The 142,705-nt window shown below is 44.3% G+C and overlaps 2 protein-coding genes across 2 annotated transcripts; one reads left to right on the top strand and one right to left on the bottom strand.

Annotated features, from left to right (window-relative positions):
• The first annotated feature begins 16,216 nt into the window (after nucleotides 1–16,216).
• Nucleotides 16,217–84,694, top strand: LOC121453396 (beta-1,4-galactosyltransferase 6). The gene is made up of 9 exons (XM_041660140.1): nucleotides 16,217–16,343; nucleotides 36,784–36,900; nucleotides 47,459–47,572; nucleotides 64,397–64,521; nucleotides 69,482–69,598; nucleotides 77,061–77,248; nucleotides 80,333–80,455; nucleotides 80,621–80,722; nucleotides 80,985–84,694. Exons 1-9 carry the CDS (start codon nucleotides 16,229–16,231, stop codon nucleotides 81,130–81,132), a joined length of 1,149 nt encoding a protein of 382 aa, XP_041516074.1. The 5' UTR covers nucleotides 16,217–16,228; the 3' UTR covers nucleotides 81,133–84,694.
• A 6,331-nt stretch (nucleotides 84,695–91,025) lies between these two features.
• LOC121453478 (transthyretin) lies at nucleotides 91,026–98,321 on the bottom strand. The gene is made up of 4 exons (XM_041660288.1): nucleotides 98,168–98,321; nucleotides 97,052–97,182; nucleotides 94,201–94,336; nucleotides 91,026–91,281 (listed from the first exon to the last, which is right to left on the bottom strand). Exons 1-4 carry the CDS (start codon nucleotides 98,234–98,236, stop codon nucleotides 91,174–91,176), a joined length of 444 nt encoding a protein of 147 aa, XP_041516222.1. The 5' UTR covers nucleotides 98,237–98,321; the 3' UTR covers nucleotides 91,026–91,173.
• Nucleotides 98,322–142,705: the final 44,384 nt, after the last annotated feature.

Here is a 142,705-nt window from a genome sequence, read left to right on the forward strand (position 1 = left end):
TCTCTGATTTTCAGGCAACTTTACTTATTAAAATACAAGTGAAATGCCTCTACATTTACCCTTTCTGTCTAAAATAAAAGGGCTATAACTAACATAAGAAAAACTATATACAATAAGTACAATGGCTATATACAATATATACAGGCAACAAATACTTCAACAATGTCTAGTCCATTTGCACTTGACAAATTCAGAGAAAATACTCCATTTCTACCCTATCTTGGTGAGTCCAAAGTCTTGTACCTAATTTACTCTCTATCATTACTTGCTTTCTGTGTCAGGTAAGCAATAACTATAACTATTTAATCTTCAACCACCTCCGAAACCTGAGAAGGAAACAAAATTACAGAGTAAGCAGGAAGTGCAAGAAAGTGATTTCCAAAAAATGTGAGTAATGACAGAAATAGCCGGCTGCCTGACAGTCACCCTAAGTTCCTCTGCAACATTGGGGCATCCATTCGTTGGTCTACAAGCCTAGCATATCTGACAGATAGTTTTTGTGAAGCAGGATATTTTATGTTCTGCTTGTCTATAGGACAGCACACTGTCCGCAGTTGAGGCAGGGACATTTTCTTGCCTAGTGTCTTACATTTTTTTAAAATTTATTTGTTTATTAAAAATTTCCACCTCCTCCCATCCTCCCATTTCCCTCCTACTCCCCCGCTCCTCCTCCCTCTCCCTCTCCAGTCCTAAGAGAAGTCAGGGTGCCCTGCCCGGTGGGAAGTCCAAAGCCCTGCCCTCCTCCATCCAGGTCTAGGAAGGTAGCATCCAAACAGACTAGGCTCCCAAAAAGCCAGTACATGCAGTAGAATCAAAACCCAGTGCCATTGTCCTTGGCTTCTCAGTCAGCCCTCATTGTCAGCCACATTCAGAGAGTCCAGTTTGATCACGTGCTCCATCAGTTCCAGTTCAGCTGGCCTTGGTGAGCTCCCATTAGATCAGTCCCACTGTTTCAGTGGGTGGACGCACCCCTCGCGGTCCTGACTTCCTTGCTCAGAGATCCACAGAATATGGCACTTAAGATGTTTTAATAACCTAGGTTCTTTTTTTTTTTTTATGACAATGAGACATGTCTGCTCCTGGCATCACCAATCTACTTCAGAGAAGGCAATAGGCATTGAAGAATCTCCACATGAAGTTTATTATCATAAACAGTTGATAATAATAATTTCCAAGGACTAGAGATTTACATTACATTGTTAAATGAGAATACCTTGAACAAGATTAGAAATGTATATACAGCATGTTTTAACAAAATTAGCCTTAAATTTATATTAAGACACAAAATTTGTATTCAACATGTGAAAGTCCAATCCAATGTAAAATATTTAAAACTAGTAGTTGCTTTTTAAAAAGCAGATTCAGTAATCTATCTTTTTATCTGATCATAGCTATACTCTCCCTTTTTCTTTTCAGAGTAGATTCAATAATCTACCCTTTTATCCTATCATATCTATATCTCCCTTTTTTCTTTTCAAAACAAGATCATATCTATATCCTCCCTAATTTCATAATAATCTACCCTATCATATCTACATTCCCCCTTTTCTCTTTAAAACAAGATCCTTGAATCTAATTTCTTTTGTTTAACTTTTTCCCTGATCATTACCAATAATAACTTGTAACCAACCCCCCTAAACAATGACAAATATCCATAATCCATTGAATGGTCAAAAACCACCCACCCCACCTCTTGGAAATGTGGATGTAATTTTCTAAGCTACTTCCTGCTGATTGGTGCTGATAATATTATGGGAACTCAAAGAAAATTTAGGATTATGGTCAAATCCTGACTGGAATACTCTGTGAGGCTGGATCATCTCAGCCAGTAGTCTTGAAGCTGTTCTGAATGTAGAACTCAGAGGAAATTGCAACAGAGGAGCTCCACTCTTATTGGAGATATTATAGGGGGATATTCCTTGATCAAATCTTATTTTTCTTAATCCAGAATGAATTCACAGCCTCTCATTTCCTGTGGAAACAAAAACAAAACCGCTTCTCCAAGGTAACATATCCTTTGACTTAAATTTTGAAGTCAAGGCATTTTCAAAATACATAGGTTAGATTAATTCAGCAGCATTTATAATCAAATGTCTTTTAGTAGCTGTTGCTCCTTCCTCAGCAGTCATACAATTCAAAGACAACACAATAACATACAATATTCAGATTCTATGTGTATTTTCCAGCTTTATGTGACTTTTCTTTTACTATATTCCCTTTTATTTTTATTTTTTAATTTTTGGCTTTTTGAGACAGGATTTCTCTGTGTATCTTTGGCTGTCCTGGAACTCACTTGGTACACCAGGCTGTCCTTGAGCTCACAGAGATCTGCCTTCTTCTGCCTCCCAAATTCTGGGATAAAAGGTGTATGCCACTACACCTGACTATATTTCTTTTTTCAAGGACTTTCTCTATCCTTTTTTCTCTCTCAAGCCTATGCATTTTTTAATTGTTTTTTATTGCACTATACATTTTTCCATGTTCCCTTTCCTGCCTCCCCTCTCCCATTCTACCCTCTCCTGTGACTCCCACACTTCCAATTTACTCAGGGGATCTTGTCTTTTTCTCCTTCCTATTTAGGTCCATGTTTGTTTCTCTTCATGTCCTCTTTGTTATCTAGGTTCTCTGGGGTTGTGGATTTTAGGCTGATTTTTCTTTGCTTTATGTCTAAAAGCCACTTATGAGTGAATACATATTATATTTGTCTGGGTTACCTCACTCACTGTTTTTCCTAGATCCATCCATTTGCCTGCAGATTTCAAGATATCATTATTTTTTGCCACTGAGTTGTACTCCATTGTGTAAATATACCATATTTTCTCTATCCATTTTTCAGTTGAGGGACATCTAGGTTGTTTTCAGTTTCCGGATATTACAAATAGTGCTGCTATGAACAAAGTTGAGCACATGTCCTTGTGGTATGAATGAACTTCCTTTTGGTATATAACCAAAAATGGTATTGTTGGGTCTTAAGAAAGGTTGTTTCCTAATTTTCTGAGAAGTTGCCATACTGCTTTCCAAAGTGGCTGTACCAGCTTGCACTCCTACCAGCAATGGAGGAGTGTTCCCTTAACCCACATCCTCTTCAGCATAAGCTGTCATCGGTGTTTTTGATCTTGGCCATTATTACAGGTGTAAGATGGAATCTCAGAGTTGTTTTGATTTGCATTTCTCTGATAGCTAAGGATGTTGAACATTTCCTGAAGTGTCTTTCAGTCATTTTAGATCCTCTGTTGAGAGTTCTCTATTTTGGTCTGTACTCCATTTTTTTTAAATTGGATTATGTGTTCTTTTGATGTCAAGTTTCTTGAGTTCTTTGTATGTTTTAGAGATCAATCCTCTGTCTGATGTGGGGTTAGTGAAGATCTTTTTCCACTTTGTCTGGTTGACCATGCATGTTCTTTGCTTTCCAGAAGCTTCTCAGTTTCAGGAGGCCCCATTTTTTAATTGTTGCTCTCAGTGTCTGTGCTACTGGGGTTATATTTAGAAAGTGGTCTCCTGTGCCAATGTGTTCGAGTGTACTTCCCACTTTCTCTTCTATCAGGTTCAGTGTGTTCGGGCTGATATTGAGGTCTTTAATCCATTTGAACTTGAGTTTTGTGCATGGTGATAGATATGGATCTATTTTCATTCTTCCACATGTTGGTATCCAGTTATGCCATTACATTTGGTGAAAATGCTTTCTTTTCTCCATATTATATTTTTAGCTTCTTTGTCAAAAATCAGGTGTTCATAAGTGTGTGGATTGATATCTGGGTCTTTGATTTGATTCCATTAGTCCTCCTGCCTGTTTTTATGCCAATATCAGGCTGTTTTTATTACTGTAGTTGTATAATAGAGTTTGAAGTCAGGGATGGTAATGCCTCCAGAAGTCTCTTTATTGTACAGTTTTTTTTCTGGGGGGGGGCTACTCTGGGTTTTTTTGTTTTTCTATCAAGTTGAATATTGTTCTTTTGAGGCCTGTGAAGAATTTTGCTGGGATTTTGATGGATTGCTTCTGATAAGGATCTCATTTTTACTATGTTAATTCTACCTACCCAAGAACATGGGAGATCCACTTTCTGGTGTCTTCTTCAATTTCTTTCTTCAAAGACTTAAAGTTCTTGTTATACAGGTCTTCACTTGTTTGGTTAGAGTTACCTCAAGGTATTTTATGTTATTTGTGGCTATTGTGAAGGGTGATGTTTCTCTGATTTCTTTCTCAATCCTTTTAATCATCTGTATAAAGAAGGGTTACTGATTTTTTTTTGAGTTAATCTTGTATCCTGCTACAGTACTGAAGATGTTTTTCAGTTCTAGGATTTCAATTTTGGGGTCACTTATGTATACTATCATATTAACAGCAAATAACGAGAGATTGACTTCTTTTCCAATCTGTATCCCATTGATTGCCTTTTGGTGTCTTAATTGCTCTAGCTAGAATCTCAAGTACTGTATTGAATAGATATGGAGAGAGTGGACAACATTGTCTTGTTCCTGATTTCAGTGGGATTGCTTTGAGTTTCTCTCCATTTAGTTTGATGTTGGCTGTTGGCTTGCTGTATATTGCTTTTATTATGTTTAGGTATGTTCCTTGTATCCCTGCTGTCTCCAAGATTTTTTATCATGAAGGATTGTTGAATTTTATCAAAGACTTTTTCAGCATCTAATGAGATGATCGTGTGGGCTTATTTCCCCCAATTTGTTTATATGGTGGATTACATTGACAGATTTTCATATGCTGAACCATCTCTGCATCTCTGTAATGCAGCCTCCTTGGTCATGGTTGATAATTTTTCTGATGCGTTCTTGGATTCGGTTTGCCAGTATTTCATTGAGTATTTTTGTATCAATGTGAATGAGTGAGATTGGTCTGTAATTCTCTTTCTTAGTAGTGCCTTTGTGTGGTTTGGATATCAGGGTAACTGTAGCCTCATAAAAAGAGTTAGGCAATGTTCCTTTTGATTCTATTGTGTGGAACAATTTGAGGAGTATTGGTATTAGTTCTTCTTTGAAAATCTTGCAGAATTCTGTGCTGAAACCATCTGGTCCTGGGATTTTTTTTTTTTTCCGTTGGGATACTTTTGATGACTGTCTCTATTTTCTTAGTGGTTATAGTTTGTTTAGTTTGCTTATCTGGTCTTGATTTCATTCATTTTGGTAAGTGATATTTATCCAGAAAATTGTTTTTTTTTTTTTAAAGTTTTCCAGTTTTGTGGAGTGCAGGTTTTTGAAGGTCATTTTCCTCTGCTTCATCTGTGTTGGGTTGTTTAAGTCTTACTGTTGTAGAACCACTATTTTTTGATGATGCTGTGTTGCTCTTTGTGATGTTGAGTTTGTTCTTACCTTGTTTTCTGCCCATTTTTTCTTCTACTTGGTATAGTTGAGGCTGTTTCTCTGGTGATCACTCTTCCCAATGCCAGTGGGTCCATGTGTCAGATGGTTGATTCTTGAAGTGAAGTATGGGCCTCGGGGTCTGGTCACTTGGCACTCCCAAAAGTGGCTCAGGCCTTCCTACCTACTCCTGGATTTCGCTTGGGCCTTCCTGCTAGCTCCCAGAGGTCACTAGGGCCTTCCTTACCTAGACCCCAGTTCGAAATGGTGATCCTGCCTCCAGGAATCTCGGAATGAGACTGAATTACCTTTTCTTTCTATTCTTTCTGGGCCTTATCCTGGATCTGCCTTGAGTAGTTGTGTTTATAATGGAGTTTTCCTGAGCAGGTCATGGGTATGGGCCAGGGAGGGACTTCAGATGTAGGAGGCCAACAAGAAGTTGCCTTTCAAGCTTTCTTATTGGTGCTGGGCTATGATTAGATTCATTCCAGGTTAAAAGTCACACTTGTTTTTTCTGAATTCCTTGGGCCACAGTCTTATGGTAGACTTAATATGGCACCTGTGACTCAGCTTCAGTACTTTCCAGAGGAACAAAAATCCGCAGTTCAGAGTTTTCTGTCCTCCAACGATTCCTCCATATCTTGGAGGTTTTCTCCACATCCATAGCTTTGTTGTTGTTGTTGTTGTTGTTGTTGTTGTAGAAATGCTGTGTGTGCATGGCTAGTTGAACAACTCTTCCCTTCCATGTAGTCAACAGGACAGGAATCCTTTCCCAGCATTCTCCCTGCCTGGGAGAAATTATTCCCAACCTGTCTATATTCCCCCTTTCCCAGATGGAGTCTCGTGTATCGCAGGCTAGCTCACACTCATCCTGTGGCTGAAGATGATCGGGGACTTCTGACCCTCCTTTTCTCACCTCTGGAGTGTGTAAGTGGAGACTGCACTTTCTTTTTCCAGCCACCCAGGTCTGAACAATCACACAGGCACTATATTAATTACAACACTGCTTGGCCAATGGCTTAGGTATATTCCTAGGTGGCTCTTACATCTTAAATTAACCCATATCTATTAATCTATGTATCACCACGAGACTGTGGCCTATGAGTAACTTTCCGGAGTCTCTTTTTCCTCTCTCTCCCAAGCCTACATACATTTTTTAAACATACTATAACCCATTCAGAGGTTTATTTCTGTCTGTATCTGTCTTTATTGCATATCTATAATCATTTTCTGACCAGGAGCACGTGACTAAGACTAATGCTGCTACTTTGCCTGTTGGCTCCACCTTGTCCAACATGGCGGAGGGTTGTTCATGGCCTCTGTAAGCCATGCTCACCATCTCAGCTCCAGGGATATAGCAGGCTTATATTGTCATTAAACAACTAGTAGCACACTGCTCCCAAACCCCATTTAAGTGCAGGACCTCCTGAAAGAGCCAGAGTTAGTGCTGACAGCAAGAACCAGGAAGTCGGCTCTTAAAGAAGCCATGCAGTTTTTGCTGCTAATGGTGAACCAGGAAGCCTTCTCTTAAAGGAGCCATGCCTCTGCTTGACACCAGCAAAGAGAACCTATGTGGAAAAAAAATGCAGTTACCAAGAAGCTGTGTTTGACTACCATTTTTGTGGACCTCGAAGCCCTCTTTTTTTCTTTTTTTAAGCTTTTTTAGGTCTTATGTGGATCCATGCCCTAGACAGTGAGTGCCATTTTGTAACCGGAGACTGCTCTTTCATTCCCAGCTACCCAGACCTGAATAATCACACAGAAACTGTATCAATTACAACATTGCATGGCATATTAGCTCAGAATTCTTATTAAGTAACTCTTACATTTAAATAAACCCATTTCTATTAATCTGTATATCATCATGCTAAAGTTCTGGAGTCCGTGTGCTTCAGCAGCTACCTGGTGTCTCTTTGACACCACCTACTCTTTCCCTATATCTCTGTTTGAATTTCCCACCTGGCTATATTCTGCCCTGCCATAGGTTGAACCAGATTCTTTATTAACCAATGGTAATAAAACATACAACATATAGAGGGGAATCCCACATCACCTGAGGATGACTTTTTATATCAAACTCTGGTCTTCATACATGTCCACCCATACACCTGAACAAACATTCACATACTTATGTACAAACCACACACATGAGAAATGGAAAAATGTATTGTATTTTTGATTTTCTATCTTGTATTACTTTAGCAGTTTACGTAGTGTTGCAAGAGATGTGCACATCAGGATGAGGCTTACTGGTCATGGTGAACTGGTGCTATTCCTACTTTGAGGGTGCAAACACTTGGCTTCTTTCTTTCTTTAGCTACCTCTGGCATACCCAGTGTCCTTGTCTTTAACACAGCTTCTCCCCTTTCACAGTAACACTGTCCTTCCTGTGACTGTGGACTCGAGGTCTTTAAGCAGGACCTCACTCTAGGATTCTCCTTCAGACACAGAAGCATCAAGTCCTTCATCTACCATAACTGAACCCCATTTCCACTTTAGGGTTAGTACATTAAGCAAGGGTGTTGCATGCAGGAACCCACACGAGCTACCTGCACTAGAGTTGCACAAGATCAATTCATTCCCAGTTCCGGCATAGACGGGAAGGTCCTCTCCAGTCCCCGTCCTTTACTGAGCAGCTCTGGGAGAGAGAGAATCATTCCTTTTTGAGGTTATTCCTAATACCACTAGGGGTATTGGTTGGGTTCATTTTTTTTCTCTGCTAGTAAAAGAATCAAATGATTTGGAAATTCTTAAACTCAACAGGCAGCAATAGCATAAAATCCCAGGCAGAGAGAGCAAGCTGGAGAAAAAAAAGGCTTTTATTACAGCTACAGACCCTCCCTCTCAGCAACTCACACATAGCAAGATACACACACAAGGCCCCGCAGGGCAGAGTGAGACTCAGGGAGCTAGGGTCCAGTTTCTCTTTCTTTAAGGGATGGGGATTAAAGGGTCTTTAAGGCATCTTCTCCCTTGAATTGAGGGTTCATTAGTGAACAAGAATGGGTAGGGAGGCTTTATAGGTCCATAACTTAGGGGTAAATGTGTCATGATCTGACCTTGAACTTGTTAGACAGACTCACCAGCAGGGTACCTACTTGGCCTTTGTTCTAAGTGGCCAGGCTGTGGTCTTAGGTCAGGAGGATGAGGAAGAAGCCCGTGTTTATCATCTTTATTATCTATTTGTGGCTTCTCTCAGGGCTCTGTCTAACTCCTAGTTGCTCATTCCTACCTGTTCTCATGCTCTGCTGGGTGCCTCCCCCCATTCACACCTGGGAAGTACTAATTGGACTTAGTAGGCTAATAAAACAAAACAAAACATAAAGTTGGTAGGAAGCCATGCAGCATGTTGGGGAGGATTTGGAAGGATTTGAAGGGGGGAAATGGGAGTAGATATGATCATGTTTCATTGTATACATATATGAAATTCTTAAGAGTAAAGAAAATTGACATAAATTATGAATACATTAAAGCTCCAAAAGTATTTTTCCTTAAGTCTCTAAAAGAAAAATCCCATGAGCATTTTTTTAGGATGTTAAATATGGCAATAAGTGGATAGAAAAAATGACCTAGAAAATTCCCTCATTAATAGTTACTCTCTATCATAATTGTATTTCTTGGCTTGTTTTCATAGCTGCAGCTATAATATGACTATTATTTATTTTTATTACTTATTTATTTTCTAGACAAGGTTTCTGTGTCTCAGCTGTTCTGGAACTCACTCTGTACACCAGGCTGATTTCATTCAGAGAGCCGCCTGCCGTTGCCCTCTGAGTTCTGGAATTAAAGGCGTGTGTCACCACCACTTGACTCTAAAGTTCTTGTTGCAGTAAAAGGACAGTTTTGTAATACATTACCTTTCATCATGATTGGACGTTCTCATCCTGTGGACTGTGACACCTCTGGATGTTAAACGACCCTTTCATAGCGGTTGCCTAAGACCATCTGCATATCAGATATTTACATTACGATTCATAACAGTAACAAAGTTACACTTATGAATTAGCAATGAAATGATTTTATGGTTGGGGTCACCACAACATGAGGAACTGTATTGCGGCAATAGTAATAAGGCCTAACAGCATTAGGAAGGTTGAGAACCATTCATCTAGATATTTTGTCTGAGTCATTCACCTTTGAGTATAAAACTTTTATTGTTAATGTGCTCTGGTAAAATGACTTATGCTTTTCCTTTTTTTCTTTTTCTTCTTTTGGTGGTTGTTTGTTACAAACCCTAAGGAGATATAAAATAAGGCGAATAACAGTGTATTGATTAACTCCTTCTTTTGTGCTAGGTACTCAGATACCATTGCATATTATCAAACTTTGGGGAAAGTGATCTTTTAAAAGTGATGAGCAGGTGGTGCATTGCTTTAGTTCCAGCATTTGGGAGGCAGAGACGGGAGGATCTCTGAGTTCTAGGCCAGAACTACAGAGTGAGTTCCAGGACAGCCAGAGAAACCCTATCCCAGGTAGGAAAGGGGAGCAAATGGTTGAGAGTATAATATTTTGGCCACAATAAACAGATTCTTTTGAAGTGTGTCAAGGAATAATTTTTGTTTTTCCTTTTTAACAAGGTAAACAACAGGAGAGATATCTCCGAGATCCCAGGAGGATTAACCAGCTTGAATTTGCAGCAGGTCTAACAATGAGGGTATGTTTGTTTGTTTGTTTTGAGATAAGGTTTCCCTGTGTAACAGCTCTGGCTGTCCTGGAACTTGCTCTGTAGACCAGGCTGACCTCAAACTCAGAGTTCCACCTGCCTCTGCCTCCCAAATTCTGGGACTAATGGTGTGTACCACCACCACCTGGCCAGAAGCCATGTTTTAAGAACATTTTCTCTATATTTGGTCTGTTCAGCTGCCAAGTGCTATGCCTGAGGTGTCCCAAAGAAACCTGGGATAAGTTTCACTCAGTACCTATGACTCCTCAACCACACACACCTTGGAGCAGTCATGGCCTCATTTCCATTTATCTGGTGCTGAACTCACCCTTTCAAGGGGCGTGGCCTCTCTGAACCAAGCTGCCGGTTTGGCTCTTTAAGGTATGTACAGATCATTTGTTTCTTCTGGCTCCTGACACTCACCATATTTGATTCCAAATTCTAGAGTTTACCTCTTCAGCCACTCCACCTGCTCTGATCTGCTTCTGTCTGTCCTCGCCTACTTGATGGTTCAGCTCTTATGTAGAAGAATAGACCTACTTTACTATATATGCAACTTGAATCCAACTCTTGTTTAGGAAAATAGAGGTTTTTAAATAGCAACCATGTGACTTGCCTCGATTGTGACTGATGACCTCATTAACATGGAAGTAACTATGTGTTCCATTCTAATAAATCACAATTAAACCCTTCGCCTCCACCATACCTTGGAGCAACCATGTCCTCCTTTTCACTCACTGGGAACATATGTGTTAGTGTGGGGACTTCCCTCAGTCTTTTTGGGGTTGCACAGGCTCCAACATATGTAGCTTCAAACCAGTGAAGGCAGCCTCTCCTGGCGAACCTGGGTCTGTAAGATCCCCCCCTCCCATGGCGGACAATGGGCTTCGCTTTCTACGTGACATGGCTGCACTTTGATCCTTCTATCTTCTTTCTTCAGTGGCTGTGGGTGGTGAATGGCTGTAATTTCTAAAAGGCGGAGCCAGGACGATCAGACTTCAAGATCATCTTCAGCTACATAGTGAGTCTGAGGTCGGCCTGGGCTATCTCAGATACGTTTCAAAGTAAAAACTGAACTTTAAAATGAAAACAAAAGCCCGTCCTTCACTCTTCCTTGTCTGTTTGCTCACTGTTCAGTCCCAGAGCATTCTGAACAATTCCTCATTTCCATCAGGCAGGCTTCTTATTCCTGTCAGCCTTGGATTTGCTGGGCCTGAGCTGGGGCCAGCTGGTGGCTATCAGGCAGTTCAGATTCTCTTTAAGCCAAACTCTGAATAAATCAAACATAAATCATGCTTTAAAAAAAAAAAAAGAATGGATAAAGCTAACACAACCTACTAATTTTCCAATTTTGATTTATAAACTAACAAGTCAGGACTAGATGGAGTTGACCTGACTCAGGGGCCGTGACTTCTTGTTCTGCTTCTCTAATCCAGCGTCAATTCCATGTGGTGTCATTTAAATAGAATCCCGACACAGATGCTTGTGACAAAATTGCTAAAGAAAGCTGGGATCACAGATCGTCTATACCAATTTCGACAAAGACGATAAAGACACGCTAGCTGGGAAGGTTTGCCCCGGCAAGGGAAGGAATCCATGTGAAGATGGATGATCGGGATGGCAGGAAGGGCACGAGATCGGCTCAGCTGATAATGTCTTGGCTGCATTCCCAGTCCTGTCCCTTATTCCTCTCGACCTGAGGCCAGTTATTTTGGCTCATCTGGCTGGCTCCTGTTTCCTCATCCCCAAATGACCTGTGATGCTCACCGAATAGGTGTTGTGAAAATGGGGTGCAGGTGGTTTGGATACTTGAAAATACAACAGGGAGTTGTGATGATAAAAGAGAATGGTCTTCATGGATGACGAAAGATGGAAGGCATGTAGAGATCATGACAATATTTGGGTCAAATGCTCAGCTAGGGATTTTCTTTAATTTTTTATTAGACATATTATTTCATACTCATTGTAGGTGTGGCTTTAGTGTGATCAAGTTTGTTTGTCAACATAATATTTATTTTAAAATTTCTCCAATATAACTTAAACATTAAAGGAATCAATATCTTTTTTTTAATTCAGCAGAATTCTGATTGTATTTATAAGGAATAGTTTATTTATGAGAAGGTTCGGTACTACAACATATGCATAAATGATTTTATGACTCATGTTAGTGTCTAACTTTCATATCATTTATATGTAATTATATAAAAATTATGTAAACCATTCAGTTGTCTAAAGCGTAATTTATCAACCTAATAATATTTCTGAGCTGAGTCTCAGATTGGAAGTCCATGTATTGAAAAGGTAAAATACTATATATTAATATGATTATAAAACTGAAATTAAATTTATCTATGGTATATGCATGTGTGTGTGTTTGGCATGTGTGTGCAAAGTGTGAGCACTTGTGTGTGGAGGCAAAATGTCTTCCTCTCTACCTCTCCACTTTATTTTTTGAGGCAGGGTCTCTCACTGAACCTGAAGTTCCTCTGATGCAGCTAGACTAACTGTCCAGTAAATTCCAGTGATTCTCCTGTCCTCATTTTCCCAGGATTAAGATTTTAGGTGAGTCTCACCATGCACAGCTTTTTACTTGTGAGCTGGTATCAGAACTCAGGTTCTCATGCTTGAGAAAAACTTAACCCTAACCCTAGCCTCATAATATCCCATTTAGCCAGTGATTACAACATGGAAGCTTGAAGCCTTAGCAATGATTAAAAATGAGAATGAGATCTTTGTTTGTTTGTTTGTTTGTGGAGACAGGATCTTGTTAGGTTAGCTTGGCTGGTTGGATATTTACTCTGTAGCCACAGCTAGCCTCAAACCTGTAATATTTCTCAGCTTAGCCTTCCAGGTACTGGAATTACAGGTGTGTAGCACTGTACCTGGTCAAAGTGAGATTCTAGATTCTGATTCTATTTCCCTTTTGCCCCTCTGTCACATAAAATCCTTTTTACCGAGCACATAAATCTGAGACAGCTGGTGGACACTGCTCATTCCTGCTCAGCATATGCCAGATAAAAGTCTTCTATCCCCAGCGACAATTTCTCCTTCCGTCCTTCATTCTCCCTCTCCTTCCTTTTCTTTCGGTGACAGTCTTGCGCTGTAATCCACAGCACCCTCAAAATCTCTATCCACCTGCCTTAGCCTCCCAAATTCTGGGATTACAGGCATTGTAAAAAACCACCAATTATGACTTAATTTATTCAGCTGGATATCTAAAATTTCAAATGTGGGGCCTCCAACAAACAGATATAATAAAAAAAATCACTACACGCCTAGTAATAAGATAATAAGTAGAAGATCGTCATTAAATAGAAGTTCTTTCCGTGTCGTACTCTCCTAGGTTTAAGTTCCGTTCCCCACTGCTGAGAACCATCAAACAGCTCAGATTTCTGCAGTCTCCTTTGCTGTGGCATTTACCTGGCCCCCAGGGAAGTATCAGTTGCTAACCCAGGCTCAGTTCGCATTTCACAGGCTCCAAGCATTCTGTCTACCTCTGTCTTAGAAATCAGCTGAGCAGAGCGTTTAAAGTGCAGCTCAGTGGGATTGGCATGGAAGTTGGGTAGGGAGTGGGGAAGGGGATCACTGAGAGCATCGGGCTCTTAAGATTACCAGAGACAAGAAACTTATTGTAGGAAATTTGGTGTTTAAACAGAGAGATAAGCTTTCTTGTCCCTTGGGAGACTGATCAAAAGGAGAGAATCTTTAAATTAAAAAAAATGTTTTTATTTTTGTTTTTTTTGTGACAGGGCTTGTCTGTGTAACAGCCCTGACTGTCCTGGTCGTAGACCAAGCTGGCCTTGAACTCACAGAGATCCACTTGCGTGAAAAGGAGAGTTTGTAAAAAAGTAAATCAAACAAAGATCCCACCAGTGCTCAACATGGACCAGGCTTCCCTGTGCCCTTTGCCCTTTATAGGCTTCTACTTTTTTAATAAAGTCCCCACATACACACGGGTTTGCTTCTGTAGCTGCAGAGGTGTGGTTTATTCCAGAAGAGTCAGGCCTTTTAATTTTTTTAAAGTTCTGTATATGCATGTGCATATTTGTATATACCTACACTACATTCGTGTGTGTGTGTGTGTGTGTGTGTGTGCGTGTGTGTGTGTGTGCGTGCGCGCAAGTGGAAGACAAAGATTGACCCCGGGGGTCTTCCTTGGTTTTGAGAAGGGGTCTGGGGCATGGGTCTTTCATGGGTCTTTCACTGAATCCAGAACTCACCAATCGCCTAACACTAGATGGTCAGTGAGCGTCTGGGTTCCACCTGCGTCTAACCTCCAGGTGATGGGATATAAAGCGAGAGACAACAAGAGCACACACAACTGTTGCAACCATTGTTAAGTCAGAGTCTGGGCCCTGGCAGTCTTAACAAGCCAGGACCAACCACCTGCCCCCAACAGGACTTTTATACAGAGAAGAAACGGTGACACACAAAGAACCGTGTTTGTTCAGCGTGGCCACACTGGGAAAAGGAACAACGAGATCCGGTGACCTACTCACCCCAAGTTTACCTTCAGTCATGACATGAGGTTTAGATTTAAATGCAGGGCAAGGGATATGCCTAAGCAGTCCTGGGTAGACTGTGGTCCCTCCCATCACCGATCTAGCTCGCTCTCTCCTACAAGGTGGTCTGAGTTGTCGGAGCTGCTCCTTTGTGGAAGTAAGTTCCTCTGTTGGCTAGCACCAGGCGTCAGCCTTTCCCTTCCCTTGTCTGAGACTATGGAGAAATTCCAGTTCCTTGAATACCATTGTTTTTTAATAGTTTGATGGCTAAAAGAAGGAACACATATTTATCCCTTTGGAATCTATCTTCCGTCCTGCCAGGATGGTTTATATAGTCACGATTAACTGATCAGCTGAAAAGAAACACCTGCATAGGATTTGCTAGGAATATGTGATGTAGGTGAGGAGCCCGAGTAACGTAGCTAGCAGCAAGAAGCATTCAGACAAAGGGTAACCCCGCACCTAGGAGGTGTACTAATGGAGTGGACGGCGCCGTTAGGGCTTGGGCTGTGGTGTTCGTGGGCCTATTGGCTGTGTTCACCTTCAATGGGAAGGCTGGTCAAGGCTTAACGGATACACATAGGCCCACATCTCATCTGCCAGTCCATAAATCTGGGAGGGAAATGTGCCTCCTTAGTCTTTCTCCCAAAAATCCTTGTTTCCCACGAACACCGTCTTTGGTGCACAGCGCATCCCACGCTGGGGACGCAGTCCTTGCCTTATGCTGGGTCCACCAGGGACAGTGACCCGGGAGGGAGGGGCGGGGTGGGGACTCCGGCACTGAGTGCCAGCACCAATCAGGACGCGCGGCGCTCCAGGGGCGAGGGCTCTTGGTTCCCCTGCTCCGCGCGCAGCGCCGCCTGGCGAGTTGTGCACCGGCGGGCGGAGCCTGCAGGGGTCTCGGGGCGCACAGGGCTGTCGGGATTGTCCTCGTGGGTGTCCGCGGTCCGCGATCGCCGCGCGTCTGTCACCTCTTTCCTTCACCCTCCGGGCCCCGGGCGCTCGCATCCGCCGGGTAGTCCGGGGTCTGTGCGGGGGCGGCGCCGCCTCTCCCTCGGGCTCCGCGGCGGGAATGCGGCTGCCGTGGCCGGCTGGGCAGCGGGCGGCGGCAGCAAGCGGAGCCCGGGCGCATTCGCCGCTGGCCGGGTCGCCGCCCTGGCCTGCGCTCGACTCCCGAGGCCGCCGCTGCGCTCCCTGGCTCGGCGCGGAATGAGGTGCAGGCCGCGCGCCGGCGAGCGCCCCGCTCCGCAGCCCCCAGGTTCCCCGCGGCCGCCCGCGCCCTGCGTGCCCCGGCGCCCACGCTAGAGCTCCGCACTGGCCGCACTTGCCGGGGCGCAGGCCCGCAGAAGTACGCGACCCGGCCCGGGTCCCGATCGCGGGGACTCGCCTCTTGGACGCCGCCCGGGCTGCGGGGACCCCGGCACGCTGCATTTCGCGGGCCGCGCTCCGCATCTCAGCGTTCTAACCAGCCTGGCCCGCGGCTTTGGCCTCTACGGTGCCCGGTCCCCCGGCCTCCCTCCACCTTTACCCGTATCCTCCCTCCACCCTTCCCGCTGCTCCGCCACCTCCCATTCATTGCATCCGTTTCCCCTTCCCGGCTCGGTTCCTACCCTCCCCCTCAAAAGCCTTCCTGGCTGGACCCCGCTACGCTCTTGGGGTTCTCGGTACATTCATGGAAGTTTAGGGCCTGGACCGTGGCCCCGAGTCCGCCCTGAGAGCGCAGCCCGCGCTGCTGGCAGGACAGAGGAAGATGTCTGCGCTCAAGCGGATGATGCGGGTCTCCAATCGTTCCCTGATCGCCTTTATCTTCTTCTTCTCCCTCTCCACGTCCTGTCTCTACTTCATCTATGTAGCTCCAGGCATAGGTAAGCACTCGGACACACCCTCACCTCCTATGGTCAGAAGGAAGGTAACCGGGGTGTTGAGGAGTTTGGAAGCTGAACAAAGCATCTGATTTGACTTATTCCAAAACTGTCGGAGAAACTGCTTGACTATGTTAGCTTGATTAATAAACGTTTAAAAGAGCTTAAAAGGTAGCATTCAGTGGATGTAGGGAATGAGGGCCTGGGAGTTGGGGGTAATGGTGGGGGTGGGGTGTCTCTTGTGTCTTCAGTATTCATGATAACTTTGTCTATCAGATGAGTTCAGTGTTTAAATATAGTTTTATTCAGACATCTTTTTCTCTAGATGTAATAACAGGTTGTGAAAATCTGATGGGGAAACAGGAACTGTGAGGAAGGTCAGGAGTGTGTTCATGCCTAGGTCAACAAACCTTTGCCTCGTACTTGAGGCATTTTAGGGGCTGAGTTATTGAAACGGAGCTCTGTTATGTGTATCTTGTCGACTTGAGTCTTCTTGTCAGTCAGCCTCTGTTTAACCTGTTAGGATTCCTGCTTAGACAAAATAATGATTAAAATAATTATGCAAGACAATTGGTGGGCTTAAATTGTTAACTTCCTGCTAGTTGCTTTAGAGTTTTGGTCTCCAGTTCACTTTTGTGTGATCTTGGCTTCTTTGAAATAATATCCCAATTCCTCATTTCTCCTGCTGTTGGCAAGGGGTCCGCATGCCTTGTTTCAGTGAAGGAAAACGCCTATGAATTTATGTAGCTGTTAAAACACTTCCTATTCTCTAAACCTGGCTGAGCTTTCTTGTCCTTCAGTAGTTAATGCTGAGTGATGTGGTAACAGTGCACCTTCTTTCATTTCTTATTAGATATTCAGTTGTCTTTTCTGAGTCAGTATTTCTCCCCTGAGTTAGCTATAAATGTCATCCTGTCTTTCAGACAGGAAAAACACCTGCAGAATTTTGAAGTGAAATTCTTATCCCTGCAGAGGTGTGTGTGTGTGCGCACATGTGCGGGTGTGTGTGTATGGGTATGTGGGTGTGTGTATGCGTGTGTGTGTCTGTGGTATATGTGTGTATATGCGTGTATGCATGTGTGGGTATATCTGCGTATATGCGTGTGTGGGGCATATGTGTGTGTGTGCATGTGGGGGGGTATGTGGGTGTGTGTATGTGTGTGTATACCTGTGTGTATGCATATGTGGGGCATGTGTGTGTGTGCATGTGTGTGGCGTATGTGGGTGTGTGTATATGTGTGTGTATACCTGTGTGTGCATATGTGTGTATGCATGTGTGGGTATACCTGCGTATATGCGTGTGTGGGGCATATGTGTGTGTGTGCATGTGTGGGGGGGTTTGTGGGTGTGTGTATATGTGTGTGTATACCTGTGTGTATGCATATGTGGAGCGTGTGTGTGTGTGCATGTGGGGGTGTGTATGATAGATGATGCTGAGGAGTGTAGGGAAGAGACTGTAGCCTCCTCCAGAATGATTTCTCATGAAAACATTTATTACTGTATAAACTTCTCCTTATTGGATTTAATTAGAAGGTATACAGTCAGATAGTGATGCTGGGAAAATCTTTGATTTATCACTGTCAACTAGAAGTTTAGGGTAAAGTTTGAAGGAGTATGAATGTTTTAACAATTTGGTCTTTTAGTTTGTGTTTTTCTTCAGGCAAACAAGAAACAACAACAACAAAATTCTCTTGAAACTTTTGATACTTATGGCAGCAATTCACATTTTAGCCTGGATTAAGAATTGGGCAAAATTTTCATACAGCTGGGATATAAGCTATATAAGATTTTTTTTATTGGCCTTAACTTGGATGTTTTGAATCTCTTATTAAGAAGTCTTTATTAATTCTGCCACACCAGCTAGTTTGTAGATGTCAATTTTTTTTTTCTGTTTTTCAAAACAGGGTTTCTCTGTAGCTTTGGAGCCTGTCCTGGAACTAGCTCTGTAGACCAGGCTGGCCTCGAACTCACAAAGATCTGCCTGCCTCTGCCTCCCGAGTACTGGGATTAAAGGCGTGCGCCGCCACTGCCCGGCAACATTTTACTCTTTTATAATTACTCAAAACTTGGACCTCTTTGGAGAATACCACTTTTACAAGAATATTTTTCCAATGTATTATTTTTATTCATTATTTGGGAACGTCACGTAATGCACCCTGATCACACTCACTTCCCATAAGAAATAATTAAAAAAAAAATCTCTTTATTGTGTTTGTGTATGTTGTACGGGTGTGAGCGTGCAGGTGCTATGGCGTGTGTGTGAAGGTCAGAGTACAACTTGAAATCGTCTCTCCTTCCACTGTGTGGGTTCTGGAGACCAAGTGCAAGTGGTCAAGGGATGGCGGCATGCAGCCTTACCTGTTTAGCCATCTTGCTGGTCCCTGACAAGATTTGATTTTTCAGACTGGATTGCTGTATGTAGCCCTGGCTGGCCTGAAACTCTCTATGTAGATATAAATGCTGAGATTAACGGCATACAGTACCACACCCAGCAATGCATTTTTTGAATTTATGATTTTGAATTTATAACTTTGGAAGTCCTTTGCTTTCTTGTTCCCCTTGGGACGCTGGGGATGGGTGGTACTCAGGGCTGCGTGTGTGCAAGGGAAGCACCGTGTAACCGAGCTAACTCTGGGTCCCGTTTCTTCATACATTGGATAACATGCTAAAAAGTCAAGCAAAGGAAATCTGAATGCCAGCTTTATGGTCTCATATGCTCTCTGGTTGTTCAAATTCAGGTGATGTGAAAGCCTGGGACGTTTTTCTCATTTGAGTGTGTGATGTAGCCATAGAGCAACTGATGAATAATGTCGTAAAAACTTGACAGTTGTCTTGCAGGCAAGTAGGTCAGTGTGGTGGTTTGAAAGCAAATGGCCCCAAAGGGAGTGGGACTACTAGGAGGTGTGACCTTGCTGAAGGAAGTGTGTCACTGTGGGGGCGGGCTCTGAGGTCTCTTTGCTCAAGCTTTCCTCAGTGTGACTTTCAGTTGACTTCCTTTGCCTGTAAGCTGTTCCTCCAGCATCACATTTTCCAACATGCCACCATGATGATAATGGACTGAACCTCTGAAACTGTAAACTAACGCCTCAATTAAATGTTTTCCTAAGAGTTGCCACCATGGTCAATGTGTCTCTTCACAGCAATAAAAAACACTAAGACAGAAGTAATAATTTAAATTACTCTATTTTGAGAAACTTGTAATTAAAAATGTTAACAGTGAAGCCAGGAAGAAAAGTAAGTTAACCAAACATAAATGCTATGAATTTGTTAAACCAGTGTCTGCCCCCCATACTCTTGTGATATGGGGGTGGGGTGGAAGCCAAGGTCCTGTGGGTTATTTGGGGGGGGCTGTGTTTGTGCTGTGGTAGGAGACCAGTGTCTGCCCCCAACCCTTGTGCTATTTTGGGAAAGGTTGGGGGGTGTTTTTCTCATCCTTCTTTAAGTTTGGCAAGAACTTTTTTTTTCGTTTTCTTTTTTTCCTTTTGGTTTTTCAAGATAGGGTTTCTCTTTGTGGCCCTAGCTGTCCTGGAACTCACTCTATAGACTAGGCTTGCCTTAACTCAGAGATGCACCTGCCTCTGCCTCCTGCATGCTGGGATCAAAGGTACACATACTACCACTGCGTAGCAGGGAAAATGTTTTCTAAAATTCAAAGTTTTGCTAGAAAATTCAAATTTTGTGTTTGGTGACACAGGTTGTCTGTTTTTTTTCCTTCCTTCCTTTCTTTTCCTTCCTTCTTTCCCCTTCCTTCCTTCCTTCCTTCCTTTCTTTTCCTTCCTTCCTTCCCCTTCCTTCCTTCCTTCCTTCCCTTTCCTTCCTTCCTTCCCCTTCCTTCCTTCCCCTTCCTTCCTTCCCCTTCCTTCCTTCCTTCCTTCCTTCCCCTTCCTTCCTTCCTTCCCCTTCCTTCCTTCCTTCCCCTTCCTTCCTTCCTTCCCCTTCCTTCCTTCCTTCCTTCCTTCCTTCCTTTCTTCCTTTCTCCCCCCCCCCTCCCTCCCTCCCTCTCTCCCTTCCCCCTCCCCCCTCTCCTCCCCCCTCCTCCCCTCTCTCCTCCCTCTCTCTTTTCTTGTGTGTGAGTGTCAGGTCACTTTCTTTCATGTCTCTGGAAATGCAGGTCAGACACACAGGTCTAACCACAGTGTGTCAGCTGTTTTCTGAAGTGAAAATGATGTGGAAAATGTGGTCAGTTGAGTTCCCGGTAGAGCAGCCAATTGCATAAGTGCTGTTCCTCGAGGCCTCGCTGCTGCATTCTGTCCTCTCCCAGGCCATCCCTCACGGCTTTATAATTTTCATTGAATTTATATCTCACAACACTTAATGTTCTCACCCAAATTATATCTTGAGGCCAAATTTCCTCCTGGTTGAATTATGCTACACAGAAGTTTCTTTTTTAAATTTCCTTCTTATTTTATGTGCATTGGTGTTTGCTTGCATGTATGTCTGGCATCACAGGCCTGCAGAAGCCGTAAGATGCTGGATGCCACGAAGCTGAAGTTACTGATGGTTATGAGCTGTCATGTGGGTACTGGAAACAGAAACCAGGTCTTTTGGGAGAGCAACCAGTGTTCTTACCCACTGAACACCTCTCATTTCCTTCCTTCCCCTCTCCCTCACTCCCCAAAACAGGTTTCTCTGTGTAATCCTGGCTGTCTTGGAACTTGCTCTGTAGGCCAGACTGGCCCAGAACTCACAGAGATCTGCCTGCTTTTCTCTCCCGAGTGCCAGAATTAAGCCACGGGCCACCACTTTCCTGCTCCAGCCTCTCTTTTCATTGGTTTAAAAAAAAAAAATGTTTCAAATCTGCTCCTTCCGAGCCACATTGTATCAGCTTGTTTGCTGGCAGTCACTGTATTTCTCTACCTTTGGGGTCCAGACAGTTGGTCACTTCTTTCATCCTTTAGCTTACTCTTTTTGGGTCTCTTTACCTGTGCCCATCTCCTGACCCTCTCCCTTCTGAGCTGTTGGGCCACACACTGTAGGCAGCCAGTCTGGTGAGTTTTCTGTTGTCCTGATGCCTCTCTGCATTCTCTGCACTGTTTTGGTCCTCGTCTAGAGTGAGTTCAGTAACACTCAGAGCTCATTATTTTAAGAATAAGTTGAAACATTTTTCCTGATACCTCACTTGGGAAACACAAGATAGTGTCTTCACGGTAGGAACTGCAGTGCTGAGGGGAGCCGGGCTGTAGCTAAATCTCTGGAGCCATCCCACAGGAAGTCTGTGGATACTCTGCCCTGGCCTTCCCAGCAGAGGTGGGAGTCAGGCATTCTGTTTTGTGCCTGCCTCTGTGTGTGGTTGCCAAGAGATGAGTGCAGCGTCCTGCCAGGGCGTTGAGCTGGCTGTATCGAGAACAGACTTCCATTTATTAGGAATCCATTTCTAATATAACTTCCCCTGCAACACAATCATATCCTGTTGTATCAGAGGGCCAATTGGCTTGACTGGAGCACTCAAGAGAAGCTGAACAATGGCGTCTGGAAGTCTTGAAAAATGACAGCGAGGTCATTTGTGGAGGTTGGCTCTGTGAGGGAGCTTCATTGCACACGACAGAAAGCACATAAAAAGAGTGGGGGCTGCTTATAGATTCCTAGGATGGGTAGAATAAGATTGGTCTAGACAGCACAGAAAAAGCCTCTGGAGTATAACAGTACTCAGGTTCCATGTGGCTATTCCTTAGGGTGTGGAGAGGTGGATTGCAGAAAAGTCTTAGGGCTCCACTTCTAACCCAGTGCTCGAGGTCACTAACGTTCTGGCCTGCAAGGATTTATCTAAATGTTGATAAGAAAGAAATAGATGTGCCTGCCACCACAGAGGCAGTATTAGAGGGAGACTGCCTAACTTCCTTGGGAGTGGGGTGGTTATTGCCCTTCTGACCCCTGGGCAGGCTTTCTCGTCTTTGGGGACAGATTGTGGTTGGCCACTTTGTCTCTTGGTTACTAGGGCCTTCAGGGGAGGCCTGGTGGAACTGTTGGAGTGGGTGTTTGTGGGAGGCAGCTCAGGTCTTTGCTCAGAGGTTAGCGTGCTATCTTGTTATTGTTTGCTCCTGGTTATCTCAGCAGGTAGCTACTTGCCTTGCAACTTTTAAAAGTGCCCTTCACCCTCCTAGCCTTAGGTACGTTTCAGGGCCTTTCTGCCTGACCTTCTGTGCCTTTGGAGCTGATTTAGCCTGCTTTGTGTTGAAAAGGCCCTTTGTTTTTGTTTTTTTTTCCCCCTCAAGTTCCCTGTTCTTCTTTGGGGGCCCTTTCCTGCCGCCATTCTGGTCACATTTCGCCTCTGGGCCTTCCTTGCCTGCTATTTTTGTTCGGTGAGTAGCAGGACTCAGCAGGAGTTTTGCAAAGGGAACTGAGACAGCCCTTTGTTTTAGAGTAATCCTAGCGAGAAGGATGGGAAATGTAGGGCAGCCGAGGAGACAGGGAGCCCAGGTGAGAAGCTGCTGATGTCACTCCAGCAGTAGGAGGTTGAAGCCAGATAAGAGCGGGAGGCCCTTGAGAGCGGTAGGGCTGGCAAAGGGACAGTTTTTCTGTGATGCCCAGGCTCTAACCTAGACCCCAGGTGACCAGTCACAGATGATGTCCAGGTGCTAGGATTGAGCTAGCAATTTTGCCTTTAAGGTATGGGAATGCTTCTGGGCGATCTAGGAAGAATTTGTCAGTGGCTAGGTAGGTAGAAATAAGGGCTTGGAGCCTAGAGGTCAGGTCTGGGTGTTGGCATCCTCCAGGAGGATGGTGTTTGTCCCTGTCTTGCCCCTCACAGTTGAGGAGCCTTCCCATTTTTGCAAGTGCAGTGTACACCCCAAGTCCATGACTCCTAAACACGGCCTCCAGGTGATTTCAGGAGAATACCCAGAAGGCTCAAGTGCACTCTGGAATTCTTCCCAGAGGGTCTGCCACCCTCTCACTTCCCACCTGGAATTGCCCACAGGAATGAGTGAAAGGTTTCAGATTTGGGCCCGAAGTGAGGACAGATGGTCCTGTAGGTAGGATTTATTGGATACAAAGAGCTACTACTGCCATGGGGCTAGAAACAGCAGCCTGGGGCTTCGAAGAGATCAGACCAGAGTGGAGATCTCACCTTAGACCTCTCATAGAAAGGGAGTGGTTTCATGTAGGCATGTAGTCAGGATGGATCCAGTTCTCCAGCTGGGAGACAGAGAAGGGTAGGGGCCTTACACTGCCCCCCAACTGTAAGATGTGGGGGAAGAGGAGAGGGGAGGACACATCTAGTTGGGGAGTACCCATTATTGAGGGGGGATGTGCCCTCACTAGTAGCCTTCTGATTAATGTTTTAGTATGCAGGCAACTTCCCTGAGGAACTGGTAATGGGGGTCTGTTATTGTCTTGGAATTTGAGCACCCAGGATTATGTTAAGAGGTAAGAAGTTCATCCACAGGTCCTTGGTAGGAGGCTTGGGCCATCCCTTTAAGGGGAGGCTGCTGCATGTTGGTGCAGGTTGGTGTGTGTAGCCTGGTTTAGATTCTAACAGTCCCATAGGTCCTTTCCTTGCCCATCCACAAGCAGCCCCTCTAAAGGATGGCTTCCAGCAGTGGGGTCACCACTCACAAGTAGTGTTTGTAGCTCTGCCCTAAGTGTCGATGAAAATGAATGTCAACCACATGGCCTTGTGGGGAACTAGGTAATTTATTGATTCATAGAAATCTGGCTCAGCCAGGTGCTCTTCTCCACCCTTTTTGATGGGGAGAGTATCTGGGAGCCGGTGGATCTTCAGAGCAGGATGCACAGGTGTGTGCATTCGATGGTGAGTGTATGTGGGAGCTGGTGGATCTTCAGGACTGGATGCACAGGTGTGTGCATTCGATGGTGAGTGTATCTGGGAGCTGGTGGATCTTCAGAGCAGGATGAGCAGGTGTGTGCATTCGATGGTGAGTGTATCTGGGAGCTGGTGGATCGTCAGAGCGGGATGAGCAGGTGTGTGCATTCGATGGTGAGTGTATCTGGGAGCCGGTGGATCTTCAGGACTGGATGCACAGGTGTGTGCATTTGATGGTGAGTGTATCTGGGAGCTGGTGGATCTTCAGAGCGGGATGCACAGGTGTGTGCATTCGATGGTGAGTGTATCTGGGAGCTGGTGGATCTTCAGAGCAGGATGAGCAGGTGTGTGCATTCGATGGTGAGTGTATCTGGGAGCTGGTGGATCGTCAGAGCGGGATGCACAGGTGTGTGCATTCGATGGTGAGTGTATCTGGGAGCCGGTGGATCTTCAGGACTGGATGCACAGGTGTGTGCATTTGATGGTGAGTGTATCTGGGAGCTGGTGGATCTTCAGAGCGGGATGCACAGGTGTGTGCATTCGATGGTGAATGTATCTGGGAGCTGGTGGATCTTCAGAGCAGGATGCACAGGTGTGTGCATTCGATGGTGAGTGTATCTGGGAGCTGGTGGATCTTCAGAGCAGGATGAGCAGGTGTGTGCATTCGATGGTGAGTGTATCTGGGAGCTGGTGGATCATCAGAGCGGGATGTACAGGTGTGTGCATTCGATGGTGAGTGTATCTGGGAGCCGGTGGATCTTCAGGACTGGATGCACAGGTGTGTGCATTCGATGGTGAGTGTATCTGGGAGCTGGTGGAGCTTTAGGGTGGGATGAGCAGGTGTGTGCATTCGATGGTGAGTGTATCTGGGAGCTGGTGGATCTTCAGAGCGGGATGAACAGGTGTTGTGTGCATACTGCAGCCATGTTTTCCATTTCTGCCTTCTAGCATTTATCAAAGATAAAAATAGCCACACCTGTCAGTGTTTAAATGTAAAAGAGAAGACCTATCTTGGGCTGGTAGGTGTCTGTGTATAAGCGATATTTCAAACATCGTTCACAACTATGGGAAGCGGTTTATGTCGGAAAGTTGTGTAAATATGGTAATTAAATATGGTAGTTATTTTTTTTTGACTCCAGCCAAGCCATGTTGAATGTAGTGTTTCTGTAAAACAAGGTCTCTAGTTCAGACTAGCTAGAATTCTCTGTGTAGCTAAGAATGACTTTGATCTTCTGCCTCTCAGTCCTGAGTTGCCAGGACTCCAAGTGTGGGCTTTTGTGCACAGTGTCTGTAGTGTTGAGGACATTGTGCTGGATCAGCTGAGCTGCTCTGTAGTCCTAGGGTGTCTTGTTTCAACAACCCATTTCCTCTATCTTATCTCTGAGGATCTTGGTTCTGATCACTTTAAAAACATAAGCCATTCCATTTAAACGACTAAACAGCTTTTTAATCTTTGGGCCTCACGTTCTGGTGGTTCTAGGTGTGACTGTCAACATCACAGTTCCTATATTTCATTCTCTGTGCAAGCCTGTGGAGCCATGAGAGCCTTGAGTATAGATCCAGCGGTGTCTTGGATGCCACGATGGTTGCTGAAGAAGTATCAGGAACAAAATCCCAAAAGTAGCCCCATCCCTTTGTCCATCTCAGAGTGACTGACAGTCAGTGTGACTGCACTGTTTGCTGAAAGGGGGAAGAGACACATCGTCCCCCACTCCAAGTTTCATTTAGCATTGCTTTTTTATTGAGCTCTACATTTTTCTCTGTTCCCCTCTCTGCCTCTCCCAAGATCCGCATGCTCCCAACTTACTCAGGAGATCTTCTCTTTTTCTACTTCCCTTGTTGAGCATTTCTGAAAGAGCTGAAATGTATATGTTAGGATACCTGACTCCGGGTCTTTCTCTCTCTCTCTCTCTCTTTCTCTCTCTCTCTCTGTCTCTTTCTCTCTTTCTTGATTAGTTGGAATAGCTTTGTGTAGATGAAAAAACAGACACTTTTGGATAGCCTTATCAGCAAGGGTAATCACAAGACTGATTTTAGGCTTATAGAGAAACATCCTGTACACATGTATACCCCCCCCCATGTACTAAAAGGCCTGAATAAGTGCCCTTAGACGCACTCTATTTTCTTTTTTTGTTCAATTTACACACACACACACACACACACACACACACACACACACATATATATATATATATATATATATATATATATATATATTCCTTACATAGTTCAAATGAGGGTAGATGACCAGCCTTCTGGGACTGGAGAGGACATGGAAAAGGAGAAGCTCCTAACACGACCTGGAACATTTGAACTTTGTGCTGGGTTGGCCTGGTGCACTCTGGCTCCCCGTCCAAGGACTTGTCTTACACACCTGTCTTACACACACACAAGGTTTGAGTGTCTCCCTTCCTCTCCAGCCGCCTTTAGGGCCTTCAGCAAACATGTACATCTCTGACAAGTCAAAACAGGGTCTTTTCCAATCAACTCAGCTTATATCAAACGTGTTCTTTTATATAGTTTTCTAAGGTATGTGCTGCTCAAGCAGTACATAATGAACATACAGCCTGTAGTTTAGTAGAGCCCAACACTTGTTACACCTCATTCAGTTAACTTCAGAAACAAAAAAGTTGAACAGAAAACTGTATTAATTACCCGGGAAGGGGGAAAGGGGTTGGTTACAGCCCTATTTAGCTTTCTATAGCTGTAATAAGCCATTCTGACCAAAGCAACTTGAGGGCAGTCAGAGCAGACGCTCAAGGCAGGATCCAGAGGGACACAGCTTGATTGATGGCTCCATCACTGACTTTGTTTTCTTTTACAGAGCCCAGGCTCCCTTGCCAGGGATGGTACTCCCCATACTGAGTTGGTCTGTCTTGCACCCATTAATAATCAAGGCAGTCCCTCATAGACATGTCCACAGGCCAATCAACAGAGATCTTTTCCTTCGATTCCAGGAGAAACTTGGGCGGAGGTTTTTAACCTTCCTGTTTCTGTGACCCTTTAATACAGTTCCTCATGTTGTGGTGACCCCAACTAGAAAATTACTTTGTGATACTTCATAACTGTCATTTTGCCCCTGTTATGAATTGCAGTGTAATTCATACGCAGGATCTCTGGTATGCAGTTCCTGTGAAAAGGTCGCTCAACCCCCAGGTTGAGAACCACTGTTCTAGACTGTCAAAGGACAGCTATGCTGGCAAGGGCAATCACAGACTTGCCAAGGTTTGACGTTACTAGGCATAGCTTCATCAACCTATGGCTGTACCACACAGCCAGAAGTATAGTGGCTGACATGAACATCATCCTTTTGGCTAACTTCTGTTTCACCTAAGCAGGGTTTTTGCAATGGCTCAAATCAAATGCTGCCAAACTCTGTTATGACCTAAAAGCAAATATGCCCACAGGTGTCTAACCATAAAACAGCAAATCAAACATGCCCACAACACACCACGGACAGACAGCACACGGAGCTCCAGGAGGAGGAAGCACACATTTTCCCAAGGCATGTTCAGAGGCAGTGTGGCACCCTGAACTGTCTGCTTCCTTCCTGGAATGACCTGGTCTTCACAGCCAGCCTCAGGATTACTCACACACTACATTCTTTGTTACTGTCCTGATCAAAGACCTTTTAAATATTCTCATCGCATCCTGCAGGAATTAAAAAAAAAAAAAATCAGAGGGCCAAGGGAGTTAAGTGCAGACAGATTGTCCTGCTTCGTGAGGTGTTCTGTAAGGTTAGGCCAACTTGGTTACTGGGAACACAAGGCCTAAAGGATTCCCAAATATGACTCAGGAATCCAAGCCCTAAAATACCCTCTGCAGGTCCCTCCAACCTTTACCCATTACTAGTTATGTTTTGATACTATTAAAAATGACTTTCAGATATGAATGTTTAAACCTTATTTAGGATGGTCTGTTTTAATGGTCTTATTTCCCAGGACTATTTCCAGATACACAGTTTTTCCTTTTATACCCTTTACTCCTTTCTGGCTTTATTGAGACAAAGTCACATTCTGTAGCCTTAGGTTTTCTTGAACAACAATACAAACCAGGCTACCTTGAACTTACAGAGATCCACCTACCTCTGCTTCCCTCATGCTGGGATTAAAGGCATAGCCACAATACCTGGCCTTACTTTTTTTTCCCTTTTATTAGCTTGTGTTTGTTGTTCAAGATAATGGGCCCCTTTGCAGCTGTTGTATAATATATATATATATATATATATATTATACACACACATATAAAATGAACCTTGATCTTAGAGCCTTCCTGGAGCACTTTCACTGACAGTTCCTTCTCCCTACATCTCTCAGTAGAGCTTCCAATTGCGGCTCCCATTCATGTTAAACATGAACCCAGGTAATTCTGCAACCTGGAGGCTATACCTTCTCACAAACACGTAAGTGCTGGCCCGTGGTGGCGGAGGGTGGTGAACCAAGTACTGACTGGGTTGGCTTTTGTTTTGTGTAGTTGAGGATGACCTGAGGATGACCTTGGAATACGGATCCTCCTGCCTCTACTCTCTGAGTGCTGGGATTGTGAACGTGTTCAATCAAGTTGGTTTATGCAGAGTGGGGATTTGAACCCCAGGTCTTATGTCTGTTGGGCCAGTGCACTACCAATTGAGCTACATTTCCTACCCTGGGTTTACTTTTCTGAATTGATCATCTGATGCCATTTGATCGTTCACAGAACTAATCCCAGTTTTTAAAAACCAGACTAACTTGTTTTAAAAGATGAAAGTGGCTGACTATTATGATGAGTAATTTCTTTCGTCAAGAGAAGTGGATAGATAACGTATGTTCATTTCTAGGTTGGCAGTGACTAGGGAGTTTGGGCATAATTGACCCTAAATATGTTATTTATCATTTTTAATTATTGGGAGGATATGCAGCAGTTCTTTAACAAAATTAATAAAAGTTCTTAAAACATAGCATTACAGCTTTCCCAATAGGCATAAATTTAAAATACCAATTCCCAGCATTTGCCTAGAAAAATCTTCTTAAAAATCTTTACAGTATGGCTAGAGAGATGAGTCAGTGAGTGGTTAAGAGCAATGACTGTTCCTGCAGAGAACCCAGGTTCAGTTCCCAGCAACTCACAACCATTTATAAGTCCAGTTCCAGCCTTACAATATAATAAGACAAAATTTTTTTAAATAGAGGAAAAAGAAAAGAACAAGGAGAAAAGAAAGTGTAACTTCTCAGTCTAGAGCAATTTCCAGTCTGACTCATAGCAAGGAAAAGGAATTGGACCGCTTCCATTTGAGTCAACAGGGTAAAGAGACAGAGCTGGGCAGTGCCTTGTTTCCTGGTCTAAAAATATCCTTTGGGCTTGGAAGTTGCTAAAATTCGTTTGTTTGTTTGTTTTTTTAAGAGTCACTCTCTTCTTCTAGATAAGTTGAAATTCTAAAGTTTTAATCATCAAAACACAACGTGGTCAGAGTTAGAAAACAGCTTATACCATGCTTGCTTTGTCTTTCTGTTTAATGTAATGCTGAAGTGGGTAAAGATTTGGTTCACGCTCATCTTATGGTTGTTGCTAATTTTCTAATGCTTTCCAGGCATGTTTATTTGTGGCTTTGTCTTTTAGTCTGCAACATCACTGAGTTTCCTGATTAGATTTTACAAATCTGTTCCTTGCTGTCTTCCTTTCCTGAGTCCCCCCCTTCCTCCTGGTTTCATTTCCCCATTAGCTTTGTTACCCACCCCCATACTTGGAGGAAGCTATGCATGCATTCTAGGTGAGCACCATTGTGCACTGACAAATGCAGGCCATGCAGCCGTCTTTGGCCTTTGTTAGTTTTTTATGCCAGTAGGCTCCAAGTGTACTCCTTGACATATGTTACATTTAAACTGTACCCATGCCTGGAAGCTTGTTTTTCTTTGAGATTTTGATTCATTCCTTTCTTCCTTCTTTCAGATTTATTTGTAAATGAAGTAAAATTTAATTTATTAATTGATTTTTAAAGTAGGGTCACTATGTAGACCAGGGTGGCCTTGAACTAACTCATAGAGGTCTGCCAGCCTCTGCCTCCTGGGTGCTGGGATTAAAGGGGTGTGCAATACCTTACACACTTTGTGATTTATTTTATTTGTGATTATGTATATGTGTGTGTCAGTGTCGGAGTATTTGCTTGTGAGTGTGGGTTTCCTTAGAGAACCGGGCATTCGTCAGATCTGTAGTTACAGGCAGTTGTAAGCCAGCCAGCATGGCTGATGGAGGTTGAATCTGGAGTCCTCTGCAAGAGCACTATGTGTTCTGAACTGCTAAGCCATCTCTTCAGCCCTCTTTTGTTTTTGAGATACAATCTTATATAGATAGCCCCAGTTGGTCTTAAGACTATTACATAGCCAGAGATGACCTTGAACTTCTGATCCTCCTCTCTCTGCCTTTCAGATGTAGACCCTTGTATATGCAGTACTGGATATGGGACCTTTGTGCCCGCTAAGCAAGTGAACCCCGCAGTGAAGCCTTGACCCACGATCTTGATTTGTAATCTATGTGACCCCTTAGTTTCCAGCAGGGCTTGGTAAACAGTTAGGCAGTAAACACTTGCTAGGTAAGCGTCCTCCACCTTGACCAGCTTTAATACAAAGATGCCGTGTTTAAAAATGACAATTATGACCAACCAGTCTTCACACATATTCCCTCCAAGCGAAATTATAGCCGTTGGCGGCAGCACGGGAATGATAGACATGCCGGGAAGGCCCTCCGGTTAACTTCCAGTGCCTGTGCCATTAAAGCAGGCGCTGGTGGATGGGACTCTGAACACAGAGTTCCTGCTCTCTTCATGAGTCAGTCCACGACTGACTTGGAAGACTACAGGCTAATGGTTTTCACAGTTGATTGCCTTGAGGCCACGTCTGAATTTCCATCTTTGTGTTATGACTTTCTATAATACTTTGGCCTCATGGGAATTGTTTATCAACCTGGCACAATCTCAATATTTATTTTTTGGTTTTAATCCTTCCTCTTAAGCAGTGGTTCTCAAACTTCCTATTGTTGTGACCCTTTAATATAGTTCCTCATGTTGTGGTGACCCCCCCCAACCATAAAATTATTTTCATTGCTATTTCATAACTGTAATTTTGCTACTGTTAGGAATCACAATGTAAATATCTACGTTTTCCAATGGCCTTAACTGACCATTATGGAAGAGTCGTTTGATCCCCAGAGGGTCATGAGCCTACAGGTTGAGAACTCCTACAAAGTGCCAACCATGTTTCATGCTTGGGTTGACCTAATCCTGGTATTAGGCCGTAATTATTATAAGTGTATTTTCTTTTGTGGACATGGATGAGCAATTTCTGGAGGTTTATTTAGCATGGCTCTGACGTGGAAAGAAGCTCAATTCCCAGAGCCTGAAGCAGCTATTTAGAAGATTATCGTAGTTCCTAGAAACCCTTAGCTGCCTGGCTCAGCAGTTAGCGGCAGGTACGTGGCACGGTGTGTTTTCAGCTCCGGCCTCCTTGTGTGTTCTTAGGTGGTGTCTGAGGCAGCTTCTCCTGTTGTTTTGTGTCTCTTTGAATTGTAGTCTGGGCTATGGTGCTGCATCCTTCATGATTGCTTTCACATGCTTGCTCGCACGTGTGTGCGTGTGTGTGTATGTGTGTGTGTGTGTGTGTGTGTGGAGAGAGAGAGAGAGCGTGTATGCGAATGCCTGCGACTGTATTGTGTGTGAAGGTCAGAGGATAGCCCTCCAGAGCTTTCTTCTACCGTGTAAGTTTTGGGGATCCAACTCAGGTCATCAGGCTTAGAACCCCCTCCCCCCCCCCCCCCTACCCCTGGTAACTTTTTGTCTTGAAGATTTCTTTTTGTCCTCACTTGGTCCCCTGTATCTCTGCTGCATTACTTCTAAATTGCTGTCCCTCGGGCCCTTCAGATCCACTTGTAAGTTACCTCTGGTTTTTTTTCCTTTTTATTTTTCTCTTTCTGATCTCATAGTGAAGAAAGCTGACTCCCTCTCAGCTAGTACATTAGTTTTCAAGGTCTGCACACCTTCTGACACCCATGGCCTAAAACACTGGGAATTACCCCTTCTAGGGCTTGATGCCTGAAGTGAAGGCCTTGGCAAGATATTTCATCCTGAGGTGCAGGTATCTGCTGGCCTCCTGGTCTGGGAGCACATGAGTTTCTGCCTCTGTTTCCATGTGCTTTCTGTGAGTCCATACCCACAACACCCCCTTTCCCTTTCTTTTTATAAGAGCAACTGCCGCTGGATAATCCGATGACCCAGAATGGTCTCTTGGTCTCAAGATCCTTAACTCTGCTTTGCTGAAGGCTGGTGTCAGTCAGCCCGGGAGTAGCTTGCCCTCCCCATTCCGCTACACACCGCAGCCTCCCAGGCTTCCATGGCCTTCAGCCTTTCCTCCCCTTGTTCATTCACAGTGCATCCACTCCAGTCTCCTCACTTCTCCTTGCTCTGTTTCAGCCATCTATGCCCTGGGAGCTGTCCAACTTCTCTTCTGAACTCTCCAGTAGCTGAAGGTCATACAGAGTCCTCTTCCTCTGCTGCCTTCCTCCTCAGAGCCTCTGCTCACTCCGCCATTGGCAGAAATGCCTCTCTTCCCTTGGTCTTCATTCTCTTGAGTGCTGCAAACAGTTCTGCTGGCCTCTTCCTCTTGGGCCACGGCATGCTCTCCCCCTCTAAGGAATCTTCTCTTCAGCGTGCTGGCTGCCCGCTTTCCTTTCAGGAAATGCACTGTCCGCCGAACTGTTGACTCTTTCATTTCTAAAAGACACTGCTGTCTCAGAGGTCAGCAGGGGCCTCCTCATAGCATGTCAGGAGGCGGAGAGCTGTGATGGTGACCGCTTCATTACTGCAGTAAGGATGTGGTTTTCTCAGTGTCCCACCTCAATTTCTTTATTAGTCAATGGGAATACTATTAGTACCCATGGAGCTGCCTGAGAGGATTAATGAAGATGACACACATAAGGTATATCTAGTGATGTCTGGCAAAGCACATCTTATCTGTCATGTGTTAGGTGTTCTCCCCTAAATTATGCTTTTATTTTATTCCATTTTTCTTTTTTGCTTTAAGACTTCCTTTTATTTAGCTGTCCACAGAAGTAAGGATGTTGTCAGATCCCCTGGAGCTGGAGTTACAGGCCCTTGTGGGCCATCTAACGTGGGTGATGGGAACAGAACCCTATTGTTCTTCAAGAAGAGCGAGTGCTCTTAACCACTGAGCCACCTCTCCTGCCCTCAAGCTACCATAGTCTTTTCCACTGTAGCCTTTGCAGCATTTAACCTAGTTGGCTTCATTTTAGTCAGTAGATTCCTCTGAGGTTAATTAATTTGGGGGTCTTTTAGCCTTAGTCCTCCTGTGTGTCATCTACGTACGTGAGCTCATTCTATATCCATTCTCGATCACTGTTGTGGTAATTCACCAGTCTAGTTCCAGCTTCTGCGGTTACCTGCATGTCTCCTCGTTGTGTTTCCAATCCCTTTCTTAGCAGCAATGCCGTCATTATAACTGCAGCCAGATTCCCTTCCCCTCGGTCCCTTTGGAAGCACTGTTCACCTGACAGTAAAGCTCTTCGCAGTCATCAGGAGCCCAGGTGTCAGTGCCGGAGACCTCCCTGTCCAGTGACACTTTGCTGCCCCCGCTCATGGTACAGTCTCTTCACCACCAATGCTTAACGTTTCCCGTGAGCAGGGCTGGATGTGGAAAGGGTAGTCGACATAAGCATTTTTTTTTAAAAACAAATCTCTTAATTTTTTTATGGGGGGGTGTTCATCAAGTCCCCATCACAAGCTTTGGATAGAGCACCTAGACGCTTTTGTAAACTACTGCCTTTTGAAGTTTTTTCTTTCCTTTCCCTAAGGTGTTTTTATGGTGTTTTCTTCTTTCTGAAAGGATAACTGGCAAACACGTTGGATTTCTGTCTCATTATGTAGAGGGAAGTAGAAGGTGAGCTAATTAAAGGGCACAGCATGGTTTTAATTGAGTAGTTTTTTAATATATAATCCTGAGTTGTCTCAAGACAGAAGGGCAAAGACAAGAAAGACAACCTTAATTATTTTCTAAATTATAGTTTCTTACAAATTGGAATAAGAATTTTAGATAAGGACTTTTTCTTAAAGTCTTACCAGCGAGAGATTGCAATTGCTATTAGCGACACTTAGCTAGATTAGCTGGGCTGTATCTGAATGCAGGTCGCGGTAGCTGTATGTCCTTGGGGACTTTGTCCTGATGGTTTGTTTAGTGTGACTTGTCTGCTCGCATCACTGTGTCCCTGTGAGCTGCACTGTGTTTAAGCACATCTCATTCCCAAATAGGTTTCTGTCTTTAGGGACCACACCCAGGAGGGCCACTCACCCGAGGAATGTAATTGTCTTGACTGTAAATATTTACAGTGAGCTAATAGATTTCTTTCCACTCTTGAGCCTGCTCCCCAGCTCCTCCCTATGTCTCTTTCTCCATCCATGCCATGAATGTCAAACGCATTCCTTTGGTAAAAAAATTTCATCTCCATCCTGATGATCATTTTTTTTTTTCTGAAGTTTTGTTACTTGCAGCTGCAAGTATACGACGTTAACGTTTCTGTCTCTAGGATCCAGGCTAAGGTCCGTTGCATTCTTAGCATCTTGGCATCCCCTCAAGGTGAAAGTGTAAAATCGCGTGGTGTTTCCAGCCGTACACAATAAATGCAAGTCTAAACAAGTGCAGTTCAGTTATAAGACCGCTTCTAGAAAGTGTGAAGACACACTCTCTACATACGTTAGTGTGTTTATGTATGCATATGTCAGCGTGCACACGGGGATCAGAAGTCAGCTTGCAGGACTCAATTTTTCTTTTTCCACTTTGTGGGTCCTGAGGATCGTGTTCAAGTAATCAGGCTTGGTGGCGGGTGCATTTAACCCCCAAAAGGTATGATTGAGGTAAGGCTTATGTGAAACCCGGATTTCTGTTATTTATTTATTTATTGTGAATTGAAAGTGAAAGAAAAAAGTCATGTAGTGCTGGGCTTGGGCCCGGGGCTTTCTGTAAGCTGAGCAAGTACTCTCCGACAAACATCCCTGCCTGGGCGTTCATTGCGAGAGTGCCATTACTCCCTACCGACAGCTTTGCGTCATGTGCACAGATCTGTTAACCAAGTCTTGCTGGCGCCTGCCTTTGCTGTGGGAATGAACCTCTTTTCTGAATGGAGTCCTGAAGGTTTGGCTTTGTGATGAAACTGGTTAGCATGGAATGGGCTTTAGGGGACATCTAGTGCAATGCTACCTCTTTAAAATGACAGAGCTGGGGTCCTGCAGGCTGGCCCAAATGGGGCCTCCCAAAGAGGATCTCCTGACTTAGCTCCCTGTCTGCTCAAGGGAGTGTAACACCTTAGTCAAGGCATTCTGAAATCTGTCAATTTACTGATTTCCCAACAGATAGAAATTAGGAGCCTGCTTTGCAAACACCACAGAGAATTAAAGCTGCCAGCCTTAAACTGCACATTGATGGTTGATTTTTCATATTTTGTGTTTGAGAGGAATTATAGTACTTTGAGTAACTAACTCATAGAAATAATCTAAGTGGCTATCAATTTTAAGTTATTCCTCTTTTCAGACACATTGAGGCCTTGTGGCACTCCAAAATGGTGACTCAATCCTGGTATTTTGGTGATCTGTAAACCCATCCTGGTGTTTTTGACCCAGTCCTGGTGTTTTGGTGATCCTTGACCCTATCCTGGTGTTTTGGTGATCTATAGACCCCATCCTGGTGTTTTGGTGGTATCTAGACCCCAGTCTGATATTTTGATGATCTTTGACCTTATCATGGTGCTATGGTGATCTTTGACTCAGTCCTGGTATTTTGGTTATCCTTGATCCTATCCTGGTGTTTTGGTAAACTGTAGACACCCCCACCCAGGAGTTATGGTGGCCTTTAATATATTTGATGTTACGTAGGGAATTACCTTTGTGGAGTTTTGGGTTTTAGGAAATTCGTACAGAATTTTAAAAAGTGAGTTTTGAATTATAGGATTGTTTCCTTATAATAAATATCTTTTGAAATGACTATGTTTATATGAAGTTAAGGAATTTTACCATAATTTTTGTATTTAGTCTTGTTCTGTTAGCAAGATGGATGTTGTCACTTAAAGTTTTTCCTTTTTATTTAAAAGTTTATATGTTTTTTGTGTGTATACATGTGTATGTGTGTGCACTCAAGTGCTATAGTGCACACATTGAGTTCAGAGAACAACTTTTGGGAATTGGTTTTCTTCTTCAACTGTATGGGTACTAGGGATCAAGCTCAGGTCGAGATTGGTGGCAAGCATTTTTACCCACTGAACCATCTTGTTGGCCCCTATTTTAATTTTTAAAAGTCCATTTGTTCCTAAGGTTTTTTGTTTGTTTTTGTTTTGTTTTGTTTTTCGAGACAGGATTTGTCTGTGTGGTCTTGGCTGTCCTGGAACTCACTCTGTAGACCAGTTGGCCTCAAACTCACAGAGATCCACCTGCCTCTGCCTACCTAGTGCTGGGATTAAAGGCATGCACCACCACACCCAGTGTCCCTAAGTTTTTAAAGCAGGAAATGGTCATCTTGTATTTTGTTTTCCCCTTTGGCATGGAGGTAATCGAGTGCACACTTTTTGGGTACTTTGCTAAGTCTGAATGTAATCTTACTAAGAAAATCTTACTGTTGCATGACCTCCTTTCTCTCCTTTGTTTTTCTTTTATAGCCAACACATACCTCTTTATGGTACAAGCTCGAGGTATCATGCTGAGAGAGAATGTGAAAACGATTGGACATATGATCAGGCTATATACGAATAAAAACACCACACTCAACGGGACAGGTAAGGCTGTGTCCCCCTCTGTTTGCCCTGGAAATTGCCCATCAGTGAACAAACCTTTTAACTTTTAGCTCCTTTACCTGATCATAACTTGCTGTTGAAGAGGGGGTTGCCTCCTGCACCACTAGATGATTAGCATCCCCTACGAAGTGTACTGCGAAGTGGGTGTCCTCTAAGTGTACCGCTCGCTAGGTTAGCATCCCTACTAAGTGTATTCTAGGTTGGCATCCCCTACTAAGTGTATTCTAGATTGGCATCCCTTACTATGTGTATTCTAGGTTGACATTCCTACTAAGTGTATTCTTGGTTGGTATCCCTACTAAGTGTATTCTAGGCTGGCATCCCCTACTAAGTGCATTGTAGGTTGGCATTCCTTACTATGTGTATTCTAGGTTGACATTCCTACTATGTGTATTCTAGGTTGACATTCCTACTAAGTGTATTCTAGGTTGGCATTCTTACTAAGTATATTCTAGGTTGGCATCCTTACTAAGTGTATTCTAGGTTGGCATTCCTACTAAGTATATTCTAGGTCGGCATCCTTACTAAGTATATTCTAGGTTAGCATCCTTATTAAGTGCATTCTAGGTTGGCATTCCTACTAAGTATATTCTAGGTCGGCATCCTTACTAAGTATATTCTAGGTTGGCATCCTTATTAAGTGCATTCTAGGTTGGCATCCCTTACTATGTGTATTCTAGGTTGACATCCCTACTAAGTGTTCTGCTAGATTAGTAGGACTATCATTTACTTTTGGATGTACTTCTTTAGTAATTTTCTGACCCTTCAAAGAACCAAAGGCGGTATTTTGTGAAACTGGAAATCAGCAACTGCTCGTTGTTGTTTAGATGTTAACTGAAAGTGGACTCTCCTTTAGACTCACACAGGCTAATGTCATTTGACTCAACTAAGGATTTCTGATGGGAAGTACTTGGTGTTGGTGGCTTTATTTCCCTGTTGTGGAAATAAAGTGTCTCCTGGCATATTATGGGATGTCACATTGCCAAGATCCATGATATTCCCTAGAGACACTCTTAAGATCTTTGTTTTAAGCAGTTAAACATATTAAAACTCTTTGTGTAACAAAGAGTAAACACACTTTAAAAAAAGCCCATTTGTTCCTGAGATTTTTTTGTTTGTTTTTGTTTTTGAAGATAGGATTTCTCTGTGTAGCCTTGGCTGTTACTCTGTAGACCAGGTTGGCCTCATCACCCCTATCCCCCACCAGAAACCCCTGTCTCCCTCCATAGTTGGCTTTAAACTGTCAGGTGGGTGGGAGAACATGTCTAAAATTTCAAGCTGATAGGTGTACTTGTGGAGAACCCATCCTGCTCATGTGCTGGTTTCTTTGTGATTCCCCGGATCTAAGCACTCTTTCTTTTCTTTCATCTTCAAACCTTAATCTCATCTAGAAAGAGTGTCTCAAGGGAACCGGCCTTTTGCAAGCACAGGACACTCTCAGTAGTCACTGGTCTCCTGCCTTAAGCTGGTCATATTCAAAGTTTAGACATGGCAGGAGCTTCTGCAGGCCACGTTAGTTGGGGAAGTTGACTCTGAGGATTTTCACTGGAAAGTCCATTCAACTGCAGTGTAAAGTATGTTGAGGTTACTGTATCTGTCTGTGTGATACTAAGAATTTCATGTATCTTTTCTCGCACTCTGGAATATGAATAAGTTTTATATGTGGGTGTTGAGTTTGGCTGGGAGCAACGATGACTTGAGCAAGCAGATGTTCCTCATAGCGCCCTGCAACAAACAAGGAAATTCTTTCTTCCCCTCTCCCAGCTATGGTTTCAATAAAGATGAAGTGACTAGGGGATGCTTTCACAAAGAGTTTCTGCTTTTGTGAGCCTCTTAGAACCTTCCGTGGGAGTTCCTTGCTGATGGGAAATGTATTCTTGGAAGACACACAAGACATTCTTTTCTGGGTGACGTCTTGCAAGCTGATAACCCGTGGCTGTTGAGGAAGGTCCTGAACACAAACCACAACATGTTTTTCTTTTTTCTTCCCGCTCCCCCCCATCTGCCCTTCCACATTACTTCCTAGTTAACGTATAGCCCAAAGTGGCTGCCAGGACTCCAGTCAGCCACCTTTCTGCTTGTACTTGGTTCAGTGGGGGGTGGGGTAGGGTGGGGACATCTCTAAGAAGATGTCACAAAAGTCCCACTGTGTCCTTTTACCGCTCACTGACCAGACTTAATGGCTGCAGGGTGACGGGAATGAAGGTGTGAAATGTTCGGCTGTGGTTGTCACCCAAGGGGATGGGGAAATAGAGTCTGTGTTGGCAACATTAAGGCCGCACCATTTAGGCAGCGTTTATTGAGCAATTAGTATAGATTGCACATGAGTAGATATGGGGGATGCATTGCCAGAGAAAACCCTTTAAGTGAGGAGCCTTTCAGGCTTCTGGGAGAGATGGAGGCATGATTACTAAAATGCATCTAATTATTTTTGCAAAGACGTAGATGATGTAATTTGCCAAAATTAAAAAAGAGGCCAATAAAATGTACAAAACTATAAGTGAGCACTCCAAGAAAACTGATTAATGTTTTTAATTTAACATGTGAAGGTAAATTGGTCATGATTATTTACGTCTGTTGGCTTCAGGTTTTCAGGACTGTGTCTGGCTTTCAGCACCATTGAGTACAAACAGAATACTTCCGTGTAGAAACCGTACGTTCTCAGAGTCACGTGCTGCCTTTCTGAACAGCCTATGGAACTGATGAAACAAGGTGTAGCTATTGGCCGTGAATAGGTGGTCAGAGCTGTGTGGGGTAGAGACGATGGGTTCATTAGAATAAACTTTGTGCCCTTCCTTACTTAATGGGTGCTTCAAGTGAGGTTATCAACTCTAGGCATCTACCCGTGTTAGCGACAAGCACATCAAAGCTCTCTCTACTGGAGTTCCCTGGCACCTTCCAAGCTTTCCTCTTGCAGAAGTGAAGCTGTTGAGAGGCGTCCTTTGGTCGCCTTCTTTTCTCTGTTCTTTCCATTTGAAAGCAGTGTTGGGACCTGCCTAGCCCCTTTTCCTTTGGAGTTTTCCATTTCTCTGGGTGTGGTTCTGGGAGTGGGGAGGCAGGCAGGTTGCCTGGAGCTCCTTTGGTTTCCATCCATTCATTAGATGAAATAATGTCTGCCTCGCACAGAAGCTGCGGTGAATCTCAAGAGTGTCTGTCCCACGTAACCTCTGGAAACTGTTCAGGGCTTTCAAAGTAGTGGTTGCTCCATGGAGGGCGCTCACTCACTTCTTTCACAGGAAGAAAGGTTGTTGGAGGGTTGTTGGCATTGTTTCCAGAGCCTTAAATCACTCAGGCTGCTTTGTCAGCCACGGTGGGTTTATTTGCAGTATTTCCTTGGATGCCTTAGGTGTCTTGCTTACCATGGAAGTTAAAGATGACTTTAGCTCAAAGTGATGCTCAGGCTAGTGGTTCCAACTGTAGTTAGGCTTGGCTGAAGTGACACCAGATGAAGGGCTTGGCATCTTGGAAACACTTAGGTGAGTCTCTTAGTGACCTCTGCCCTTCATTGTCATTTACAGCATTGTGGGTGAGGACAGAGACATTTGCCTTGATGCACTTAGAAACTATAGTTTGGCTTTATTAAAATTGATGAACGTAATGATTGTATTCTTTCATGAAATATGTAATTAGTCTACGCTTCTTTTGGTCCCCAGACCCCCCTCTAGGGAGTGATGGTTAAATTTGTGTTATAGAAATAGCCAGAGAGCTTGAAATGTATGGGAGTTGGATATGGGTCTGTAGAATCATAGAATGTGGAAGAGGAGAGGCCCAGGTATTAGTGACAAAAATTAATCAAGTATGCAGAGTATCCGATTTAAATTAATACATGACATCAAGGAGTTACTTGGGGGGGCTGGAGAGGTAACTCACTGGTTACTGAGAGCACGTGCTGCTCTTGTAGAGGACCCCCACCCCCCGTTCAGTTCTCAACACCCACATAGGGTGGCTTCCAACCTCCTGTAACTTCAGCTCCAGGGGATCTAATTCTCTCTTCTGGCCTCTGCAGGCACCCACTTATACTGTATATTCGCTAGCTCTCTCTCTCTCTCTCTCTCTCTCTCTCTCTCTCTCTCTCTCTCTCACACACACACACACACACACACACACACACACACACACAAATAAAAACATTGGATAAAGAAGGAATTCGGGTGAACTAGACATTGTGGCCATACTTGTCCTCCCAGCACTTAGGATGCTGAGGCAGAAGTGTTGAGACAACTCCCAGGCCAGCCTGGGCTACATAGTGATTTGAGTTTCAGGCCAGGCCATCCTGACTAGAGTAAGACTTTACCACAGACCACACAGACAAAAATATTACTTGAGAGCTGTATGAGAAACCTAGTCATTTTCGGCCTTAGTATTATTTTGAAAACTGAGTTTGGGGAGCACACACAAAAGCAGGACCCAGGACAGCCTTGCTTTCTGTTTCCAATGATCGTGCACGGGCATTATGCAGTAGGTGCTAAGAAAAATGGACGCGATCAAGAGCAGCCATTGACAGAGAGCTCGAAAGCCTTTCTGACAGTGTGTGCGGGAGAAAGCTGTGAGGTGAGCTTGTGCAAAGGGGTGGGCGGGAGAGAGACTTTGTTTTAACCATTGAGCTCATATCAAGAAGCCGTCTGTATAAAACGCTTTCTTCAGTTTTCAGTCATTTCTTATTTTAAGGTAGGAGAGGATTATGATAAAATAGTTTCTGTCACCTCTCTCTCACTAAGCTTTCTGCTGGCTATCACTAGGTTTGCCTGGGCTGCTAGGCACACAGTGAGCTGTGGTTATGAAGGGTTCTGGTCTCCCTTGCATCTGTTTCTGTTCTCCAGTGTAGTGTGCCTTTTAGAATATGACTGGAATTCTGGTAATTATTGTATGTCGACCAGAATTTTTGTTTTATCCCCCTTTCTGGAACCTTTGGAATCCTCCCCTCTTCCTCTTTACCTTCCTCCTTTCAAAGCACAATTAATAAAAACTCAGAGACAAATATTGGAGTTCAACCTGAAGATCCAAAAAGCAAAGCAACCAGCCTCTGCCTCTTACCTCAACCTCAATCCAAAATGGAGACCCTGCCTCCAGGAATCTCAGAATGAGCCTGAGATTGAGAACTGTCTCCTCCCATTTTATAATCCTCTCTAGTTCTGGGATTAAAAGCATGTACTGCCCAGTTTCTATGGCAACTAGTGTGATTATTGGAATTAAAGATGTGTGTTACCCCTGTCTGGTCTGTAAGGCTGACCAGTCGGTCTGTTTTACTCTCTGATCTTCAGGCAAGCTTTATTTATTAAAATAAAAAGGAAATGCCACTGCATCCTTTAATCTCTTTTCTGCTGTCAGGTTTTACAAAGACCCCTCCCTTTGTCTTCTCTTAACGGTTTGATTGAAGTCATGACTGTGGGCACTTAGGCCTCCGCTTCTGTGAAGCACCCTTTGTGCTGACTTCTGGGTCATTTGTGCCCCTCCTGTTTCTAGTTCTCTTTCTCTCTACTTTCTAGGAGATTGCTTTGATCTGTTACAAACGCTTGATATGGTTTAAAACCTTTTTCATAAACCTATCTGTAATTTTTTTTAAAGAATTCCTTTTGTTTTCTTTTTTAATTTTTGTTGTTCTTGTTCTTGTTCCTACTGCTATTATTATTATTTGTTTTTTCTTGAGGTACTGTCTCTCTACATAGTTCGGGCTGTCCTGGAATTCACTGTGTACCCCAGACTGGCCTCGTACTCACTGATATCTACCTGCCACTGCCCCCTGAGTACTAAAATTAAAGGCATGTACCAGCAAGTCCAGTTTGTTTGTTTTTCTAACCATGGATCTGAAATAAGAATTCCTTTCCTGTCAAATAAAGAAGAGAACTTGGGTTATATTTTAATAAGCAGGAAATCTGTTTATTGATTAGGTATAAATCCAGGAGTTTGACAAAGACCTGCTGAAACCCATAGCAGCAGTGCTAATCAAGTATTTGTAGTGGAGACAGAAATTTTTTCTTTTAAAATTTTACTTTTTTTCTTAAAGAAAACAACATTCATTGATTCTTTGTAGATTTTACATCATGTATTCCGATCCTGCTCATCTCCCCATCTTTCCACATCCTCCCTCTTCCCTTGGAGCCTCTCCCCAAACAAAACAAAATGTAAAAGAAAAGCCAAAGATCAAATATAACAAACACAACTAGAGAGAGAGAGAGAGAGAGAGAGAGAGAGAGAGAGAGAAGAGTCTTCTCTTGGAAGCTGTGGTGTGGTGTGTGTCCTGGTGAGTCACACAGTTTACTCTTTAGTTTGTTCATCTTTCCTTGCAAGTGTGTATGACCAGGAGCCACCTCGAGGTCTCTGGCTTCTGCTACCCCACTGATAACAGGCTCTCTCTTGGACTCCTCTTGGATATCCTGTTGTTGTCCTGTGTCGTGGAGATCCTGCTGTTTTGGAACTGTAGGTTTGTTCCCTTCACATGCTCCAACATAGATGAGGTGGATGTTGGGTGGGCCAACTCCTAGCCCTGGTTCTGGGCCTGGGAGGTAGCTGGGTTGGTCCCACCACCAGCTTACCCTCACCGTTGCTACCAGGGCAGGCTTTCCAGCACTGCCTCATATAGATCGCCCAGTGCCCCCTGCAGCAAGGAGCTCATAGGCCCTCAGATCTGGGACCCCCACACTTACACCACCAGGGCCAGATCTACTGGTTTACCCAGGTGAGGTGCAGGGCTCCCTCTCCTAATTGCTGTAGGGGACACAAGAGGGTGGGACTCAGTTTTCCTGCTCTCCTGCACTCAGAGCTGGCTCACCTACACCTGCTACAACAGGGTCAGCTCTAGTGTGCTGCCCAGGTGGACTATAGGGCTTGCTGTCTTGTGTGCTGTAGCTGGTGAGGGGCAAGGGCATAAGTGACCCTGGGCCCAGCTCTCTTGCCTGCTGCAGATAGCAGGGTCCAAGGAGGCAGGGCACCTTTCCTCACTCCTGCCACTGCCTTGGTCCTCAGGGCCCCTCACTTGAGCCCGAGAACCATTTTGTTTCCTTAAGATTTGATGTAGGTGGGTCATCTGTCTATCTGTTTCTTTCATTGGTTAATTAATAAAGAAACTGCTTGGCTTTTGATAGGACAGCAGCTTAGATAGGCAGAGTAGACAGAACAGAATGCTGGGAAGAAGGGAAGTGAGGCAGTCGCTATAGCTCATCTCTCCAAGATGGAGGCAGGTTAAGATCCTTCCTGGTAAGCCACCACCTCGTGGTGCTGCACAGATTATTAGAAATGGGTTAATCAAGATGTGAGAGTTAGCCAGTAAGAGGCTAGAGCTAATGGGCCAGGCAGTGTTTAAAAGAATACAGTTTCCGTGTAATTATTTCCGGGGCTAAGCTAGCCGTGCGGGAGCTGGACCGGAGCGCAGCCTGCAGCTCCTTACTACAAAAATTTATTTTTATTTTTGGATTATGAGTATGTGTGTATATCTGTGTGGGCAGATGTGCGTGTAAGGGCAAGTGCCTTCCACAGGAGAAAATAGTGCTAGATCCTGTGGAGGTGGAATTACAGGGGTTGTTGAGTGCTAAGAATTGAATTGGGTTCTGTGGCAAGAGCAGTATATGCTCCTAAATTCTAAGCCATACCTCCAGCTATGTGCAGGCTCTTAAATCATGTTTAGAGCACCAGTCCTTCCCATTGGGCAGAGCAGAATTACTTGTAGGAAAAGAAATTATCTTAAAACTATGCTGTGCATTTGATAATCCAGATACGTTTTTGTAAAACCCCTTGAAAGAATGCGCCTCCCTGGACTGGACAGCCCTGTTTTATGTGGAGTCTGGTGTCACCCTCAGATGCACGAGGAGAAAGCATAGAGTTTGGCCCCCAGAGGGTTTCTGTGATCTTGGTCTGCCTTTGGGCATATTAAATGTGGCTGCTCTATCTTTCCTGCCCCCTGGCTGAGAGTAGTTCCCTGCCAACTGCTTTCCGGACTCCTCCCAAGAGCAGCCTGGGGAATCTTTCCCAGGGGCTTCCCATATTTGGGTGCAGTGTGTTTATCGTGCTAGGCGTGCCTGGCAGTTCAGCTGATGCCTCAGAAGTGTGCTCCTCAATTCTTAGTGTGCTTTTCCACAGAGGCCTCTGGGACTGAACCTTCTGTTTTGGACTTCTGTCTCTTCCTTGGCTTTGGATCCAGAGCCTTTGTCCATCTCCTCAGCCTGTGAGAATCCTCATCAGGATAGTGGGGGACCAGCCTCGACAAAAATACCTTGTCAGGGTAGAGGTGTGAAGATTCAGAAATATAGTAAAGACTATGAAGATGCAAATGAAAACAACAGAGAAACATAGGATAGTATTGGGAGGGAATTCCATGAGTACTGAAAATTCACCCGTGTTTAATTTTCAACTGCTTAAAATACCCCTGACCCCAAAGATAGGAGTGAGATGAAAAACTACATTAACACGAGACAAGGATATGAATAGACCAGTCGAAGGTTGTGGGCTACAGCCACAGTTAAATATTCTATTGCTAGAACAAAACAAGTCATGTTTACACCCAAGACCATTCTGTAGGGAAACCACTCCCTGGGTGGAATCCCAAGTTATCTCTATAAAGGAAACTAGAACTTAGTTGGATTCTTAGACTCTTGTTTGAGGTCTGTTTTTGGAGTACAAGGTCTAACTATTAGCCACACCTGTTGACAATAACCTTGAGAGAGCAAAACTCTCTGATCTACACTTAGGTGGGACCTTTGTTTGAGCTAGAAGCACAATAGCCTTAGAAAAACTAGAGGTAGTTTCCAAGTCTCATATTTTCAGGTCTCCACACAGGACCTTCTTTCAGTGGTCCGGGGAAGGTACTGAAACCCTGCTCAGAAATGTCCCCTGCCTCCCAGTCTGCAGCCCACCAACTCTGTTTGATGGCGACCATTTCTGTTCTCAGGTGGTGCTTGGCTTGCAGCGGCTCTTCACACACCTTACATCCATCCTAACGGCATTGTCCCATGGGCCAGAGGGTTTAGCTTTTACAGTGTTTGCCTTGGGGCTGGTGGCGGATGACTGTAGGGGCATGTTTACATTTTCTGTGTCCATGGCTGGATGTAGCAGGCACAGCTGGTCGACAGTTATTTCTGTTTCTTATCTCCCTTCGCCACTCTAGGCCATCTTCCTCCACACAGCAGGAAATGGGCACATCCTGTCCCTCAGATTTGCATTTCGCCTCTATCCCCTAGAGAGTAACTAAATTGTGGTCCTGGAGTCCATGTTCAAATCCCATGCCTGTGACTGTCACATCTTGGGTCAGGAAGTCAGTCACTCACTCAAAGCTAAAGCTAATGAATAGTTCCGTGAGATTATTCACTGTAGGCTCTTGAGCATGTGTGTGCACGTGCGCGTGTGTATGTAAGAGAGAGTTTGTCTAACATGCATGTCTTATATGCACTTTCTCTTATGTGTATACACGGAGGCCACAGGTTGGCATCAGTTGGGTGTTTTCCTCTGTGCTGCTCCACCGTCATTTTTTGAGACAATCTGTCTTACTGAAGCTGGGGCTTGTCGTTTCAGCTGACCGGTCCTCACACCCTGGGCTGTGTTTGCTTCCATCTACCTATCCCGGCGCTGTGTTTACAGACGTTTACATGGTTGTTGGGGATCTGAACTCAAGCTTTCATCCTTGCCCGGAAGACCCTATCCATCCGGCTGTCTCTCCAGCCCTCTTTAGTTAGTTCATCTTTTTGAAATCTGAAAATGCCAATAGTGGATAGCCAGATGAGAAACCGAATTGTCCCGTTCTCAAATCGAGCACATGCTGTGGTGAGATTTGAAGGCAAGCATTTGATGGTACTGTAGGCCATTGCTCGGTGTGTGGTGGAACTTGGTGACCCTAAAGAAAATCGACCTTATTTAACAGTTCCAGGATCCCCAGAAGCTTCAGCCTACTGTAGAGTAAGAATGTGGCTGACTAGTCGGGAGGTGGTGGCACATGCCTCTAATCCCAATACTCAGGAGGCAGAGGCAGGAGGATCTCTGTGAGTTGGTGGCCAGCCTGGTCTACAAAGCAAGCTCCAAGACAGCCTGAACTGTTAGACAGAGAAACACTGTCTGAAAAAAAAAAAAACAAAAAACAAAACCAAAATAAAAGAGAATGTGACTGACTAAAGGCTTAGAGTGGGCTGTTCCAGGAGAAAATTGAAGAGTAAGCCTTGGGTTCTCTTGGCTGAGGTCCAGGAGACGTCCCTGTACCCCTCTGCTCTGTACTGAAGTAGCAGTGCACAGATGGTATGGCCACTATAAGGGGGAAGGAAATGTTGTTCCCCTAGGTTAGACCTAGCCATGGAGGCGGGGGAGCAGATGCCTTCTGGCTGCAAAGGGCACGGCTGTGTTTGTGTGTAAGATGAGGGCCTGCTGCTCTCCGCACCTTTCCTGGGAAGTCCTGCAGAGTGTCTGGCCCAGTTCAGGTGTGCTCTACTCAGATTCTTGCCAGGTTGTTGCTTGTGCATGCTTCTGTGTTGCAGTATACGGCATGCTGCAGCCCGCTTCATGCTGGAGGCAGAGAAAGACAATGTTGGGTTGTAAATTTCTTCTCTCTCTCTTCCTCTCCAAGATTATCCTGAAGGCAATAATTCAAGTGACTATCTTGTTCAAACAACAACGTATCTTCCACAAAACTTCACCTACTTACCGAACCTCCCCTGTCCAGAGAAGCTGCCTCATATGCGTAAGTGGGAACTCATTTCTTTGCACTGGTGGATTGTGCCCTGATCGTTTCTTTGCACTGGTGGATTGTGCCCTGATCGTTTCTTTGCACTGGTGGATTGTGCCGTGATAGAAGATCAAAAAACATGGGTCTGAGATGTCATCAGGTGGATCATTATTGTGGGTGCTGACATTTTTAATATACTGCATGATTTTTTTAAAATTTTTTTAATTTAATTTTTTTGGAGGAATACTGAGCACTGATTTTGGTGGTGGATGGTTGAATACTAAAGAAAAATGCAGAAGAAAAAAAAGATAATGAAAAATTCCTGCATTTCTCCTTTTTTTTTTTTTTTTTTTTTTTTTTTTTTTTTTTTTTTTTTTTTTTTTTGTAAAGGCGTGGTTTCTCTGTGCAGCCCTGAGCTCTGTAGACCAGGCTGGCCTTGAACAAAAAGAGATCTTCTTTCCTCCGCCTCTGGAATGTTGGGATTAAAGGCGTGCACCACTACTACACCGAGCTTTAACTTTTAAATTCTCATAAAGCAGATGAACAAAGAATAACTAATATGTTTTCTCTCTTTGGATGATAGACCATTGTAGATTAAGCCAAAGTCTTTTCTCCCACGTCTCCCCCATGAGTTCCCCTTTTCTTCTCATAAATGTTTGATGTGTGTACATCAGAGCACTGTAAACTTAGTTTTACATAGACAAATGGAAAGAGAAAATCCATAGTTTCAAAGACCTTAAGAACTTTCCTACCCAAGAAGCTATCTCCAGTTGACAGTCGCTTACAGAGAACAAGTCTGTTTTCTCTAATGGAGTCCTCCTGTATACACACCACTCTTAAGGGAAGGGCCAGTGCCCGGGAGTAGGTGGCCGGTGTGAAAATGAACTCAGTGCTCTTTATTTATTTGCCTTACAGTTTTTCGATTAAATATCATATTTTCCAATTTTGTGATTTTCGTGGAATTTCTGTGTGTGCAGGTGTCTGTGTCAGTACACATTTCTCATGCTTTTCTTTGGCTCTTTTTACCCCTCCTGTTTGTTTCTTTGTTTTGTTCAGTTCTGGTTGCTGGTTCTTCTTTTTGTTTTTAAATTAGAGTCTTGTTTGTTTAATGAGAGAGAGAAAGAAAAGGTGTGGATTTGGGTGGATGGGGAGGACCTAGTAGGAGTTTAAAAGGGGAAACCATGACTAGAATATAGTGTATGAAGAAGAATCTATTTTCAATTAAAAAACTGAAAAAGAAAACAACCAAAACCAAAAAAATTAGATGGTTGTCTAAATTACATGTTACTCTGTGACCTGGATTTTAGCTTGTTTTTTGAGAATTACCCATGGTCTTCTATGTAGATCTGTATAAACATGCCATGTTTTATTTTCCAGATCTCACCTGATGGGCAGTTAGGTGGTTCCCACTACTCTCTTTTTTAATCACACAACTGGAAAACAAAAACGCCTTCTATCTTCCTTGTCTAGAGAACAGTGTAGCCCAGCCCTTCCTGCTCCTGTGTGTCTGCACACTTGAGAGTTGACAACTCAGGGGTTGCTTGCTGTTCCAGCTGCTTGAGATTTTCCAGTTTCTTCCAAGTTGTTGCAACATGAAGGGCTTGTTTATATCACTTTGGTGTTGGTAGATTTTGTGGCTTTTCTAAAAATTTAGTTATTTATTTTAGCTATGTTGTGTGTGAGGGCTTGCTTGTGTTCACGGAGGTCAGAAGACAGTATCCGAGCTCCTGGAGCTGGAGCCACAAGGGTGGTTGGGAGTTTTCCCGGATATGGGTGTTGGGAACCCCCAGTAGGAGCGGGAAGCATTCTTAACCTCTGAGCCATTCCTCTCCTTTGGGATATATTTTTTTTTAAGTGATCAAACAGAAAGAGTATCCCATTATTTACATTTTTGCTTACCTCCTTACTAGTGGTTTGGCTCTCTGCCCCTCGAGCCTTGGCCCTTGGTGACTGCTGGGTCCTGTTCACCTGTGACAGATATTGATATTTCTGAAGTGACAGTTGTCAGTTGTGTGTGCTTTGAGTGTCTATTCACAATCCTGGGATTGCTTTCTAATCCTTCTTATGAAGTCCTTTATTTTGTGAAGTTCAAATTACAGTTTTTAAATGGGTCACTCTCTAAGACTTTGCTTTTTTTTTTTTTAAAGAAGGCTTTTCTTACCTCAACACTGTACAGATATACCTTTATTTCCTATTAACGTTTTGATTTTGTTTTCACATTTTGCATCCGATATGTAGTTACTATAATTCAAATATGTACTATAATTCAAATATATTTTTTAAACATCTATTTCTAGCTGAGATGCTATCTTCCAGCTCTCAGAAGCTGCCCTCCTGTTACTGCCCTTGGCCTCCACTTCTCTCTCTCTCTCTTTTTTTTTTTTTGGTTTTTTCGAGACAGGGTTTCTCTGTGGTTTTGGAGCCTGTCCTGGAACTAGCTCTTGTAGACCAGGCTGATCTCGAACTCACAGAGATCCACCTGTCTCTCCCTCCTGAGTGCTGGGATTAAAGGCGTGTGCCACCACCGCCCGGCCTCCACTTCTCTCTTTTATGAGTAGTCTCCTATGCTACTTCGTGTCTTGATTTTATGTACTTGAAGATTTAAGTAAACTTCTTTTCGAGTGCTTATTTATCCCCATGCTCTATTGACCTTAGTATTTAAGGGTGCTTTTTGTTTCTTTGTTTTTTGAGACAGGGTTTCTCTGTGGCTTTGGAGCCTGTCCTGGAACTAGCTCTTGTAGACCAGGCTGGCCTCAAACTCATAGAGATCTACCTACTTCTGCCTCTGCTGGGATTAAAGGTGTGCACTACCACAGCCTGGCTTAAGGGTACTTCTTATATCTTTATTGAGGAAATTGCTCTCTGCAATTAAACTCAGGACCTCTGGGAAGGCAGCCAGTGCTCTTGGCCACTACTCCATCTCTCCTGTCTCATAGCTTTTTAGTTCATTGTTAGTAGATGCTGTAACGAACACAAAGGAGACAGGCTTTGTTTGCCACATGGCTTAAAAAAGTTCTAAGCTTTAAGACTCCCTTTCAGGACTCAATTAAAGACGCCACAAGTAGCTGGCGGGCTAGAAATCCGAGGGTAAAGAAGTCTACTCACAACAGGTTCCATCTGCCCATAATTCTTTATTCTTCCCGCTTCAGTCCATCATTTCTCATTGTTCCTTCTTGTTCCCCCATGTTCCACATTGTTCTTAGTTCTACATCATTCTTCCTTGTCATAGAAAATCAGGTAAGAGTTTTCACAGACACACACAGATCCATGGGGGTGGGTAGTACAGGTCTGGTGGATTCCTTAAAGGAGAAAGTAAGTTAAGAAAGGAATTAAATCATCAAGGAACTCTAGAGGGGAAGGTTAGTGTGCTATACTACATTTATAGGTGGTTTGTAAGGAACTAAAGAGTTTATTTTCAGTAAAATTGTGAATAGGGCACAGAATGTTTGAATCAGCCCTCCACTTCTTTTCTCCCAGTATACGTAGAGCCTGCGAGGTAACCAGGCAACCTAGGGGAAGCTGATGGCCCTTGATCAGATAGCACATACACTGGACACTGTAATTTCTATGGGTCTAGGTCTGAGTTAGACTTAATGCTCTAAGTGAAGGAGACCCAGGCCTCTAAATTATCAGTTCTGGGCTCTGCTGTAATCAACCGTTCTGATCGTGGGTGTTGAAGGGAAAAACCAGAGTAGCAGCATGGACAGGTAGTAATTCTGTGTCCTTGGAGATCTGTGAATGTCTTAGATGGGATATTCTTTGCCTGTACCCTAAACTCTGACCGAATGCCTACTAGCAAAGGTAACTGCAGGAAGGCAGATCTCTGCGTTTACCTGGGGGAGGGGAATGGAGGCCTAGCACTGGGAAACTGTTCTGAACTGTGGGTATTAATTCCCAAAAATGTAATCCAAAGGTAGTTAGCTACAGTGAAAAGTCTGCACCAAAGGACAGCTACTTATTCACAGCAGTAACGCCAAAAAGCCTTGCCTTTTGGTTTAGCCTTTACCAGGTCCCTTGGTTCTGAGGAGTTGCTTGTGAAAAGATGGCCGAGCAATTACTGTATAATGCGGTGGCTTGGAGCAGAAATGGAGGGTGCGTCAGAACCACCCAGAAGGTTCTGTAGAGCCCTGCGTCCCTCTGAGTTTCCTTTCAGTGGGGCTGATGTGGCACTGGGAAATTTCATTTTAAAGTCCCAGGACCCTGCTGATGCCGATGAGGCTTGGTATAGCAGCCTCCCGACCTAGATCCTGACCTCACCCAGGCTATATAGAAAAATTGCCTGGGGAGTGAGCCTCTGTCCTGTTTGGGCACAGCCCATAAGGCTCTGGTTTTATTGATCTAAACTGTGCCCTGGAATTAGCAAAATAAACAAATGAGCAAGAGAATCTGATCATGCTAGCTCTGTGTCCCACGATGAGAAATGATGAGAAGTGACTCCAGTGGCCTCCTCCTCTGTCATTTGTTAGGACAGCCTTGTTTTCCCAAAGTAAATGTTTTTTGTCTGTGCAATATTGAAGCCAATGGGAAGTGTTCTGTTGAGTATTGATTACAGTAATTTCCTCTTCATGATTTGCATATTCAGGGAATTATGATCAGCAGTTGCAAGAAATCCTTGTCCTTAGTTTAGTGACCATTTTCTTCATTAGTGGTTTATGGATACTAATTAAACAGTTTGAACGTGTCTGCCTGCCAGGCCCTCCTTCCTGCCAGCAGCCCTCTCCTGCTGTCCTAAAGCTCCCATGGGGCGGCTTCTCTGGCTTGGTACTTGAGTTCAGCTTGGCTGCTGTGGGCTCCGGGGCTGCCTCTCCACTGGGCTGACAGCTACCTGTGTACAGCAGGCTTCTGCATGGTTCCTAGCTTAAAACTGAGCACCAATCTCATGTCCAGGGAGTCAGGGCAAGTGCCTTATTTGACAGAAAATGTAGATATGTACAGGTGATATTTCAGAATGGGAACTCTAAGAATAGCCAACATAGTGAGGTTTCTGCAAAGAAGGTCCTTTGAAGAGAGAGAGAGAGAGAGAGAGAGAGAGAGAGAGAGACCTTTGCTGGTCATGTGACGCTGCCCAGGGCATCTCTGTATCCATCTGTACCACCCGGATTGCAGTGCCACCTTAAGTGTGAATGGGGATGAATAGCAGTATGGCGTGGGAAACTCAACCAATACTGATTGAATTCCTTCCTTCTTTCTCCCATTTTTTTCTTTTTTTATGGAGCCAGACTTTGTAATGACCAAGGGGATGAGGCATGTGTGTCATCCTGAGGCTTTATACCTAGCTGTGCAGCCTTAGAACAGCTCCCTCCGGCCACAAAGAATAGCGCTATGTGATGTCTGAGTGCAAAATCTTGTAGTATACAAAATAATTGAATATAATACCTTTCTAAGATGTTGGATGCAAAACATTAAAATATGAGTGATAAATAATTTACTGTAGCTGCTAGCTGTGATGTGAACTGATGTTGGTGTGCTGGATTAAGGGAGTATAAGTCTCCCTTCCGGAGTCTTCTGGGGTCTCCCTTAGTGTTGCCGTAGGATGGCCAGTCCCAGATTTCCATACTGTGGAGTGTGAATTTCAGCAGTGTTTGGTATTCGATAGTGGCCAATCACACTGCAAAGTCTATCTTGATTTGTGTTATTTGTATGAAGAGGGCGAGCGACTATATCCTTGCTATTTAATATTTATAGGCTTTCCAGAGGGCGAATCCACTCTCAGCTCTTTTGAATCTATATTAGACTCTTGGTGATAACCAAGCGAAGTAGAAATCTGCCTTCCCAGAGCATAAACACAAGTGCTTAGCACGGATGTTTTGATTTTCCTGTGGGGCATAGCTGGAAAATGTCAGCTGTGCATGCTGCATAGCAATGAAAATGGACTTAACTTCCGTCCGATTGTCTGATTGCCACTCAGATAGAATGCACCGGCAGTGACTTTTCCTTATCCTGTCCTTGCCCTGATAGTCCCCATACCTGCAAACCTTACCAACACAGGAGCTTGCTAAGATGGATTTTAATGAGTGGATTGAAATTCAGCAAAGGGGAAAAGCAAGTAAACTTTGGAGGAGCTCACATAATGCTTAACGCAACAAACTGTCAATCATGTGGATGTCTGCTGTAAAGGGAGGGGGCTCTCACATGAGCACAGCTAGTGCGATCCAGCAGAACTGGGAGGAGCAGGCAGCACCCAGAGAAAAGCAGTGTTCTGTCTTCAAGGTGAGGGGAGAGGCGGAAAGGAGAGAGCTGGGTCTTCAGGCCAGTCCTGCAGGAGCTGAAGGAACAGCCTGGGGCTGTTCCCGCAGTGGGGAGGGTGCTCCAGCTGGAGGCGCTGAGAGTGGGTGACTCTGAAAATGAGGCTGGAGTGGAAGGGTCTGTGGATGCTGCTGGGGAATCCGCAGGCAACCACGAGACGGCTTTCGAGGGCGAATCTGGGGCCATTGAAAGTCAGGAGATAAATGATAGACTAAGTCTATTCTTCACAGGGGTGTTCAGATGAGAGTTTCAGAGCGGTTAGGGAGAAGGTGGAGTCAGGTCACTGGTGAGGCATGTGGCAACCTTGGCCAGATGTCATATCTGCCTAAAGGTTGTCTCACTTGGTGCTCCTTTACTGAAGCAATAACTCAGATAAGTATCACCGTGGAGAATGGGGAAATTCAGTGGGGCATGTTTTATTGGGAATTTAGGAGACGTAACTTGGGGTCTGAATTTTGAGAGGAGCGTGGCTGGAAATAGGAAGTGAGACAGAAAGCAGGCTGAGGACTGGGCTCTGAGAGGCCTGCAATTACGGGGTGAGAGGTGATTAATAGAGGAAACTGAGAAGGACACGTGGAAGTGAGAACAGAGTCCCAGGGATCAACTGTTCCCGACAGCAGGTGGAATGAGGAACTGGGTAAAGGTCGCCGAACTCAGTGAGTGCAAGATCTGTGCCAGCACCCAGAAGAGAAGTCATTCAGGGTTATAAACCTGGGTGATCTTCAAACTTAGGTTTTTTGAGACAGGGTTTTCTGTGTAGCCCTGGTTGTCTTGGAACTCCCTCTATAGACCAGGCTGGCTTCGAACTCATGGAGATCCTCCTGCCTCTACCTCCCGAGTGCTGAGATTAAGGCGCACACCAGTACCGCCCAGCTCCAGTCCCTCTTTTCATTGGTTTTAAAAAAAAAGTTTCAAATCTGTTCCACCTGGATGATTTTAGAAGATACAAGTTTACTGGGCTAGAGGATGAGAACGAGGGTCCAGAACCTGGCTGATGGGTTCAGAGACCAGGAGAGCTGCTCACCAGCGTGGCTGGAGGGCTCAGAGACCAGGAGAGCTGCTCACCAGCGTGGCTGGAGGGCTCAGAGACCAGGAGAGCTCCTCACCAGCGTGGCTGGAGCACTGCAGGGTCCAGAACCTGGCTGGTGGGCTCAGAGACCAGGGGAGCTGCTCACCAGTGTGGCTGGAGGGCTCAGAGACCAGGAGAGCTGCTCACCAGTGTGCCTGGAGGGCTCAGAGACCAGGAGAGCTGCTCACCAGTGTGGCTGGAGGGCTCAGAGACCAGGAGAGCTGCTCACCAGTGTGGCTGGAGGGCTCAGAGACCAGGAGAGCTGCTCACCAGCGTGGCTGGAGCACTGCAGGGTCCAGAACCTGGCTGGTGGGCTCAGAGACCAGGAGAGCTGCTCACCAGTGTGCCTGGAGGGCTCAGAGACCAGGAGAGCTGCTCACCAGTGTGGCTGGAGCACTGCAGGAGAACAGAGAAGAAGGCTGGGAGATGTTGAAAAGAATGGAGTCTGTAGAGAAACAGAAGGGACACAGGAATGGCCTCAGGTTGATGAGCTAGCTGTGGGGGAACAGGGAGGCTGGTCCTCAGAGACTTCATGGTGGACAGTCCCTGTGGAGATGAATCTAGAAACTTTAAGGCCTTGCTTCCATGATGTTTGGTGCAATTAAGAGGTCTGTATATGCATGAGACAGGGGTGGGGGCCGTAGGAAGAGGAGGCAGGAAGGGAAGGAAGGAGAGAGGAAGGGGCAGAAGAAGGGAGGGAGAAGGTGGGGGGGGAGAGAACACAGAAAAAACAAGCAAGGAAGGACCAAGTGCCATGAAAGGTTGGAACGGAATGGAACGTGGAGTCAGCTAATCACTAATTAAAGGTGACTCACCAGATAACCAGGAAAGGCTGCCAGGGCGCTCACAACATGACCCTTGTGTTTGGATGAAGGTGGATGTGTTGGAGGCCTTAGATGGTATTGTCACCTCATGCTGGGTTAATCTGTAGTTTTCTTCAGTGCTTTGTGTTAGGTGGCGAATTCTGGTACACACAGCTTTTGCTTCAGAGTCAGATTTGAGTCCAGGTGTGAGAAATGCAGAGCGGAGAAGCCAGCATTGGTGAGGGTACTGTGAAGGGACTCAGGACATCCGCTGTGTTTCCTGGCTTCACGGAGGACAGGTAATCAGCCGGGCCTTGTTCAAACCCAGGCCTCCACCAGTCAAACAACACAGACCTCTAAACAAAGGTCTGGGTTCTTTGTTGCAAACCACACTGTATGTGGCTTAAGAAGACAGAATCTATGGAAAAATACTAGAAGATACTCCAGGAAACCTGGGTGGCCAGTTAGATTGAGAGTTAGAGGAACACAAGCAAGGCCCAGCCCACCCTGAGAAGTACCTCTTGGTGCCGCTTGGCAGAGCTCACAATTGCCCTCAGCCACACTCAGATCTGGAGACAGACTTGCCATTGCTTGGTGCCCTCAAGCCACCATGTTTATGGCAAGGCATTTTGCAGAGTAGCCTGTCTTTATACTGTTTATTGCTTTTCAGTCTTTTGTAGTCACATGACTGTCTTTTCCTGAAGGCTGGATTCTAAATTTTTCCTTTGGGAGGTCAGACTAAGCAGCCGAAAATATACACAAGTAGAGCTGGTAGCCACAGACATGACCCGTGGGCATCTCTTGACACAGAGGTGTTGACAGTGGGGCCCAAAACGTACATTTTTAACATGAACACCCCCTTCTTTGGCAAATCTTTTTTTATGAGGCTGGATACTGAGGTGATATTAAAACAGGAAAAAGAAGACACTATAACCAAGAGGCCATGGAAGGAACTTGCAGGAAGGGAAAGAGGGTGAGAAAGAAGGAGGCTACACGGGAGGGCAGTGGATGCCAGAGAGTGATCAGGGCAGGAGGCACTTGTCAGGGAACGGAGCTGTGAACCGGAAGGTGGTGTGGCTGCGGGCATAGACTGAAAGGTGTTGTTTGTGGTGCAAGGAAGCAGACAATTTGGCGAGAGCGTGAGGAAGCGTGTGGATGCATTCTTCATGCTCGACTTTGGAGTGGTGGGTTTGGCAGTGTGAGAGTCTTGTATTCCATACAGTTTGCAAGCAGGAGAAGGGTCTCTGTGAGGTGAGCCAGAAGGGCTGACGATTTGTGCAGACCATTGGGGCGCATGCATGGGGATTTCCTAGTATGTGTGTTTCTCCAGGAACACATTTGAAAAGGAGAGGCAGACGATGAGCTGGATTTTCTTGATTTCATTTGTGTAGTGGCTTTTTGGGAACAAAAAAGAAGAATTGCATTTAATGTACACGTTGAACCCTATGCCAAAGCAGAAAGGAATGACAGATGTGTCTCAGAAGCAAGGACAGAGAGCAGCAGTGGTGGCAGCTTATGTCCCCCAAGGGAATTCTTAGCCTTTTTATTGTTGGGGGAGGAGAGGGCAATTTGGAAGCATCTGATGAAAGGTGTGGGTCCTCCTAGGAATTCCCAGAGTTTACAGGGGGATTACAAGGTAGAACCGAAAACAGAAGCCGTAAAGGTTGGCTGGAGGTTCAGTTAGTTGGTATTTTAATTAGTTGATCAGAGCAAGTCAAGGAAAAATACAAGCAAGAGAGAAAAATGGGCATTAAGAATTGTGTTCTGTTTAGATTAGAAGACAAGGGCCTGGGCAGTGATGGGGTCTGCCAGGCTGGATCATTTACACATGCGATGTTTTTGGTACAAGTGGTTTTAGAGATGTGTAGTAGCACCTGATTGAGTCAGAGAAGAATACAAAAGCACAAAAGAAAGGACATGGGGTACAACAGCTTACTGCCACCATGCATGCATCCACCTACCCACCCATCCATCTATCATCTATTCATGCATCCATCTATCCATCCACCTACCCACCCATCTATCCATCCACCCACCCACCCCTTTCATAACCCATATATTCATCCATCCATCCACTCACATTTATCCACCCACTCACCCATCTTCATATCTATCTATACGTCTACCTATCCCATCCACCCTACCTCCACCCACCCACCCCTTCATCCACCAATCTACCCATCCACCCACTCACCCATCTACCCATCCATGCATCCATCCACCCATATGCCCATCCACCCATCCATCCATCCACCTATATACGCATTCACCCGTCCATTCATCCACCCATCTATTCATCTACCCACTCACCCATCTACATATCTATCTACCCATCCACCCACCTACCATCTGCACACCCTCCTATCCACCATCCATTCATACATGCCAAAGGCACTGCAGTTAGCATTGGGATTTGTAACTGAAAACTTATATGCTTAGAAAGCTCTGGTTTGGTCATTTTAAGAATAGCTGAGTAAGAAAACATTTGTTAAAACAGTTATGGAAATTCTAGAAGTCAAATAGTCTATGTGAGGCATCTGAAGGAGTGCCTGGTGTGAGCCTCAGAGAGGACATAGGTGACCGATGGCAGTGTGAGTCATAGCCATCCAGGCACAGAGCTAGACCGGGAGGCTCAGGAGAGTGGGGGAGAGAACACCAGAGAGGGATATTCCTGGAACTCTTTCACACTGTCCCTTGGGCCCTGGACAGGGTCTATCTAATACCCTGCAAGCTGAACAGTCGCAAAGGCAAAGAACCAGGAATTAAACCTTTTACACCAAAGACTGACGGAAACCCCGTGTGAGTGATGAAATTGTTTCACACTGTTGATTTAGGGGAAAGAGCAGCCGTCTACAGATTGTAGACTCGAGCTGTAAGGAGGATGCAAGCTTGAGTAATTCACCTGAGTTGTTTGTGATTCTGAGAACTGTGTTTAATAGAAAAAATAAAGAACAGCTCTGGATCATGTCTGGGGATGTGTTACAATTCACATCACCATAGGCCTGTCTTTTTGGTCCTTGAGAGCCTAATGGGCTCTGGGCCCATCCGGTCCATCGTCAGGACAGAAGACATTGTTTCCTAAGTGCGTGTTCAGGAGGCTGGAGTCTTTGTCAACAGGGGAGCAGCTACAGTATTCTCATTCACAACAGTCCTTGGGCTTGTGGGCGTGGCTGCAAGACTGACAGGTGACTTTCCTCGGCCAGGTTTCTCACCCTTCCCCTTTGCCTTCCAGTGCAGGTGCTTTGTCGCTTGCTCTGTACTTTCTGACTCTAGCCCCACCCTCTAAAGAGGGAAATTTGTTGTGATAAATTGTTTCATTTGTATTGTTTGCTGATTGATTCTACTTCTGAGTAAGGGCAAGTGGATTTTAGTGATGTATTTGTTCTTTGATCTTTCAATCTTTAACAGCAGGCAGAATTCACTTATTGGCTGGAGAAGAGAAGGAGTTTAGCCTGGACAGGTGAAGGTGCCAGTCTCTGAGAAGCTCTGTCCACCCACTGCAAACAAACTCGAGGGCTGGCTGGCCTGGCTGGTGGCTCCTTGTACAAGCAGTTAGGGTGAAGGGTGTGCACACACTCCTGGCTCCTTCTCAGCAGGTGGCTCTCAAATGCTTTTGTAAAGCACTGACACTCTTTTTTTTAATTCATTTTTATTGAGCTCTACATTTCTCTCTACTCCCCTCCCTGCCTCTTCCCTCCTCTTTAACCCTCTCCCAAGGTCCCTATGCTCCCAATTTACTCAGGAGATCTTGTCTTTTTCAACTTCCCATGTAGATTAGGGTCCTCATCTTGGCACTGACACTCTTGTAGGGACCAGCTGTATATAAGAAGTATAAGAGGCTTTCCTTAGGAATCAGAAGACCTGCACCCCAGAATGGTGTTGCTGCTGTGGCTGGCAGGATGGCTTCATGTCACTGGGTCATCTCTACCCTTTCAGCTAGTAAAGTGTTAGGATTCCAGGGCATTCCACATTTCCTGTGGGTACACAGAAAAGCTGATAGCAGGTGATGTGGGTTACCCAGGAGGAGGCAATCAGGAGGAAGATGCAAACAGGTCACTTCAGGTGCCAGACATCCTCTAGGCAGCCAGCAGGGACCCAGAAAGCCTGACTTCTAATTTAGTGGACCGTGTATATGCATTGGAGATAGAAATTAAACTGCAAAGGATGCTGGGGGAAGGCTGATGATGATTACAGATGCTGAGCCAAGAAAGCTGGAGAAAAGACAAAATGTTGTTTAACAGTGCAGGAACACAAACTTCAATTACTTGCACAAGCTGCTTGTAATTTAGCCTGATCTCTATCATTTTAGTAACGTGCTTTGGAATACATCTGATTTATTTGTGATTTCTTTGTTTCTTTTTTTCTTTCTGACACATTGCTTCTCTGTATAGCCCTGGCTTTCCTGCAACTTGCTTTGTAGAGCAGGCTAACCTCAAACTCAGATCAGCCTGCCTCTGGCTCTGGAGTGCTGGAATTATTGCTCTTCGAGCAGATGAGGGGGGGGACTTGATCGGGGGAGGGGGAGGGAAATGGGAAGCGGTTGTGGGGACGAGGCAGAAATCCTTAATAAATAAATAAATTTAAAAAATAAAAAAAAAATAAAGGCGTGTGACATCACCACTCAGCTATTTGTGTGATTTTTATTTGATGAGTTTTTTGTGATCAAGTCTTGGTATTTCAGGCCTGATGTCTACTGTTACTCTTATATTTGACTTGTCTTTCTAAGTTCATAGGCTTAATTCTGGTTTACATACTGCAATCTGACCGTTTTAAGATCAGCCACTTTGAGATTTGTCTTACCAAAGTGTGGGGATCATACATTCATCAGTAGAGCAGGCTGGCATTAGAAGATGGATTTCCCTAGCTCACTCTGGGGGAGAATCGGCACTTACGTCTACAGCAAATGCTTCCTGCAGCCTCTGATGGGCCTGCTTCCCCAGGCGAGGTGGGGTGGGAGCAGAGGCTGTGGAGAGACCTGAGCATCCAGAGGAGGGAAGGCAGGGGATGTCTGGACAGAACTGAGTGAGTCCTGTGCCCAGTTGTGGCTGAGAGACAGCTGCTGGTTTATCCTTTATGAGGCGAGGAAGTTCGAAGGGGGAATTGGCCCGAGGGCATTCTAGACTGTTTTGTACCTCTTTGGACTTGAGCAGGTGACAGGTTAGTGAACTGCTAAAAGATGACCTGTGGTTCCATTGTCCTGGCTGGAAAGCTAAGGCATTCTGTAGTGATGAGGCGAGCAGGCCAAGCTGTTGTGAGGAGCTGTGGGATGCGTTCCGCCCGGCTCCTGCATGGCTAGCTTTATACCCAAAATAACAACACACAAATTGTATTCTTTTAAACACTTCCTGGCCCGTTAGCTCTAGTCTCTTACTGGCTAATTCTCACATCTTGGTTAACCCATTTCTCTTAGTGTGTGTAGCACCACGAGATGGTGGCTCACTGGGAAGATTCTAACCTACGTCCATCTTGGACCGGAGCTTCATTGTGTCTGCCTCACTGCCTTCTACCCAGCATCCTGTTCTGTTTACTCCACATACCTAATTTTCTGTTCTATCAAAGGGCCAAGGCAGTTTCTTTATTAACCAATAAAAGTAACACATAGACAGATGACCCTCCTCCTTCAGGGGACGTTAGTGAGTAACTGCTGTACAGTTCCAAGTCTTCCCGGCTATCACTGGAGATGGGCAGACAGATGGGGGATGTTGGGGGACCGTAGTGAGCAGCTGCTGTACAGTTCCCGTGAGGACTGAGAAATTTCCAGCTCTTAGTTCAGGATTTGACTAGACTGAGAGGAATTCAGTCTCATTTCACAGCAGAAGCATGAGTGTTAGTTACATTGCAGAGTCAGTGCTTGGTAGACCAACAGCATCTTAGAAATCCCTGACTTTTCAGCTCTGTGTAATCAGGGGCCTGAGGCATGGCAGGCACTCAGAATAAATATGCTGGCTTATATTTGCAAATTTCCTTTCTTAAGAACTACTTGGAGTGGAGGTCTAGAATAAAGGACCCAAGTTTGGTTCCCAGCACCCACTTAAGGAAGCTTACAACTGAGGATCATTTGACTTCCAAGGGCAGCTGCTCTAATCTCTCTCTCTCTCTCTCTCTCTCTCTCTCTCTCTCTCTCTCTCTCTCTCTGACACACACACACACACACACACACAAACACAAGTAAATGGAGATAGGGAGATAGCTCGTTTGTTTCCTGGCCATCCAGACCCAAATAATTACACAAAACTATATTAATTACAACACTGTTTGGCTTATTAGTTCACGCTTCTTATTAAGTAGTCTTACATCTTAAATTAACCCTTTTCTATTAATCTGTGTATCACTACGAGGTGTGGCCTACTAGTAAGGTTCCAGCATGTCGTTCTCCTACAGCAGTTACATTGTGTCTCTCTGACTCTGCCTACTCTCTGTATATCTCTTCCAGCCTGGCTATATTCTACCCTTCCATAGGACAAAGCAGCTTTATTCATTAACCAATAAAAGCAACACATATACAGAAGGACACCTTAACCCCCCCCCCACACACACACAATTTTGAAAAAGAAAAACGATGTGTCAGGGGTCCAGTTATGACGGCGCATGTCTAGAAGCCTAACCAGGAAGCTGAAGCAGGGAATGAGAGTTCAAGGCTAGAGTTGCACCTGGTGGTGTTGGTCTGTAATCCCAATTTTTCGAGAGATCAAGACAGAGTGACTACAGCTAAAAGACCAGTGTGGTCAACTTGGCAAGGCTTTTTTTTTCACAATTAAAACAAGCAAATGGGGTGGATGAGATATAGCTCTATCATAGAACACTTGCTTAATGTGTGTCGTAGGTTCAATCACCATTACTACCAAACCCAACCAACCAACCTATGGGAGTACAAGGCTATCCTACGCTACTACTTAGTGAGATCCATCTCTGTCTCCAGTAACAAACAAGTCAATAACTGGGTATTTAGGTCAGTAGTAGTATCAACATGAACAGGAAGGTGCCGTAGAGACCTCTTCTCAGGTAAGCCTGGTCCTTGGCTATACTACAAAAATGCGTTTCAGGACCACCCAGAGTGAAGCAAAGATAGGCTGCGAGACATACAAGATAAGAAGACCAAATGTCTTTAGGAGGCTGTATACATGATTATGTGGCTTTGTAAGTTACATTGTTCTGCGAATATAATTTCCAATAGAGTTTAAACAGTTTACAAGTTAAGTAAAGTTTAAACATACATAAGCTGCTTTGCTCATTTTTCTTAAGGAATCTTTTCTTGCTTTTTTTTTTTTTTTGTAAAAAAGGTGGTCTCCTGAGATGCAGGGTTTATGTTTGGAGTCTAGAGTAGTGCTAACAGACTGCAACTCAAGCCCACAAAGATTCTGGCCCCAAGAAAGCATCATTTGCTGTTTCACCACCCTTTGGGAGACTAAGCACTGCCTTTGTAGCAAGCTTACTTGTACCAATTACATTGCAGATTCTTGATTGTCAGTCAGCAAGAAATGCAAAATAGTTAGGATGAGAAGCTTGTTTTCCTTTCTGTGTCTTTAATTTTTCTGTCTTTCGCTCCTTTCTCAATATGGGGCCCTGTGTTCTCTTTCAGGGGCTGGAGGATTGGGGAGATGGTTCGTAAATAATTGTGATAGCAACCAATACTTCCTGAGTATATCTAGTGTCTGTCCTGTCCCTTATCCTTCCTACAGGTGACAATCCTCTCAGAGTCCGTGGGGGAATTGATTTCAGGACCTTCCTGTCCAGTGTGCTCTAGTCTGTGGACACCTCAGTCCCTTACCTAAAATGTCATATTTGCACGCAACCTATGCATGGCCTTGTGTATGCTTTTAACCACTCCGAGATTGGTAATAATACCTAATAACTGTAGGTATCATGTGTTTTGTTTGTTTAGGGAATAATGACAAGAAAAATGCCATGTTTTGGTGTGAGGTTCATTTTATCTGTGTCTGTGGGGCCTGCTGATACTGCTGGCTTTTGAATCAAATGGATGTGATCATTTTGGAGGGCAAGCGTCATTGTACCCTCCTAGCGATGGGGGAGCTGAGGCAGAGAAAGCACAATGTCCCCTAGTAGGCGCTAGGATTCAGGTCCCTCTGACCACTCATTTCACTCTCCACTCTTGCGTAGTTTTAATGGCTAGGAAGATGGATGATTTGGAGAGTTCCTGCCTCCCAAGCATGAGGGCCTGAGTTTAGGCCACCAGAACGCACATAAAAAGCCAGATATGTTGGTGTGTACATCTTATCTCTGTGATGAAGTGATGAGAGGCAGACACCATGGACTCTGTCCCCTTGTAGTGCCTATAAACTGCACTTCCAGGCCAATGAAAGAGCCTGTCTCAAACACAAGGCGGAAGGTATCCGAGGACCAAGACCAGAGAAGTTATCCTCTGCCCTATGCATGCACGCCATTCATGTGCACATCCATGTGTGCACACACATTTGACACACACACACATTAGAGTGTGCTGTGTTAGAATGAGGTTCAACATTTTCTAAATATATTAAATACATATATATTTTTACTTAGAAGTGTTCTTACTAAAAAGCGAAGAGCTGAAGAATTTTATTCTCTTCAGCCAGTGTGCCAAATATAGTGGGGTAGCCATACAAGTTACCGTCTAAAAGTGAAGGTGGTGTTGTTCAATAGGTACATGGTGATGACAGGAATAACCCGTACTGCCCGTCACTCTATGACTGATGCTGGTCCTTCATGTGTTTTGACTTGCAGGGGGATTCCTCAGTGTCAACGTGAGTGAGATCAGTTTTGATGAAGTTCATCAGCTCTTCTCCAAGGACGTAGACATTGGGCCAGGAGGCCACTGGAGGCCCAAAGACTGCAAGCCCAGATGGAAGGTGAGGCATTTTTCCTCAAAGGCTGTGTGACAGTGACTAAGGATTTAGGGACAAAGGTGTGCTTTGTTCAAAACAGAGAGCAAAATATTTTTTAATTTTTGATCAAATGAAAGCATCAAAAGGTATGTATTTAACGCCCAGACCTTTATAGTTCCCTTGCAATCAGCGCTGTTCTTTGGAATACTGTAAGGGCATCTATACCTACACAGAGTGTGCTCCTGTGTTCAGGGTCCCAGGGTTTCTGGTAAAAAGGTGAGACCAGTTTAACTTGCAGAATGGATCTCTTTTTGATACTGCCTTGTTCAGGGGAGAGGCCTTTGAGCCAAAGACTCCTGACGCCTGTAGATATTTCCCACCAGCTTCTGGAATGGAGAACTCACAGGAAGGATGCTAACATCCTTATTTTCAGTTGGATTCAGCTTGGGGCTGCCAAACTGTTTCTCAGTCAGTCCCCAGAGGCCTCTCAGAGTTCATGGTCAAACTTGGAAGGGAGGGCTTCGAGCTCTTTGCTTGGTTTTCAGAATTCTATTTAATGGCTTGTTTGAAAAATCGTAAGGGAGTGAGTCAGCCTCTTGTGCACTAAAACAAACAAGCAAAACCGAAACAACAGCAAAGAGAAGTGGTTGGAAGTTGCTCTCAATCCTGTGAAAGTGACCCTAAAGAAAAGTTTGTATAATGGTGCAGTGTTACAGTTCAGCATGGCACCATGTACTGGAAATGAAAACCAGCTGTTATCAAACAGGTGTTACACCCTCAAGATTTGATGTGACTTTAACCTGGGAATAGCCCTTTAAAAAATAACAGTGTTCTTCTAACATATTTGTTATGTTAGTATCAAAGCAAAATCCCCAGGAGGAAGGAGAATGATGTGTTGTTCATCATCTGGTAAAAATCCTGTGACATCATTGACCTGACCTTGAACACCTTCTGTTCAGGGATGCATGCATTTCTCCCGCATCCCTTGTGTAGCAGAACACTTTGCTTGAGGTAAACAGAGCAGTTTTGTCGAGTTGGGTTTATGAGGTTAATAAATGCCTTTGGGGCCTTATTTCAAACGAATAAATAAAGGTTCAGTTTTCTCATGACCTCAAGCAACTTAGAAAGCTGCCTCAATGCATTTCAGTGCAAATTTTAGGGAAATACTTTATAATTGCATAAATGAATTTTCATATTTCTTTATAGATCCTTTAAGCAGTTGTATCTATACGAAGCAGTCTGCTTTAGAAAATGCTCTTGGAAAATGGGTTGTTTTTATTACTTGAGTGATGAGTGCATGTGTTGAATGCTATGTAAGAGAAAAACATAGCCATGACAGCTGAGGGATGCCATGGAGGCCGCCGCTAAGACATAAACAGGACACAGGATGTGTGTATCGTACTGGTGACATAGTTAGGATCAGGAAACTTGTTCATTCTGCTTACTGTGGTTTGGACTGGATGGGTCTTCACTTTTCTAGCGTATTTTCTTCTATTTTCTGGGACAGCTGGAACCACAGGGGTCATTCTTAATTAGATCTGTTAGTGAGCTATATGCTCATGTGACTGCTTAGGATCGGAGGAATTCATGGGAGCAAAGCTATTTAGGGATTAAAAAAACTTAGCTCCTTTGATGCAGGGGCTGTATGATAGCCCTTAGATCAGCTTTGAGCCTCTTAGTGAATCTATTAGTCAAGGTTCTCTAGAGGAACAGAACTCACAGGATGAATATATGTATTCAACCACACAAGGCAATTCTTGAACAGCCATCAGACATTAACCTCTTGTAAAGAGAACAGACAAGAACTGCCTCCTCAAAAAAAAAAAAAAAAAAAAAAAAAGAACTGCCTCCTCCCCTCTTTATCAGGCTGAAATTTGATCCTGTAGGCCCTGGAAATAAGGAAGAAGGGGAAGGTAGCTAAAACCCCCAGCAGAATGGGAGCTCAGTAGCTCTTGTGTTTCCATCTAATTCAGTGGCAACAGCTAGCTGGGCTCTAAAGCAACCTGGTGAAAAGCTGGTGTAAGCGGTGGAGTCCTTCAGAGTGTGTGCCAGGGTGGGACCCTGGTGTAAGCGGTGGAGATCTTCAGAGTGTGTGCCAGGGTGGGACCCTGGTGTAAGCGGTGGAGATCTTCAGAGTGTGTGCCAGGGTGGGACCCTGGTGTAAGCGGTGGAGATCTTCAGAGTGTGTGCCAGGGCGGGACCCTGGTGTAAACGGTGGAGTTCTTCAGAGTGTGTGCCAGGGCGGGGCTTTGCTGGACGAAGTCTATGTGGCAGACATTTTCTTGATTGTCTCTTCATTGTGTACTTAGGAGGAAATAAACAAGGGGAAGTGCACAGATAATTCACTAAGACTAGTGCATTGAAATGGGAAGTGACTGAATGGTGTAATTTTTCTTGAACAAGAGGTGGCGAGGAAGGACTTCTGTCTTCCCTGCTGCTTCCACAAGAGAGGGACTTCTGCGAGTCCATACCTGTGGAAGAAAGACCCTCAACATGAATAACCATGGGACACTGTGCTCTCTTTCTCGACAATAAATTATAAACTAATAAGAATATTGCCCCACGTATAGGAACGTCATAACACCAAGTTATGTAGCTTTATTTTAATGAAAATACACACACAGACGCACATACATACACACACACATGCATATGCACATGTGCACACATATATAGCTTTAGGCCTGTCACTTCAAACGTGATAGTGTCTGCTTGTCTTTTGGACAGGCATTTACTATAAAAGTTTCTTTTGTTTGCCAGGATGCTTTCTTTAAGAACATTCTCAGTTCCTTACTAAGACAGAAGACGAACAACAGCAACAACAAACCTCCGGGCCCAAGCCTCTTGGTGTTTCATAGGCTCCACTGAAGCACTCTCTGTATTAAAGGCTGACCTTGGTGTTTGCTGATCCTTACCTGTTCAGCTCCTCAACCTGGTCGTATTTACTTCATAGAGCTATCATTAATGGATTGTCACCCATTTGGTGGCTTCTTTGCTTAAATATCTATAATTTGATTTTCTTTTAAGATTTATTTTTCATGAGTGTGTGCATGTGTGCAGAAAAGAATGTCAGATCTCCTTATCTGGAGCTGGAGTTACAGGTGGTTGTGAGGCCCTTAAACCGTGTGTTGGGAATGGAATTCAGGTCCTCTGAAGAGCACTCTTAACCACTAAGCCATCTCTCCAGCTCCTATAATTTGATCTTTAAAAATTTATTTATTATTGTGTAGATGGTGACATAGGTACTGTGTTGTGGGGGAGGGGCCTCAGGCAGTTTTACCTGGTGTGTCATCTCCCTCCCTAATAGCTCTAATTTGCCTTAACTACTTCTGGAGCCTGTTTGTATCAAGTCAGCAACTTGTAGCCAGAGGCATAAGGGACAGCAAGGACTAGTCCTCACCGTCTGATTAGCTCTCCCTTGGACTTCCGTAGCCATTCCTGCACTCGGTGTGAATCAGGGCCCTGGGAGCTGGTTGGCTGCTTATTGACTTAGGGATCCTCCAGTGTGCCAGCCATCCTGAAGCTCACCAAGTTCCTGCTTAGCATCTTCAGTAGTCACCAAGTGGGGGGATGGGGAGGGAGTCTTGGGTATTGCAGTAGCATCATCCAGGTCCTCACTGTTCTGAGCTCACAGATATCTTCTTGGCAAATCAAATGGGAGTGGGGTCCACAGGGCATCGGAATCATGGCGGTCCTGTGACTTATGGATCTACCACTGCCCATGGCAGCCTGGGAAGGCCAGCCTCGCAGACTGTCTCTATTCTAGCTGTCACATCAGGAAAGGAAAGAGAAGTGTGGCCTTTTTCGTCTCCATGCCCTCAAGTTTACTAAGCCGGATCTCCTTCTAAGTAAACCCGTGACTCAGCTTTTTTTTCCATTTGCAATTCTGGCAATATACATGGCTAAATGTCATTTTTGTTTGTTTGTTTTCTTTTTCTGATGTTGGGAGCTGAATCCAGGACCCAGGGTTCACCGTTGACTACACCCCCAGCTCCATTGTTGATTTTTTTTTTGTTGTTATTAACAATGCCTAAGGTCACGTCCTGATTTTACAAGTGAAATGAGTCCCAGAACTTAGCAATTTCAATTATTTGTAATTTTTTTTTCTTTTGGTCTAAATAAAAGTTTTAACAAACTCCAGGTTTATGGCTCTTTCAAAATCCAGAACCTAGAGTGGTATAGACGTGTTTTTAGTAACCTTTTCATTTTTTAAATTGTTTAAAAATTTGGTGATTTTTGAAATTTATCATGTGTAGAAAATATATTGTGTTGATTTCAAGTTTTATTGTCAAATTAATAGCTACAATAAAGCCAGTTTAACTCAGAAATTAAGGAATGTGAATTAGAAGACACTTTAGCTTTGTGAAGGTCTGAATCTGATGTGTAAGATTTTACTTCTCTAGTAAAGTTTAAACCCTTGAAGTTAAGGATGCATGTGTGTATGTCTCTGTGTGTATGTGTCTATATGCGTGTATGTGTCTGTGAATGTGTGTATGTCTCTGTGTATGTCTGTATGTATGTGTCTGTGTCTGTGTGTGTATATATGTGTCTGTGTCTGTGTGTGTTTATATGTGTCTGTGTGTATGTCTCTGTATGTATATATGTGTCTGTGTGTATGTCTCTGTGTATGTATATATGTGTCTGTATGTATGTGTCTGTGTGTATGTCTCTGTGTATGTATATATGTGTCTGTGTGTATGTCTCTGTGTATGTATATATGTGTCTGTGTGTATATGTCTGTGTGTGTGTGTATATGTGTGTGTGGGGGATGAGTGATAAACTTAAGAGTGCTTCTGTCCCTGCTAGTTTCATAAGACCTTAGTAGATGTGAAATAATGGCTGAACCTGTGTAAGTCTGGTGAGAAACTCACAAGGCTGTGACCTGAAGGCACTGGAAGTTTCCAAGGCTCAGCTGTTGTGTGCACCTGCAGGGCTTGCTACAACCCTAACTTACTCATCTGTGGTGTTCTGTTCTGTTTTGAAGGTGGCCGTTCTCATCCCCTTCCGTAACCGCCACGAACATCTTCCAATTTTTTTCCTGCACCTAATTCCGATGCTCCAGAAACAGCGGCTGGAATTTGCCTTTTACGTCATTGAACAGGTGAGGACGGTTTTTAGAATGCCACTAAATATTCTAGAACTTCAATTTGTGATGGAGTTTGATCAAGAGTACTCAGCCAGAGTCCGTCGGTGAGTCATCCTTGGATTTAGGATTGGATGAAATCATATTTGGGATTGAACTTGTATTTTCTTTTTAATAATTACAATCTGGTCAAATGAATTGAGCAGGGACTATGCTTGATTTTGAGGCAATAGCTTTGATATATTTTATGGCTTTATACTCCCTATTAGATTGTCAGGCTGTTTTATAAGTACATGGCTGATGCTCATCCTACAGAGGTAAATGCTGGACTTGTAACATTACTCCACTTCTGTCTTCTTATCTTTGTGAATTTGATTTGTGCTTAAAAACCTCCACTAAGGGCCGTTTGCCGGGGGACATTGCTTCTTTTGTAACACAAGATGCTCGAGAGTATTTTATCCTGTGCACCTGCCTGGGCTCCTGATGGGGCGTGTTGGAATGCCATCAATGTCCTGTCCTGCTCTGAATTAGGGGTGCACTCATCACATCAGTGACCTCAGACACATCCACTGTGTTTTATTTTGAAAGTGCTTTCCATTTCTGACCTATGAATTTTAATACATAAAGGTTTCGTATTGTTGTTTCAATGTGAAGCATTGCTAATTCTTGATGGGGGAGTCCTTTGTCTAGGGGGTACTACTGCTGGCTAGCCTTGAAAGCTCATATTGCCTTGACCTTATTAAGTAATGCAGGGTACCTGAGTAGAGCCAAGTAGTAGTCCTTAAAGAGAGAAGTGCTATGCAATGGTCATTTTCTGTTCTGTGTTTTTAGTTTTCCATTTTTAGAATTACATTTCTTGGTAGCAGAGCCTTGGCTGTGTCTGTAGTAGACACACGCGTAGCTTGTCAGCAGCACTTAGACTGATATGGACGGTAGAACTATCCCTTTCACGGCAGAGACCAGCTCAGTAAGGAAATGCCCAGCCAGTGACAGGTCAGAGAAATGACATAGAGCATCAAATCTGTGGTGCCCAGGATCCCTTCCAGATGGGAGTCTAGAGTTCTTTCAGAACAAGAGATGAACAGGAAGAGAGTGGAATTAATAAATAAATTTTGGCAAAGCAAGAAACGAGACAAACAAAAACTTGACATTGCATGGACCAGCCCAATGTATAGACACTTGCCTCGAATGATGCTATGCAGGCTGGCCTAGGCTACATAGAGACACTTGCCTCGAATGATGCTATGCAGGCTGGCCTAGGCTACATAGAGACACTTGCCTCGAATGATGCTATGCAGGCTGGCCTAGGCTACATAGAGACACTTGCCTCGAATGGATGCTATGCAGGCTGGCCTAGGCTACATAGAGTTGAAGTTACCTTGCCTTACTGTTGCAGTCCATGCCTCTGTTTAAAGACTATACGTGTAATAAAAGAATTCGTGATTTTATTTCTATTCTTTTCTAAAGCACTGTCTCAGAAACCTAAAATAGTGAGCTCCCCTTGGAGAGAGCGCTCTCTTCTGACTTAGGCCTCTCTTTCTGGAAGCTCAGCGGTGGGCAGTGTATTCTGTACTCACCGTTTCATTTCTGTTGCTGTGATAAAATGCCCTGACAAAAGGCAACTCGGGAAAGGGCTTATTTTACCTCACAAGTCCATCGTGGCCGGGACCTAAAATAGCCATCACTCCCACCATCAGGCTGAGAATAATGACTGTTCTCACCTGCTTCCTGGCTTACCTCAGCCTTCCTTCTCCACACACAACTCCAGACAGGCAGGAAGCAGTGCCACCTACAGTTGCTTGGCTCTACCCACACCAATTACCGTAATTATGACCCCACGGACATGCGCATGGACCAGCCCAATATATAGACACTCCCTTCTTGAGGCTCCGTTCTCGGGTGGTTATAGGTTGTGCCAAGTTGACCATTGAAGCTCGCCATCATGCTGGCCTTTCTGATCACATTACCTTCCTTCCCCTGCTTGCCTTGGTTGATGAGTTGGTAGAGTCTCAGTACTGTTCATGTAGATTAGCAAGTCTCTGTTTAATCTTCGTCTGTTATTTTATTTGAGGTATCTATTTGTTGGGCTGCAGAATTCTTGGTGTATTCTAGTCGTAGGTCATTTGTGAGTCATGCTTGGCAAGTATTTATCTTCAGACTGTGGTCTGCCCTTTAATTTCTTGATAGTGTTTGTTTTTTTCCCCCTTCGGTGCTGGGATTAAACCCAGGGCCTTGCACCTGCTATTTAAATATTCTACCACTGAGATACATCCCCAACCTCAAATACAGTTTTATTGAAAAGTAAAGGTTTTCGTTTTAATCAAGTTCAGTTATTAGATTTTTTTCATAGTTCCCACTTCTTGTTTTGTAGTTGAGTGAGGTTCTCAGATACTCTCAGAATGTTTTTCTCCAGAACATTTGTGGTTCTAACTCTCCCATTTGGGCTAATCCCTCCTTCTGAGTTAATCTTTATCTGTGGTGTGAGGTAAGGAGGAAGGGTTGAGTGTTTTTCTTTTGTCCTGTGGCTTTTTAGTTATTTCATCAGCATCTATAAAATAGCTGATCTTTTCCTCATTAGCCCTTTGTTGGGAGTGAGTTTATCGTTGTGGGTTAATCACCCAACAGACCTTTATCTCTCAGCTCGTCTTCAGAGAGGAGGCAAAGCCATGCACCCCCCTCGATTCTCTGGCTTTCTGGGGTGCTCTTCAGTTGTCCTGTACTATCGGATGTGTGTTCCTGGTTTAGTATCAGTCAAGGCTGAGATTCAGACCTCAGAGACTAGAGGGTTAAAACGCGAATCTCAGATGCTCTGGTAGATGTTGTGCCACAGCCGCAAAGTTGTTGACCAGCACCAAAGTCCAGAGTGCTCACCTCCTGCACACTCTGGGCAGCCGTCTCTGACAACAGTGTAGATGCACAGCTACAGCTGTCGTGAAAGTCGCTTCAAATCCTGACTGGTGATCATTTCTTAGAAGGTCAGTTTTTATAGGATAAGTTGCTATGTTGAAAAGTACACGTGCTGGGGCCAGGCATCACTGCACAGCCGTTTAGTCTCGGCACTCGGGAGGCACCAGCGGTCGGATCTCTATGGAAAGGCCAGCCCAGTCTATATAGTGAGCACCAACAAAGCCAGGAAGAGCTACACAGTGAGGTCCTGTCTCAGTGGCATGAGGCGAATACACAATACACAAGCTAGAGACATGCCAACATATGCATATACACATCAGAAGGTCACATTAGCCATATAGTAAAAGCCGAGAAGGTTTTTATTTTTTTGAAAAATAAATTCAGAATAAATTACAAAAGAGAAATTTTAATTGAATATTCTTCAGTTGAGTAAAAACAGTCTTCAATAAAAATCTGGATAATTGCTATCAAAAAATAGCCCTTAGTCAAGCCACACTTTGTCCATTATTAATTTTGTTGAATATTCTGCTGAGAATGGAGGAGAAATTGCAAAAAGGCTTCTTATAGAAACAGGAAGCAAATTTAATGGACCAGGACAGAAAAACCAGAACTCACTTCCAACAAAGGAACTAACAAAGAAGAGATCAGCTGCTTTATAGATGGTGATGAACTATCTCATCCACAATCAGGAGCAGAGAGAGATGAACACACTTATACCTGCTTCTCCTTTCGTCTCTATTCTCATGTAGCCCAGGACCCAAAGCCAGGGAATGAAACTGCCCACAGTGGGCTTGGCCTAGTTACTGTGTTAATCCCTACAATCAAGGTAAAACTTTCACAGGCATGCCCAAAGTTGATCTGTGGACAACCCCTTATCGAGACTCCCCATCGCACCAACTATAGCCCCTTAATGTTCTGGAAGGGTGAGATAGTAAATTATCATGTGACATGCAGGTGACAACTTATAAACAAAACCATTGGGGTCTATGTAGAGAACGAGTCATGGGTGAGGCTGGAAGGACACAAGGAGACCAGTTAGAAAAGTTTTGCAGTCATCCAAAAGGATATGATGATGCCTGGGGTCTGGTGACACAGGACATTGCCAACAGTGGTTGGGTGGGTTATATTAGAGTAGAATTATTTACTGATACAGTGGTGTGCAGTGTGAGCACTAGAGAGAGCGCCTCCACTTTTCAGTACCTTAGTCTTAAACATGAATAGGCAGCCACAGAGCTCCAGGTTTTAAAGAAAATGTCCGCAAATGAGACACCATCAAGCAAGGTAATGAGAGAACAAAGATAAAATCCACCAAGTCTCACAACCGGGATCCCCGGAGCTAACAGAGAAACGAAAGCTCGTTTCTGAACCAAGAATGGTTTGCCATAAAGAAAGAGCAATCGGAGTAGAATGCAGGGGAACTGAAAACGTGGTGGGTGAAGCTTTTGGAAGAATAGGTAGGAGACAAAATAAATCCTACAGTAGAACCAAAATGTAAGAAAGCAGAGTCTAAGAGTACCCCTTTTGTGTGAATATAACCATCCTTTAAGAGGCCCTGGGAGACAAGGTAGGTTGCCTGGGAACCACTACCAGAGAAGGGGCAGTTCCTCTCTGACTTGAGAGTAGGTCATCGGCACACGACTGCTTCAGCCTACTCAGAAGACTCCATTTCTGTGGATGACGTGGTCAGCATCCTAAATAACCACTGGCCGGTTTCATTTCTGTTCAGCTTCCCTAGTACTAGGGATCCAGCACCGTCAACCGGTTACATCTCGCATCTGTGGCTTTTCCTAAGTCACCAAGTTTTGCTGCGATTCTTAATATATTAATGTATAACAAATATACCCACTCATCTGGAAGAACCACAGCAGAAAAAAATTTGGGGAGTGTGGAAGGAAAAGGCTAATAAAAAAAATTGAAGAAAAATTTCCAAAGCTAGGTATCGTGCACGCCTTTAATCCCAGCACTTGGGAAGCAGAGGCAGAGGAATCTCAGTGAGTTCAAGACCCGTCTGCTCTACATAGAGAATTCTAGGACAGCCAGGGCTAGAGAGAGAGGTTTTCAGAGCAAAGGGCATGTGTCACGATGCACGTGTGAATAAAGCACATGTTCATTACAGAGCACAGTATTTTCTAATTTTAGAATGAAATGGAAAAGATATGATATTAAGGAGACTACAGGAAAGATGACAGGTAGGAGTCAGAAATATGTGAGCTATCCTGCCATTGCAAGTGCCTAAGAGTCTGACTTACAGGTTCTAGAGAAAGAAAGGCACTTTGCCCATGAAGATTCTGCCTAGAATGTCATTTCAAGGTAGACCGTGGCATTTTCAGTCATTTATTGATGAAATACACAGGCGTACATACACACACACATGCACACGTGTGCACATACATCTGAAAGACATACCACAGCAAATTAAGTAAGCCACCTTAAAGACATGGGTGATCAAGAGTGTGAATGAAGCAGAAGCCCAGATGAGAGTCACGTGGCTGCCCATGAGGACAGTGGGAATTGAACTGAGGAGACTAGGAGCTGAGAGAGGATTTGAAATTTCTGTAATTACATCAGTTACTAAAGGTGTAGGTTCTATCGACTGTCCTTTCTAGTTATACAGAAAGCTAGCTAATCTCCTCCACAAAGAAAAAAATCAATTCACTTAGCACTGAGGAAATATTTGCACAGTGCTAGTAATGTACACTTCATTAATTTAACCAAAAATCAAGGCAACCATGGTTGGGAGGTGGGAAGGGAGGGCGGTGGCATGATTTAACTCCTCTGCCTCCAGAGTAAGAATTCTAGAAAATATCTGAAGTTAACAGAGCAAGAGCTAGCATCCAAGTGTGGATACAGAGCAGATTTTAAGGCCTTAGAAACCAAGGAGTTTAGCAAAGCCGATATAGATGTGCCGATAAGAATACTATAATTTGCTTCCCTTTCCTTATGAAAGCAGTGTGCTTTGTGTGACCTCGAGTTTGTGGGAGCCTGTGTCCCACACGGTGTCTCTCCCTAGGCCACATGGCCTGGCTCCTTCACTCCTGCCAAATCCCCTTTCTTAGGTGCTGGGGGATGATTTGTAAAACGCTAAGCATTTGTAAGGGCCTTAATCTTCAGACGCTGAAGCAAGCTTTGCTGTTTGCCACAGACCACAGACTGTGGCGTCATTATGAATAAAGGAAAGGGGTTGCCATATGGGAACTTGGATTTTATGTAATAAGTTCCTCTATTGTGCCCGTTAAAACATTCTTGTTTCACCATAAGCAGGAATAGAGAGTTAAAAAACAAAACAAAACAAAAACAACTCAGTGTTGCCAGTGCACTGTAATGTAGGATGGCTACAGCAGGAAGGAAGCTGGTGTGTGCTGTGTGAAGCTGCTTTCCCTGTACTTCAAAGTACTTCAAAGTCCTTCCAAGAGCTCCTGTCCTTCTCGGAGGATGCCAGTCTTTGTTGTGCAGAGAAGGGTCTGCTTGGGAGTCACCTTCAGTTTCCTGCCTTTATCTCCCCACCTCCCACTGTAGGGAGCAAATCCAGGATTCCAGGCGTACTAGGCAAATATTCTCACCACTGCCAGGCGGTGGTGGCGCACGCCTTTAATCCCAGCACTCGGGAGGCAGAGGCAGGCGGATCTCTGGGAGTTCGAGGCCAGCCTGGTCTACAGGAGCTAGTTCTGGGACAGGCACCAAAGCTACAGAGAAACCTTATCTCGAAAAACCAAAAAAAATAAAATAAAAATATTCTTTCCACTGAGCCACAGCCTCTCCCTTCTGTCTTAATAAAAATGATTTATTTTTATGATTTTAAGTGGGCATGCTGAGTGCAGATCCTGAGGAGGGTAGAGACGTCAGACTCCGTAGACTGGAGTACCAGATGGTTGTGAACTGCGTGACACGTGACGTGTGTGCCGGGAACACACTCAGTTTCTCTGTGAGAGCAGACAGGGCTCTTGAGTGCTGAGCCGTCTCCCTAGCAGAACTCCTGGCCTCATTTTTAATATCATAGAAAGCAGCAGCAGAAAGTACAGCACATGCTTTTTTAAGTTGTTTATATGTTCTTTGATGTATTGCCTTTTATTATTTTATCTTTAAACTTGGTCATCCATAGTCGGTGATCTGGCATTTTTGAAGTAAAGCAGAAAAACAAGTTGATGTGTTCATATCTATACAGTGTGCCGGTAGAGGAGATAGCAACAGTTGTCCGGTTCTCTTCTTTGTCATCAAAATTGTGTCATAAGCAACTTTAAACAGCCTGCAGTCCTATGCCCTGTAACAACATCAGTCAGTGGCATTGGACATGTATAATGGTGGCCCCCGAGGTATATATCTCCCAGTGATACAGCATCCATAATCTGTGTATATAACTCTGTAATAGCTGAGCGGTGTGGCTCACTCAGAACAAATCCTCCATTGGTAAGTGGTGCCTGGTTGAGTTTGGGAAGCCCGACATATGCTTCTGACTTGCTTATTTCTTTACCACAATTCAATTATTACTTGTCTATGATACAACAAATTAAGAAGTGGTGGAAAGTATCACATGACCAAGTCTGAGTGCATTTCTGGTTTTCTCTGCTCCGTGGAGACTGGCACACAACCGTTCAATCGCGCGATGCTCTTTAACGTGGGCTTCAAAGAGGCCATGAAAGACAACACCTGGGACTGCGTGATCTTCCATGACGTGGATCATCTGCCAGAAAACGACCGGAACTATTACGGCTGTGGAGAGATGCCGCGTCACTTTGCAGCAAAGCTGGACAAGTACATGTACATGTGAGTACCGTGTCCGCTCTCGATGCTCTTCCCTGTGCCTGGAGCGGCACGCTGGGCCTCCATCTGAGGCTGCTCGGAAGCCAGGACAAGGGCTGGTTTGTCCATTCAAGATCACACAGAGGTCGAACGTGGTGTGGTGGGAAGGAGCCTGACTGCTGTAGTAAGCATGGAGATTTAGAAGTAGGTTCTCACTCTTCAGGCCTTGCCTAGTCACATGTTCCTCTCAAGGTTGCTTTCCTCTTCCTTGCACAATAGAGTCCATCTGTGGGGCTGCTCTCTGGGATCACATACCCTAATCCTGAAGGGTGCTGGCGACCCCTCCCTTCACCCTCCTTCCCCACTACCCCTTAGGGATGGTCCAGGGTCCAGACCTGCCCTTTGCAGGCCACCTGCCCTGTAATTATATGACGCAAATACCGTGTGTGTGTGTGTGTGTGTGTGTGTGTGTGTGTGTGTGTGTGTGTGAAGGCAGAACTTGCTGTCATTTATCTTCCTCAGTCTTTTTCCATCTTATTTTTGAACCCGGAGTGTGCCAATTTGTTTAACTGGATGGCCAACAAGCCTCAGGGACATGTCTCATTCCCAGAGTTGGAACCACTGGCAAATACCTCTGTGCCCAGCATTTTAAGTGGGTGCTGGGGATTCAAACTCAGTTCCTTGTGCTTGCATAGTGAGTCACCTCCCCAGGCCCCGATAAATACCTTTATTATGTAAGTAATTGCTAATCTAAGTATAAAATCTGAAGCTCTCAAGTCACAGCTAATGATCCAGTATTGACAGAAGGCTTGAGGAACACACACACAGATGACTCAGATTAGGCCTTACCAAGGGTAATGCCACCTCACTGTAACCAAATACCCGCCTTTTTTGAAGTACAGTTTTGATTAACAAAATCCATTGCACGCACACAGTGACATGAAGGCATTTTTGTACAGGTGCATCACACTGAGGACCCTGTTCACCTTCTTCCTGATTTTCTCATCCCTTCCCCCGGGGAGTCCTGTTCCCACATAGGTGTGCTTTTACATGTCTGCATAAGGGCTATGCTCCTGCAGCTGAGAGGACTCGTGTAGCCTTTGTCTTTCTGGTTTGACTTTCTTTTCTTAACATGATGCTGTCTGGCACGTCCGTTTTCCTCTGAACCAGGGCTCTCAACCTGTGCATTGCCATCCCTTTGGGGGTCACATATCAGTTATCTTGCATATTATATATTCACATTACTACTCATAACAGTAGCAAAACTGCAGCTATGAAGTAGCAATGAAAATAATTTTATGGTGGGGCTACCGCAACATGAGGAGTTGTATCAAAGGGTTGCGGCATTAGGAAGGTTGAGAACCACTGCTCTAAACAGTACAAGATTTTTTTCTTTTATGTCTCACTAAAAACCCACTGTGCAGACTTATGTTCAAAAGTAGCAGCAAGTGCTGGTGAGGGTGTGGGGAAAGAGAAGGTAGACATTGCTGGTGGGCGTGGAAGTCAGTCTTGCCACTGTGGCAATGAGTATGAGTCTTCAAAACCAGCAGTTTCTGACACGTAAATCCCAGCCATCCCTTTGGAGCCACCCAGAGGTTAGGATGCTTGGCTTGGAGCCTTGTTGAGAAGTCATAAAGTGTAGGATGGCAGCAGAGGGACGAAGGCCTCCATTCAGGGTCTGGGCAGGAGGATGCTCACAGTGGGGGCCATGCCCTGACCCATTGCCTACTGGCTTTAGTCTCCTGTCTAGACAGTGTAAGATAAGCACTGTGAAGATTTTTTTTCCCAATATTGATGTTATTTAGTGTATTTATGATAGTTTCATTTAGCTTAGACTATTTTCTGTTATGTACAGAATTCATCTCCCAAAAGTTGTCCCCTCCATGGGCACATACACAGATAAGTAAATGGAATAAATTTTTAAAGTGTTTCAGAGTTGATTGACTCCTTGGGATTTGAGTTAGAGAAAGTAGGGAAAATAAAACCTACATTAAAAATGGAGTGCTTTCTTCTAAATACTAGCCCATTAAAAATAAATATATTTGGAGCTGGTGAGCTGGGCTCAGAAGGTGAAAGTGCTGTGGCAAGCCTGATGCGCCCACCTGGTAGAAGAGAAAACCGATTTCTACAGGTTGTCCTTGTACATGGACTCCTACGAGAAAACCTGACCCTCTGCAACATGGCATCCCCCATAACAAATATGTGGGAAATGTAAAGTATATATTAAATATCTGAGTATTTTGTATGTTTAATCCAAATAGGTAAAGTAATTTTAGAAATAGACAAGTTCATTTCAAAATTAGACATTTATTTTTTCCTGATTTATATTTATCCTGTTCTATGTAACAAATAATATGCCTATAAATAAAGTCAGTTAATATTTTTAAATGACTTTAATTTAGCAAGATCTAGCACGCATTGACAGTTACTAACATGTTTAAATATGTTTTTTGTGAGAATATTATTTTTTTTTAGTATTTATTTATTTATTATATATACAATATTCTGTGTGTATGCCTGCAGGCCAGAAGAAGGCACCAGACCCCATTATAGATGGTTGTGAGCCACCATGTGGTTGCTGGGAATTGAACTCAGGACCTTTGGAAGAGCAGGCAATGCTCTTAACCTCTGAGCCATCTCTCCAGCCCGAGAATATTATTTTTGACACAGGGTTTTGTTTGGGGTTTTTTTTGTTGTTGTTATTTTTCTAGGTAGGCTTTCTCTGTAGCTTTGGAGCCTGTCCTGGAACTAGCTCTTGTAGACCAGGCTGGTCTTGAACTCACAGAGATCTACCTGCCTCTGCCTCCCAAGTGCTGGGATTAAAGGTGTATGCCACCACCACCCAGCGACATGGGGTTTTGAGTCAAAATAAAAGTACTATTAAATTTCAATTGCCACATGTGTTTTTATTTTACATTTAATATAAATACATGCTTTGCTGTTCTATGAGAATGTTTCATTTCTCTGTTCACATTTCCCAGAATGCTTTTTTGCCCTCTAAATCAGCTTGTTTTGTGAAACTAGAAGTGTATGTCAAAGCACATGAGAGGTGGAAAATTGTTTCCGGCTGTCCTGATTGATGGGACACTGCCATCTTCTCTTTTGTAGTCTTCCGTATAAGGAGTTCTTCGGTGGGGTGAGCGGCCTGACGGTGGAGCAGTTTCGGAAGATCAATGGCTTTCCCAATGCCTTCTGGGGCTGGGGAGGAGAGGATGATGACCTTTGGAACAGGTATGTTGAGGCACAAGTTGCCTAGTAATTGAGGTTCTAAATTCTGTTTACATTTTGTAAACTTCTGCCTCTTCTAAGAAAGGGGTCTTTGGGCTGGGAAGTTTGGAGTTCCTAAATCTGTTTTTGTTCTGAAATTCATTCAGTCCATTTTATGTTGTCTTGCAGAGTTCACTATGCTGGGTATAATGTAACCCGGCCAGAGGGAGACTTGGGAAAATACACATCTATCCCTCATCACCATAGGGGGGAAGTACAGTTTTTAGGGAGGTAAGTTGAATGGTCATTTTGAGACTCAGGGCTTCAGAACTGATAATACTGCATGCTAGAAAGATAAATAGAAAGAAGTCACTTCCATGATTAAAAGTCTCTTTGGCAAATGCTTTTGGATTGCATTTACTCCGTTTGTGTGTGTGTGTGTGTGTGTGTGTGTGTGTGTGTGGTGTGGTGTGTATATATATAAAAAGGCAAAGACAGATTAATGTAGACAATATATGTCTATATTCATATCTAGTTTCCTGCTTTTTTTTAGGTATAAATTACTAAGGTATTCTAAGGAGCGTCAGTACATCGATGGATTGAACAATTTATTATGCACGCCCAAAGTACTGGTTGATAGGTTGTATACAAATATATCTATAAACCTCATGCCGGAGTTAGCTCCAATTGAAGACTATTAAAAGAAGAAGTCTCTCGTGGTGGGGTCGACCACAGTGCTGGGTTGTGATCTTGGCTTGGAGCGTATTCTGCATGGAGGCTAGAGACTGACGCAGTCTCATTGTCCCAGTCTGTGAAAAGAGCCAGCAGTCCTTATGTTTACAGCGCGGGACTCCATACCATCGTACTCCCCCACTCTCCACCCCACTTTGGGGCATCCTCCGTGGCAAGTATTGTTAGAGACCTGAACCCATTGCTTGGGAATGGAAGTGAAGAGAGCTCCCTACAAAGAGAAGATTTTTATACTGAAATCTATAATTTAATTCAAGAGAATGCTTTTATTTCCGTTCAAAACATATTTTGTACATATGTGATGTAAATTAAATGTGTTCAAATTGTTGAAAAGTAAGATGTCACAATTTTGCATGTAATTGGTTATGCCTTCATTGAACTTTTATAGACATTTTTTTTATTTGCATGGGGAAAAAAAACTATGTAAATCTGTCTCAAAGCAAAGGTTAAGCCTTGTGTGGAAAGAAGGGAGTGTCAGCGATCGACAGACAATGCAGTAACTGTTCTGTGGTGTTCAGCTTTAGATCTCCCTTCAGCCTCATGCGGACAAAGGCACAGCCCTCTGAGGGCTCTGAAGGAAAGAGGGACGATTGGCCCAGCTTTTCTTCCTGCCAGAATTACCTATTTTTGGTTTTTTGTTTTGTTTTGTTCTGTTTTCCCTTGCTTGCAATCTCACCAGATTTTGCCAAGTCAACAGCCATATTGTTTATGCATACTGCATGCGTATTACCAGGAAACCCTTCAAAGTCGTGAAGTGATATGCTCTACAGGACTCTTCACGTTAAGTGTCTCTATGTACCTCCGATGTAAGTGTCAGGGATCTTGTGCCTCAAAAAAAAGTTCCCAAGGCTGTGTTTATATGCTGTATTTTTTTTCCCCGTATCATGATGAGCAGCATTTTTGTTTCCAGTTAAGGAGAACCAAAAGAAAGTATCTTCTTTTAAAAACTTTTTTTAAGAATGAACTTACGGAAAAGCCAGTAGTGCTTCTACAGATGAATTATACTATTAGATGAGAAATTAGATGCTCTATTTTTATGAAGATAAATGCTTAGATTAAAATAAACTTCAACTTTAATTCTCAGATGACACAGTTCCCTTTTCACATCAGCCGAACATTCAAACTATTCTTTTTCACTTTCAAGAAATCTTTGGTGTTATTAAAGTTTTCTCACTAAAAGTGAAATTTAATAGACCCTCCCCCTTTCTGTGGTGCTGGAGATTGAATCTGGGGCCTTTAGACTTACCTTAAAATCAGTTCATTGAATGTGTGGATACTGTAACTTCTGAAATATGTCTCACTACCTAATGCCAAGTCCAGTCATCCTCAGTTTGGATGAGCTTTTCCATGACAAAACAGCAGAGCCAAAACAGTATTCTTACTTTGAAAAATATCAATTATAAAAAATAATTTTTTGAGAACAAATTTCTTGAAAAAAGCTCATATTCTTATTAAGATTTTATCGCCCATGCTTTCACAAATTTAAAACGGAACAGTGTCTCTGTCAAGTGAACTTTACCCAAGCGTGAGGGGTGAGAGAATTCTGGGTGTGAGAGAGTGTGGTCCCCTTCTCTATCTAGTGGCGAGGGCTCAGCTTGCAGCTGTCATCTTCCATCATGGTTTTGGTGATGCTGATGGCCACAAACCCAGTCATACAGTAATTAAGATCCTTACCTGATCCTGTCATGACAATGGTCTTGCTGCATCTAGTTCCTAGAAGTGGTTCTGAAGTAATCACCTTCAACCTTTTTTGCTGCTCGAAATGTGAAAAATTGGAACTTCTGAAGATGTAGATCGTTGTATGCTAGTTTGTTTTCTACTTCTCGTGGCCGAGGCAGTGTCTCATTTGACGGAATGACAGTGGGATGCAATGTTGCTGTTGCTGAGGATTTGTGAGACAGGGTTTGGCGGGTGATGAACCTAGAGGAGGTGTCCTCCTCACAGTGGTGGGGAAGTTGACACCATGCTGTATCTTATTCAGGAAACGCTTTTTATAACGCTGGGCTGTCCACACTGAGATACCTTTTCACGTTGGTACATAGTTCACTGTTTCAGAAACATTCAGGACCCCAGGTGATCTGCCTTACTCCTTTGGGTTAAGTCTGGCATTGATTTGGCTTCAGGAATCGGATATAAGTATTTTTTTTGTTGTTGTTGTATTTTGGTGTTGAATCTGGTATGCCAGCCTGTGAGAACCACCTCTGTTTTCTGTTTTACTCTTTTTAATTCAGACCGGAATTATTTTCCATTATGAACAGTGACCTATACATGTTCCCATGAATGACAGTTTTGCTCACTTACCATGGCCATATGACAATAAAGCTCTCCCTTTTGTATTAGCAGAAACAGTCTGTTCCGATCAAATCTTCCCAGTGGTTTTCATCAGGTGTCTACTCCCAGTTGGCTGCTTTGTTAACTGTGACAGTTTAAAAGTGGTGGTGGTGTTTCTCTAAACAAGTCAACTCGAGACGGTTGAAACTTCTCTGAATGAGGACGGTACCTTCTGACCACTTGTCTGTCCGTTGTCTTGGTCGCAAGTCCAGTGTGGACACAGAGATGCCGGGAGGTCCTCACGACACTGGGGAAATCATTTGATGCCTTTGAACTAGAGAAAGAAATCATGATTGACGGACTGCTTATCAAAGAAAGGGAGACAGGACACGCATTCGTTGTAACATTCTTTCCAGTTCTTAGTGAAGATGTCATTTAATTCTTTGCCAAAAACTTGGGTTTGAATGAGGTGGCTTTCTTCCTTTTTATAAAGATATTTTCTGTTGTCTACCTTTGAGATGGCTCAGAGGAAAAGGTGCCTGCACCAAACCTGGCAACCTGACCTTGATCCCCGGGACCCACAGTGTGAAAGAAAAGAACCCACCCCTGCAAGTTGTCCTTTGACTTCCTTATGTGTGCACATGCACAAAGAGGTGTATGCACACACGAGTGCACACACAGATTCATACGCGTGCACGCACACAGTAAATCAAAAAATAATTAAAAATTAAATTTCTGTTTGTATTTTATGAAAGATGTTCTCTAAGAAAATTTTATTTTATAAAATTTAAGTACAAAACTGTCTATTAAAACCTTCCGTTCCTATCCCAGCCACAGTACTGGTAGCCTTCTGAAGACAAACTGGAAGCATAGCCAATACAACAGTCTCTTCTGGAGACAGAGTCGAAGCAGATTTTGTGTCACTGTACTTGGCCTTGTCCCCTTTCTTTATAGACCTGTCAGGTAAATAGCACTCTAGATTTCTTGCCTTGGGTTTGCAGATTTGTCATTTGAGAAGCAAACTGTCACAGTGTTGTTTTTCAGGAGGTGGAAGTGTACTTAAGATTATTTATTACAATATGAAATACTTCTATGTAAGTGCATTGACGTAAATGCTAGTGAATCCTTGCAATCTTTTTTTCCTTTTTTTTTTTTTCTTTTTGGTCTCGTTTTGCTTCTCATGGAAATGTTTGTACTTTTTTTATCATTGTCTTTTATGAAATATAATGTTCTAAAGACTTAGTGTGGTGATGTCATTGTTTTTTCTCAGGACTTTTTGGGGATTATCTATCCCCCCTAAATTTTGGGTACACTACTGATGACTTAGTTGATGTTAAGGGTGTGCTGTACAGATATGGTGCTCTGAGCTTAAACACCCTCACTTAGTGCTTGCTCACACAAATACACTATTATTTAATTCTCATCCATACACTTGGTAATTCATGGTATCAAGAATTCCTTAGCCCAGGGTTGAGATGAATGAGTCAGGTGTTTTCCCCCCACAGATCAGAGGGCCCGAGTTTGTCCCCCAAACACATGTAACGCTGGACTTGGTAACACATCTCAAATCTCATGGTGAGTTGGGAGATGAAGACAGGAGAATTCCTGTGCCAGCTGGCCTGATGTTTGCAACAATGACCAATAAGAAAGACCCTGACTTAAATAGGGGAGAAGGCAAGGATCAAGATTTGAGAGTGTCCTCTGACCTCTGCCTGCAAGGAGGTCTCACATATGGGTTGGCCTTGAACTCACAGCGTAGCCAGAACAGCCTAGAACATCCTATCCTCCTGCATCCACCTTCAAAATGCTGGGATTTGACTGGGGAGATGGCCCAGTTAAGGGCACACATACCCTTCAGAGAACTACCAGACCTCTGTGTGCCAACATGCCCAGCCTTCAGTCTGAAGATGTATTTTGATGTCCTCGAAGTATATTATTAATTTAATCTTCAGTGCTTCAACTTGTGTTCTAGAGGCTTTTGTAAGGGCAGCAGCCAGTCTAATCCTCAAGAAGTATCCGTCTTCTGAGTAAAACTGATGGAGTGGGCAGACCTGACGAGCACATGCCACCAATGGGCTCCCACTTGCTTGTGCGGGTTTCTGAGCATCACTGTCGGAGCGATTCCTCCAGAGGTAGGCTGCTTCCAAGGCGCAAACATGATCTCTGAAAGGGTAGTTGAAATGATTGTTTTTCTGCAATAAAGCTTAACAAGGGGAAGTAAACTCTCGGAGGACTCTGGCAAGACACACGCATGATTAACAAAGGTTTGAGTTTGGGGGTCACTTGTTACTAGCTAGCAAACAGCATTTAAAGTTGGGCGAGTCTTGGTTCAGTGAGCCTCTAGGGGATCGTGGGAATGATTGAATAAGCTAACACGGGCACATGCCTGACCTTCCCAACAAGAACTTGATTTGTCCGAAGTTAGCTTCTGACTTTGTGTTTAGAAGCCTTTCTTCCATGCCAATGGCTCTCGGTTATGTTTGAGAAATATTTGGCAGGGTGTCCTTTGATTCTCAGAAATTTTTACAGTGGTTGTGCATAACTATGCGAACAATTAGTAAAACTGCCAAAGGCCCATGATCAACATGTGCAGTAGTCCTAGAAGAAACGTGGCAAATAGCTGGAACAATACAGTTATCTGACCACCAGCTAATGTAAAAGGGCCACGGAAGAAGAAAGGGAAAGAACATTTTACATCTTCACCGTGTCAAGACAGTATCACTGCTCTAACACTGCATACACACGTACGCACACACGCGCGTACACACACACAGACACACTACTATGGTGAAAAGGCTGAGACAAAGTAAGTGTTCATGAGTTCTTTTAGGGGTGGCCCCTCTCACACCTGGCCTCTCTGATATTATTTTAATGGGCTTTAAATATTTTATAGGATCACAGGGCCAACTTAGAAAATGGTTAATGAAGAGAATGTTATTTCACTTATTACATTCAGGTACATTCTAAACGTTCAATTTAAGTCCTCTTTTGATTCTCACATCTATTTAGGGAGTGAGAGTAGGTTTGGGAGTGAAAATAGATTCATTTTGCAGTTCCAAGAGAGGGCCCCTGGCAGGGGAAGGGGAAGACTCACTGTTTCAAAGGGAACAGAAAAGAGGATCGTTGAAGGAATTTGGAGGAAATGTAGAAGTCCACACACCTCAGAATGTAACAGCCTATGAAATCCTTTCTAGAAACCAATTTGTCACAAGGATTTTTCCACTCCTGGGGAAGATGTGAACAAGATCCATTCCCTCTAAAGATGCTAATCACAAACCAGAGTACATTCTGCCTCAGTTTATCCTGGGAGCCAATGTGTTTATTAGGGTTACTTACATAACAGCGGTGATAAGTTACTAACAGGAGCATGATTGACCCCCAAAGCAGCCACACTGGAAAGTCTCCACCCCATATGGATGGTGTCCTTGTTGGAGCCCCATAGATGGAACCCCTGATCCCTACCTAGTTTTTTCCTAAGTTAAATACTAGCTATGGGCAGTTAAGGCAGAATTGCCTATAAATGGCTGGAAAGAGTGGTGACACTCAGGTCGAGGGTTCTAGGAGGGTGTTATCAGTCTGCCATGATGAACTCTGGAGACTGTAGGCATAGCTGATCTCAGGAAGACGGTCGCAGTTCAACTCAGGATGCTATCTTAGGACAGTTTATAACTTTAGATTTTAAGTCCAAAGAAGCTCAACATTTATAAAGGTTTTACCCATCCATGGGTGTGCACACACATTGAGTATATACGGTGAAGGGTTTCAATACTTCTAAGAAGAGATAATACAGCATTGCTTGTACAGAGAATATTTTTTAGAATGAAATAAAAGCTATTCAAAGGACTATTAGGAAAAGTGGAGAAAATAATCAAGTAATTATTTGTTAATAATGAGTTTTTAGTAGCTACTTATCTAAAAAATTCTTTTGAAAGTCATTACTGGAAGTGGATGTGATTTCACTCTGCCCTGAAGCTAAAGCCTTGTAATTACGAATCCCACTGAGGAACAAATTGAACAGGAATCATGGAACCAGGGAGGACGTGTTCAAGGCATTCAATTCACTTCTTTTATTTTTTATTAGACAAGAAGTAGAGATAGAAAATCTCCTTCCTCCCTCCCTCCCTCCCACCCTCTCTTTCATTTCCTTCTTTCCTTTCTTACTCCCTCCCTCCCTCCCACTCTCCCCTCCCTCCTTCGTTTGTCTTGTTATGTAGCCCAGGTTAGACTGGAGCTTGCAATCCTCCCACCTCAGGATGAACAGAATTGCTGTCTTTTCACGGGGGAGTCTCCCAGACTCTCAGCACCCCTGATGCAGCCCCTCAGCCACAGGCTGAACTTCAGAAATTCCTCCTCACCTTCGTTGCCCTGGATTTTTATTTTCTTACCAAAGCTCCCCAGACTTCACGCCCCAGGTTCGATAACCCAAGTGCCTCCGTTCTGTGAATATTGTCCATCTCCATCTCAAGTCCTTGCCCCTTCACAGCTTAACTTTCTTTTCATGGTTGAGTTTTGTTTTTTGCTTGCTTAGCAGCTCCTTGTAGTTTCTAAGAATTAGCAATTTGCCCATCTTTGTGAGGTCCTTCCTCAGTTCTCAGGGAATCGGAATACACTGTTCGAGTTTGCTACTGTTGGATTTAAAATATTTTTATGACAATGTTGACAGGCTTTTCTGTCCATTTGTCCTGTTTTCTCATCTTCTTGCCTTTCTCCCACTCTCCCAGCCCTTGCCCCTGTGTATGTGTGTGTATGCTGGATGTAGGTGTATGTCTTCATATGTGCACACATGTGTCAGATGTCCAAGACAAGTATCTTCCTCTCTCACTGGCCCCTTATTTTTTGGAACAGGGTCTCTCCATGAAGCTGGAGCTCACTGACTTGACAATGCTACCTAGCCAATGTGCTCCTGGCATTCTCCTGTCTCCACATCCCCGACACCAGGATTATAGGCATGCGCATCACACTCAGCTTTTATGTGGATTCTTGAACCCCAGCCTCAGGTCCTTATGCTCTGTGACAAGGACTTTACAGGCTGCGCTGTCTCTCCACAGCCTGCTCCCTTCTTTCCTTTTTTTCTCTAGCAATCCCATCTCAATTCTTCTGTTGGACTCCCTACTCCCTGGGCAGGTGTCAGTGACCTCAGTGGAGCTACGGTCTGGACCCCACTCTGGGTTCCCATCTTCTGGTGCTTCATAGTTAGGCTTGGGCGCAGCAGAAGGACTCTGCTTTTGAGGACTGGTTCCAAACCTCTCCATTATTTTTAGTTGTCCTTTCAAAAGGAGAAAGTCCCACTCTTGTCCTGGCCCTAGTCCAGAGGACATTTTTCATAGAGAGTTTCTACACATATTTTAAGTTCTTAAAGTCAGTCTGAAAACATAGAAACTGGCCCTGGTTCATAAAACAGGTTACCCAGAAGAGGTAGAAGATTTCCCACGTTTCCCTGGTACCAAGTCTTCCAGGTGTATGTTGGTCACAGGAGGTGGAAGGCTCAGGTTTGCTCACCTGGAACTAATTCTTCCATTCATTCATTTGTTGGTTCAATCACTCATTCACTGTACATATTTGGAAGGGATGCTGCTCCCTGATGCTCAAACGTTTATTACACCTTATGTGGTAGGCACATCTCATGTGCTTTCCAAACGCGTTTTCCTGAGGAAACCAGTACAAGTCCACATGCAGATGGCTGTTCTGGGTTCACCTTGTAGCCTCAGCCTTGGCCTTCCCTCCCATCATACCTTGTACCTGGGTTTATAATCTCTAGCTTCCCGGAAGTAAGTGGCAGCAACAGCAAGTGGTTGCCTCCTGAGCTGTGGGCAGGGTGCACACCCCCAGGGTTTAGTTAAAGAAGCCTGCATGCAGCTCACCTCCTTGCTCGCAGAGGTTCTGGAATGGATCTCCGGTGTTTGCTTAGGTTTGCCAAAGATGAATTACAATCTGCTTTGGCTTAAAATTAGCTGGGGCAGCTCCAACCCAGAGAGCATAGAGAGCTGGGGAAATGGGATTGAGTCTAAGCTTATTTCCATTTTGAAAATCAGGAAGGAAAAACGAATGGAGCTTAGGGAGGTGTGTGAAGTAAAGCAAGGAAATGTCTGGGAAACGGAGGTCTGCGGAGAAATGATTCTGCTTCTGCTCCAAGCTCGGTGGATAACAAAGCTTGAGCAAAAATACCCTTGGTTTTCTTGTTTGACAGGTGCTGTCATATGTCGCAGGCAGAACTTGGATATTTATGATTATTCTCTTTGAGAGATGCCTCCACCCCTTGGTTATGTGTGTGTACACACTGTCAACTTTAGAGTTTAAAACTGGTCTGATTACATAAAACTCTGTGATTAAAATTGATCTTACTCCCTTTGATGATAAATCTGGTTGTAGTTTTGTTTGCCTATATTCCTGTGCTCATCCCTTGGCGTGTATATGATATTGTATGTATATGTGTATATATACACATATATGTATATATGTATAATACATATATATCCAGTTAAACATGGGGTTTGCATGGACTAAGTTGTTAGAGACTGGCCTGGAACTTGCTTTGGAGACCAAATTGATCTCAAACTCACAGACATCTTCTTGCCTCTGCCTCTGTCTCCTGAATGGTGGGTTCTGTTTCTTACCTGATAAAACTGGTCTAAAGTGGATTAGAGAGTTGGTACAAGTTTGTCCCTTTGTAGCTTACTATTCTTTAAAAATGTTTTAATGATGAATTTTGCTTTCTCCAGTTTCATACATGTATACAATGTGTTCTGATGCTCTCTTCCCTGCCTTCTCTTACCTCCTTTCCACCCTTATCGAACCCTCCCCACACAGCCGCCAGCCCTTCTCCCTCCCACCCCTATCAAACCCTCCCCACACAGCCACCAGCCCTCCTGGCTTCATGACCTTTGGTTTGGTTTTGTGACTCCTTTATCCACCTTGGTTTAATGTCCGCTGAAGCATGGTGGGGTCACCAGTGGATACACAGCTGAAGACAATAACTCCCCTCTCCCTGAATCTATCTGTAGTAAATAGTTCAGCAGCAAGGGGTAGGAGCCCTAAACCCCATCTCCATCATGTCTGGCTGCTGATAGGCCCATTCTTGTGAGAGGAACTGTGATATCCCCCAATGAGTAAAGCGTTTAACAAAAATGCGCGCAGACCTAGTCCTTAACGGTTTGTCTCCTTCTAGTCACTAACGATCGTAGAAAAAGAAAGCATTTTATTTCCAGACCATGTCTTTGGGCTTGCTTTCCAGGGTTGGGATTGAGCCCGGGGCTTCGAGCATGCTCGAGAAACACTCCGGTGTCTCCAGATGTTTAGACCATGCGGTTTTAATGTCTACAGACCATTCCTAGCATGTGCCTAGCATTGAAAGGTTGGCCCACTCTGCTTCCTGATCCATCTGCCTTGAGCGAGTTGCCATGAGCAACCACGAGCTCCCCCATGACAGACAGGGTCCCTTTAAACCATGCGCCAAAAAGATTTCTTTCCTTAAAGAAAGTTCTAGTCAAAGATTTTCTAGAATTTTTTGGTGACTCTGTAAGATTTGGGTTTTAGGGGCAGTGGGGGAAAATGAGGGAATAAAAAAGAAACAAAGTTTGAATGAAGCGCCAAGAGGTTTAATAGGAATGTCTCATGGCGTCTTTGCCAAGTTACTAACACAGTTTATCGAGTGAAATCACTGCTTCAGTGCAAACGGGCTGCTACTGCTCTGCCAGGATCCTGGGCCTGCTGGGCCAGGCACCTCAGTTCTGGGGGTTGCTGACCACAGCCGTGGTGCTGTAGGAGTAGGGGCTGAGCAGGGCTGCGATGGTGTAGCGGCGATGGCCAGAGTCGTTGGCTGTGAAAACCACCTGGGAGAAAGGAGAGACATTTGCTTCAAACGGAGCCCAGAGGCTGGAGCCACGGAGAGACATTTTTGCTTCAAACAGAGCCCAAAGGCTGGAGCCACGGTCAAAGTATTCCCTGACGTTCAGTGCTAAATTGATAATCTTCATGTTATTACCTGATTCTCAGGGGGACGAACAATTATAACAAAATCAAATATGCTGCCTAGCTAAGTCTCCCGAGCCTTGTGCAGCTCGGATAGAATTGCAGGGGCCTCTCTTTGCAAGTTTGTGACCAGTGTGAGTGGTTCTGGTCACACCAAAATGAGTCACAGAGAACCTGACAGCTATTGTTCATTTTCTTCGGCTCAGAGAAAAGTGGGGAGAAGGGAAATACCTACAGACAGAAGACCCGTGGGGAACAGTGGTTGTCACCCCCACCGCAGACTTCCAGAGTTAGAATGCTGGCAGGAACCATCCTCCTGCTGACCTGCATGCTGGAGTCTGCCTGTGGTCTGACCTACAGGGACAGCCCCACCAGGCAGGAAGGCTCCTTGTCTCCAAGTCCAGGGATTTCTCTCCCTCTGTGCCCTTGCGTTTTCTGACGTGAGAAGATATGAATTTTCAGGTAAGTAACAATGCTGAGGTGTTGGGGGAGGCATAGCAGACTTCTCTCAACAACACAAGCTGCAGAAATGTGAACAAAAGCTTTGGGGCTCATGGAAGGTCTCCAGACAAAATGTGGATTTTGCAATTAGCTAGCCACATCTCAAATTACTAGATCGTCTGAGACACGGGTGCCGCAACACCCAGGTGCCGGTGAGGAACTTCCAGAAGGAATGGTGGGCAGAGAAGGTGTGTATAATTTTACTCATTTTGTGTGCAGGTTTTGGATAGAGCTTCGAACACACCTGGAATAAATGCCTTTTGTTTCCGAAAGCAGGACAAAGAAAGCTTGGATGATAGAGTAAAACAAACACAAAACAACACCCAGAAAATGGAAGGGGACTCTTCGCAAACTCCGTTTTATGTATTTATTATCATTTATAGTGCTACGGATCAAATCCTGTGAATGCCAGGCAAGCCTTCTGGCACTGTTATAGCCCTAGCCCCTGGTCTAAGCTGGCCACTAACTCCTGATTCCTCTACCTTCACCTCCCAGCATTAGAGCACAGCAGGTGCCACTGCGCCCACTCTGCCAAGCTTCCTCTCTCTGTCACATTGTCATCCAGTCTCATTTGTCTCTTCCTCAAAAGTGAAAAAAGGATATTATGGGATTAAAAAAAAATCCACCAAGCACCAAGCAGTGGTGGTGCATAACTTGAATCCCAGCACTCAGGAGGCAAAGGGAGGTGGGTCTCCGTGAGCAAGAGTCCAACAGACCCCTCTGGTTTGTCTGGTGACAGAAGTCGCTGAAAGAATTGAAGGACTCATCCACAGCGAAGTCACAGAGAGCGGTTCCCTGTCACACTTCGCTCGTCACATTTTGTCAACTTGACACCAACTAGAATAAGCTGGGAAGAGGGAGCCATCGTTGAGGAATTGCCTCGATCAGATTGGCCTGTAGGCAAGCCTGTGTAGGATTTATTTTGATTAATGATAGATGTAGGAGGACCCAGTCTACCGTGGGCAGTGGGCACACAGACCTGGGCTGTATAAGAAAGATAGTTAAACCAGGGGTGGTGGCACACACCTTTGACCCAGCCCTCGGGTGGCAGAGGTAGGCAGATCTCTGTGAGTTCAAGGACAGCCTGGTCTACAAGAGAGTTCTCAGATACCAAAGCTACACAGAGAAACCCTGTCTCGAAAATAAAAAAAAAAAACAACAACAAAATAAAAATAAAAAATAAAAACAAAAAGGTGATCGAGCAAGCCAGGAAGCCACCCTCCTCTGTGGTCACTTCTTCAGTTCCTACTTCCAGGTTCCCACCCTGTGTTTACTCTATGATGAAGCAAACTTTTCCCTCCCCAACTTCCTTTTTGGTAATGGGGTTTATCTTAGCAACAGACAGCAAACTAGGTCACACGCTGGGCTATTTTTGATGGAATTCATTATCTCCAGTTCTGACCAAGAGGTCTGGATTCTATTTCCATGACAGTCACCTGTGTGAAATGACCAAGGATCAGGGAGATTGAGCTCAGAGTGAAATGAAGGTTACTAATATGGTTTTGGTTTGTTGGCTTTGTGTTTTGATTTAGCTCAGTTTCTTAGAGAAGTTGGCTGAGGCAAGGAAGGCACACCAACCAACACAGAGCTTCAGCGGCACGCTCCTGCTCCTTCCCTCGCTCACACGCGCTAGACACGGCATGCTCCTGGGCTCCTGGGCTCCAGCGGCACGATCCTGGGCCTTCCCTTGCTCACACGTGCTAGCTATGTGACTTGATGGGGTGCTTAAATTCCCTCAGCTTCTTCATTGGTAAAATGGGGTAAGATAAGGCTCGCCCTCTGTAGATTGATCATAAGAATGAAACAGTTTTGATACAGAAACCCCTTTGCCTTGTAGAGTATAGTTGGAGATTTAGCTATTCAGGTGTTATGGTTTTGAATGTATCGTCATTCTGTGCGTTGTCAGGAATTGTGTACCCAAACCTCTGGGGCACTAGATGTGTTCTGGAATAACGAAAATGCCAGAATTTAGAAAAATAACATAGGGAAGGAACCCTCTCTTTGGCTATGAAATATCTTTAGTGGTATCTGGAAGCTGCCTCAAAAGCAGACATTAATATTCTTTCAACAGAGAAACAGATATTCATGTAATTAGCTAACCATAAGTAGCGTGAAGCAGGTTTAGGCCGTGTTGCTGAATGTTTCAGACAAACTCGGAACATTTACTTCTTTTGGGCTGTAGGATGGGAAAGGGACCCTGCTTTCTTCTCATGCCCAAGAGCAAAGGGCATTTCCTGAGACTGAAAGCAAAACCCAAACACCTCGGTGGGTCCACTCACCTCTGCATATTCGTGGAACGGGGAAATGCCAAGGGCCTTCCAGTAGGATTTGGTGTCCAGTTCAACTCTGTACACCCCTTCTACGAACTTCTCATCTGTGGTGAGCCCGTGCAGCTCTCCAGATTCAGCAGTCTTCCTGGAAGGCACAAAGGTCCAGGTGAAGTTAGGGGAAAAGAAGGGTATGTATATGATTGTAACATGTATGCATGTGTGTGTATGTACATGCATGTAACTGTGTATTTCATTTCTATCAACTGAATCAAGGTTGAGGAAATTCTTGTGTTTGTGATAAAATAGTAAAAAAAATGGCAAAAAATTCATAGAAGCGTTGCGTACAGCTTATTGTAGAGTTCTGTCTCATGACAATAACATACAGTAGAATGTTTACCTTAAAAGCCTTAATCCAGGCATGTGGGGCTCACCTGTTATCCTAGTGCTCTATGGGTAGAGGCCGGAGGGTTGCTGCAGGTTTGAGGGCAATTTTGGTTTATAGAGAGAGCACTGGACTAGATGGGACCCTGTCTCAAAAATTATTATATTTTTTTAAAAGAAAGAAAAGGAAAGCCTTAATGCCCAGATGTGTTGCTCAGTGGTAGAGTTCCTTCCTAACATTTGTATGCCCCTGGAATCAGTCCCCAACAACAACAACACACACACACATACACACTGTTGCATCGAGTTCCTTCCTAACATTTGTATGCCCCTGGAATCAGTCCCCAACAACAACAAACACACACATACACACTGTTGCATCCTAACATTTGTATACCCCTGGAATCAGTCCCCAACCACACACACACACACACACACACACCACACACACACTCTATTGCATTCAGGGTTAATGACTTAATGAAGTTCATGACTGTCCCTGAAAGTGTCACAAGCTGTTCTAACTCTGAAGACCCCTGTGACAGCAGAGTGACAGGCCAGTGTCCCACAGTGTAAGGGTAACTTGCAGGGGTAGTGTTGTTTGTCAGCGTACAAAACCTAATAAACAAAAAAGAACTTAACTGACTTTCTCCTTTTCTAAGTTTAATCTGCTTGGCGATTCTTTGCCAACAAGAAATACCAAGCAGCTTCCATTTTCACGTAGGCTCCAGTTCCTCACAGAAATGTCAGAACCTGCTTCCCATTTAGTTACAACCAAGACAGAAGAGTGGCAATTGTCTTTAGTGACTCTGGCCATGCCTGTCCCCTTCTCTCTAACCTCCCTCTTGTGTGTGTACAAGAAAGAAGGTCCCAAGAAAGTTTGAATATTTGGGTGTTGATTCTATGTCCACTTAGAATTCCCTGACCACTTTGTGTGCTGTGCTCGACACACATATGATCACAAAGAAGTTAACAAACAGAAACTCAGCTAACACTTCACTGAAGAAGATGATCTTTCCAGTGAAGAGAAGAAATCAGTGCATCTTGGTATTCAATTAAAACTTAATAGAAAGTCTTTACCCAGGAGACATAAGGACCTCGCCATTCTGCTAGGTGTTAAGGGTGTCTTAGCTGCTTTTTCTTTTGGTTCGTTTGTTTAGATTAATTATTAATTCATTTGAAATTCTTGTGGTGGTCAACACACACACACACACACACACACACACACACACACACACACACCTGTGGCCTGCACAGGTGGGAAGTCATTTTGGCATGCTAGTGGCGGTTGTGAGATTGCTCAGCCCAGGGCTTTTGCCTTGCAGATCTCTATAGATGTGTTTCTTATTAAGCACGGTGGCTGCTAGCCTTACACAGAGCTGTTCTGTTCTGAGTGTACATGAAAAGAAAAAAAAAAAAGCCCCTGATTCTGGTTAATGCGAGTAAACTCCAGCAGGGTGCTTCGTCAGTTCCTTTCATTTCAATAATAAATTAGCACATGTACATCCTTCCTAAGATTCTAAGACCAGCACTCAACGCTTTGAGCATCACACATGGGCACCAGGGATTCTGAAAATTCCCGACTTACATTTCTGAAAATTACACACACACTCTGTGTGTATGTGTACTGTGTGATTGTGTGTATTGTTTTATGTGGTGTCTGTGTATGTATGTGTACATTTGCATGACATGAACTCAGATCTGGATGTCTTCCTTGACTATTCTACCCACTGTTTTTTTAAGACAGGGTCTCTCACTGAACCCGAATCTACCCATTCAGCGTGACTCCTTGGCGGGTAAACTTCAAGGTCCTCCTGTTTCTAAGCCCCCACCCCCAGGCTGGTATTCGAAGCATGCACTACCATGGTGGGCTTCTTACACAGAGTCTGTGGATTCACACTCAAGTCCCCAGTCTCCTGAGCAAGCACTTCATTGCCTGAGTCATCTTCGCAGTCCCTAGAGACTAGTTTTCATTGCCTTCCTCAAGTGGGCTGTGACGGAAAGGATTGCAAACTCCTACTGAAGCCCAGGAGTTACTGTCTTTCCTTTTCTCTCCCTTCAGTCCTAGCCTGTGCTAAGCAGAGCAGGAAGCCAGCTTTCTTAAGAAAGGTCTCCCAATTCCTTTAGCCTTCTAACAGATTCTTTAGCTGACAGTTTTTTTTAAAAAAAAAATAATATTTGTTTCCTTTTACTTTATGTGTATGAACGTACAGCCTGCATGTGTGCCTGAGCACTACACACATGGTGGTCAGAAGAAGATATTGGTTCCCCAGAAACTGTTGTTACCGATGATTTTGAGCTGCCATTTTGGTGCTGGCAGCCAAACCTCTGTCCCCTACAAGAGTAGAGAGTGCTCTTAACCGCTGAGACATCTCTCTCAGCCCTAAAGTTGGTCCGCTGTCTGTGCTCACCTCTCATGAGCAGAAGGGTGACTAGAAAGATAGACCCAATCCCGCAGCAGGATGCTCTGCTAGCTTACCCAGAGGCAAATGGTTCCCAGGTTCCCTGAGCTGTCTTTTTGAACACTTGCACGGCCACATCCACAGCAGGGCTTCCTCGGACAGCATCCAGGACTTTGACCATCAGAGGACACTTGGATGCTCCGGGGCCCTGGGCAGAGAGAGGACAAGAGAGGTGTCAGTGAAATTGATCCAAGTAGAAGAACTTGTTCTTTCTGGGGTTAGAATCTGGAACAAAACCAAAAGTACATGCTGATCCCATTGCGATAACGTAAGTGTTGACAATTAATGAGCTTCTTTTGCAGTCTGACACAGGCAGCATTGTTTTCAAAGCAAGAGCAGCCTCTGCCTCCAGACACACTGCTGTGCACCAGGGACCTGTACAATGCTTTTCCAAAGGGCAAACAGGCCCTCTGAGAGCCGTTGCATGGTTCACCTCTCCATCTGAATGGAGACACTGAAAAGGTGAATCGTACAAAAAAAGAAAGACTGGTCTTTTCCTCGAGATCATTCTAATCAGCTGCTGCAGTAGTAATTCTCTCCATTGTAACCTAACACCCACGTACTTCCGGACCCACTTAACTGTACTGACTCACTCTTCCAGAGGACTCCGTCAGACACTAGAATAGAGTGTTGCTTCCCCCAAGATAATGATCAATAATACATTTTGATTAGCTAAAGAACCAAAATATAACCTTACTCAATAGGTATACTAGATATAATGTCTACTAAATATATTAAATATATTTTATGAGAATTCAATATTAAAAGCACCACTGATGATGCATCTTGTTCTATAGTCGTAGGTTGAACACAGGCCTTTCCACATGTTAGATACACACTACCTACTACCACTAAACTACCTCCCCAGGACTTTTATATCTCTATTTCTATGTTATTTCATATTTTTATTATCTAAGGACATTGAGATAATGAGCATTAGACTCAATGTGCCAACACAATAGAAGAGTCAAGGGTCTAGACCCCAGATCTCCCCTTTGGAGTTTAATGGGAAACATAGATTCTGGGCACCCCTGACCTAGAACACCCGCTAGTTACCAAAGCTGGAGTAAGCTACTCCTCCTTTATCCAAGATGCACCCGCCATGTCTGGAAAGGCTTCCACAGGACACTTACCGCAGGGCCAGCCTCAGACATAAACGCCAGTCCAGCGAGGCAAAGGAGGAAGAGATGAGGGGAAGCCATTCTGCTAGGAGCCAGTGGACCTCTGTGAAGGCTGCGTCCAGGTGGAGGGGCTTTTATACTCCCGCCTCCCAAGCCAGGCTGCTGATCCCTGCCAATCTGACTCTAAACCTGCTGATTCTGATTATTGACTTAGTCAACAAAGGGAGAATAAGTAACCTACACAAATATGAACCTTGTCTAGGGAGATTAGAGCAACGGAACACCGCTCTATGGAATATTCTTAACTGGTCATTTGACCAGTCAGATCCGCACAACCAAGTAATCTAAACCAAAGGAAAACAACCTGCTATTCTGGCTGAATGGAGTCGAATTCTTGGGATTTTTTTCCCTTATTGATTTCTGTGCATCTTTTTCAGTTTCCATACATGTTTCTCTTTGATTTTATATGATACATATAAGTTGTATTGATTTATTTCATGCTTATTGACATCTGGCTGTCCAGGTTTAGCAGTAGTGCATTAGGTAATAACACTGCATTAGGTTCTGAGCCAACAAGAAAGACCCCCTCGGCAGTTAAAAAAATTCTGTGTAATCAAACTAAGTTCCTTGGAAGCTTTGCTTTTTGTCTCTGTGTGCATGTGACAACATTTCTCCATTCCTAGATTGGGTTCATCCCAACCCCAGGAATAATGTTGTGTTTCGGATTGCTTTTGTGAGGTTAAAATGCAGAAATTTGTACTGAGTCTCCTCATTGAGAATGCAGGAAACAAGACACTGGCTGGTTTTTCAGAACTGTAATTTCTGGAAGGAAGTGGAGATGGTTGTGAGAAGGAGATGCTGTTCCTGATGACATCAGCCGCAGTGACAAATCCAGAAAGTCAGAGATTAGATGATTCACTGATAAGGCACTTTGTGTATGTGTGAGTGTATGTGTGTGCGTGTGTGTATGAATGTGTATGTGCATGTGTGTTTATGTGTGTGTATGTGAGTGTATATGTGTATATGTGTGCACGTGCCTGAGTGTGAGTGTGTATTGCGTGTGTGTATGTGTGTTTGTGTGTGTATGTGTGTGTGTGTAAGTGTATGTGTGTGTGTGTGTGTGTGTGTGTGTGTGTGTGAGAGAGAGAGAGAGAGAGAGAGAGAGAGTAAATTAAGGCAGGTTTTTATCCTTACAGGGATATGTACCAAGTACACAGAAGGTGTTTGTTTTGGACATATGTCAAGGGTAAGTATAGCTTGGGACACTAGAGTTGGGGAGACAATCCCATGGCTGATTGAACCAGGTTAGAAGAGAGTCATCAAGAAACCATGAAGGATCCTAGCATTCAGGGAAATGTGGAAGGGACAGAAAGGTATCCCGGAATATAAAAATGTGCAGAAGCTTTTAGGAAAATAACTGTGAGCAGATACAGCAAGACAAAGTCTTCTTCCAGACCCACAATTTAGAGTCTGACAGGGTTGGAGGGTCTGACTCAGCCAATCCTAGACCTAATCAATGACTTGTTTGCTTCTGGAAATGATTTCCTTTCTAAGTGATCAGTCCACATGTTTGTAAATCAGAAACATCCACATTTCTTCTTGTAGGGCTGTTCTGAAATGATATAAATGCACTTTATCACCTGGAGAACACAGCTCTAGCATCATATAGTATATATGTATAGAGTATACTGGAAAGCCAGTATCTGTGCCTCTGGAGGAAATGCTTCCTCCAGCATCTCATGCATTGTCACCCGGGAGTGACTTCATTATTTTCCATTGCTCAGAATGATAGAAAACTCTTCTCCATAGAGGAATCCCAAATAGTTGAAGGTTCTTTCACTATCCAGAGAAATCTCCCACCCGTGTGTGTTAACTCCACACATTGTTGAAATCAAGAATCACTTCCCTGGGATCCTTTAAACTGACAGAGCTGGGCTGCCACCTGCCCACAGGCACCACTGCTTCTCTCGAATTTTAAAATATTTTCAAAATTATGAATCGAACCATGTTGCATTAAGAGCTGGACTTTTGGCTCATCCTGAGAAACTGGAAGATGGCAGCAATTGGCTTACATCCCATGAACATAATCCGTGGGGTCCCATGCTGGGACATGTCGGTTTCCTGAGTTCCCCCAACTCTGAGACCAGACGACATTGCTACTGGCCCTGTCATGCTTCAGGTTTCATTTTGGTTTTGAATGCACAGTCTGCAGCCCTGATCCATGGTAACGCCCAGCCTCTTTATAGATTTGTTGCAACTGCTGGTCTTCTGACAGCATATTTTCTCCTGCCAAATAAACATGCCTACTTCTTTGAGAGATTTCTCTTCAGACATAGGACCTGGGATCCTCTGGACCCAGGACTTTGTCCTCTGGCTTCCTCCCCCTGGTCATTCTCTTCCAATGTGATGCACTGAACCGGACGGACACTCCAGATAAGATCATGTCAACCCTGAGAACATGGTGCTAAGGCTTCAGGCTCCCGGGGCAAGGGCGCTCTGTGGACAGTGTTGCACCCTGAGCACATTCATAACTTTATTCCCCGTGACACCCTCCTACCCTGCATCCGACACAGCCATGGAGTAGTCAGCATGAGCTCTACTCATTTACTAACCTTGTTTGCTTTGATTTGCTGTAGCTTTAGCTGGCCTGGAGCTCACTATGTAGACCAGGCTGGCCTTGAACTCAAAGAGATAACCCATCTCTGTCATTTATAAATTTTAATCTAAGTATTGGAGCCCAAATGCATCTCTGACCATTACATATGCTTCTGACCTACCACCTCATCTTGCTGACTTTTGATAATTGATTCTACTAACGAGTGAATTTAAAAAAACAAACAAACAAACAACCCAGAGACTTTCATTTGCTCGCTTTTTGAACCAGTGCTGGCCTAGAAACCATCGTCTTTAAAGTTTAATTTGAAAGAGACAAGGGTGTGAAGAGGAGGGGAGGTGATCTGAACCAGGGGAGGGTCTTGAGTGTGGTAGGGAAAGCTACTGATGACCCTTACAGAGATGGAGATTATTAAGCATGTTTGAACAGAGCCTGGGAGATCAGCAGGTAGACTGTCCGCGGTCTGAGTCAGAGGTCAAGCAGCGTTTTATGTGATGGAGCAGAACAGAAGGAAAAATGGACAGAGTAAGAATACATTCTTTGTCCAAGGCGTGCTTGTCCCCTCATGGACGACCACCTAACGCTTTTTGCCTGCAAGCTCGCTCGTGCGTGCTGGGAGGGGGCTGCATGGAGAAACAGCATTTTCTACAGACAGGAGGGCAATGCCTTTTGGTGTTCAGTTGAATTTGTCAAAGCTCTTCATGGAAGATGGTTGCAGGGATCCGTCAAGAGGGATGAATTCATGTCAAAGTTCATTACCTTCTTGGGGCCTCTCTTGCAGACGTTGCGTGGTCTGTGGTAATACCAACAGCAGCTAAGATCCTCAGCTAGAGGATGCATTTGGTGCTTAAGTTTTTAAGTTACAGGTTGATGGCTTTCCTTAGACCTTTACTGTTTTCTTCACGTTCTGCCTGTGGTGCCATAGCCCACATGCTTGACTAAGGTGAAGACTAACTTAGTGACAACATCTCTCTTCCTACTACCAAATACGTGGTAGTTAATGAACAACTCTGGCTGGCTCATAGCTTGAGATTTCTCTGCCTTCTCCCTTAAAATGTACAGCCTTATTTGACTCATCTTTTCATCTCCTAAACAATTTCTTCATTTGTTTTCCGAATGTGCACAGCCAACACCTAGCCGGTAGTCCATAGGCCCTGGAATGCTTGCTAATACTATTGCAGTAAGCGGATTAGCAAGAAGGGGGTTGGAGGGGGAAGTGCTTGGGCTGCACCTCATGGTGAGGGTGTTAGAAGGAAAGAAATAACAGTGTTTGGATCTTTGCAGGTCAAGAATTCAATTTTGTTAGCTCACCTTGAGGTGGAAAATTCTGGAGGTTTGATTAATGCTAAGCAAATCATAAAGACTCATTTTAAAACCATAATGCGGATTTAATTAATAGTCAGATGGTCTTCTGGTAATCAAGGATTTAGAGCAAGAGGGCTTTGCATGTTTTGTGAGGATGTTTTCTAGGTGGGAGAACCTAGCTAAGCTTGCTTACTTCATTATTGAATATAATTTTTTTTTGTACTGAACATACTTGTACCTGCCTCATCTAGAGTGTCTTCCCCCCTGGAAGCTGAGCACATAATAAAAAGGCCTTTTTCTTTTCCTCTTCCTTTCTCTGTCTTCCAACCATCCAACTGAAGACTAATATTCTCCAGGATATGGTCATTACATCACCTTGTAGTTTTGGTTCATTGTAGTTTCATGCCCATCACTGGCCATCCTAGCTGGGAGCAACAGTTGAGAACACCCTTGTGTAGGAATGTCCCCCATCTCATACTATGCATGCTGCCATATACTGTATTGCTGTGTTCACACTTAATTAATTACTTTATCCTTACATAGACATAAGATGTGATGAGCGTTCTGACTTTTAGAATGCTCTGAAGATCTTCCTCCTAGGCTATGTGGACAGAAGGGAAGGTTCAAGACCCTTTTGTCAAGTAGTTGGGTTGCCTTTGGTTTCTCTTTGCCATTCCTTGCAGTTTTCAGGTGGTTAGTGAGTCCCAACAGATTGAGATTGCTTGGCATTTAGACCTGCTTGGCTACACTCTGTGGAGGGTGAGCAGGAGCTATGGAGCCCGTTGGAGAGGTGGTAAAGACTGGATGTCTTTCCAGTATAAACATGTCATTGGCTACTTCACAGCTTAGCCCAGTTTCCCAGGAGACTGCACTATGCTTGGGACAACAGTACCAGCTAGAACGAAAGATTTGAGTGATCTTTTGTCTGTACTCACATCTTCCCTAGAATTACCTGCCCTGGTCTGTGGTCATAAACCATCATCAAGGATTCAGGTTTTGGTTTTGGCCTATGCTGTTATCTTCTGACTTGGGAGGTATGACTGATGAAGAGACATTGTAGGTTCAATTGATTAAAAAGAAGTACACAAGTCAATGTGAGACCTGCAGATTGCTCTTGATTTAAATCTTTCTTTTTTTTTTTTCTATTTTGGTTTTATGAGACAGGGTTTCACTGTAGCTTTGGAGCCTGTCCTAGAACTAGCTCTTATAGACCAGGCTGGCCTCGAACTCACAGAGATCACCTGCCTCTGCATCCCAAGTGCTGGGATTAAATGTGTGCGCCACCACCTCCTGGCCTTTACTTAACTCTTAAAGCAAGTTGAGCTGGAAGCAGTTGATGAATGGCCAAGAATTCATGGACAGGAGTGACTTTGGGTTCATGAAGGGAGAAGATTTTACTTTTATTATCAAAGATAACAGTACCTAAGTATAAACTAAGTATATACTAAGTATTAAAAAAAGAAATTGTGCTTGCAATTCTTTCCTCACTTGAGAGAAGTGTGTGAGTCTCCAGCTGATGAAGGGGAGGGGGAAATGAATGGCCTAAGGGGTAAGTCCTGTAGGGTGTGGAAAGGAGGAAAACCCAACACCTAGAATCAGGAACTGAGAATAGAAGCTGACAAAAGCATCAGGTTTTTTTTTTCACCTCTGTTATTACTTTGTATGCACTCTTCTGTTTATGTGGAGGTCTTTTGTCAAACCCCTGGTATTGTTCCTCAGGTTCCTTCCACTTACTTTGTTTTAAGATAGAGTCTCTGACTGGGACCTGGAACTTATCAATTAGGCTGAATTAGCTGGCGGCTGAACCCCAGGAGCTCCCTGGGGCTCCCTGTCTCCTCTGCCCTGGTGCTGGAGTTACAAGTGCTTCCCACCTGGGTCCTGGGGATCGAACTCAGGTCTTTGGGCTTGCAGGGCAAGCGCTTAACTGACCATGTTTCCCTGGTGCCAACAGCATCAGTTTTGCAGAAAGATTTTGGGAGGCAGTGGAGTAGTAATAGAGCAAACAGAAATGGGGAAGTCAGAACCATGCGAGAGCCTGGAACCTTACGGACTCCAGACATCAGCGGTTTCTGGATTCTGCAATTCCTCAAGTTTCCACACTTAAGAGCAATCATGTACTCTGGGGCGTGGAAAATCCTGCTCGTGTGGAAAGGAGCACAAGGAGCACAGCCATCCCAGGACCCATCTGACAGTTATGTCACGATGAGGACCTTCTCTGGAACAGGAAAAAGTGGCGGAAAGGCTTCTCCCCAATACGGCGGCAAGTGAGTCCATCAGTCATTCTGATTAGGTGTGGTTGGGGAGTTTCTAGGGAATGTTACCATCTTGGAATTCTTGTGTGCTTTAGGGTTTGTGAGCTTGTTGAGTTTATCTCTCAAGTTTCTGATGAAACTGGTCCTGAGCCTGCGCAGTGGACCTTGGACACTTAGCAGATTAATAAATTCACCAAGGGGACACTCGCTAGCTGAGTAAGACGGCTGCACTGGGAGACACTCGGCCTTCAGTGACCTTTGCTCTTGCAAGGTCAACAGTAGTGACCTGGGCTGGTGGCGAGCCTCTGAGTATAACAGGACAAGAAGACACCAACAGATAATGTTTGGCAAAGTCCAACGCTAGAGGGGCAAGGCAGTGAGGAAGAAAGTTGTAGGGGCCAGTGTAATGGCTCAGCTCAGAACCTACGAGAGTTAGAGCGTCTCTGACAGAAAGCCATGAAGTGAGTCAGACAGCACTTGAGTAAGCTGTTTATCAAGAGGGGTGCAACAAGACATTCAATTTTCAAATTAAATTTTGTTATTTTATGTTCATGTATATTTTGCCCACATGTATGTTAGAGTACACTACACATGCCTCGTGTCTACAGAGGCCAGAGGAGGGTGTCAGATGCCCTGGAACTGGAGTTATCAATGGTTGTGACTGCCATGTAAACGAAACGCTGAGGAGTCAAACACAGACCCTCTGGAAGAGCCAGTGTTCTTAGCTGCTCTTCTCCAGCCCCAGCAATTAAGGCAGAAGTGAACAAGGTGCAAGTTTTACATTACATAGATGCTCCTGCAGTGATCTCAGGCCCTGCGTGTCCTTAAGGAGATAGTTTTGGACAGATGGGCATGAAAATGCAATTTTTAAGTTGGTCTGGTTTGTCAGTTAGACACAAAGAAGCAAGCCTGCTGTTTTCAGTTGTCTGGATGCTAACACAGAGTGATTCAATAAGATTGATCTGCCAGCCAGGCGTGTCCCTTCATCTCTGCAGACACAACTGACCCTTGTTTTGGATTGCTGCCTTTCCACTGAGCTGTGCTTCTTAGTACTCAAGTTGTCCCCCTCTCTGATCCTTCCAGTGAGTTCAGACAACTTCAGAGCCACTGTGTGTGAACTTGCTCCTCAGTCTGCGCCTAGCCCTCGCTCTACTGCTCCTTGCTAAGTGGATCTTGCTCTCTATCCACAGTGGTGTTTCCCTGGGGCATGCGCCAGTGGTGCCTGTTCCCTGGTCAGAGCATTCATCATTTCTGGTGCGGGTCTTCCAGCCTGTGTCCCCTCTCGGGTGTCTGGTGACACACTCTCTCTCAGTTGACGTTCTTTATTCTAGTTTTTTCCTCTCCTGGCTGTTTGTTCTACTCTCTGATTAGAGCGTATCCATGAAAGGGGGCAATGTACAAAGCTCACCTAAGGGGAATATGACAAAATCATCTTGATCCAGCTCTTAAAGAATTGGCTTGCTCATTTCGTCTTCTCAGTACTGCTTGGCAATTTGTGTATCTGTATGTGTACTGTGTTGACTGCTCCCTGCCCGGTCAATCCGCTCTTAAGCTTTCTCTACTAACTTCCAATACTTTCGTCTTGGCATTTTTCTTTAGCTTTGCCCTCCAATTAGAAGCTCGTTCATCCACTCTTCCACGTTACCCATGCAATGATTAATGGCCATTGTCAACTTAATTGAATTTAGAATCACCATAGAAGCACATGCCTGGGTGTGTCTGGGTATGTTTCCAGAGAAGTTTAAACCCCCTCTTTCCCAATATGTTTCTGTTGAGCATTTTGCCATAGTTCTGGGGAAAGTAGCTAATAAACCTGGTTTTCATTTTAGACAATGACATTCATCTGAGATCAGTTATTTGCTGTTTACTGAAGCTTTACCCTCCTCCCACATCTTCGCTTCCTCTCCCTATAACTTACTCAGCACCATTCCAAGGTGGTTTGCTCCACTCAACCTTTCTATAGCTTTTGCCTATGGCTCCATCACCCTCAAAGACTGCTCTATCTTGTCACTCTCGGCTCGTGACAGTTTACGTCCTGTGGACCGCCCCCCTCCCCCCCCCCGACACACACCTTGTTTTTGCTTTAGGAGAGTTGGTCTTCTCATGGCTAACTCTGAAGTGTTCTGGAAGTTTCTCACCTTGGTGATTTATTCCCAGAGCTATTGCCACCTCTTCTAGGGTGAGTCACTGTGCTCCTCCTGGCATGGCTCTGCCCTATGACTCTCCCTGTGCTATTGCCATCATGACATCCCCAAAGTCAACATGTCTCAGTTGGACCTTGGAAATTCCCATTTCGTAAACTTCTCGTGTTCCGTCCCTCTTCACATGCCATCACCATTGCCCTGGGTCGTAAGGACTGAGAACCTTGGGAGTTAGGTTGGAACTCTTTATTTTATTTATTCTGTCACCAGCCTTTAAAAAGTAGTAAAAAATTAGTCATGGTGGCACATACTGTGAACCCAGCAGTTGGGAGGCAGATGCAGGAGGATCAGAAGATCCGGATTATATATGGGAGAGTTTGTCTCAAAACTAAAATGTTTTTTTTTTTTATCTCCCAATCAGTTTTTGCTTTCTGTTTCCATAGCAGTCAGTTCAGTTCAAGTCTTCATTACTAATCACATAACCTTTTACAAGTATACCACAACTGATCTCCTGACTTTTAATCTATTTTCCAAATAATCTTTTCCTATAAGTGTTGCCAAATTAATCTTCTTAATGCATACCTCTGATTACATCACATCTCTTTATAAAGGCTTTTTCTCACTCCCCTGTGGCCAGCCAAATAAAGCCCCTTGTCCTCTGCTTGACATTCAGACAGGATCATGACTTGACTGTGCTCCATCCTTGTTTGTTGCTATGGTTCTTCAAACACTAACTGAAGGACTGGGGCGGTGGCGCAGTGGACACTTGCCACCAAGTGTGCTAACCTGAGTTTGATCCCTGAGACCCACACAGTGGAAGGGGAATGCAAACTCCCATAGTTGCCCCCTGCCCTGACATATGCCCTGCAATTGGTACATACACACATGCAATAAACAGAATGTAATCAAAATAAAACCCAACGAAACTCTGGCAGACATTGTGATTGGCTACCCTTGGAGATACCTTTCTTATTCATTTTCATCCACACTGTAGTTACCAGAAGAAGAAGAAAACATCAATAAAGTGTTGAGAAGCAGCGATCTCTGAGAGAAGAGGCCAGAGACAGTCGTAGAGGTAGAAACAAGTAATTGGGGCATGGAAAGATGTCTCAGCAGGTAAGAACATGAACTGGTCTCCCAGAGGACCCACGTCTGATCCTCAGCGCCCACTTCAGGGGGCTCATAGATACCTGTAACTCTAGCTCCAGGGAGTTCTGAGGCTTTCTTCTGGCCTCTGTGAGCACATACATTCATGTATAAATATGCCCACTCAAGCATATGCATAATAAAAATGCAAGTCTAGTGACATCAGGACCAAAAGAGTGAGAAGAAAGAAGAAAGATGAGTTGATGTTTTATTTAGTTCGGGGGAGGGATTGTCAGATAGTAAAGCCATTAGCTTATAGTTAGAAATACATTAAAAATGAATCCAGTTTTGGAAATGCTGATGTTACACATTTGTGTCTAGACAGCAGCTGGAAATGGGAGCCTAGAAGACAAGGCTTAGCAGAAGCTGGGCTGCGGATTCACATTCAGTGACCTGAGCATGTGGCCTGGATGCCAGCATTCAGAGGTCGCCTGCATATGCTCACAGTAAGAGGACATCCAGTAACCCACCATTCAGTGATCAAATCAAGAGACACTGGAAAGAAGGCTTTCCTGGACAGAGGTTAGCTGCTGTGCTTCTCCTAAGCAGTGTGCCATTCGCGAGAGCTGTTCTCATGCCTTCTCTTGGGTGTGTTGTGCCTCCTCAGCTATGCGTCTCCAGATTCCCCGGCACAGGGTCTAGCCACAGGATATACACTGTCCACGCTTACTGAGCAATGCCACGGAAGCTTCCAGGCCTAGCACTGGATATGTCTGACCCTCACAGAGAACCTGACAGTGTAGCTGTCATTTTCCAGTGTGGTCTGACCAAAGCCACACTGCTTCTGGGTCCCAGTGCTCCTCATTCCCCTGTGGTAGTTACCCTCATATTCCTGCCTGCTCACCTGCACTTATCTCCCATTGAATGCAGGGATCCATTTCTTTATCTTGGTTACACACTTTCTTTTAACAAGGTCCAATGGCATGGACCCACTTACACACACACACACACACACACACACACACACACACATACACACACACTTAATTACATTTGAAGACAAATGTTTATGGAACCTGGAACACATTTGGAATGTGGAAGGGAACATGTTCTCCCCTGGTAGCCTAGGTAACTCTTGTGTCTTTGAAGTCAGATGAGTTAGCCCCGACTATTTCACGACCACACATCCTGTATCAGCTCTCCAAGTGGGAAGCCAAAACTAACAGCATTTCTGTTCTGTGCAAACTTGTTGGAAATTAAAATTCTAGGACCCTATGCTAGATACACTGAATCTGGAACTCCCAGTAGAGCCAGAAATCTTTGTTTTATAAACTCTCTAGGAGATGCTCATATCTAGGTTTATCAACCATTGCATTAGATTCAATACATGCTGTAGAGTAAAACTGGCCATGAAATCTTAAGTCTGGATTCCTTGCAAATGTTGCCATCCACTCCCTGGGTACTTTGACCTAATCTCTTAACCTCTTTGTAGTAGAGTTTGTCCCCCAGAAGATAACATTTGAACCCACTATGTAGTGGGTTGTGCTTATAATTCCAACACTTAGGAAGAGGAGGCAGGCTGATAAGGAGTTCAAGGTCTTAGGTCACATAGAGGCCCACCTGAATTATATGAGATCCTGTATTAGAAGAAAGCCAAACTGTTGTCAAATTATTCTCTACTTCTGTGAACAGTGCTAAAGACAATAGTGGTGGATTTCCATAGTGTTAGCAGGGCAGTGCTTCAGGGTCAGGGAGGTACTTTGTGAAGACTGGACTGACTGGTAGCCATGCAATCTTGTTCTTTTTAAAACTTGCTATCTGTCTGTCTGTCTGTCTGTCTATCGTGTGTGTGTGTGTGTGTGTGTGTGTGTGTGTGTATCATGGAGTACTTGTGGATGTTAGAAGATAAAGTTTAGGAGTCACTTCTCTCCTTCCACTGTGTGGGGTCTGGGGATTTGAACTCAAGTCTTTAGGCTTGACTGCAAGCACCTTTACCTGCTGAGCCAGCCCTCTAGCCATCCCCCTGCCCCCGCCTTCTTAAAAGCAAATGCATCTGGTTAGGCATTTAAGAAGCAAATACAGAACCTCCTTGCCTCAGTAATCAGGTGCCAGGGGTCTGAGTTGAGACAGACAAAGCAAACAATTCATGACCATGTGTGTTCATTTGAATCTGATGCTGTTTGGCCTACACTCAAGAACTGCCTGCAGATACCAGCAGCTTGGAAAAGCTGTTGAGCAGGTATAAGGGTCAACCCAGAAATCACCATGAGAGAGGGTTACCCAAGAAGAGGCTCCATGCCACACTGTCTTGTTGTTGAATCCAGTAGAGTAGCTGCTTTCTGTGCTCTCAGTTTGAAGAGTTTCAACTACAAGACCACCCTCGTAACTAGTGCTGAGTCCTCTGAGAAGGCAGCCATGCCTCGAACTGCTGGGTCGCCAATACAATTCCTTTGGAGCACAACCGAGCATCTGTTCTTTTAATGTGCCTTCATGCCAGCACTCTAATTCTTCAGTCCAGACAAACGTTTGCATAAAAACAAAATTAATTTATCTCTTTATTTGATTCACAAATAGACGCATTTGGCCTCTTCCCCACTTAATTTGGTTGAGAGAACTGCTTTGAAGTCATCACGCTGATGAGCGCTATTTCTGGTTTTCCTGCTGGCACAGGCGCCATCAGCCCACAGCTCTGCAGCCTCATAACCTCCATACCCAGCGGGCTGAGGGCTGAAGCCAGTTCCTGGAATAGGTACCTGTTTTTCTTGCATCTTGCCATCCTCTGGAGTCTTTGGCTGACTTAATTTCCATCTGGAGACCTCAAGAGCAGCAGATGCAGTGAGTGCATTTGTACTTGGAGAACCAAATAGGGGTTCTTCCTGGAGCTCCATGTGTAGACTCTTGGCCTAGTTTTTTGGTATTTTGATGTGCATGTATATATATGCATTTGCATGTATATAGGCACGTGTGTGTGTGTGTGTGCACGTGTGTGTGTACACTTGCATTTATCTGTATGTTGAGACCCAAATTTGATGTCAAGTCACCTTATTTCCCACTTTAGTTACTGAACCTGAACCTGGGAGCTTGCCAATCTTGGCCATTTTTGCTAACAAGCTTGCCCTTGATCCCATATCCCTGCCACCCAAGTCCTGGATTACAAGCTGCTGCCATGCCTGCCTGACTTTTGCATGGGTTCACATGTTTGAGCAGTGAGTTCTTTATTCATTAAGTATCTCCTCAGCCCAGTGGTACATTTTTCCCCCGAGACAGGGTCTCATGTAGCCCAGACTGGCTTCAAAATCACTATGCACCCAAGGATGACTTTGAACTCCTGATCTACTGCCTTCAGAGTACTGTGATTATAGACATATGCCACCATACCCAGTTTTCATGGCATGTTAGAGATTCCATTTGTTTATATTATGTATGTGTGTTCACATGTGCCGTGTCATGTGCATGGAGGTCAGAGGACAACATGCAAGAGCTGGCTCTCCCCCACACTATGTCCATTCTGGGGCTCTACGTTGGGAGGTTGGGCTTGGCAGTTCGTGCCCTTTAGCTCCTGCCTCATCCTTCCTGCTCCTCACGACACATTCTAAAAGGTCGTCCTCTGAGTAGGAGGAACAGACATGGGTGCATTAGTCTTGTTTTATAGAGGTGGCTGAGCAATACGGATCTACAAACTCAGCTCTCTTGTCTGATGGCGCAGGTTGACGATTTGGTGGCACCACTTTAAGACTCCTAAACAGCTCCCCACTTTCTTACCTGAGGCCATAGCTGAATCCATCCCATTCCACCCTGACTAAGGAAGGGCTGCTAGGCAACAGAAAAATGCCTTGTCTGGAAAGGCAATGTTGACCAGCGGAAAACACACAGACTTTTGACCTTTGGAAAATCTTGGTTTAACTCCAAGTTTGTCAGGTAGTAGCTCTTTACCTGGGATGTCTTACACAACTCACAAGACTTAGAGTCCTCTGCTAAACAACAGATGACAAGGACATCTGACAAGATGAGAACAGTCTCTGCCTAGGTGCAGGACCGGAGAAACACAGCCAGATGATGGTCCAGCATGATTTATGAACATTATTCCAGTCCTGGGGCAGGGGCCAACTGGGGGCCTGGCACAGACTCCATTTCCACTTACGTTTTTTCCCCTTCCATTGTTTCGTGGTGGGTATTTTACAGAGACAGCTGCAGCTCCCTGGCAGCCTGGTGCCAGCCCTCAGGCTCTTCGGACAGCAGTCATCACGACTTGATGTGAGACTTATTTCATTTCTGCCCTGATAATATTACATTATCAAAATAGATTATATAAGTTCATTAGAATTTCCACAGTTTTTACTTCACCAGTAGCTACTGCTTGGTGTCGGAAACATAGAGAAGTATAAGAAGTTATCGTGGCACTCAAATGGTATACCCATTTGCTCTCGTGAGCTGCATCTACACGGCAGATTATTTGTAGATCTAAAAGTAGCAAATTGGGCCAAGGAGAGAAAGGCATTTTGGGGTGTCTATTAATGCTATGACATTTGATGATTTTTTCCCCCCAATTACCAGCCACGTAAAGGGAGAATTCTGGATAATTTGCACCCAGGAAGAATGGTTGGAGCTGGGTCTTTCTGTTTGCTATCAGCCAAAAAAGAACCCATTTATTCATGTTTCCAGTCAGTGTGGGTACGGCTTCTGACAAATTGGCCAAGGGTGGTAGTTGCATCACCGTCTAAACTTTGACCCAAGCACTGGGCTTTGATGAATTCAGAAACATTTGGGCAGACTAGGTAAATGTGTGTAAACAGGGAGCTGGACTCTGGGTGTGGGGCTCAGCAAGCCCTCTGACTAAATGAGCGGAGAGGGGACTGGCATTCGGATTGTGGTCCAAAGGTTCCGTCTTTTTTTATTTGATTGGATGAAATGGTTTTTCAGTGTCAACAGTTTTCTGTGGGCCTGGGGAAGTGGTTCACTGAGCAAAACGCTTGCCTCACACAAGTGTGAGGAGCTAAGTCAGATCTCCAGTGCCTACTAAAAATCTGGGGGCCAGAGACAGAAGGGTCCCTAGGGCTTGCTGGCAAGCTGGCCTACTAGGATCAGGGAGGCCCAGGTTTAGCAAAAGGCACTGTCTCAGAAAGGAAGGTGAAGAATTTTCTTAGTTAGTTTTTATGTTGCGATGATAAAACACCAGGACCAAGGGCAACTCTGGGAAGAAGGGATTTATGTCACTTACACTTTCCCGTCACAGTCTGTCATTGGAGGAAATCAGGGCAGGGACTCAAACAAGGCAGGGTCACTGAGAAAGAAGCCATGAAGGAGTGCTGTTTGCTGGCTTGCACCTCAGGGTTTCCTCAGTCTGCTTTCTTACACACCCCAGAACCACCTGCCTAGGGCTTGGCATGCTCTACAATGGGGCTTGGTCTGACCACTCAATCTGTAATTAAGAAAATGTCCCTACAGACCTGCCTGTAGGCCAGTCTGATGGAGGCATTGTCTCAGTTGAGGTTCATCTTCCCAAATGATTCTAGCTTGTGCCAAATTGACACAAAACTAGCCAGTACAAGAATGAGGAAGACACCAGATGTTAACCTCTGACCTTCACGTGTGTGCATGTGGTGTGTGTGTGTATGTATGTGTGTGTGTGTATGTGTATAGGGTGCTTGCTGTACAAGTCTTAATTTCACCCCTGGAACTCATGGTGGAAGCAAAGAAAAGATTCTTGAAAGTTGTCCCCTGATCTCCACACATGTGTGTTACCTGCCCAAGAACACACACAAAGAATAAATAGAAAAAATTATGGCAAGAAATTAAAGTCAGCAGTGACTTGAAAGGATTTGTATTTTATAAACCACACATGTTTGTGTGCACATGTGTGCCTGGACAGCTGTGTGTTTGTAAAAGCAGTGACCCATTTCTAGGTTAGTAGCATCTTCAGATCCCTTTAAATGCTTGGGTCAAGCACCTATGTGCTACTCCATTGATGCTCCATCAGAGCCAGATGCTATGTTGGTCCTGATGGGAGATATTCTGTAGGTTGTCCTTCAATGCCTCCATCTAGGAGAGCAGGTTCTGGGCAGGGAGTTCAAGCAATGAGTCAAAGCTTGTCTTGAAGGTGAAACACAGCATCGGGTACTAACTGCAAGGGGAGTTTTATTGCCACCTGCCCTTGAGCAACTGAAACCTATTGAGTGTGTGTCAGGAACTGAGCTCACATGCTTGTAACCCAAGGTGTGTAATAAAGTGTATGGCTGGTGACTCAGACTTAAGTTGCCTAGTGCTCTTGGGAAACAGACATGACAATGTAGGGTCGAAACATTACTGAAGATCTTTTGAAGAACTTGTTAGTGAGGCTTTGAGGAGACCCAGAAAGGAAGTCTAAGACCCAGAAAGGAAGAAAGGAGAAGGAAGAAAGGAGTGCCAACATGGAAAACTTCCTGGTTATTTTCCATTCGAAAGCCTGGCTGCACCACACATGTGCATGCACGCCCTCACACACACGGCTTCTTTTCTCCTTCCTTCTCACATCTGACCAGACAATCCTGAAGCGTCGCCTGCCTTTTCTGACTTGCCTAGTAGTATCTGAGGTCAGAGAGTGGGACGGTAGCTCTTTCACAAGCGAGTGTCTCAAATCAGATACGATACGTCTCTGCTTGCTAGGAGGACAGGTCAGCACAGGCTCCCAAACCCTTCAGACTACCCAGCTAATGTCTCTGCTTGCTAGGAGGACAGGTCAGCACAGGCTCCCAAACCCTTCAGACTACCCAGCTAATGTCTCTGCTTGCTAGGAGGACAGGTCAGCACAGGCTCCCAAACCCTTCAGACTACCCAGCTAATGTCCTTAGAGTCGCTGCTCACCTTTAGCTCCCTAGGTGCACAGAGCTTTTCTGGCAACCTCCGTCTGGAAGGTGCTTCATGGTTTTGCCCGGCGCTATGTTACTCCGTGAGCAGACTCTGGAGATGAAGGTACAAACCATGGAGGTGTCCAAGCTCTGCCTCATCAGGAGATACAGTTCCTACAAACTGACCCACATTGGTTAGTTTCTGTTGACTTGACACAAACTGAAGTCACTTGGGGAGAGGGATCATCAGCTGGGAAATTGCCTTCATCAGACTGGCCTGTGGGCAAATCTGGGTGGCCATTTTCTTGATTAAGGGTTGGTGTGGGAGGGCCTAGCCCATGGTGAGCAGTGCTGTCCCTCGGGAGGTGATCTTGTGTTGCAATAGGAAGCTAACAAGCTACAGAGAGCAAACTTGTAAGCATCACTCCTCCACCAGCTCTGCTTCAGTTCCAGATTTTGGGTTCTCACCTTGAGCTCCTGTCTTGATTTTCCTCAGAACAGACTAGAACTCATAAGCTAAAATAAACCATTTCCACTGCAAGTTGCTCTTTGATGGCGTTTTAGGACAGTAACAGAGGAACAGCGCCTTTCCATCCTCTGAATTCTGGGGCCATTGGATCAGCAGGAAAGCCTAGTAAGAGGCTTGCAGAACTCATCGCTCTCAGAACAAAATGCATCCTTCTCTGGGACCTTCTCATTGGGAGCCACTGTCACTGTGTGTACTGTGGGATGCTTGTATCCCTCTCCGGGATTTCTCTCACTCACCAGCGGATCATCACGCCGTTCTTTTGTAGAGAGATCTCTCTAAGTAGCGGCCTCATGTTGTTGTTTCCAGCATTTCCATATCATCTTTTGTTCCAACTGGAAAGCAAACTGGAGTCTCCTAATGCCATGGGCAAAGCGCTGGGGCTATAGCTCAGCTGGTAGAATACTTGCCTAGCATGCAGGAAGTCCTGGATTCAATCCCCAGAATTGCATAAAACCAGACATGTTTGTTCTTGTTTGTAACCCCAGAACTTTGGAGGTGCAGGCAGGAGAATCAGGAATTCAGGGTCCTCTTCATCTGCATAGACAGAGACCAGAATGGGATACATATTGAGAACTTGAAAAAAAAAAAGAAAGAATGAGACAGACATGCTTTGAAACCCTGCTCTTATCACCTTACAGGTTGGTGGAAGATAATCCCATTTCTTAGAATTTCCTGCTTCTCGTCTGCATCAGTGAGGATGCTTAAGGAGCAGAGGAGAAGTGTCTTGGAAAAGCACCTTGCTGTCTAAAGAAGTCTTTAAACTCATGGGGACACCATCTACAGAGAAATCTTAAAATGTTTTTATTTTAAAAAACACTGACTTGGTTCTGGTTACTATTGCTGTGATGACATGCTATGACCAAAGCAACTTGGGGAGGAAAGAATTTATTTGGCTTATGTATCTTGAATCACAACCCATCGAGGGAAGCCAAGGCAGGAACTCAAACTGGGCAGGAACCTAGAAGGAGAAAGTGATGTGGTGGCCACGGAGGAGTTATGGTTGCTGACTTGCTCAGCCTTTTTTTTTTTTTATTTAAAAGTGTTATTTTCATTTTACACAACAAATGCAGTTCCCCCTTCCTCCCCTTCTGCTTCCCCCTTACTTTCCCCCTACCCATCCCCCATTCACTCCTCAGAGAGGGTAAGGCATCCTGTGGGGAGTCAACAAAGTCTGGCATATCAAGTTGAGGCAGGACCAAGTTGCCCCCACCCCCCAGCCATATCGAGGCTGAGCAAGGAATCACACCATAAAAAAACAGTATACACTGGGAATAAAATCTTGGTCCTGAGTTTCCCCATCTTGATATTGACCCCTTTGCTGAAATAATCCCTCTTCCCTCTCTCCGACTGGTCTCTGGGAACTTGACCCAGTGCTTAGCTGTGGATCTCTGCATCTGCTTCCATCAGTTACTGGATGAAGGTTCTGTTATGCTGAGATCACAGAGTCCTCCCAAAGCCAACTAGGAGACTGAGTCCTGTATGCAAAAGCAAAGAGCCTTTATTCTTACACAAGTTTACAAACTCGGACTCTCCATGTATCCATCATATTGGAGTGGTCGTGGAGCCCTGAGCTCAGTTAGAGTTAAGTTTTTATTGTAGCAAAGGTGGGGGTGAGGGATTTCTAAAGTTTACGACCCCTGATTGGCTGACATTTGTCTAGGGGTGTCCTGGTGAAAAGCAATGGGTGTGTGCTGGCAGGTGATCCTATCTACAATAGATTGGATCTATTATCCAATAGGTTGGAACATTAGGAATTTCTTTTGGATGGTCTGTGTCTGGGTGGTGCCTGGATAGTCTCAGTTTGGGGTCTTTCTTGGAACCAGGGTAAATTACTGAGACCCAGGCCTCTAATGAGCTTGTCATGGCCGGGTCCCACATTTCCCCCTTCACAAGTACCAATGACAGGACCCAGTCATGGGTCCTGCTTACCCATGGGTTTAAGGAGATATTGTTGGGACCTAAGAACCAGTAGCTAACACATTTTTCCAAGGCAGTGGCCCTTCTACCAGGCCCTGCAGCTCCAATCTTTGAATATAACAAATTGTAATTATAATCCTGAAAGTCCTCTTTGGTCTTGTGGTTCTGCATAAAGAACCAAAGTGTCTTTTTATTGTAGAACAATTTTATTTAATAAATCCATTGATTGACAACTCTGGGCCTACTTTTTTGGTTGTGTCAATGGACATTAAAGATAGCCATTTTTGTCCCCCACGCCAGGGAGTTCCCCTTTGTCTCAGCATTTCTACCTATTCTCAACAGGGAGCATGGGACAATGTGTTCCTTTCTACAACTTCTTCAAGCTGACATTAAGGTGTTGTCATCAGGGCCCAAGAAGGCTGAAAGGCTAGCCAAAGGTAAGGAGGGAATTCAGGCAATGGGGCACTCATCAGAAGCATCTGGTTCGGAGACTCTGCTGAAGGGACAGGGAGCACTCACATCAGCTGGACTGGTCCACATCCGCTTTCAACAAGTCCAGGGCTCGCAGTCAGTCAGTCTGTAGTCAGCAACTGATGCTCAGATGCGTCTGTCAGTCAAATGGAAGCCTATTGAGATAAGTTTAAACTAGTAGGTAAAATTTATGTGCTGAAATAAAAATTTGAAACTTCCAGGCCCATCTTGAAATCCATATCATAGATAAGAGCAGATAACCGGTATCTGTAAACAGAGGGAATAGACTCATACCTTTGAGTCCTAGCAAAAACTACAGATTTTGGTTGGAAACATGTGCATTTTTCTGCTGTTCAGAAAGCCAAGTATAGATTGGACAGAGATGTCTTTGGACTGATGAGAAACACCTTTAAGTTCATATTTAGAAGGCAACCAGAATAAATCCAAAATTTTGAGCTTGTGATCCAAACAGTAAGTAGTGATTGCTCTATCAGCTTATAAGAATTATACCATAGAAAGGGAAAGAAATCAGAAACATTTTCCATATCTTAACCTGTATTTACATCTTAAATTATTTAAACCCATAATGCTTATGAGTTTTTATATCTTCACACCTTTATATATCTTAAAACATTTTTTTAAATCAAGAGATTGAGTAGCTTTTAAAAAAGCAAGGCTTGATATATATATATATATATATATATATATATATAGAGAGAGAGAGAGAGAGAGAGAGAGAGCTTACAAGCTGGCTATAGCTTTGTGGAAGGTTCTGGATACCTGCTGCTGCTAACCTGACAACATTATAGCTGACCTAGCCATCAATACCATCAGAAACCCCAGAAGGATAAATAAATTATACCTGCTTACAGGCCAAGCAGCTTCTGAATCTATTAAAAATGATGGGGACCAGTGTCCATATATAGTTCTCCATACCCAGGTCTCCATAGCATTGGAGGCAGAAGTATCCAGAACAGCAGTTTTACAGTCTTAGCCAGGCCCATAAGGCAATTTTTTTTTCCTGTGGAAGTGGAACTGACCTTATTTTGTCTAGGCAAAAGTGGTACAATCAATTCTCCAATGTCCTGCTGTTTGTCCACAGTCTGGACCAGGTCCTGGCAGCAGGTATTGCACTGGGGCAGCTCGCCCAGTGGTCAGCATCATCGTAATCCAGGAGGAGACATCACGGTGTCTCATAATCTTCTTCAGAGACTGTGGGTCACTGCTAAGCTCTCGGAGTCTTTGTCTAATATAAGCTTTTTTAATCATTATTTTAAATGCCATATTCTGCAGATCTCTGAAGTATGAGGGCTGCTTAGGTATATCTGATTAGACAAACTTTGTTTCTAGTTACTTGTTTTAAGTTTGACTTTGAAAACATATATAGGGAACTAAATAAGGTTTATTCCAGTAATTAATTATATTAGTACTTTAAGGGTGACTGACTAACTTGTATTTCTTAACAGTCTATAATAAGTTAGCAGCTTTCATAAGACTAAAACTTTACATTCTTTCACATTTAGCTTTAAAAAAATAGTGATTTTGAATCAAAACTAATAAACAGTCATTACAAAGGTAAAAACTGAATGAGTTTGTATCCAGCTGTTAATGCCGTCTACTGTGAAGGCAAGGAAAAGGTACCAGGGCAAATGGGAACAAGAGGGAGCCTAGGGGCTAGCTTTGTTCTTAACAAGCTCTAAGGCACTACAGTTAAGTGTTAGGAAAGAGTCACAAGTTCCCTTTTGCCAGAGATAAGGAGGGAGGGTGATACCTTTTTAGGGAGTAAGAACTTTCGCCGAGCAACCTGAGGGAAGGGGTGCTTTATCCAATGCCTGACTTTGGGAAAAGGACTTTGTAGTTTTATCTCTGTTAAATACGAGCCATAGAAAACAACTAATAATTTGTAACTAACCCCTCTAAATGATAACAGAGATTTATAACCCCTTGGATCTGAATGACCAACACAGCTCTGGTGGAGGGAAGTCTGGCTATAGTGTCACGGCCGGCCGTTGTCGCTTCACACCTACAGCCAGTGCCCTTGGCCCACGGAGCCAAACCTTGGTCAGGTTTGGCCAGAAGTCGAGGCACACAACCCCCAGGGCAGATTTAGGGAACTCATCCACCAGCGTGGGAGGGGGCAGGGTGGCATGCAGCATGGGGGGAAAAGACTGTTAACTTCTCCAGCCATAGCAATTAACCCCAGATTTTCTGTTCACTGTTTGAAATCCTGTTGGGGAACATCTGCCCACTTCAACTGTGGATGGCAGCCTTGCTACATTGTAACAACAAGGCTGTAGAGCCCTGCCACCCTGCAGCCTCAGGCTTGTATGGCAAATCTGCCCGTGTTGCCCCCCCACCCCAGCCCCACTACAGGCCAAGGCTGACTCCTCTCAATGAAGTGTTTAAGGCGGATAGAGGTTGTTTGTCTCATCCCTTTTAGGAAAATATACCCCTATGCTTATGGGCCTATCTCTAAAGTCCTGGAAGTGATCCAATTTCAAAGTCAAAGAAGTTTTGAGTTTGTCCTATCACATCGGTCTCGTAGTCAGAAAGAGGACGCACAAGACAAAAACAAAACAACACACAACATAATACAGAGTTCTCCTGGCTCCTGGAGGCAAAACCAAACTGAAGACCACAGCCTCAAGTTGTTTTGTGGTGCGACCAGCCTGTCTGCCTACAGAACTGAGACGCCAGGAGCACCCAGTACGTCTATCTACAAAAACCAGAGATATCCACTCTTATGCAGAAGAGTCCTAGGACCCAAATACAGAAGGGCTCTGGGGATGTCTCGCCAGGTTCCCCACCTGTGATCTTTTCCCATATCCATGTAGATAGTCTACAGGCTCTTACAGATTCTGGGTCCATTTTCAGAAGAATATCCAAAACAGGAAGACACAAAACAAAGCTCACACACAGAAAAAACAGAAAACTTACTGGCCAGCTGAAGGCTCTACAGGGTGGTGGTCCTGGTGGGCTTGGGAGATCCCGGAGAGCCTCTAAATGTTATGCCTAGATTACGAAGTCCCCCCAAAACCAGGTAGGAGACCAAGTTCTGTATGTAAAAGCAAAGAGTACTTATTCTTACACAAGTTTACAAACTTGGACTCTCCATATGTTCATCATTGGAGTGGCCAGAGAGCCTCAAGCTCAGTTAGGGTTGGGTTTTTGTAGTAGCAAAGGTGGGGTGAGGGATTTCTAAAGTTCAGGACCCCTGATTGGCTGATATTTGTCTAGGGGTGTCCTGGTGAAAAGCGATGGGTGTGTGCTGGCACGTGATCCTACCTACAATGGTTGGAACATTAGAAATTTCCTTTGGATGGTCTGTTCCTTGGTGGTGCTTGGGTGGTCTCAGTTTGTGGTCTTTCTTAGAACCAGGGTAAACTACTGAGCCTCAGGCCTCTATTGGACTTGTTATGGCTGGGTCCTACAGTTCTATGATGACAATTAGGGTGGTTATCAATCTGACTATAGGGGAAGGCCAGTTCAGACTCCCTCTCCACCCCCTCTCCACTTTGCTAGGAGTCTTAGCTGTGGTCATCCTTATGGATTCCTGGGAGTTTCTCTAGCACCAGGTTTCTCCCTAACCCTATAATGGCTCCCTCTATCAAGGTATCTATTTCCTTGCTCTCCCTCTCTGTCCCTCCCCCAACTCAAACATTCTGTTCCCTCATGTTCTCCCCCCCTCTTCCCTTCACTCCTTTCCCTCCCAATTTACTCAGGATATCATATCTATTTTCACTTCCCAGGGGCACCAATCATATCTCTCTTAGGGTTCTCCTTGTTACCTAGCTTCTCAGAGGTTGTTCTCAGAGGTTGTGGATTGTAGCTAGGTTATCCTTTTCTTTACATCTAATATCTACTGAGTGAGTACATACTGTGTTTGTCTTCCTGGGTCTGGATTACCTCACTCAGGATGACTTTTTTTTCTATCTCCATCCATTTGCCTGCTAGTTTCAAGATCTCATCGGTTTTTTTTTTTCCCCACTGAGTAAAATACTCCATTGTGTAGATATGCCACATTTTCTTTATCAGTTCTTGGGTGAGGGGTATCTAGGTTGTTTCCAGGTTCTGGTTATTATGAATAATGCTGCTATGAACATAGGTGACCAAATGTCCTTGTGGTATGATTGAGCATCCTTTGGGTATATGCCCAAGAGTGGTATTGCTGGGTCTTGAGGTAGATTGATTCGCAATTTTCTGAGAAACTTCCAAACTGATTTCCAAAGCTTTAGCATGCTTTCTTATAGCACCCAGAACCACCTACCCAGGAGGGACACTGCCCACACTGAAGTGGGCTCTCACACATCAACCACGGATCAAGAAAATGCAGCACAGGCTTGACTATACCTGATTTTATAGAAACATTTTCTCAGTTGAGGCTCCTTCTCAATGACTCTAGCTTGTCTCAAGTTGATATAATACTAGCCAGCAGATAGAATACTAGCCGCTTGTGTAAGTTGATATAATACTAGCCAACAGATAGAATACTAGCCGCTTGTGTAAGCTGATATAATACTAGCCAGCAAAAACCTGCCGAGCAGGTTAATGTACTTACTGTTAAGCTTGGTGACCTGAGTTTAGTCCCCAAGACCCACCTATGTGGTAGAAGGAGAGAACCGACTTCTGCAAGCTCTCCTCTGATCCTCCACTCATACTGCAACATGTACACTGCCCCCAAGATAAACAAATACTAAAATGTAATAAAAACCAGCCCCCATTATTGTGTGCTGTACTGTGCATGGTAGCATACGATTTTAATCCCAGTCAGGAGGCCCCGAGTTTGAAGTTGGCCTGATCTACTAGTGAGTTCTCATCCAGCCAGAGCTCATACTGAGACCCTACCTCAAACAAACAAACAAATACAAAACTAACAAAACCTGATATTTTTTAAGGATGCTTTTAGGTTTACATGCCTGAAATGACTGGAATATAAGTACAGATAGAAAAAACAAAGTATTTGGAGAGCTCTGTCTTAACAGAGAACCAGTTGTCACCGTCTTTTCCTTTGTCACTTGGAATGGCTTTCACAACCTGCTTTATCATATTGGCTGTCTTCAGCTAGGTCCCCTCCTTAATCTCCTATGGCAGTTACCCCTCTGGTCCAGGTGTCCATAACAACCTGCATTCTCCACACCTGGTGTTTGGGATGCAGCATTAACTGCAATGCATCTGCTACCTGAGGCAGTCACTGCGAGGTACAGGTTTTGGACAGGTATATTTTGATAATGCTGTATTAATTTCTTCTCATGAACTGTGACAAAGGCAGCTTAGGGAAGGAAGGGGTTATTTTGGTTCACAGTTTGTGGTACAGTCCATCATGGTGGAGGAGGCAGGAGCGTGAGGCAGCTGGTTGCATTTCTTCCCATCAGAACACCGAGAAATGAGTGCTGGTCTTAGCTCATTTTCTCCCTTTTGTTCAGTCCTGGAGTCTAGCCCAAGGGATGGTGCCACCCACATTCAGGGTGCATCTTCCCTCCTCACGGAAGCTTTTCTGGAAACAGAGATACCACACGTGAGTTTCCATGGTGATTCTGAACCAGTGGAGACAAAGTTGATGACATCACCCTAGATTCAGCATTCCAATATGGTACCGAGTAGTTCGTTGTTCTCAAGGTCACCCATGCTTTTCTTGTTTGCCCCTTCCATTCCGTCCATCTCTGTCTGTCTCTCCTGTTCCCCCTCTCATATCCCCCCTCATGTGTGTGTGTGTGTGTGTGTGTGTGTGTGTGCGCACATCTGTATGTTTCTGCTAATCCTTGGCAACCACTAACATTTTTTTCTGCCTCCATATTTTTGTCTTTTCCTGATTATCACATAGCAGGAACCACATGTTATTTGGCCTCTCCAGAATGGCTCCTTACATTTAGGAGTTTACTCTTATTACTCCCTCATGTTTTCGTATGGCTCAGTAGCCCATTTCTTTTTATCACTGAATGATGTTCCATTGTATCGATGTATCACACCTTTTTTATCCATTCACCTAATGAAGGACATCTTCCTTTCTTTCAACTTTTGGCATCAATTATGTTACAATATGAACAAGCCTACTATAAATATGTAACTTTTGTACAGAATAAATGGTTTTTTGGATGATCAACCGCACTTTCAGAATATTCTCAACTTCTCCAGCTCCCTTTTTCAGTTTATCTGCTCTGTCACGTCCTTTGAGCTGATCTTCCTCGATTACAAAGGAATATTCTGTATTGGATGAACTGCAGAACTTTGGGGTTTGGTGTACTGGGTGGTTTTGTATGTCAACTTGACACAAGCTCGGGTCATCAGAAGAAGGAGCCTCAGCTGAGGAAATGCCTCCTTGAGATCCAGCTGTAATACATTTTCTCAATTAACGATCAATGTAGAGGGCCAAGCCCATGGTGGGTGGTGCCATCCCTGGGCTGCTGGTCCTGGGTTCTGTAAGAAGGTGGACTGAGCAGGCCATGGAAAGCAAGCCCGTAAGTAGCACCATGGCCTCTGCACCAGCTCCTGCCTCTGGGATCCTGCACTGTTTGAGTTCCTGTCCTCACTTCTTCAGTGATGAACAGCAATGCTGAAGTGTAAGCCAAATAACCCCCCCCCCACTTGTTTTTTGGTTATGACATTTTGTTGTAGCAACAGAAAGCCTAACTAAGACACTTGGGAAACCTCTTGGTGGCTACACTTACACAATAGCACTAGAGATACTCAGACTCCATTAGGCCAAAGGGAGCTCATAACCCCTAGAATGATCAGTTCCGTGAGGTCTCAGCCCACAGGGAGGTCTCTGGACACTGTCAGTCATTCATGGTGCTTTGGCCTCCAGGAAGTTTCTTGATGACTTTCAACCCCATTGTCCCATATCTTAACTTATCTCTTCTGCTGATGTGATTGATACACACTGAGCAGAACTAAGGTTGGGGGAGGGGTAATTTTTCCTCGCCTTATAATGGTAAGAACTGACACAGAGGCCGGGGAAAAATGCCGTTTGAATCCAAATGAATCACCAAGAGCATTAGCTACAGACTGGTATCAACCCCGCTGTACTAACTGAAGATGACCTCCATGTAAAAAATATAGCTAGGACTGACATAGAAGATGCCATTCCTAGGATGCTGACAGTCTTGGCACTGCTCTCCTCTGGGCATTGGATTCTTCTTGACACGAAATCTGCTTTTCAAACCTCTTCCCTCTTGACAGGTTTAGTTTCATTCCTGTTGCTATGATGACATGTCCAATAAAAATCAACTTGTGGAGTGAGAGTTTATTTCCACTCACAATTTCTGGTACCAGTTCATCACTGGGGTCAGCCCCAGATGCAGGAACTTGAGGGAGCTTGTCATATTCTATCCACTGTCAAGAGCAGGGGAAAACATTGCCTGCTAGTTACTGTTAACTCTTTCTTAGTGAGAGAGCTGATCACATTGTATCCAACAGCAGTGGGAAACATTGCATGCACACTAATTACTCGACTAACCTCCGCTCTTCCATAGTTCTCCTGTTCTGAGCTTCAAGGCAGGTCCTGACTGGATAGGAAGGTCCCAGTCTGACATTTTCATCTTTCTTCAGTGAGAAGGGAAGAAAGTCCTCGGCATCTGCAAGCATAGATTACAGCATGGGCCTCAGCACTTTCAGGCTTTGGAAGCTAAGGACTTGTTTGGGAAATCTTAAACGCAGAGGCAGTGAGGTTTTACATAGTAGCACGTGTGATCTCCAGTCCCCGTCCATCTTGGTGGAGGGAACAAATATCCTCATCTCACAGGAACTGTTGTTGGAAATTGTACATGGGAGACAAACAGGAAGTTTTGTGTCTGTTTTTTTTTTTCTCTTCAGTTTCCCATTTCTATTTCCTGCCTCTTCCCTTTGTGAAGTGATTGGAGCTACTGGGACCTGATTGAGAACTCTCTGCTCAGAAGCAAAAATTTCTCTGGCGAAGTTTGGGAGAGGGGGAAATGTTGATGTCAGTCATAGAACACGTATACATCATGGGCTATATCTGCTCAGTGGAGACTCTGTCCAGGCCATGTGATGTGTCTCATGTGCCCCGTGTGTCACAGCTACCAGGCGGTGGATGTTCTGGCTATGTTATGAGTTTTTAGAGGAAAAACTACTGAGACCATTCTCGAAGTCCACCTTTGGACGGCTTCCTCGTAATTCAGCCTTCGTGTTCTTGGCTCCCTGGTGAGCGCTTTGTTTTATGACCTTGAGGTGTTCTGCAGCTGGACTGGGCTGTAGGAACGCTGTGCAGGGGTGTTCTTCACGCCAGTCTTGACCACACTAGAAACTGTGCTTTCCAGAACTCCGTTCTAGTTGCAGTCACCAGAAATTAGGGAGGTGACAGCTGTTTCCCCCTGGGGCTCTTTGCAGGTGCATATAGTGGCGGATAGATGAGGGTTCCTCTGGGTGTCCCGGGCTGTCTTGGCACCCTTCTTTTTACTGCACATCTCTTCTTTCTGGCTGTGGGTCCACACTTGACTGCCACATGTCTCACCCACACCCACTCATTTTTACACACCCACACACAAACACACTCATGTACACATAATTCTGATAATACGATGAATCTCTGCAAGGGAATATATTTTTAAACGTTCACCTGATAGTCAGAAGGATGCTGTGTCAGACACAGGGCTAGGCAATGAATGCATTTTAAGCCACTAAAAATAGTGCAAGATGCTGCGGCTCTAGCGTGCAGCATGGCCAACGACAACAGTCAGGAAATACTAAGCAATCGCTTAGCATTGCAGACCCTGTGATACAGCTGTGGCTTCATATTTTTCTGGGAACTTAGGTTAACACGGAGTGAAACCCAAACAATCCACGTTGCTTCTACCAGGTAGGTAAAACAGGCCTTTATCTGTCTTCTTTCAACCAAAAGAAGAGATGAAATGAGAGACTACTACGTTTACCCAGAAAACTTGCTAAGACTCCATCTCGTGCTCTACGTCATCATTTCCAGCTCTTCTTTTCCTAAAATGCCTGTGAAGGCAGGAGAACATAGCCATCCCAGCTCTGGGTGGGGCAGAACTCTCCTCGTCCAGCTGTCCTTTGTGTCCTTCATGTCACTTGCTAGAGAGGTTTCTAACTCCCTCTTGGTCAGGAACCTGGGACCTGACGCTGGCCCCTAAGACTCCTGAGATTTGCCTGTTTGGGGGAGGTGGTCATGCCCTCTCTACCTCATTTCTTGACCCCATCTCTGATGACTGCCAAGTTCTGTCAGAATCTGCACACCATACTCTGGGCTCACTTGTAGCTTTCTGAATTCTACACCAGGGCTATAGGGAGCCAGGGAATCTACAGACAGGGCAGAAAAGGTTTTTAGATCTACCCGAACATTGCAGTCCAGAGTGGTGGAATGGAACCATGCCATGGGAGAATGGGGATTTAAAATAGTTGTGTCTAAGGGAGAGTGAGTCCAGGAGAAGGGAGGCTCCCAGTGTTCCCCAAGTGGAGAAGCAGAATAGAGTGTATGGACGTGCTGACTATAGGCATCAGTTAGCATGACTGGGGGCACTTTAAGGGAGTCTACAGGGAACCTGGGAGCTTGGGGCAAAATTGGAGGATGTTCAAGGGAGCAGAACAACTGTTGGCCTTGTAAGTGAACCTCAAGAGCTCAAATCCTGGCCTGGGGTCAAAGATAAATCATTTATTGAGTCTCTTTTTCCCCAGGCAGTGAAAATTAAAATGGTGTCAGTCAGGAGCAGGGATCTGGTGCACTCTGATTGCCTTCATTGGCCGCACTTGCCAGATCTCATTAGATACTTAGTGCCAGCCAGATCAGCACTTAGAAATCAGCCCCAGTGTGGCCTGAAGATGATCCATTTCCTTGGGTCTCTAAAATCCACATGGTGCACCTAGTATTGTTCTGGCCCCCAGTTTTGGCCCCTTTGTCCTCTTGTTAAATTGTCGTGCATGTCTGAATTGACACAGAAAGCACCCGCTTATCTCTGGGTGCGTGTGAAGGTACAGCACCACTTGGTGCTGCTTCTGCTCTTGCTCTCCTTCCAGTTGGCATACCCATTCTGTGTCATGCCATGACACACCATCAGGGTGTTGTCTCCCACATGCTAGGGAAGCTGAGAGCTATGGGAAGGCACAGAACCTCATGGGGCCACCACTATCTCTTTAAATACTGCTGCACACCATGAGAACTCAGGCTCTTAATGCTAGGCTTAGTAAAAGTCAATGGGAATTGATTACACGTGCCAAGTATGTAAACAAGTGAAATGTCAAGATGTGATTCCTTCATGAAGGTTCAAGAAGTAATCTGCTTGAAACAAAAGCGAGTGGGATTCCAGTGATACTTCAAGAAGAACTGCTTCTCAGAAGCTAAGAACTGGAAGAGTGGATTGTCAAGGACAGTAGGGTGCTTTCTGCTGTCTATGGCTCTGATGGGGATACCTTCTCAGCATGCTTCAACTCTTTGGAACCCTGAAAAAAAAAATATATATATGGCTGCAAAGTATCTCACGGACATTTCTTTATCTAGGGCTAAGGTGTGGCTTTCTGTATCACTGAAAAACAAGCATGTGTAGAAGCTGATTCAAGGGCTGGGCAAGCAGGGCTGCCGCAGTCCATACGGTTTCCCTTCAGTGATCACGGGAGTCCATAAACTGAATGAAAACTTGTTCTGCACCAAAGGAAAATCAGAAGCAAACCCCTCAAGCCAACAGCAATGCTGCCTGAGCTCTGAAGGCCCCTTAAACCTCAGAGCCCTTGGTTCGCTCTTGTTATAACCCCACCAGGCCGCCGAGAAGGAATGCTGCCCAGCCCAGCTTTGACCTCCTCCACGGTAACCTGGTTGCTAGGTGATGGTAAGGATTAGCTTAGTAGTAAATGGAAATTTCCCCCTTACATTGTTGCCTAGAGAGAAGGAAAATAATTGAGGGCATTTTGGAGAAAAGCCTCTCTGATGTCTTTGGCTCTTGGATTGTTTTTGAGGTTAATTTTTATTTATTTGCTTATTTACTTGCTTGTGTGTGAGTGTGTGTGTGTGTGTGTGTGTGTGCGCATGTGTGCCTGCCCAGTGTGCATGTTGTGCTCATTGGCATTCGATTTCCTGTAACTGGAGCTATTGATAGCTGTGTATTGTCAGTGGGTTCTTGGAGCTGAACCCAGGTTTGTGGGTGCTGAGAACTGTACCCATGCCCTCTGCAAGAACTGTACCCAGGTGCTCTTCAGTACTGAGCTTTCTCCCCAGCCCTCGGATTATTATCTAAAGAGTCCCTTTTCTCCTAACAAATCCAAAGACAGGACAGACAATAGATGGTTTTCTGTAGTACCACAGTGCTCTCATTCGGGGCTTTTTTCTTGTTCCTATAATTATTTCTTTCTCAAGGAAAAAAAAAATCTGATAATTCAAAAATGTAGGGAGGCTGGCTGTGGTGGCACAGCCTATAATCCTAGTACCTAGGGAGGTGGAGACTCTGCAAATTGAAGGCCAGCTTCGACTACCTAGTGGGACCTTGTCGCTCTGCCTACCCTGCTGCCAAAAATGGAAAGGAAGGTGAAAGGGCAGGGACGGAGGGACCGAGAGAATCTTGGATCATTGCAGAGGCCTCCACCAAAGCAAGGGTCCTCCAATGTCAGGCTAAGCACTGTGGATGGACCAACAGGCCTTAGCACTTGAGAGGCCGAGGCTTGGAACTCACCTGAGCTCAGGAGCCCGGGGCTAGCCTTGCACAGCACAGCAAAAGTGCAAACTCCACCTCCCAGACTAAAAGGCCGACTCTAGAATATGAACACTCGCCAAAAATTCTTTCGAATTTGCTGTGTGCATGAAAGTTTTCTCCAGATTGTTGGGGGGGGGTGGGGGATGTGTCTACTGACACATGTAAGCTCTCAGCTACTTTTGGTCCTATTCTCTGTAGTTTAAGGACGTCTAAGAACAAATTCCCTGTGCGAAGTGTTGTGTGGTGGTCTAGATTCGAGACGAAGTGCACATAGGTCCATGAAGTAGTCCCAGACAACACCGGACTGTCTGGAGCACAGACACTCGGACAGACTTACGCAGCCGTCTGCTTTCTCTGTCAGTGTGAGGGGGTCCTTCAGTGCATGGCTATATGCTATTTTGATGGTTTTATATACAAAGATGTTCATAAATCAAGAAAAATTCTCTGGTCATGGGTATCTTTCAATTTGAGTTGTAGAAATACGTGTTTACAAGAACTATATTTTGCCTCTGTTGGTTTTATGACTTTGTTGACATAACATTTGATATTTACTTTAGAGCAAGGAAAAGAGGCACTGGGAATACATGGAAAAATCAATAAGATTCAGAGGAGAAAAAAGATGTTAATGTTTAACATTCCCAGGGGGTAGCGTTGCCTTCAATCCCCTGACCACCTTTAGAACCTGTTGCCTCCGGCCCACCTACCCCAGAGCCAGAAGGTTCTTTCTAGGAGCTGCCTGCCGGAGACCTGGGCTTGGATTGTAAGTATGGTCTCATAGTCACTGGCCAGTCTTCCCAGAATGCTTTGGGCTGCTTCGTCACTCACAGCTTCAGTTCTGTCCACTGCCTCCCTGCCAGCCCCTGACCTGTGTGAGGTGAGGCTGGTCTGGCTAGGCCCTCTCCTTGCTAACGCAGCCTTCCAGTTACCACTAAACCCTCCCCTCTCTAAAAAGACCCACATCTTCTCTGGCCCTTTGCTTCCGAGGGGAGGGCAATGAAAGGAGAAATAAATCTCTCTGATAAGTTTTATCTCTTTTCTTTCCCTCCTCTCCCCTCCTTCCTTCTTCCTCCCTCTCCTTCCTCATCTCCCCCTGCCTCTTATTGACCCCAGGAGTCACTCTAGTGCTCAATGACCCTGTCAGCCTCCATCTTGTCTTTGGTGGCTTCTTTATCAGAGCTGGCCTTGTTTTCAGAATAAGTTCTTATGACCTGTGCTTCCGCTCCACAGGGGGCAGGGAGGGCAAGAGCTGGACTTTACTCTTTAAGTCACGAAGAAGCTCTCTCTGTAGAGTGAGACTTAAGCCAATGTTTGCTTGATTGAATGCCTTTTTGCTGAAAAAGTCAACTTCTATTCTCAAAACAACACCCCCACCCCCGACCAGGCTATGTGTCACTTTCTGTCAATCAGTGTCATTTTCTTCAGTGTCAACATTTGAAAGATAACCAGACACCCATCATTCACCTTCAGAAAGCATTGGATATTTCAGGTTTTATTTGACTTCCATATTTGGGGCTTCACTTCACAGGCAATTTGTTTTAAAAATATTTTTGGTTTGCAGTGTGTGTGTGGTGTGTGTGTGAATGTGTGTGTTGTGTGTGTGTGGTGTGTGTGTATGTTGTGTGTGTGTGTTGTGTGTGTTGTGTGTGTGTTGTGTGTGTGTGTGTTGTGTGTGTTGTGTGTGTGTGTGATGTGTGTGGTGTGGGAATGCAGGACCACACATGGCACTGCCTGTGTGAGGTCAAAGGACAACTCAGGTCTCTCCTTCCACTCAAGAAGGAAGCCTGAATTCAGGTTGTCCGTCTGGTGTGACAAGCGCCTTTGGTCTATGGCGCTAGCCCATTGCTGGCGATGTAAAAGCACCTCACATTATCTGGGAGGCCCATACTAAAGGAAAGTACCCACCAGTTTGCATTGCTCATGAACCTAGCAAATTACTTAATTTTTGACTCTTAGATTGCTTAGTGTGTGACTTTGCTTTTTTCCTGCATGCACAGTGCCATCTTGTGGACATAGCGAACATAGCCCCTATATTTGCTGTTGCTATGGAAGCTTAGATAACTGCTCCGGTTAATTTTGTTTTCCCCATTCTGGTGATTGAACATAGCTCTGCCACCGAGTTCCACCACTGCCCTGCTTTTTCATGGGAGTTATTTCTATATGAGGTAAACATCCTCATAGCTGATTGCTAAGCCCTCTCGAGGTGGGCCTTACCTAGCAAGATACATTTGGAAGCATTCATGAGTTTGTGTTTTGTGCATTTCCCACCTGTCTCGCTGAAATACCCCAAAACTATCAACTTATTCTCTTTAATCCTATGTAAAACTCAGACAATGAAAGAAGTGGCCATTGGAGGGGTGGAGTATGAGAAAACTCAGAAAGGCTCAACGTCAGGGCGAGGTAAAAGTAGACACTTGCATTATAGTATCGGTTTCTTTTCTTATTGCTGAGAGCAAACATTTGAGCAGAAGAAACCTAGGGAGGCTCAGGTTTGAGGGTAAACTCATGGTGGCAGGAAGTGAGGGCAGCTCTTAGCCATGGTGGCAGGAGCTGCTTGCTCAGATATCAGAGAGTCAGAAGTGGAGATGAGACAGGAAACTGGGTGAGTTATAAACCCTAAGATTCAACTTCCAGGGACCAACTTTGCTCCTCAAGGCTCAGATTCCCAAAGATTTCACAAGCCCCCAAAACCGGGAGCTGGAGAGCAAGTGTTGAAACACATGAGGACATCTTACGTTCAAACATTACAGTAAAGGATAAGGCTCAAGAAGCAAACACCCTTGAAATCCTTCGGTCATGTCTAATTGTTCTTTCCTTGTCCCTTGAGATGGGGGTCTCATTTCTACTGATCTTGGCCGATATTCGGGCTCAGTGGGCACCACGTTGTCTCAAAGAAAGGTTCAGAGACACAAGTCACAGCAGAGGCAGGGACAGTTCATCAGGAGAGCAGCTACTTCTACAGGAGGAAGGGGGCCTGAGCAGAGTGTAGTAGCTTAGCGTCCATGCTGTGCCCAAAACTGGGACTTTCAGGCCATAGAGTGTGAGCTTTTTGGTTCATTTCAGAAGCACTAGCTTCCTTATGTTTGTGCTCTGTCTGTTACCTGTAGCTGTACCTAGAACTTCATACATTGCATATCTGAATAGTGTCTTAGGTCTCCACCCAGGGCTGTGTGTCTAATCCTATAGTGAGCCACAGATTGCCAGGCACCCGAATATCCTCATGCCAGGCGGATGTCACAGACTTTAGCAAGGGTCAGGATTCCTCAATCTTCCTCTGCACCACTTTTCTTTTGTCTGCTAATTTTGAGTATAAAGCACGGGCTGTCCTCGCCTCATTCTGCCTTGTTACTTTTCCAGTCTTGCCAGTCTCTGGTGATGGCTACCTGGGGTTGCAGTTGCATGCACGTCTCCATGCAGACCTGGACTCGGGACAGTGCACATGTTCATCCCCTTTCCTCAGCCTTGCTTGTGGGCGAGTGAGCTTTGTAATCCGAGGAGCAGCGCAAACGCATGCTCACCCTCCTGTGGGTTTGTTTCAGAAGTGTGATGATAATTTATGTTAGCAAGTGGAGCTGTGACTGGCTGCGAGTCAGGAGAGCCTACATCTGATTAGATTGTAGGTGTGCGTAAGGAGAGTTTCATGGTGTGACCATGGTGGTAGTTGAAGACCTGGTGGAAAAGCAAGGTGCTCTCAGGAGAAATGCTCACAGCCTCCCTCCGGAACTCATGCTATCGCCACTTTCTGTGTGCAGTTAGTGTCTCCGGGAGACTGTGGGAGTCCAGCCGAGTCTGACTTCCAAGGAAATTACAGAAAAAAAAAAATCTCCATTATCAACTTGTCAAAGGAATGAACCCAGGGACAAAGAACACTACCAGACCCAGACACAATCTTTTCTTAGCATTTATTTATTTATTTATATGTATTTATTTGTTTTTATTTTTGTTTTTTTGAGACAGAGTTTCTCTGTATAACAGCCCTGGCTGTTCCAGAATTCTTTTTGTAGATCAGGCTGGCCTCCAACTCACAAAGATCCACTTGCTTCTGCCTCCCAAGTGCTGGGATGAAAGGTGTGTGCTACACCAGACAAAATTTATTTTTAGATCACAGTTATTTACTTAGTGTGGAGGTCAGAGGACAGCTTCTTAGAAAACCAGTTTTAGTTTATCCAGTCACTATGTGGGAACTACCAGGACATGACAGACATCCCTAGGTTATCAGGAAGTTAAATGGAATCCTATAGAAATAGTAATTTGAGGAGATTTAAGGAAGTAGTCATTTTTCATGATCTGCATTCATCCTAGGTGAAGCAGATGTTAAATTCATGGGCAACTCAGAACAGAGTTTTCCCCCAAGACTAGAAAGACTTGGCAACAGTAATATTGGAGGCTGGTCCTCAGTTACAGTGGCAAACATTGTGGAAAGAGGAAGCTAGGGTCACAGAACAGTAAATAAGGCTAGAGACATTAATATTTCTCAAGATCAGTTCTAGATGAAGGCCAATGTAGCACAAATAATAAAAACCCAGAGACAGATATTGGGGTCCAACCTGAAGATTAGAAGAACAAAGCAGCCAAGCAACTAGAGAGCTCTTACCTCTGTGAAATCTTCAGACTGAAAGAAAGGGTGTTACTGTCTCATCCTGCCTTATATTCCTCTCTAGTGCTGGGATTAAAGGTGTGCACCACCACTGCCCAGTCTCTATGGCTAACTTTAAAGTTTTTAAATGCTAACAACAAAGGTGTGGTGAGACATTGGATAGTAGAAAAAACCTGATGAATTAAATCAGCCTGTATATTTTAAAGATGTGTTGACCTCAGAATGGAAACCAGGATATGTGTTATGTTGGGGAAGGGATTTTGCTTTTGTTTCCACAGGAGAAGAAAAGCTATGGATACCATCAAGATGGGTAAAGATTAGATTTGAGCAGAAGAGACCTCCTGAATGAGAGGCAATAGTTGATCAGACAGCTTGGTCATTGAGTCCAAACTAACTTCTAAAGACCAACAAATGCCTTTCATTGGGTCAGGCATAAAAAAACAAAAATAAATGATATTTTTGAATGATAATTTACCAAATGCATAATTGCCTTACTGGCATGAAAGGAAAACCAAGCCTTCTTAAACCATATGTTTTAATTCCATGTTAGAAATGTTAGACTATAGATTGACATGTGGCCCATGCCATTTTGGACATTGGCTTTTGAGTTCTTCTTAAATAAAAAAAGGATATTTTTATTGTTTGACATTGAAAACACAGTTAAGAGGTTTAAAATGTTTTAAGTAAATTCAAAGGGTCACTACAGTTCAAACTTGTTTTCTAAATATGTAAGAGTTAGAAAAATTTGGAGCTGAGACAGCATGTTTGAGCAGGGCAGTGACAGTCCATGCCTTTAGTCACACGAGAGCCAGGTGAATCTCTATAAGTGAGTTGTTGTCTAAATTCTAGAGTTACAGTAAATAAGGTGGTGTACCATATGACTTTAATCTCACTACCCAGAGACAAAATTCAGGTACAGTTCTTAATTGATATGTTTGTATACTAGAAAAATCATATACCATATTTTCAGATTATTATAAAAAACCCTCCACAGGGTTACTAGAAAGATAGACAAAAATTAAAAATGAATGTCCTTTGTGATATAAAAATAAATACACTTTAATCTTGAATATATGAAAATATAGATATATTTATTCATATATACCAAGGTATATTTGATTTCAAAATTTCAAAATAATTTTTAAATTAAAACATAATACTTTTTCTGTTGCCAAAAAACCATTTTGCTTAAACAAAGATATAACCTGTCAAAAAAGGAAGTCCCCAAAGTTAAGGTTAGGGCAGGGTTTTGTTTTTGTCTTTCTAGGAGAATAAAATCATCCAACTAAGGAATCCAGAGACCACTGGACAAATGAGACAGCTGAAGAAGGGCAGATCATCAAGATATAAAGGGCAAATGCTGTTTTTGTGGACTCAAGTCAATTAAAATTGGCTTTGGAGTTAGAGTGTGGTTCTTTCCTTTTCTAAACCCATGTATGCTTGTTAAAGGAAAATCCAAAATCTTTTTGCCTTATGTTGAAAGAGCCACTTGACATGGGACAGAAGAAAACCAAAAATAAGTGATTGTTCTATTGCCACCAATCTCATAATCCTTTGATTTTATTTTGACTCTTTAAAACTTTTCTTAAGTTATAAATATTATCTCACCATCTGTAAAAATTTTATGCATATATAAACTTTCTGTCATGATATAAGTGGTCATATAGAATACTGACTAATTCTAGAAAAAAGACATCTAGCTTCCTGTATGTGTTTTCAGGGTTTGAATCTGAAACAGGTAACTAGAAATTAAGTTTGTGTATCCTGAATACACTTAATAGATTGTAGTCCTCTAACCTTCTGGAGATCTGTTACATCTGGCATTTAAAATATATAAACTTTCTGCAGACCACTGTCTTTTTTCACGGTCATGCAAACCATGACCATTTCTAACAGTGACCTTTGAGGTCTCCAAAAGGATGATGGGACCCTACAAAGACAAATCTACATGTGATGTGGGATTCCCCTCTGTATGCTGTGAATACCATTAGTTAATAAAGGACTGCTTTGGACCTATAGCAGGGCAGAACTTAGCTAGGTAGGAAAAACTAAACTGAATGCTGGGAGAAGGAAGGTGTAGTGGGAGAGAAGCCATTTGAACCCTGCTGGACACAGATGCTGGAACTTTACCCAGTAAGCCAACAGCCATGTGGCAATACACAGATTACTAGAAATGGGTTAAATTAAGATATAAGAGTTAGCCAAAAATACACTTAAGCTATTGGCCAAACAGTATTGCAAATAATATGGTTTCTGAGTGATCATTTTGGGGCTGAGCAGCTGGGAACTAACTAGCGGCCTTCCTACAACACACATGGATTGTGATAATGCCATTAAGTCAACAAACACCATCCAGTGAGTAGTTTTGGACTACAAACTGCTCAGGACAACTTCAAAACAGCTAGCGAAGATGGTCCAGACTCAGACTACTCCAGCCAGGACTTCAGATCAGCCTTGCATGTTTCTATCACACAGAGATTGGACAACAAATGATAAAACTAGCTCTCCTAGGATTTGGCCATTATCCCAAATTTGTTAGGGTTCTCTAAAGATGCTACCCCCTCCCAAGATAACAGGAATCAATTTTAGGAACATGATGCCCACATTCCTAGAGGTAGGATAGGTCATTGTGTGTTTTGGATGTTTGTTGTCATTTAAGAGAGGTTGATTAAAAGTTGTTTCTGACCATGACAGTCAGGGAGAAAACTAAACGAATGAAGTTAGATTAAGAAATTTCTTTCTTCTTTTTCTTTCCTCCATCCCCCTTATTTAGACAAAAGAGGGGATGAGGAATGAAATGAAAAATGGGGGATAAGGGATGAAAAAGGGGAAGATATAGGAATGATAGAATAAAAGGGTAAATTATTGAATCTACTTTTAAGCTAAAAAGTAACTACTAGCCTCAAATATTTTACATTAGAATGGCTTTTTGTATATTGATACAAATTTAGGTTATTTTTGCTAATATATATATAGTTTAGGTTGGTATATATATTTCTACTCTTGTTCAAGCTATTGTTCCTATGCAGCACATTTAAAAATTTAAAGTTCTAGTTCTTGAAAGTTACTATTACAAACTATTTAGGATAATTAAGAAATGCAGGTTAGTAGTTAGTTACCCAGAACAATCAAACTTGTAGTCATATTAGGTACGTTTTCAAGCTTAAACAGAATTATTTTAGATACATAGGTGGTCTTCAAACACTTCACAGATCTATAGAATATGGCATTTAAGATGTTTTAATAACATAAAGCTTTTCATGACAGTGAGACATATTTGCTCTTGGCTGCATCAATCTACTTCAAAGAAGATGATGGTCATTATAGAGTTTATTCTAAAGACACTGGGAAAGAAACTTCCCTTGACTCAACTGCTGATAGTATGTTGTCTAAATTGAACAGGCAGGAAACAAAGGATGTCAACTGCTGAACTTTACCAACACAAGATAGGCCAGTCCTTCAAAATTCCTGCTCCACAGGAAAGTCTGTCAGATATTCTAGGCCTGTAGGTAAAGATGATACTCCAACACTTCCGAGGAACCTTGGGTGACTGTAAAGGCAGTCATATATCTCTGTCATTTTATAGTTTTTGAAGTTGCTTGCTCTGCCCTTCCTGTTTACTCAGGTAGTGTTTTATCCTTCTCCAATCTCTGATGGGGTTGAAGACTAGATAGCTAGAATTGTATAGTTTTTCTTGTTACCAAATTAAGAAAAGAAACTCACAAAGGAGATACAAAGTTTATAACAGTTGTGAGACATAAAGCTTAAATTGTTTATCTAAAAAAATGTTTTAAAGTAGAAAAAGATATTTTTAGGTTGGTAATACAAGTTATAATAAAAAGTGATTTAGGTACAAAACCTTGGATTTACAATAAAGGAGAGATAATAGAATATACACACATACACATATATAAAACTATATATGTATATATAATGTATGTATCCAAACACATATTTTTAAAATGGTAAAAGTATTTTCTTTCTCTATGGAAACATTTTAGGTTGGTAAGGGCATTTTTAAAAAAAATTATTTCTCCACTCCACCATGCCATACAGCTGGCAGGGGCAGGACTAAGCAGGAGCCATCAGGGGCCTCTAGCTCCAGGCCTCCACACAGCAATTGCAATAGTTCCTCACCATGCCATTCGGCTGGCGTGAGCAGGACTCAGCCAGGAGCTGCCAGAGGACTCTAGCCCTGGCTGAGACAGGGCAACAGCTCTGTGCCATGCCACACAGCTGGCAGGGGCAGGACTCAACTAGGAGAGAGTACAACATGGCCATATGGGAGAGAGCACTGCAGAATCGGGGGGGGGGGGATGCAGATTTGAAGAGAGGAGGGAGTGAGAAATGGGCTGATGCAGAGGCCCTACTGCCTAGGGTCAGATGTCTGGGTCTGGGCTGCTGCAAAGGGCCAGGACTTGGTCCGGGACCCTGATGAAGTGTTCAGTGTAGTATTGCCAGTGTGGGAGACCAAATGAGCCACCTCGACAGATGGCTTTTCATCATGAGGACACTACTAGAGTCTGCCAGCAGAGGCCAAACAGCAAGCGGAGATGCTTCTCCATGATGCAATGGCCGCAGCAGCCTGAGGGGTTCCTTTGAGAGACAAGCTGCATCCTTGGCTTCACCCACAGGATAGGGCTGAATGGAGTAGGCTCTACCCCTCACTGAAGCATTCAGGAGAGCAGGTCCTCCACCTCACTTCAGCAGCACAGTAGAGCTGACCCTGTTCGCAGCGGCAGAGGTGAGCTGGCCCCGAAGGCCATGAGAATGGGAGCGTGCTCCTCTTATCTGTCATGTGGTGATATAGGCGAGAGTAAGATGCCCTCCTCTCACCCCTCAACACCTGTGGGCAGTGGGGGACCTGACCCAACCCCTCACCAGGTGCAGCACTCGGGAGAATGGGCCCTCTGCTTCACCTGGGCACCATTGTAGTGTTGACCGTGTAGACAGAGGCAAAGATGAGCCAGCCATGAGAGTGTGCTAGGGGCGTAGCTGGTACCACCTCCCTTGTCTGTTGTGTGTGGTGGTGGGGATGAGGGAAAGATGTCCTCCCCTCTTGCCTCTACCACCTCCAGCTGGTGAGTGAACTGACCTTTCTGTCGGCTGCATCACTTGGGGAAGAGGGTCCTGCACCTCGTCTGGGCAGCACGAGAGAGCCAACCCTGTTGGCAGATGTGGGTGAGCCAGCTCCAAAGCTGTACGGGAGAGCTGACCCCACTACTTGTCTGTCATGCATTGGTTTGAGTTGGGGCGGGGGCAGATGCACCCCCTTACGGCCTGACCAGACTAACAAGCTGACCTTCCCAGTTACCAGCTGCCGCACTCGGGAAAGTGGACCCTGCACTGAGCCTGGGCAGCACAGTAGAGCTGTCCGTGGTAGCAAAGGTGTGGGTGACAGTCCCAAAGCTGTGACCATGGGAGAGCTGTCTCCGTTTCTCATCTATCATGCGGAAGCATTGGCAGGAGAGAGACGCCTCCTCCCTCTAACCCCTTACCAACCAACAATTCCTGAAGCAGGTGGAAGAGTTGGCCCTGAGAGCATAAGAGTGGGGGAGTGGTCCCTGTTCCTCATCAGCTAGAGCACGAGGGAAAGTGACCCCTATTCCTGGACAACACAGTATTGCTGGCCCTGAAGCTGTAGGTGTGGGAGAACTGATCCTGAGGCTGTGAAAGCAGAACGGGCCCCACCCCTTGCTCATTGCTCCTGAACTCGCCAGGGCAGTGCTGGAGAGCGCACCCTGGTGGTGAAGACGGGGAAGAGCTGGGGGGCTGACCAACCCTGCAACTACCCAGGTCCTGAATCGGGGTTAAGTGTTGGCCCGCCCCAACATCCATCAAACCCATCTGTGAGCTGCTAGAGCATGAGGGTGGAGGGTGAGGGTAAGGTCGGTCCTGTGGACCTAAGGTTGCAGGGTCTCCACGACACAGGACAGTAGCAGGATGCCCAGGAAGAGTCCCAGAGAGGGCCCCGTGTTGATGGTGTAGACCAGGGGACCTTTGAGCCCAGACCAAGGATTCTTTGTGATGAAAGTGTGAAGTAAAAATGTATGGATAAAGGGGTTTGCTGTGTGGTTCACTGTGTCACACTGAAGCTTCTGTGATGAGATTTTTCCCTTTCTCTCTCCCCCTTAAATTTTATTTGGTTTTATTCTTCAGGGTGGGGAGAAAGATGGGTGCAATTGGGAGGCATGATGTGAAGACACAAAGAATGAATAAAAAGAAAGTTAAAACAATTATTTTCCCACAGAGCAACAATAAAGCAATAAACACAGGAGGTTTAGTTAAAAAGTCAATAGAACAGCTGAAGTAGAACCCTGCTTATCCCCTGGGTGAGGATAAGACCTCTATCACAAAGTTTGAGCCAAATTTGAAGCAAGGATTCCCAGAGAATGGAGGTGAATTACATTAGTCAGGGGCTTATAAAGGCAAAACCCACAAGCCTATGTGCTTCCTGCCTTTGTCCCACGGGAGCAAGCATGCATCCTGAAGTACTTCCTGTCTACGTATCTCCCACCTATGTGTGCTTAAGCACGTCCTGTGCAGTTGGGGCAACCAACCTTGTTTATAGAAGAGAAAACACGTGACTTGTTATCTTACATGAACAACAGAACCCAGTGTTCTTGGGCATTATCTGTCCTTGGGCAAGTGGGGCTTAAATGTCAGAGGCATTTTGTTTTACGGATCTATTAAGCATAGTAATTTAAAACATAACTTTAGCCCTTGCACCTAAAGCAGTAAGTAAATAAATACAAGAATGTGTAGTTCCGAAGTCAGCAGAGGAGCTATGTGGACCCCTAAAGAGAGCCTTGCACAAGGGGTGTTATTGGTGTTGTGAGACTGGAGAGTAGGGCGGAGAGTCAGGTCTGGAAGGATTTGCACAAAGCCCTACAAAATTTGCAAACTGAACAAACAAGTTGTCCAAGAGGAAGGCTAGACATCCTGGCCAGGCCAAAGTTCCTGGACACAGAAGTGGTCCACAATGTTCCAGAGTGACCTATGGTCCACCCTAACACCTAAATGCACACCCCAACCAAAGGCATGCGATACGTGAAGTTACATGTAGAGTTACATACTGCACAGCATGCGATACGTGAAGTTACACTGTGCAAATGAGCCCAAGGTTTGTGATAAGGTGACGTGAAAGATGCAGCCAGATCATTGGGTATCTCCTCTCACAGCAGCAGAGCTTCAGCAAGGGTCACAGACGTGAACATGCCTGAAGGCGGGAGTAAAAAAGCCGATGAGTCAGAGAAAGTCAGCACCAAGACAGAAGACTGAGGCTCAGCCGCGTAAACAATCGCTACAAAGCCTACCTACACGCCATTGACATGGTGTGTGCTGGAGGCATAGACAGACTGGCAGTGAGCAGGAGAACCAGAAAAGCAAACCGTGGAAGCACTGGGCGCCAGAAAGCCGGCTGGTCATTTTAATGATGAGCAAAGTCGATTTTAAGGGGAACAAGAAGACCAGAGATACAGTGAAATCATGCACAAGGCTACAAAAAAAAAAAAAAAAAAAAAAAGAAAGAAATCCATTTTAAAGGAGCATTAGTTACCTAGTTCTAAATCTCTGTGCCTGGCAACAGCACAGATAAAAAGCCTCCGAATACAGGAACCCAAAGCAGAACCCTAGGTGACATGGTGTAGAATGTTCTTCTGTATTTGTGTCGCTTTCATTGGTTGGATAAAGAAACTGCCTTGGCCTATTAATTTGTATCACCATGAGGTCGTGGCTTACTGGGAAAGATTATAACCAGCGTCAGTCTCAGGCAGGAGCTTCATGGCATCTGTCATACTGTCCTTCTTCCCAGCATCCTGTTCTGTCTATTCCACCTACCTAAGTGCTACCCTATCAAAAGGCCAAGGCAGTTTCTTTATCCAACCAATGAAAGCAACACAAATACAGAAGGACCTCCTACACCAGTGACAGGGAAGCAAAACTGAATGATGTTGGTGATTTTAATAGTTTCCTTCCAGCCACACACAGGGTAGGAAGAGAATATAAAAGATACATAATATTCAAATTACACCAAAAGAGGTAGGTAAGAATTAATCACCTGAGGGTCGCTGCCTGAAACTCTTTGTTTCAGTGCCAAGCACCAGCTCCATCTCACTGTACATTCTGAGGTTGTGATGATGGGCATGTGGTCTTCACAGGTGAGGCAGTTTCGCCTGTGTGCCACCTGGAGTGCAGACCCTGGGTCTCCATGCTTCAGGAGATCCTGACACACCAGTGTTGTGAAGTTGTCATTAGTGTTCAGTGTGGTATTGCCAGTGTGGGAGACCAAATGAGCCACCTTGACAGATGGCTTTTCATCATGAGGACACTACTAGAGTCTGCCAGCAGAGGCCAAACAGCAAGCGGAGATGCTTCTCCATGATGCAATGGCCGCAGCAGCCTGAGGGGTTCCTTTGAGAGACAAGCTGCATCCTTGGCTTCACTGCAGAAAGGAATCTGGCATGCGCCAGTTTGAAGAAAAGGCAAGTTTATTAAAGGTTTCAAAAAAGATTTATTAATTTTTATGATTATGGGTGTTTTGACTGCATGGATATCTGTGTATCACATGCATGCATGGTGCCTGTGGAGGCCAGAAGAGGCTGTTGGCTCCCATGGAACTAGAGTTACAGAGAGTTGTGAGCCATCACGTGTGCTGGAAACTGCACCCAGGCCCTCTGTAAGAGCAGCCAGTACTCTTAACCACTTAACCCACTTTCCAACTCCTAAAACGGATTTTCACCATAGATGTAAGTGTGGGGGTCAGTAGGAGAGGTGTCCAGGGGAAGAGAAGACACACCCAAGAGTGGTATAGGCTTCTTGAGAGTCACCTTGCCTAGCCCTTGCAACAGTCATACACAGGATTTGAGGTGCGAGAGTCCCCTTGCCTAACCTTTGCAACAGCCGTACACAGGATTTAAGGTTATCTGTCAAGGGTTGCCGAGGAATGTAGAGGTCGTGGCAGGTGGTTCTTGCCATGTGCTCTGCAGGGCTTTAGCTGATGCTCTTACACCTTAGATCCTAAGAATTGCAAGGGAAGCTGAGCTTTCAAAACATCATCTGGGGAAGGAAGATGGCCACACTGAAGGCCACGTGTTCGTGGTTACTCAGGGCTCATCGCTATTTTAACATTCTTATTTGAAAATACCTCACGCAGAAGGAAAACTGTCTC

The sequence above is a fragment of the Microtus oregoni genome, unplaced genomic scaffold, assembly GCF_018167655.1.
Source record: "Microtus oregoni isolate MIOR12 unplaced genomic scaffold, Mior012 000011F_ref0000422, whole genome shotgun sequence".
NCBI classification, from domain to species: domain Eukaryota; kingdom Metazoa; phylum Chordata; class Mammalia; order Rodentia; family Cricetidae; genus Microtus; species Microtus oregoni.

Bases quoted from the DNA above. Each gene is read 5' to 3' on its own strand.
- LOC121453478 (XM_041660288.1), bottom strand. From the start codon at position 98,236: ATGGCTTCCCCTCATCTCTTCCTCCTTTGCCTCGCTGGACTGGCGTTT. The intron at 97,183-98,167 runs GTAAGTGTCCTG...CTCTCTGCCCAG, and splicing joins TGTCTGAGGCTGGCCCTGCG to GGCCCCGGAGCATCCAAGTG. The intron at 94,337-97,051 runs GTAAGCTAGCAG...TGTGCCTTCCAG, and splicing joins TGGGAACCATTTGCCTCTGG to GAAGACTGCTGAATCTGGAG.
- LOC121453396 (XM_041660140.1), top strand. From the start codon at position 16,229: ATGTCTGCGCTCAAGCGGATGATGCGGGTCTCCAATCGTTCCCTGATC. The intron at 64,522-69,481 runs GTGAGGCATTTT...TCTGTTTTGAAG, and splicing joins ACTGCAAGCCCAGATGGAAG to GTGGCCGTTCTCATCCCCTT. The intron at 77,249-80,332 runs GTGAGTACCGTG...TCTCTTTTGTAG, and splicing joins CTGGACAAGTACATGTACAT to TCTTCCGTATAAGGAGTTCT.